This window comes from Polyergus mexicanus, unplaced genomic scaffold (genome assembly GCF_030449975.1).
Source record: "Polyergus mexicanus isolate NDT 795.1 unplaced genomic scaffold, iyPolMexi1.0 SCAF_3, whole genome shotgun sequence".
NCBI classification, from domain to species: Eukaryota; Metazoa; Arthropoda; class Insecta; order Hymenoptera; family Formicidae; genus Polyergus; species Polyergus mexicanus.
In genome coordinates, this window is record NW_027223323.1 from 3,006,626 (window position 1) to 3,111,133 (window position 104,508).

The 104,508-nt window shown below is 33.4% G+C and overlaps 11 protein-coding genes across 16 annotated transcripts; 9 read left to right on the plus strand and 2 right to left on the minus strand.

The window, feature by feature from the left end:
- Positions 1 to 1,082: 1,082 nt before the first annotated feature.
- LOC138931929 (uncharacterized) lies at positions 1,083 to 3,066 on the plus strand. The gene is made up of 3 exons (XM_070293219.1): positions 1,083 to 1,400; positions 2,235 to 2,555; positions 2,681 to 3,066. The coding sequence occupies exons 1-3, from the start codon at positions 1,110 to 1,112 to the stop codon at positions 2,891 to 2,893; spliced, it is 825 nt and encodes a 274-aa protein (XP_070149320.1). The 5' UTR covers positions 1,083 to 1,109; the 3' UTR covers positions 2,894 to 3,066.
- Positions 3,067 to 3,114: 48 nt separating this feature from the next.
- Positions 3,115 to 9,426, minus strand: LOC138931927 (uncharacterized). Its single transcript, XM_070293213.1, has 5 exons — positions 9,165 to 9,426; positions 5,595 to 6,452; positions 5,001 to 5,118; positions 3,993 to 4,134; positions 3,115 to 3,792 (listed from the first exon to the last, which is right to left on the minus strand). Exons 1-5 carry the CDS (start codon positions 9,262 to 9,264, stop codon positions 3,604 to 3,606), a joined length of 1,407 nt encoding a protein of 468 aa, XP_070149314.1. The 5' UTR covers positions 9,265 to 9,426; the 3' UTR covers positions 3,115 to 3,603.
- A 3,877-nt stretch (positions 9,427 to 13,303) lies between these two features.
- Positions 13,304 to 16,384, plus strand: LOC138931851 (eukaryotic translation initiation factor 4 gamma-like). The gene is made up of 3 exons (XM_070293035.1): positions 13,304 to 13,375; positions 14,793 to 15,032; positions 15,799 to 16,384. Exons 1-3 carry the CDS (start codon positions 13,318 to 13,320, stop codon positions 16,371 to 16,373), a joined length of 873 nt encoding a protein of 290 aa, XP_070149136.1. The 5' UTR covers positions 13,304 to 13,317; the 3' UTR covers positions 16,374 to 16,384.
- An 814-nt stretch (positions 16,385 to 17,198) lies between these two features.
- LOC138945053 (uncharacterized) lies at positions 17,199 to 20,194 on the plus strand. Its single transcript, XM_070316236.1, has 5 exons — positions 17,199 to 17,281; positions 18,369 to 18,606; positions 18,830 to 19,155; positions 19,404 to 19,627; positions 19,726 to 20,194. The coding sequence occupies exons 1-5, from the start codon at positions 17,221 to 17,223 to the stop codon at positions 20,035 to 20,037; spliced, it is 1,161 nt and encodes a 386-aa protein (XP_070172337.1). The 5' UTR covers positions 17,199 to 17,220; the 3' UTR covers positions 20,038 to 20,194.
- Positions 20,195 to 25,635: 5,441 nt separating this feature from the next.
- LOC138931928 (keratin, type II cytoskeletal 1) lies at positions 25,636 to 29,128 on the plus strand. 4 transcript variants are annotated; one of them, XM_070293215.1, is made up of 6 exons: positions 25,636 to 25,759; positions 26,564 to 26,746; positions 26,978 to 27,340; positions 28,424 to 28,547; positions 28,728 to 28,793; positions 28,881 to 29,128. In XM_070293215.1, the coding sequence occupies exons 1-6, from the start codon at positions 25,651 to 25,653 to the stop codon at positions 28,891 to 28,893; spliced, it is 858 nt and encodes a 285-aa protein (XP_070149316.1). In that variant the 5' UTR covers positions 25,636 to 25,650; the 3' UTR covers positions 28,894 to 29,128. The 4 variants fall into 4 exon arrangements, with proteins under 4 accessions (XP_070149316.1, XP_070149317.1, XP_070149318.1 ...); XM_070293216.1 differs by having other exon boundaries at positions 28,469 to 28,547; XM_070293217.1 differs by having other exon boundaries at positions 26,978 to 27,268.
- Positions 29,129 to 37,088: 7,960 nt separating this feature from the next.
- On the plus strand, positions 37,089 to 40,397 carry LOC138945231 (titin homolog). Its single transcript, XM_070316600.1, has 4 exons — positions 37,089 to 37,198; positions 38,203 to 38,336; positions 38,494 to 38,778; positions 39,709 to 40,397. The coding sequence occupies exons 1-4, from the start codon at positions 37,120 to 37,122 to the stop codon at positions 40,351 to 40,353; spliced, it is 1,143 nt and encodes a 380-aa protein (XP_070172701.1). The 5' UTR covers positions 37,089 to 37,119; the 3' UTR covers positions 40,354 to 40,397.
- A 2,647-nt stretch (positions 40,398 to 43,044) lies between these two features.
- Positions 43,045 to 45,377, plus strand: LOC138945232 (mediator of RNA polymerase II transcription subunit 30). Its single transcript, XM_070316601.1, has 5 exons — positions 43,045 to 43,355; positions 43,585 to 43,750; positions 44,319 to 44,726; positions 44,838 to 45,094; positions 45,197 to 45,377. The coding sequence occupies exons 2-5, from the start codon at positions 43,633 to 43,635 to the stop codon at positions 45,293 to 45,295; spliced, it is 882 nt and encodes a 293-aa protein (XP_070172702.1). The 5' UTR covers positions 43,045 to 43,355; positions 43,585 to 43,632; the 3' UTR covers positions 45,296 to 45,377.
- Positions 45,193 to 46,325, minus strand: LOC138945233 (gem-associated protein 7). The gene is made up of 2 exons (XM_070316603.1): positions 46,110 to 46,325; positions 45,193 to 45,635 (listed from the first exon to the last, which is right to left on the minus strand). Exons 1-2 carry the CDS (start codon positions 46,240 to 46,242, stop codon positions 45,451 to 45,453), a joined length of 318 nt encoding a protein of 105 aa, XP_070172704.1. The 5' UTR covers positions 46,243 to 46,325; the 3' UTR covers positions 45,193 to 45,450.
- Positions 46,326 to 49,753: 3,428 nt separating this feature from the next.
- On the plus strand, positions 49,754 to 52,002 carry LOC138932103 (uncharacterized). Its single transcript, XM_070293679.1, has 3 exons — positions 49,754 to 49,841; positions 49,952 to 50,574; positions 51,445 to 52,002. Exons 1-3 carry the CDS (start codon positions 49,754 to 49,756, stop codon positions 52,000 to 52,002), a joined length of 1,269 nt encoding a protein of 422 aa, XP_070149780.1.
- Positions 52,003 to 57,723: 5,721 nt separating this feature from the next.
- On the plus strand, positions 57,724 to 89,988 carry LOC138944860 (RNA-binding protein 24). Of its 2 annotated transcripts, none has more exons than XM_070315923.1 (6): positions 57,724 to 57,980; positions 65,608 to 66,009; positions 66,956 to 67,082; positions 69,552 to 69,612; positions 84,383 to 84,777; positions 86,266 to 89,988. In XM_070315923.1, exons 2-6 carry the CDS (start codon positions 65,740 to 65,742, stop codon positions 86,424 to 86,426), a joined length of 1,014 nt encoding a protein of 337 aa, XP_070172024.1. In that variant the 5' UTR covers positions 57,724 to 57,980; positions 65,608 to 65,739; the 3' UTR covers positions 86,427 to 89,988. The 2 variants fall into 2 exon arrangements, with proteins under 2 accessions (XP_070172024.1, XP_070172025.1); XM_070315924.1 differs by having other exon boundaries at positions 84,383 to 84,600; positions 86,266 to 89,984.
- A 1,918-nt stretch (positions 89,989 to 91,906) lies between these two features.
- Oatp33ea (Organic anion transporting polypeptide 33Ea) lies at positions 91,907 to 101,179 on the plus strand. Of its 2 annotated transcripts, none has more exons than XM_070292840.1 (8): positions 91,907 to 92,081; positions 94,605 to 94,797; positions 96,331 to 96,756; positions 97,159 to 97,394; positions 97,858 to 98,134; positions 98,410 to 98,605; positions 98,736 to 99,346; positions 99,558 to 101,179. In XM_070292840.1, the coding sequence occupies exons 2-8, from the start codon at positions 94,617 to 94,619 to the stop codon at positions 99,749 to 99,751; spliced, it is 2,121 nt and encodes a 706-aa protein (XP_070148941.1). In that variant the 5' UTR covers positions 91,907 to 92,081; positions 94,605 to 94,616; the 3' UTR covers positions 99,752 to 101,179. The 2 variants fall into 2 exon arrangements, with proteins under 2 accessions (XP_070148941.1, XP_070148940.1); XM_070292839.1 differs by lacking the exon at positions 91,907 to 92,081 and adding an exon at positions 94,135 to 94,218.
- The last annotated feature ends 3,329 nt before the right edge of the window (positions 101,180 to 104,508 follow it).

The window sequence follows — 104,508 nt, forward strand, 5'->3', positions numbered from 1 at the left end:
ACCATTCACAATGAGCCATTATTACGGCAAAGCTTTGTTCGGCACGAAAGTAACTGTATTCTACTTTTCAAAAGCTAGCGATAAGTAAAGTACATTTATTAACAGTTTCTATCGATTAAATGTTGCTTATAGTATAATATCGCGAGCATTCTCCTTGAAATAAACATACATATATTAGAAGATAAATTGATAACAAAATAGATTTTTTTTTTTAATAACTCGCAATATATTGGATTGAACGGAAAGTTCGTGCCGTTTTTTACTAAGAGATGAAGACCGAAAAAACGGCACGAACTTTCCGTTCAACCCAATACAATAACTTTGATCTCATTTGAAAGATAATTTAATTCTTTACAATATTTGTTTTGATATTTTTTTGTTAAAAGACATATACTTTCCTTGATATTTGTAAAAATGTAAAAAATAATCGTGATTTCAGAGGTTTTTGGACGCTAACTTTTTAAGGAAGCATTTTTCGACCCATGGTTATGGGAAACTTTTTGTTCGGTATTAAATTATCTTTCAAATGAGATCAAAGTGATTGTAGTTTGCTCCATAGGCTTTGAGATAAACCAGTTAATATCCAACTTCAAATGTACCAAAAAGTGTTTTTTTCGGCTATTGAAGGTTATTCGAAAATCTATGAAACGAACTATTGGATTGAACGGAAAGTTCGTGCCGTCTTCATCTTTTAGTGACATATAATTTGCTCTCTTCCAAGTAGATATAAATATTAATTAACAGAATAAAAAATTTTTATTTCGCTTCAATTTTGTCTATTAATAATTTTATTTACATATAATGGTCTTTTATTTATATCTTTTACAAGTTTATCCGCGCATCTTGCGATATCGATCTCAGAAAACAATTAAAATCTCTGAGATTCTTTAAGAAAGAATATAATATATTCGTTCTCCTCTTTTGTCAACGTCCATCCTTGTTACGCTTTACGAATCGGATTCACGGAGGTCACTCAGCAATTCTCTTCGATAATGATTGTCATTACTATATGTACATCCGGCTTGTGTATTTATCCCTTCCTTGAAATATCTTACATAGCGATAAGAATGTTTTCGAAAAATCAGTATCCGCCGTGTATTCGCGAACGAATGATGAAGATGCGAACGAGGACAATCCTCGCCGTTTGCTTCGCGATCGTGACGTTTAACAAATTTGGCACGGCGAGTGTAAAAGTTTCATCGAAGGTCGACTTGGGTTTCGACGAAAATGAAGAGACATTGAGCAACGCGACCTTCGATACGTTCACGAATCTGAATGAGTCTGCTGATCCATTGGAATCAATTTCGCGTGCGTTTAAACCGTCGATAATTAGCTGGCATCACGGAAGCGAGCTTGTAAAATCGAACGAACCAAGAAAAAGAAGAATTTATTTTTCGCAGGTGAGTAATAGATGTTATAAAAAAATGATTTTGCAAATTACAAATTAATATTTAATTTTACACAAGATAAGATCGTTTTATTTTATAGTATCAATTAAAAAATCATATAAATATTCATAATGTATAAAAAATATACAATATATTATTGTTATCAAAGAATATATATTAAGTTCGTAAAATAAATAGATTTAATTATAATTAAATTAGAGTTTTGACGGATAAATGTTACGAATGGAATTTATGAGAAATTTGTAAGGATTATTAACAATATCATATTGATAGACTCGTTTGTCGCAAAAACTATTTTATTTGCACGAAAATGGCGAGATTTATTATAGTGCTAATGACACAAACATAACAATCAATATTGGATTACTGGCATAATGGATGAGTTCATAAATCTATTTGTTATGGATTTATAGGAAACTTCGCGTACGTCGTGTCATAAATTTTACAAGCTTATATCCATCATCTTTGTTACAGAATTTTTATCCAATAAGTATCAGGATGTTTATTGTTACCAAAACAGTTTGAGTAAGAGAAATAGTTAAGCCACATTAATTTTACAAATAACGGATTAATGAATGAGTCATTAAATAATTATGACAATAAACATTGTATATTTTTATTTTAACATTTTTTTGACATTTAAAGCATTAAAAGAAATTTCATGTCTTATCAAGAATTTTTACAAATATTTCATCAATAAATATGAAAATTATAAAAATTATTTCATATTCAACAATTTTTATAACAAGAAAGAAAATTAATAACTATACGATATACCGACATTTGAAATTATTACTGTCTTCTGAAAATTAAAATGTTTTATAGGATAATTCAACTAAACGACCACAGATTATCAATAACATTCAAATCGTTATAAACAGCAACGATAGTCTACCAAACAGAAGTTCCTGCAATGATTCTGGTATATGTGACGTATCCATTTCCTCGAAACCAGACGGGAAAGGAAATATTGTAACCGAGGTGCATCTTAGCATTATCACGAATACAAAACCGGATGCTAAAATCGATGATGTTCCAGTAATCGACAGTTTTCGAGGTATTAGTGAGGATCACGAAGAAAAACCAATTTTTCATCCAATAAGCTTGCCGAATCCATCATATTCACGTCGCGAAAATATTCCACAGGTAACAAAACTTGTTTGTTCCATTATATTGAAAAGAGATTTAAATGTCATATTTTATAATAATTAATCCGGATATAAAAGCTTCTTTTTGCAATATATTACAATATGTAGAAAGTATACTTTTAGATTCACACTAATTATCAAGGATACGGCGAACCCTGGTATCATCATCGGCGAACTTTTCAACGACCGCGAATGTATTGGAGTTACCATCACTTTGGAGATGGTGGCAATGTAGCATTTCAAGGCCGTAAAACGTGGCCGCGAGACAAACCCATAGTGGATGATAAGATTGAACCACCACTTAGCAGAACCAAACTTAGCGATGTTACGGAATGAGATGATTTATTAAATTTGAAATTAATTCTTTAATCATATAAATATTGTTGTATAAAAATAATATTAAATCACATGTAATTAAATTTGTTTTCATTGCCATATAATAAAATAAGTAAAATCATTGTATAAAAGCGTCATGAGTTTAATTTATACACATAGTCAAAAAAATATAATATCAATTTATACATATAATCAAAAAAAATATAATATCAATTTATACATATAATAAAAAAATATAATATTTATATACCTCATTTAAGTGTACAAACATAAATGCATATATAATCAATTATAGGAATTATATCAATATATAGCAATTAATTTGATTGCTCGATATTGCTCGAGTAAAACATAATTTAACATCAACGTGAGAAAACTTATTAAAACTTTGAAATATATAACACGTGAATTTTAAGTTAATTTCTTGCAAGCAGATAGTCAAGATTAAGCTGTCAGCGTTAATTAATAATTACAGAAAAATTTATAAGATTTTTCATAGAAAGGATCTGTTAGTTTTAAGAAACTTGAGTATTTTTTTGAGTATATGGTAATCTTAAGAAAATATTTGAGTCTGAATCCTAGATCGTGGATTAAGACTTTGAATCATGAAAATTTATCTCTATCATGGTATTGTATAGCACACACAAAATAGACGATAGTAAAGTAATAGTTAAAAGTAAAATGTGTTGAAAATACAATCAAAAGCGTAGTTAATCGTGCACTGTACGGTAAGAAATCTTTCCGTTATCGTTCACACCGGTGATAGACGACTTATGGTTGATTGGCTTGCCATCCGGCCCGGTACCGCTGGAAGAACTAGAACTGGCGAACACTCCAAAACTATTACCAGATGGAGCGGGAAGATCATCAGCAAATCTGGATTCTATTCCTGGCCCAACCTACGAGAGATAGCCGATTAAAAAGAAAGTAATGACGATATTTTTCATGGAAATATTGGATTTTTTTTTTACTGATTATATACATGAAATAAGATGAATTAAAATAATAGATAATTCATGAAGTGTGTGTTATCGTTTATCGAAATTGCTTAACTACAGATTTCGTTCATAACTTATTAAGAGAAATGTAAGAGACTTACGGGATTGATAAAGCCCGTTTGGTAACCGCCACCTGGGCCTAAACCAATGCTGGCACTCGAAACTTGTGGCACGCCACCACCGTAACTTCCGCCACCGTAATTAGCGGCTTCGTTGGCCAAACGATTGTGGGCTTCCATATTACTGTGCAACACAAATCCTCGTTTACATCATGCTTAAGAAATCTATGTCGATCGTGAGTCACGGTTCGTAAAAATATTCGAAAATCAAGCAACTGATTCGTGACATCGTATTTCCATAAAAGAATCATTTATCATCCCGCAGCATGTTTGTTACAACTTCTTCTCATAACTTAATTGCGAGATTTAAAAACCAACACGTTATTCAAATATATATATATATATACAACACATTACGTGATGTTTGGGAAATCCGTGAAGTTTAATTGTAAATTTGATTACTTATTATCAACACGAATTATTAAATGTCGGTTCATATTTTATATTGTTCGTATTCGGTTGAGCATAACAATAATAGTAATTGAATGTGCTCAATGCAATCTCCTCGATTTGCACCATGCGTCATGGATTTACCTTGGATTTACATGAATTTTTTTAATCAAAATTGTACGCAAGAAGAATCATCACCGAAAGCATCAGATATACATAATATGTAGACAATTTTATATTAATTAATTATTAATAAATCAGATATAATGCTTTTTGTAACATAAAATAAAATCTCCGAAAATAAAAGAAAAATGAAAAAGAATTATATCCTAAATTAGCTTGTTATATATATTACTTTTAGAATAACAATATATATATCAAAAATAGTTTGAGATTAATTATATTTATTTAAAAAAATTTAAGAATTAATCATGTAATAAATTTGTTAGACAATCTTTTTGATAAATGTTAAAAAAACGTTTTTTGTACGATAAATATAAATGATTTCATAAATAGATATAGCAAATTAGAATTGAGAGAGAAAGAGTGATCGTTCAAAAAGAAAGGACTGCAGCAAATTTATATTACAGATAGACTTACGCTTGATGCTGCGCCTCGATCTGTGCCTGAATCCGCCTGATCATGTCAAATGTAGGATCATTGAAGGTAGGATATTGTCCGGGAAAAAAAAATCCAGGTCCTGCGTTATACAAGGGATCTGCGAAAAACGAGATATACAATGAGGCTCGGATAATGATGCATACAGGGCGTGAAAGTCATGCAACGTACATGCGATTATACTATCAATTATAAGATCTTATGTTGTGAATACGCAAGTATACATATATATACCTAAATAAATAAATAAATAAATAAATAAATAAACAAATTAATATATAAAACATATGCACACACATGTAACTAAATAAATAAATATATAAATATACAAATGTAAAAAAGTACAAATAAATAAATAAATAAATGTCAAAAATTATTGTCACGCGACATCAGTCATTTCGTACAAAAGTACGATTTCATCAAACAGATTCGAGATACGTATCTTCTCCACCGTTCCAATCTTTTATCGAAAAATTTCCAAACCACAGAGCATGCAACCTCGAAGAGAATTCATTCAATATTCTCCACAATCCTGAATCCGTCTTCGCCCTTGGACTTTGGGGCTCATGCTCGTACCTATTCCGCCGTAATTTGGTGTGTTCTGGCTCGGTGAATTATCCTGAAATCCTCCTCGATTATTGACAGACGGTGACTCAGTAGTCATGGGTTGTCCTCCCATTGGATATCCCGCTCCAGGATATCCTGCTCCAGGATACTCTGCTCTAGGATATCCAGCTCCAGGATACCCCGCTCCCGGAAATCCTCCTGCAAAACTGCCGGCTGACGCGCCAGCGGATGCGTAGCCTCGTCCATTGTTTGTACCGGTCCACGCATAGTTTGGGCCGGGACCTGGTATAGAGTTGAATCCGGGATAACCATTGTAGGGATCGAAACCTGGACCAAAGCCGCCAAAGCCGGCTCCGGGAACGCCTGGGCCATAGTACGGTCCAGGAGTTGGCGTCTTGTCGCCCTTGGACGATGATCCAGGTTTCTTAGCGGAGTCTTCGGGCTCGGATTCATCGAAATTCGAGCGCGACAGAACATCGTTGTCTGTCGATTTCTTCGGCTTGGACGTTGATTTCGTGCTTTCTGAAGTTGTCGTGCTAGGTATTGTAGGATTTGTGGTGGACGAAGTGGTAGCGGAAGTGGATGTCGGAGTAGTAGTAGGAGACGTCGCCTCCGTAGTAGTGGTAGTGAATGTGGTGGTTGGACTAGTGGATGGGGTGGTCGTAGGCGACGTTTGTGGTGTGGTGGATGATGGTGTAGTCGATGACAATAATGTGGTCGATGATGGTGTAGTTGTAGGATTTGTCGACGAGGGGGTTGTTGTAGTTGCTTGATTGGTGGTAGTCTCACCATTCGAATCACCGATTTCTCGCTTTGACCTGGACATCCCGATGAAATTGATCGATGTCGGTCCGCCTAGTCGTCCATCTTCGATGGCAAACGAGAACAAAAGAGTAACTCTTTATCGATTGTTGCTACCGAGATAGTTTGAATGGGGTTGATGATTATCTCAGCTGCTAGTTGATATGTCGTTGATATGTTAGTCTCAACATGCGGGGCTACTTCTCGGAATTCCATCACCAGAAATCCGTGGAAACGTGCCAAAACTAATTACTAATCACAATTATGTAATTACAATTATGTAACGCAAATAGTAATGGAGTTCTAATTGCTCAAATATATAATTTAAACATTAAATAATATTTTACGCACACATATAACAGGTAATACATAACATTCAACAAGTGTTACTGATCACAATATGGCACACACACAAATAATATTTTTATATGTACGTATATGTTATTCAGACATATAATTTCTAAATATCATATGATAGTTAACAATCTATAACATATAATAGTTAACTTTCATGATAATAGAACATTAACATATTTGGGGAATAATATTTAGGAATCACAAACATAGTAGATATACAAAACAATTTAAAAATCTACGGAAGTGTAGAAATCAAATCTTAAACCGATTACATAGTTATAATATTAATCACCATTCTATCAAGTTGTAAGAAATTCGCCGATAAAATATGCAAAAAAATTTTGTTTATCGCTTAATTGTTTTCATTTTTATTCGCTAAATCGTGAATAAAAATTTATGATATTACTAATTATGCGTATGCGTGATTAATTGAATCAGTCACGTTAATTTGATAAATCACGTACTTGCAACCTGCAACATTCCTTCTCCGATAGCATGTATTTATGTTAAAAATCACGTGCAGAAAGTAAATTAACTTCAACAATATATATGTCACCAATTATTAAAATTAAATACATATCCTAAAATGATCTTAACTTACCTTTTCCTTATTTAACGATTTTATTACTAAAAAAAAATATAGAAATGTATATCACTAAATATATTATATTAAACATATATAAAAAATGCATATTTCTATTTTATATATATAAAATATTTGATTGATTTTTCTTACATATTTAGATATCAAAAAATGAATATATATATTTTTATTATTTAATTAATACCATATATATTTTTCAATATGATAGAGATGGTTATGTCATGCATGAGAGATTATGAAAAGGAAATAAGAAGAAAGTGTCTGCCCGTAGGTCAAGGTGAAGAACGAAATGAGGTCATGGTTCGCTAACGTGAAATTATCTTCATTTGGCTAGTGGCCGTGTGCAGTTATATGTACGAGTGTCTTACATTACGGGAAGCATAGTTGCATATGCGAATATCAATCTTGGTTAATCAATCGCGATATTAATATCGCTCACACCTTTAACAATCGAGGTGATTTAACGACGCGCAATGAAATCGCGACGCGAAAATTTCATGCGTGTTATTCGAACAGCAAGTACATTTTCATGGAGAAATCGGTGCGTATGATTTTGTCAATTATAAAGATATACGATAAATGTGGAAGTATATAGATAGAAGATATAAATAAATATAATATTTAACAAAATTCTACAAGAATAAGATAATGTAATGTGGTTTAAATTTTACATTATTCTTTCTCAATTAATTAAAGAAATTACGTATAATTAATTTTAAAAAAGAGCGGAAGAAAATTAATGCAAAATTTTGCATCACATATAATTTATACAAAAATTATCATAAAATTTATTACAGATTATCACAAATTACCGAAGAAAGCTTATTTAGTGAATAATTGCGATATTTTTACGTAAAACAAAAATTTTTGATGAATCACCATCTTTTGTAGCGACAAAAATAACGTAAATAGATAATTGTTGCACATTTTGCGTCATTAAGTTTTCAAGGAATCTTTCCTAGGTAATCACATAGTTTCTCAATATCCACATCCAAAAAGAAAATAAAACATCAACATTCTGATGGTACTTTTCTTCATTGAGAGACATTGATTAAAAATCATGATATCATTTGTATATGAGGCGCATATATCGAATTCGTCGTGGAATTTTGCCGCGTTCGCTAATCTTGCAATTATCTTGAAATCCCCGCGTACCGTCAGCTATTTCTACTTAAACATACGACATTGTCATTACATAACTTATCGTGGATTTAATTTTTATGTATGCAGCCAATCTTTCCTTTCGGATTATATATGTTTCTACTCAATTAACAATTACAGTATTGTAGAATTAACTCGGATTCATTTACATATATCCGCCATATCCGCGATTGCAAAAAAATTATTCGATAAAAATGCGAAAGAAACAAATAAAAGCATTATCACGCAACAAACTTATGACTGTTTTTAGCCACAACATACTAGTATATGTATTTCTTCTTGATATACGACTCGTTCACGTTTAATATTCTATTCTATAAAGGTTAATAGACAGATGGATATTGTGAAGATGGCATTTACCAAAAAAAAAAAAAAAGGAAGAAAGCTTGCCGAAATATACATGATTATTATACTAAAAAATTGTTATTTAATTTTCACTTTTAATTATACATGCTGTGTGTATGTTTTGTGCGTGTGAACGATTAATATTTAAATATACTTGATATGCTCAAACATTATCACATTAATAAACAAATATAAAATTATAAAATACGATAATGAAAAATAATGAAAAAAATACTAATAATGAAAAATAATGAAAAAAATACTAATAATGAAAAAAAAAAAAGAAATGGAGCCCTTCGATTGCTACTCACTTCCATAAGCATAAGGATAACCGACAAAGGTCGCTTGGGCCTCCGTAAAGAATCCTAGGATACCGACGAGAACAAGCAGCGTGAAGATTTTAGTATCCATCTTTTTGATCGATCGTCGAAGAAGGAACTCAACGCGAAAAGATCGGGGGACCAATTATTATGTGGTATGTTATTACTTGTTGTATTTATATCACCACCGTGCGCGTAAAGACCGAAATGATTCTGATGTTGTCGCAGTCCGCGGGAGAATGACTGACTCAGCTGGTAGCGCGATCATCTTATATAGCATTCGCTTGTATCGGCACTTTATTACCTCTTCGTTACTACAGTACATTCGCGAAAACTTTGAAAGAAATTCTACGTCATGTCACCGATAAGGATTACGTGCGTAATCCATCCAGGATGAGTTTCCAAAACTTGTATGCATTTCTTGTAGCAAAATTCATATTTATGCACTTTATAATTTCATTATTACATCATCTTGGTGAAATTTATGTTAATAATTTTTTAACGTTAATATATTGAAAACTGTGAATTAAATTTTTTAATTAAATGATTATATAAATATTATTTGTGACTTTGATATTAGACGTATTTATTAAATCATTGAATTCTTACGATAATAAGTAATGTTTTAAAGCTTAAGCTTAAACTTTAGAAAATAAAAATAAAAAAAATTATATATGCTTTGTGACGTCAATTACAAGAATTTACTTCCTTATTATTATTTTGGGCGAATTATATAACATTAACTCGTAATTGTGATGCCTATACTAATTTCTCAATTGTCAGAAAAAATTTCGCCGTTCTTAAAAAATGAAAAAATTTTTCATTTCAAGATTTCAAATTATAAATGTATTTAATAGAGGAAACTAGGGGAAACAAAATATTGATTATAGCAGTATTCATTTTTTTTTTCTTTCTATGATTCTGCGCCCCAACGTTTCTGCCTTGTTTACAGTGTGAACTCGGCCTTTCCTTAATAGAATGGAATTATTCAGACCTTGACAATGATTTTGCTCCAAGTTGCTCTTATACAACACAATCCCAATTCTTGTTACATTATTTTTATTTGGAGAAACTACATGATAGCAGTTCTCATGCCACACTATGATAACCCTACGATAATATAACGACTTAAATAAACAAGTGCGGAAAAATTTTTCTCTTGATCATTGATATGCAATTGTAGGATTCACTTAGTAATAGAAATGATAAGACAAAATCATCACGGATTTTTTTTTTGTGCGAAGGGAAAAACCAGAAATGATAACTACACAGCTTTATTCACGCAAGCTCTTGGCGAGCATTTTCATGTATAAAAATCTATTTATCGTTTTCATTAATTTGTAGAATTGCAACAAATGGGAATTTGTATTATCGTTATACGTGTGTAGAATATTCCAATATATATATATTTCTTATGAAGTATTTAATTAATAAAGAGAATGTATTTATATCATTTTTCTGTAATTTATTTTTTATAATTTTATAAAATTTTTTAATAAATTTATGAAATCCGTGTGTTGGCGATTTAAGATTAGCGAACAATGAAACAACGAGTGATTTGTCACGTAATACCGTAATAAATCATATCTCGAACCTTATTAATATTATGACATTGAAATAAATAATATGTTCTTTTCAATTTATCTTTTAGTATCTGTAATTGATTGTGAGAGAAGAAATACGTTAGAAATGTCTACTGTACAGATCTAAATAATAATATATTGCTTCTTATAACATCTCTAATGTTTTTTGAAATGCAATAATATTTCTCTTCCGTAACCTATCGCATTTTGTATAATGTGATTACAAGTTAATTTTAACTTCTTCTCTTAATTAAATGCACATTTATCTTAATCGAATATCATTTTCAATGGTCGATATTTCACCTAGTATTATTATTAATAGTGACAAATGTGCGCGTAATTGTTTATGAGTAATAATGATCTGTCGCGCACACGGAAAAATGATCGCGACCGGTTTCCACATCCTGGTAGGCTGTTGATCGATCTAGGATAATTGCGATTACTCCGACATTCTATGGCCCCCTTAAAGCCGCGCGCTCGGGGCTCAAAAGCGTATTTTCCAATCAATCGATCAGGCTAATCCTGCAAACGATTGATTATCGGGTAGCAGTTTCATTAAATTAGTACCTTCTTAGCTGGATTCACAGAATTTCTACAACGCAACCGTATCATTTAAACGAATTATGGTCAACGCGAATAAAATGTTTTAACGCGATGCGCCGTCTTTTGTGTCATTATTCGTTTAGTCACGACGCGACGTGACTCAAGCACGCGTGTTTTCTCAATAAATGATAAAAAATATTCCGTTCAAGTGAAAAATGGTGCGACAGAAATATTAGGGGAATATACGTTCATGTCGCCCGACGTGTACAGCGACGAGTCGATGTGTTGTTCATGCTGCGAAAATTTGTATTTTTGTTTATACAGTTGTAGCGAGATGTATATTATCGCCCAGACAAATTTAAGCAATGGATTTATTTTCTGTTTCCTCGGAGACACGCGGCGGTTATGCATAATTTTCTTTCCATTTATCCTCTCGAAGAATGAAAGTCCGGAAAAATAATATGATATGATTTTTATTGCAAAGTAATTTTTGTTATTTAACAATTTTGCGATCGCTTGGTAACATTTTACTTCAAAGCGAATAAATATCGATCTGTCTTAAAAGATAAATCGCCATTACGTTAAATTGCCCAATAAACTTTACATGGTTGATTTGATCAAAAGTACGACATTCGACGCAAACTATTATAAACTGAAATGTCTGAAAATCTTTCACACAGCGTCGATTGTTCTTGTGTTGGGTGAATTTTTTTCTTCTTCATATAATCGACTGACGCGGGGCTGTTCGGGAAATACCCATCGACAAACTTGATTACCTTCTGCGCAATAATCTGACAGCCGCTTCTTCTTGACCGCTCTATTGTGTTCTCGAAAGTAAAATGCCGCGCTTCGAGGTCCAGCAAAGCAAGCCTTATTATTGTAGCTGAATATACACGCATTTTATAGATAGTTTTCATCTCTATAATCGATACTAAAATTATTTATAGTATATATATATATATATATATATATATATATATATATATATATATGTATGATTTAATATTAGGGCACCAATCAATTTTTATTTGTTTGTATACAAAACATATAGCATCGATCAATGTCAATACATATAAATTAAAAATAAAGTAAAAAATATGAGAAGATTATATATTGATTTCTAAATATAATAAATATTAAAATATATAATTATTATATATAATAAAAAATATTTTAAATATATACTTTTTAATTTATCAATACTATAGTAGTAATTTTAATTATAAATATGCAAAGTCAGAAATGTACGTATATTCGCAAATATCATTTACTTTATGTCTGCGCTTCAAGTTCAATGTCAGAACAAATGTGTGTTTAATCGTTTGACTCAGAACATATTTTAGCCATTTAGATCGTATGACTCATCCATTATTAATGATTGGATAACGTGACGATCTTCCTATATATTTAATCTCATTCGCGTGTGAAATATTTATTGAAGATTAATTAAGAAGCTCGAATAATTAAAGTACATTACGATTTTCTTTGCCGGATATCCGCCGCTGGCAGCAGCAAATGTTCACAGCGAAAAGTGCAGGCTTTGTTACGCGAAATATTTCGTAACAGATTTATTGTGTGTGTATTGCTTCTCTCAGTATTATACATATAATTCACACGAGGCGCGCCCATCTGCAGCAGAAAAAAATAAGCAATTATCGTACATTCTTTCTGTCTTTATTCTCAGGAATCTTTTAAATGTCTCCGGAAATTCCGAAGGAAGCTTGTTTAATCCTTTTCGAACCCATTAGTGATACTTCACTCTTTTCCCTTTAATCTTTACGAAGAGGCCTGGAATGCATCATATGCATTAGCGAACACAGTAAGGATCAAAGTGACGAAAAGTGGACTGTGATATAGACTCATTGTTAATGTGGTGGCGATAAGCTTTTTAACACAATACCTATTCCCCTGACCTTATATAAGTTGAACGCATCTGACGAGAAAGTTCAGTGAGGATTGTCTTTGTTTTAAGGTTCTGTCTTGTTAACTTATAACTCAAGATATTCTTCAATATAAATATGAAGTGGATCTTCTTGTTGGCAATATTTGCCATTGTGCAATATGGAGAGGTAAAAGGTAACTGTCATATATTCCATAAATTATTTTTCCTTCATTCTATGCTAATCTTATATAAAATAATACTAGAAATAATAAAAATAAAATTTAATAAAATATGAAAAATTGATATGTGGTAAATGTTAGTTGTTTTAATAAATTAACAAATTTAATAATAAACAATTGTAAGTTTAATTACTTGAATATTATTTTGGCAATAATCAAGAAATTTTCGCAATTGTTAATTAATATGCGAGCAAAATATGTTTGACTTTATGGAATAGCAAGAGAATATTATTCTACCAAATAAAATATTTATTTAATGAGTGAGTATTGCGAATCATACAAATAACAGTACAAATAAAACGCAAAACGTAAAACGTATATACATTTTTGATAAAGCATAGATGAACAGATTGTCGATAGACAAGTGATCAATTGCGTATGTATAATTAGTTTCACATGATTTATATGATCATATTTATTGATTAGAATAGTAAATGTATTGATGATTAATATTCCTCGGGGAATATTACAAGTGTGAATACAAGATTATTTTTTTAATTATTTCTCGATTTCCTTCTTCGTTTAAAAAAAAGATGAATAACACCTATTGTATCTGATAAGATATAGATTTACGAAACTCGTGGAATAGAAGAAAAAGAAAATACAAAATCTTTACGCAATTAATAAAGCGTTTATAATTTTTCGATTAATAGAGATATATTAACCATGTAAATTAATAACATTAATGCAACAATTAATAACTTCTCTTCGACTATGTTTAATTCAGAAGATCAAATTACGTTCGAAGATTAATGAAATGCTTGAATCACGTTATTATTGTGGAATATAAAAGAATATTCCAGATTACATATTTGCACTCGTCACAATTTCTTATTTACAATATTTGAGATTGCTGGAATATTCTTTCTTCTGATATCTCGGTATGTTGTTCGCTCTCTTAATCTCTTCGTTAAAACATCTCAATATACGTACGTGTCTCTCAACATAAATTCTCGGATCACTTGATTATTTTAGCGGATTCAGTAAGAGAATTCTGCTCAATCCAATTTCAAAGTTAAACTTTGAATCATTTTCTAAAACTTGTAATAATTGTTTAAAACGAAGATTATAAAAATGTGTAACTTATTACAATAAGTTATTCGCAATACTAATTGTAAAGAATACAATATTTCTTCGAAAATATAGCCAAAGAAAAAACTGGCAAATATTAATTGCAATTAATATTAAATACTAATTGTAATTAAATATCGACATATAAAACAGAAAAATTAATATGCGACGCTTTAGAAATTGTTTCATCGATTAAAGATTTTTTGATGAATTTCTTTTTTTCAACACAAAAATTTAATGGAAGTTTCAAAATCTTTGAAAAAAAAAAAAAAAAAATATATAAATATGTATTATAACGTAGGTTATCCTCAATATAACAGCGCAGGAAAGGATTTGCTTACAATAGCTCAGACACCATTTGTGGAAAAACCAATCAAAAATTCGTTTAAGTTCCGTTCACTAACACCGAGATCGACATATCCGATATTGTCATATTTAAACGATGCATTCAATGATATTCTTTCTTATATCACGAAGAAATTTGAGCTTCTGGAATCTGGCTACACCCATCTTACCTACCGCTTAAAGGAGTTCGTCCAGGGTAAACTCTTGAAACGCATATATAATATTTTAATATATAAAACATGTATCTATTTAACGAGTGTTTATACGATCAAACTGGCAATTTATTGTTTGATTGTTACATCGCAACGTTTCGACCATATGGTTTTAGTCCTTATTATATATTGGCTAAACGAAAAGACATTTAAGTGCCCGCGTCAAGGAACATTTTAATAACATAAAAATGCACACAAGTAATCTTTCCGTAATTAGCAAACACAAATTAGAATTTGATCATGACTTCAATTGGTCAGCGCTTGATATTTTGCATACCAAAAAAACATGTAAGAAAGAGAGAAATAGCTGAAATGTTTTTTATTAAAAAATATGACAACATTATTAACTCTCAAAAGGACACAGAGAATTTAAATATCATATACGATAGATTAATAAAGGTCCTTTAGTCTTTCTCAGTATCTTAAACAGAGAGGTTGAGACACAGTGTCATTATGACATATCGATTTTTCTCTTTCAACTTTTTAACTATAACGCAGGTACATACTTTTGTTTATTTCATTTCTGTAACGTGATTATCATTATTTATAATATTGTAATTTTAGTTCACTTGATAAGGACCAAAACCATATGGTCGAAACGTTGTGATGTAACAATCAAACAATAAATTGCCAGTTTGATCGTGTAAACACTCGTCTATTAATTTACCTATTGGCGACATCTCAAAATTAAACATTAATATATTTATTTATTTATTAAAGCTAAATAATTAAACATTTGATTTATTATAGGTTCAAAAACAAATAGCAAAAAAAATAAAAAGGGTCCATCTCTAGGGAATACCGTTTCAAATAACAAGACACAAGCAAATGTGATTCTAACAACTCTTAAGCCCGACAAATCGACGGACACCCCCAAGCCCGACAAATCAGCGTACACTCCTACGCCGGATAAATCGATGAGCACTCAAAAGCCTGCTAAAAATGACAACAAAGAGAACAAACCTGATAATAAAAAAGATTCATTATATACATCTGAAACCGCATCAAATAACAAAATACAAGAAAATGTAATTCAAACAATCTCGAAACCCGTTGAATTGACAGCTATTCAAAAGCCGGTGCCAAATAAAAATGACAAAGAAAAGAAGCCTGTTGAACAAGAGGACAAGAAAGATACGCTCGTACCAATAAAAAATGATAAAGACGAGAATTCGATTGCGCCACCGATTACTGATAAGGAGGAAATAATATCCATTAAGCCGAAGGCTCAAATTGAATCATCGACTAGAGAGTCCGAAATAATAGAGACGTCGGAAGAGAATATTACATCCACAATCGCAAATGAATCTAAGTTCGGAAGATAAATTAAAATGATAGTAATAAATTAAGAAATCAATAACATAAATTTCTGTATTGATATAATATATTTTGAGTTTTTAAATATAAGCATTTATTTTTATTTTTAATTTCAAATAGCTCTTGTATTTTTTTTTTTTTTTTCCCAGAAATAAGTTGGGTAAAAATTATACTCCAAAGACCCTTGTCGCATCTTTCAATTTATAATTATAATTATAATTATAACATTATTGGAGTTCTTTAGATTAAATGTGAATAGCATAGATAGATAAGCAAAATGGTATTTAAAATAAAAAATAAAGCTATTTTCCTAAGTTATTTTTTTTTCTATCATAGATTATAAATAGTTATATATATTTTTTATGTATTAACTAAATTGTTTTTAAAATATTTATTTAATTTTACAAATCTTATACTGAAATGTAAGTATTGTAGTTACATGTTGATTATTAAATAATCGTCGTACAATTTATCCTTATAATTTCAATCATTTGTGTAATAAATATCTTAAGATTTCATAAGATCTACTATGATAAGAGAAAATTATTGCTACGAAAGTTAAAATTTCTACTTGCTTGGAAAATTTGTCTAGACATTCTCGAAACCATTATAATCCATTCCATTTTAACTAGGTATGCGTTAAATAATCCAAAGTCTTATTTATTGATCCTTGATACCTGTTGATCATTGAGAATCACATTTCTCTCTCGTGATTCGCGTCATCGCGCCAACGATTCACCTGAGAAGTATCACGTAGATGAACGCGTCCTGCATTGTAATAACCATTCTAAGGTCGTGCGTAGTTATTAAAAAAGGGCAGAGCGTTGTCACGATCAAGTCAGAACGTTTTCAGACATGGCAAAGAACGTCGGTAGCATCCTCCTGCTAACATTCGTGTTATCGTTTGCACGAGCAGGTGAGAGAAATATATTGGAAAGTTGAAGAAATATATAAGCATCACGCGGCGCATCTCGGTATCGACGATCTCGAGAAGCGAATTTATGTGCGATAAGTGTTATATTGCGAGTGCTAGATTAACTGAAAATATTCTTTTCAAACTTGTAGATATATACGTATATATAATGTGTTCTCTTTAAAATGTTGATGGAATTTTTATAATTTCTGCATCGGACGAATATAAGTCGCGTGGTATAAAATTCCAAGATTCTTAAAAAATTACTTTTTATATCTTTTGTGATATTCAATATCCGAAAAATTTCATACTCGACAGGTTAATATAATATAATTTTAATGAGCTAACACGATTTCAGCAATACAAGCATGAAGTACATTTTAAGTTGATCCAAAATTTAATTGTTATTGTATAATTATACGAAGCATTTTTATATTGTTCTTTTTTCCAAAAAGCGTGAAAAGAAACAAAATCTGCAAATCAAACTCATCGTACATCCGCGTATATGGTTCTAGGAAAAATAATAGAGCTGCGTAACAATATAGAATAAGCGAAACTGTAATTAACAGAATGATGATTCATCAGTAGAAAAGTGAATAGTCAACAATGTTTATCCGATTGCAACCTTATGCGAAACGAATAGGTGAACAAACGCCATTTGTTTGTTAAAATTGTTCAACGATGTATCGTAATAATGCAAAGCTTTTACAATCTGTTATAAGATATCGTTTTCCCTATTTTATTTTATAAATTGATATATTATCAAGATTCCGTAATATTTCAGAGAAAGAAAAAGAGAGAGAAAAAGATAGAAAACAAAAATAAAGAAAGAAAAATAATTACACAAATTAAAAATCGCGCAAACGTGCATTTATTATTATATATCACCTAATAAAAGTGTTGACATTTGAAAAACATTTTGAAAATTTAGAAAGATGTTTCTTCAGTCTCAATTTCTTCTCATAATTGAATTGTACGAATTATACAAACAATTTGTTAAATTACATGAGAGAGAGAAACAGAGAATGCGCTTTCCCTCTATTCACCTCCTGGTTTTTAAACGCTTGAAGAAACACTTTTCATTGAACAGACGAACACGAGCGACGACGAAATACACCGCCGGAACTAACGCCGGAGTCGGTCGTCAAAACGTCGAGTGATGAAGAGCCCGAGACGCGTCTCCTCTCCTTCAACCCTGTCACGGCGACTGTCAGTTTAAACACGGGGCGCAACAATGCGCATTCTGTCAGTCTGAGCGCAAGCCTCGACGGTATTAGCCTCTCGGAAAGTAACAGTTACAATCACCCCACAAAATATGGAATTGATAGGTAAGTTTAAAATAGTTTAAAATTTATTTATAATAATCGTTGAAAAAATGTCGCGCGCGCGCGCGCGCGCGAATAAAAATAATAAATAAATATAAATCGTTCAGAAATGATATTAGAAGTTAAATATATTTTCAGTTAGAAATTTTTAATAAGATTTTGTTGATAATTTTGATATTGCATTGTCATAAGAGCAAATATATAAAAGACAATTGTTATTTTTCAGATCTCCCGTTTCCGTAAGTAAATCTACGTCTGTTGCCGCAGGATTGTCAGGAATCTCTACGGCAGGCGCGAAAGCTTATAGCGATGGTAGCAATGCCAAAACCGAAAGCCATTCGCATAGTTTCGGTCAAGCAACCGCAACTTCTTTCGGAGTAGTCGAAAATGGACGTGCGATTACCGGCGCTGTGTCTTCCGTTGGTGCCTCGCAATCATCTGCTGCAACTAATGGCAATCGAAGACAATTCTTCTCGCAAACTGATGCCATCAGTGCGCAATATCCGTATCGACCGATATGGAACAATGTTGGTCCAAGCAATGGGCACAATGGCAAGTGCAATTATCAATTGCACATATTTTTCTTCTATTATCTCGAATTCTTATAATATACATTACTTATATATATATATATATATAAAATTAGGAAATACGCCCTCTTAAAGCCAGATAATTATTATTTATAAGATATTTTCTGCATATTATTATAAAAATTTTAACATTTATTGTTGAAGTAATAGTTGAAGATTAAAGTATTGTATAACATTTTCCTATTTAAAATTCAAAATTCAATATTTCAGATCAACGTTTCGATCAACCCACGTTGACTATCTGGAAACCGTATGATGGAACACGACCGACATTGGATATCGATGTGTATGGCTCATCCAGGCGAGAAGAAAAACCGACGATTCATATCCACAAATGGCGACCTGATCACCAAATATTTTCCCGGCCAGATCTATCGATCGAACATCAACGCGACTCATGGAATGATCAAACTCGTGGATCGACGAGTCTTCGTGTAAGTTCGGGCTCTTCCTCTTACGGTTTTTCGGCCGGTCATCCGGTCTCTCAGGGCAACTAAATCTTACGAGTCTTATGTCCTCGTCAATCGGTCAGGAATATACCTCAGGGAACACTCAAAGTTGGGAAAATGCATCTTCCAAACATGTTTCTAGTGGTTCTTTCGGTGAAGACAATTCCAAGGGTACATCGACCTCGGGACGCCAAGGTGGGAATTCCGTGACGCGGGTCAACGTTCAAGCAATCGCGTCGTCTGAAGAAGGATTCTTCCCTAAAGGTGGGAGTGCGCGAAGTCAGATTATACCATTGCAATACGTCGGAAGCAAAGATTCTGAGCGAAGACAACCCGACAGTGATATATTATCCGATCTCGCTGAGACTGTTGGCGAATTGTTCGACGTTTTATGATGGAAGCGAAAAGAAATGTTAAAAAAAAAATTATTATTTATACAAGTTATTTTATATCAGTTTGAATTTTATATTATGATAGATATTTTATTTATAGGTATTCATTGTGTAGCCAATCTTAACAGAGCAATCGATTAAATTTATACCTTGTACGCTTCTCTTCTTCGCAATATTTTTCATCAATAATGAATTATAAAACTTCAGAATTTATGACATCGATATTTTCTTAAAGTTTCAATAAGATTGTAATACATATATTCATTTTTACAAAAATTTATCTTAAATTAATTTATTCCGTTCATCTTCAATTTGTGTTACTATTTATATTTTTCGTAGCAAAAATGATGAAATGTATCCGGAAGTGGTTACAGATGACAGCACCAATTGAGTTACGTTAATAATTACCGTGCGCGCAATTCATGATGTAATTTATTATTCCTCCTCTCACTTTGAAATTCTGTATGCCTCATCGTGCTTCCCGGAAAATGATTCGCGAGAAGATAAGTTGTAATAAGATACGAACTTCACACAATGCAAGATCAAAAGAATCAAAAGGAAATAATTTATTAAACTTTTAGTTTTCTATGAAGAACTTGATAAACTCTTTATTATAACATTTTCTATCTAAGAAAATATTCGGAGAAAGAAAAAAAATATAGAAGTGGAATATTGAGGACTCTAAATATTTTCTATTTGTGTGCACACAAATAATAAAGCTGTTACATTCCTACATCCATAACGTATTTTATAAAATGCCTGTCACATAAACGTTGAAGTTACTATTCATTAAATATTAAATATTAAATTAGTTATTTATTAAATAATAAATAACTTGTTTATCGAAAGAAATGTGAGCTTGATTGGTCTTTTAACTTGTTTTTCACGCGAATACTAATTAGTATAACAATTGTCATAAATATTTATTTGTATGTTTATATCACGTCACTTCAAATTTAAAGGAGGCGAAGGCCAGTAATGCGGAGAATCTTGAAGGTCAGAATATGATTTCGAACTTCACGCGACATCTTTGAAAAAGTTGATGGTTTGAATAACTTATGGAGTAACCGAAGAATCTGTCCTATCCACAACGTCAGAAATCTTCAGCAACAATATCAACAGATGGTACGTGAGTTAGAATACTCGTTGATATAAGGAATATTTTGGTATATTATTAATATTTAAAAAATCTAGCATTATTTAATCCTTTTAACAGAAAAGTAAAATGTAGCTTGTTCAAAAAATCTGTTAAATGACAATAATATACCACTAATGATACGATACAGAAAGATCTTGTCTATACATAATCGACAAAAGCTTGTTTGAAAATCTACAGTATAGTTCAATCTAAAAATGTCAAATGTTTATCTAAAGGTCATTTAATGTATCACCCTTCTAATAATGATAAATACATCTCATTTAATTCTCGAAACATTATTTATCGATTAAAAGAATTCCGGGATTAAGTTAATTTTTGATAAGATTACAGTAGTAAACGTGATAGCATACGCTGTTTCTTTCATTTATATGTCATTAAAACATAAACAACAACTATCTTTCCATGAATTCGATTTCTTAGAAAAATGTTGCGCATATCTTTTCACGATTACGAAATATATAAATAGAAAAATGTAAACTTTTCGAAAAAATCTAAAACAAATAAAATAGCAGTTAAATATTTATCTATAAAACGGGATATCATCTAATATCTCTCTTTAGAAATATTATTATCTGAAAAATTAAGAAATACGAGATCTCAGAGAATCATCGATGAGGAACCTGTAATCGAATCAACGGCGAATCTGTGAGAAGCCTGGAATACATCGTGCGATTCAAGGTCTCGGCTCTGACTCACCGATCATCTCAGTTTGATTCACAAAAACCTATGGCGAAAATAATTATCGCGGAACCGGTCGGGGATTATTCGAGAGATTCGATTATTCGTACACTGCAATTAACGTAGAACGAACCGATGTTTATTCAAGGGGCACAAGGTTGAGGCTATCACATATGAAGCGATTTTTTTTTTATTTGATAATATACGCGCCAAAACTATAATGCTAAATAATCCTATGACACATAGTGATGCGCGTAATAAGATCTAAAGATTAATATAATGATCGATAATCAACATTGCCTATCCTTTTCTTTTTTTTTTTTTAAGAATTGCTGCAAAGTTTTTAAAACCGCGCCGAATGTCTAAGTTGTTGATAGCAACGTAAGAAAATTCCTTCGCTATTTTAGCGTGTGGTTAATTTTCTAAGCTGTAAGATAATTGTACGCTCACATGAGTGAATACACACAACATCGTCTGCCATTTTAATAATTATCTGCTTTTCAAGATTTTTTTATATATTATATGCTCATTTAAATCAGTATACCGGTAATCGTCGATACCAATTCGAATCGTGAGAACAATCTACAAACGAGCATGCTGACATTGCTTATTCATTCATTCGAAACAAATTCGTTTTGGAAAATTTCCGTATTACATATCATAACAATTATATAGATTTATACATAATTAATGCAAAAAATAATTATAATAATATAAAAGTATCTTCACATGAATTGCATTCATAAATTAATTATAAGGCTTTATAATATACTCGTATCTTAATTATAAATATATATCAATATGTGCTAATCTTTATACGCGTAAGAGATATATATAAAATAGTAGAAAATATATATTTAAAAAATAGAATATCTTGCATTTTGCTTACAAAATTTATGATGTATTAATTGATTCAGACATTCTTTTGGTATCTCCTTCCAAAGGGATTTTCGTTACGGTTCTCCGTCGTCAGAGAGCGATTGTAATTTCTGGATCTGATATACCTTGATCAGCCAAGGCTAAACGAACTCCGCATTCTTCTGCAGTCGACAAAAAGGTGATACGTGTTGTCGACGGCTCGTGTGGTTTTAGTTACGCACAATTCAAGTAAACTGATCATACGATACACCAGATATTCTCACAAACTATAGCCGCAAGTAATTATGGATCATCCTAGAAAAATCAAATCTGCATGCTGTAACATTTTCTTAGTAAAATTCTAATCATTTCCATCCGCAAACGCGCGCATCACGTTATCGATGACGTAAATAAAAAAATATTAAAAGAAGTATTTAATTCGTACAAAGCATATATACATTGACGAAATCACCGATAAGAATGACATGCAATCATCAATAATATTTTGCGATTCAAAGCTGTTATTTTGCATGTATATGGAAAAAAGAGAGAGAGAGAGAGAGAGAGAGAGAGAGAGAGAGAGAGAGAGAGAGAGAGAGAAAGAGAAAAAGTATAATGTATATAAATTGTTGAATACAATTATCGATTATCATCACATATGAAATTCATTATCATTATTATACGATTATCATGTAGAAAAACATATATATTAGCGTAATTTTTTATTGTAAATTGCATCTTGAATAGATGTAATGTTAGTTAATATATTATTGCATCATACATTCACTTAAAATACTCGGAAACTTGTATTCTGTTTTTAAGAAGCAGAATGATATATATGATGGATGTGATAGGATATGTAAAAATTTATACTCACATAAACTTGACGCGCAATAATATGATCGGCGGATGCAACACGAATGCTGTTTACGGCGTTGAGAAGCGAGCAGAAATTATTAACTGGATTTGCATATGCAACTTGATCGTTATTTCAAACCGCAGTGCTGATCATTATAGAAATTAACAGCTGCAACGTATACGATTAAAATCGATGTCAAGTTAAAATAAAATATACGATATATATATATATATATATATATATATATATATATATATTTAGAAAAAATATTAGAATTAATATAAATTAATAAAAATGAATTTGTTTCGAAATTAATGTCAATAATTTTTGAATTAAAAGAAATTCACAATAAAGGGAACAGTAGGAAAAAATGTTGTTTCAAAAATTGATTTTAAAATAATATTATAAATAGACAGATATTTGCATTTTACAATAATATTCTTGATATATTCTGTATGCGAATCACAGATTCATTAAACGTGACGTGACAGAATATGAAGATCTCTCAACGCTAATTATCTGAATGTACATATGCTCAAGTTAGGAAATTCTGATGAACCAGCATTGTTCCATGTTTAACGTATGGAAATTATTTAATTCCAGTAATATAACTCATGCCGGGAATTCATTCTACTATTAGTCAAAGTATATAATGCAATAAGTATTTTGAATAATTATATATAGATATTATATCAGAGAGAATGCATACGATAGAAATAACATAATAAGACAGAATCGACAAAAAATATGGATAATAAAAGTTATTATTAAGGTTAATGACGAACTGATGAACAACAACAGTATGCGCGTATACTTTATTATGCATAATAACGCTATTCCGAAACCGGTACATCACCGGTTTATATTTCTCGGAAGTCATTTATTAAAAGATTTTAGTTCTTTAATGAAGACTAAATCATCTTTCTCTCTCTCTCTCTCTCTCTCTCTCTCTCTCTCTCTCTCTCTTCTATTTTTTCATACTGTTTCCATCATTTCCTCATCACTTAGCAACACTTTAGACCTAATAAAGAGTAATTGATTATTTGATTATTAATTTCCTTTGATTTGTTGTCGCGCACACGCGCAATAGTATCAAAATTTATGATTTAGTATTATTATTAATACTAATTATTTCGTTGTCTCATTAATATTTATATTATTTTTAAAATAAAAAAGCAAAAATTTATAATAGATATAAAGAGTTACGGCAAAAGGCTTTTGCACATTTCTTTATCCCAATTACGTATTACAATAAATTTTTCTTTAAATGTATTCTCATTTTTATAAAAAGTTTTCTATAAATATAATGATAGAATTGATAAATATAATGGTAGAATATATATATTATCTTTTAGTGTGTTTTCTAAAGCCTATTCATTTTGAAAATTTATATCAAAGCCAAACCAATACTAAGTAGTATTACAATAAATCTAATTTATAATTATAAAATATTTATATATACATATATCATACGTTTAACAAATTTTTCGAAAAGTATCGCAACATTATTTTTTATACTTTTAGAGTTTGCATGTATTTACGCCTTATGTATTTAAAAAATTTTTATTTTGAAGATATTAAATCAATTTTTAAAACACATAATGTATAGATGTGTAAAACAAATTTTATTTATTTCGATATTTCCTCTAAAACCTCTAATATTAGAAAGAAATTGAATTTTGATGAATTTCTTTAATGTTATTATGACATAACGTTATTATACACAACACTAGATAAATTTGTATATAGGAGTTATACACGTTATATACATATTGAGTTATAAAGAATACAAGATTTTCTTGCTTTCAATCTTATTCAATATTCACTTTGATCTCGTTCTCGCGCACTTTAGCCTCGAGAAGAAGTATTTCAAATCGATCGTGTATGTATTATATATATGACGGGGATTCCCTCGGAAAATTTAAAAAATCAAGCGTTGCTCGGCGCGGCGCAGCGTTAGATGTGCAAAAAGCGATGGAGATGGCTAGTGTTACATAATTACATCAGGATCAACCGCGTATCGTATCGATGACTATAAAAGCGGCAAGATTAAAAGATCGGCATGCAGTGCATCTACCGAACGCCCCTCATGATGGTAGTTCGTGCTCTTGGAATAGTGCTCCTCTTTTCACTCGTCGCGACCCTTTCAGGGTTGCCGATTGCTGAACCAGGTAAGAAAATAGATTATTCCATAAAAATGAAATATACATAATATTGCAGTAATATATTTGATAAATATTAATTTCGTATAACATATATTATACTTTGTCAAAAACATAGTACATAGCCGTATTTTAGTTTTTTTTTTTTTTAACTTTTAAGCAGACTTAACAATTCGACTGCATTGTAAAACTATTTCTATTCATAATATATTATTTAGATATATGACAAATGCATTTCTATTATTAAATATTAAATCTTGAGTGCAATTTAAATAAATAATTTGCAATTTTTCAAAAAAGGGATAAAATTAAAATATATGATTGCAAATATTAATATATAAATTTATTGTATGCATTAATATGTTAGAAGTCAATCCGTATAAATTCGTAAAATTATTATCTTGCATTCCGTAATTTTTTGCAGATAAGTCTTTAGCAAGAAAAGTGATACACATTTTCATGATATATTCTCACAATATTTTGTTGAATCTTACTATTATTTAAAATAAAAAAATATAAGAAATAAATGTTTTTAATACTTTTTTTATTGTTTGAGTAGCTATCTATTTATGCGTCGCAATCTTAAATACTGTTTTGAAAAATCTAAGAGACAGCTGCGCGAACTCTGTAATTTATTTTGCATGCAGCAGACAAGATGATGTCTCTCAAAATAACAATGATGTCAGGATGCATGCGCTGGAAAACAAATCTAATCGCAATCAATTTAAAAGTCTTTATGCTTCGTGCCTATCGACGTAATCTACCTATTTCTGTTCACATAATGATCGATTCATTTTTTATTATGATCGCTAGACCCGGCGAATACACATGAAGAACACACGTTGTCGACCGAATTACGACCGCCACCGTTCGACGAGAAGGAACACCATGCCACGGTTTATATAATTAACTTGTACGCTGTAAAAAATAACAGCGGTAATACGGAAGAGGAAATATTTGAAAATGAAATTATCGAAACTATTCCTGACATATTAGGTAAATGTGATGAATGAACGATATGTATAAAATTATTACATATATCAGAATTTCTTTAATAGTAAAGACAATTTAACGTCAGTCTTGTCTACATATTTTAACACATTTCTTTTTCTGAAATTCTTTACATATTTTAATACATAATAAAAATAATAAATAAATTATAAGCAAGAGTAAATATCATTGAAATAATTCCTAGCAAGATCTTTAATGAAAAGCGTATCTTTGCAGAACCGTTGGCCACTGTTCTCCTAGTAATAGAAGATGATGATGAAGAAAGAGAAAGACACTCACCCGCCGATCTCGACGAATTCGCAGCAGAATTGGAAAATGAAGGTATCAAGGTCGACACGATCAAAATGGGCAATATGTCAAAAGTGCTCAAAATAAAATTGGAAAAGGCAAAGGCACAGAGCATGATAGAATCGGCTTCGAAGCCGATTCACGAGAAAAGAGATCGACAGAAGAGAACTATCTGTTTGAAGTGTGGAGGTGGTGGAGGATACGGAGGAGGATACGGAGGTGGGTATCCGAGTGGAGGTGGTTCCTGTCCCACCTGCGGTGGAGGAGGTTATCCTTCTGGTGGTGGTGGTGGTGAGTTAAATTCTAATCATAGTCGTAGATAATAATTAATGAAAAAATTTATCTACCAAAATTAATAAAATTTATTTATATCAAAGAATATCTAAAATCGCGCCGCGAACTCTTTTCATTGCAAATTCTTTGACGAATGTGGAATTAATCCTTTCTCGATCAAAATGACGTAGCATTTTTAATTTTCTAGTAATTATTGTCTGAAAATATAAGCCTTCTGAAAAAAGAGAAAGAATTAAGCTCCAGAAAAAATAGACAATTATATTTTTCAATCGATCTAAAGTTTATTTCAATAGAATCTTAATTTTCAAAATCAGAGAAATATAACAAATGATGATTTCTTTTGAGTCTCATAAAAAAAAAAAAAAAAAAAATTCCATATATTGATCAAAATAGATGCGATTAAAACGAAATCCGACGGTACCCTGTATGATAAGATTATTCTAACTATAACGCGAATCTTTTGCCTACGTATTACTGTAACTACGTCACATATTAACGATAATAATTATCTAGAATTTGCATCAAAATATTGCATTGGCTATTGCGCAAGCAAACTATTTACTCTGCATGTTTCTAAGAATTGAAATACATCTTTGATCTCGCTGGTTACTCTCTAGATTTTTCAAATTTCACAGCTAGTTGTATAATCTCTTAATATCTTTGCATGTGATATCTTAAGTACAAAAATAAATTATATAAATTGTGCATGTTTGCATATATTGTGAGGGAACTCATTTAAAGATAACGAGATAATTAAACACAAGTAAAAAAATTCAAAATGTTTGGCGGAATTATTAAAAATAACGGAAATTGTTTGAACAATTATTACCTCTTCCTAATTAAAATAAAATATATTTAAAAAATCATACAAAGAAGAAAAATACTAATAATAATAATAAGATACTAATTAATAATAATACATTTTCTGCTTGCTTGACATTTTTCAGCTGAAATTTGCAAATCAGATATAACATCGACAAAAATATTAAATTTGAAATATCTCATCATCGTATATATATTAACACATTGCTATTGCTAAACTTCATTGTATCACGCATAAGAAGGGGACGCTTTGTTTAGGGTACCGTATAGCAGTTATACCGGTTGTAGTCGTACCTATTACAGGAGGCGCAGGCCATTATCGTAGAGGTGGCCAAGGAAATTATTATCCAAGCGGAGGTGGAGGCGGCTGTAGTACTTGCGGGTATTGATATAATATTGTTTTTTAAATACAGTGATAGATTAATCCAGTTAAGACAATTTTAATAATATATATATATATATATATATATATATATATTTAAAAGTCAGTGTGTATTTTACATTCATTCTCTTTCTCTCGATCCTTTTTTACTAATTTTTATAAAATTTTTTGTATCTTTAGTGGTGGAGGCAGCGGTGGCTCGTATTCCCAATCTTCTGCTTCGGCCCAATCTTCTTCTGGAAGTTGGTAGGTATTATATCTAAGATGATTATTTTATACATTATCGATAGCTCATATTTACATCAGTTAAAACACTATTTTTTTTTTTTTTAGGGGGAAAAAATGAACGGAGCATGCATAATCACATAAACGTATTGCCATTATAATGATTTATGCTGCCTTCATCTTCAATATCCGTCTACAGTATATAAAATTTTTCAAATACTTCGCAAACAAATCTCGAACTAACACTATAACATTCAATAATACTCCCAACATATTTGTAATATAATTCGTTTATACAATTCACACTTGTATTGGCGCGTGTTAGCTGCAAGTGAATAAAACAAGTTTCGCTCTAACAGAGAACGTACGATTTATTCGCCGTTAATCGGATGTAAACGTATTCCTAGAGATAATTATAAGTTGGTGATTAATTATTCATGAATCTTCAAAAGAAGCACTGCGTATTAATATATTGGACCTGTATTTTTCTCATGGTTTTAATGATCCATTAATTCTTATGCCTCTTGATAAAATTCCATTTACGATAACAAGATAATAACCCATCATCTATGCGCACATGTACACTATCATTATTATTATATATATTTTTTTTTTTTTTTTAGTTCGTAAATGCGCAAAGCCGGAAAATTTTCTCACAAAAGAACCTTCATGCCTCATTAATTCATTAACTATTAATTTCTTATCTATATTTACGCTACACAATATTTTAACATTATCACGATTCAGCTTTAAAAAATATCCAAATGGATATTTTTTAAAGCAGAATCAAATTTGCAGTAGATTAAAAGATTCGTAAAAAGTTCGTGAGAAAAAAATTCGCCAATCATGAGCGAGCGATAAAGTATCATTTTCCTAATATTTCGCGAGCCGTAATGCGTGATCGGATTCGTCCCATCTTATCATACAGAACCTGTTCTGGATTATCGGTCCGTTGTAATTCACTGGAACGCCATTGCAACCGACAGCGACGACGGCGTTGTAATCTTATTTGTCTATTTTCCGCTTTTTTTTTTTCGTTTCGCGAGATCGGGGTTATAAGTAACTCACCCGCGTTTCTATCCGGATCTAGGCGCCACAACCTTCTATATAACTGGCCTCTCTATAAATACGACCGGTATACGAGAGCGGTGTCGCAGCATCCGCTCGGAACCATTTCAGCGATGCGTCGGTCGGGCCGACTGTCTGCAACGGCGAGTGGCAACAGTAATTACGGCGCGAGAATGTCTGGTGAACTTGTAACGGTAAAGTTTCGATATTCCTCTCATCACCTTTCCGTGCTGGATAAAGAAAAAAAGAGGGTATATCGGCGCGGAATGGATTGTTGGGAAACGCGAAACCGGTGTTTCGACGGCAGCGGATTCATCGAGCAAGCCAATGCTCCGAAACCCGTATTGATGATTCGGTGATTTTATCGGCGCGACCTTATGATTAATCGTTAAGAGTAAAGATATCGCATTCCGAACGATACGAGGACATATCGCTTTTCACGATTAAAGTGATTTATTCGCTGATTTGTCACGCGCGTCACAACTTGTCATTTTTTCCTGTCGATTTCACGGTCGTAGCTAACAACAATTACGGATCGCGCGCGTCTTATATTCTTTAGAATTTTCTTTATCTTCCCCACGATCAACTATCTCTATCATTCTCCAAAATTCTATATTAGAATGGATTATTATTAAAATTAAGGTCAAGATCTGCCGCAAGAAAAGTTTGATTCAGAAAAAAAGAAACAAGCAATGGAAATAAGCATATAAAAAAAGAATAGTAAGAAAAAATAAACATTTAAAGTAAAATTTTTGTTATTTGCGATATTAAAGAGCCGCACTATTTTTTATGTCATTTTACACGATGTATATTAAATACATAAACACATCCGCTTGAACTAAAAGAAAAATCTATTATTCATAAACTTTCTATATAATTGCAATTTTCATTCAAATATTAAAACTCCATCTAATAACTAAATTGTAAAATAGATGGATTGTGTGTATGTGTGTGTAAAATAATACCGGTCTCCGAAGAAAATGTGGGTCTGCGGGTCATCGAATGCTCATCGAGTCCGATCGATCGTGCCATCGTAGAGGCAAGATACTCAGGTTTCTTCTAATGTAAAATATAAAGTATTGGCACATTTGTGCGTATTTTTTGGTCATTGACCGGCAAACTCGTGGACTTTGTCGCGACGAGCCGTTTTACTGCTGGGAAAAACTGGGCATACCAGCGGCAGATCATAAAAACTCACTCGGACGAGTGAAGTGTCTCTCCATGTCTCGATTCCTCGACGAGCACTCCAGGAGCGCCAGAAATTCGCATATGCATGCCATTCTCAATACACATCTTATTATTAGATACTTCGAGATATTGGAAATGTTGTATTTAGATAATACGAGGGGATCCCATCAAGCGACATGCATTTATATTTCTGATTCTAAATGTCTTATCATATTTGTATGATAATGAAATGGAACAAAAATGTTTGTGCATCATAAGTTTTTACACGCTTTTATACTGCATCAGTGACAATATTGTAATTAAAAAACAAATATAATAGATACACAGCAAAAAATTACTCTATATTTATATGATCAATCACATGTTATTTACTGAAAATCAATAAATAGTTATTCATCAAAAATAATATATTGTATAAACTTATTCATCAGATAATGATGCCAATCAAAACCTATCGATCGATATAATGAAATGAGAATGTAGATTCAATCAATAACTTATTCCGCCTTAAATCATCTGTTATATTAAAACGTCAAAGCATCGTTTTATCATTAAAAATGATCATAACAGGTTAATAACAATCTCTAATTATAATTCAATCTACTAGTTAATTCAGATTGATAAGAAGTCGATTTGTGCGACTACAGAGAGAAAATATAAAGTGAAGATTAAAATATAATTTTTGTAATCTTGAAACATATATATACTAACATATAAAAGAAAAATCCTGATATTTTTATTATATTATAAATAATAAGTTATTAAACGATAAAAAAAAATCATAAAGATCGTTAAAATAATTGATCTGTCGTTTAAAATCTGAAAAAAGATGTATTAATAAAATAATCGCGAATTTATATTGTTGTCAATTAGATGATATCGCATTATCATATATAAATTTAAGACTCTTTGCTTTGCATACAAATATTTCATGAAGATATCGTGAGAGATATTTACCGACAGAATTTATCTAGTTTTTATTGCTCTTAATGAACGGTGTTGTAAAGCAAATATATCCGACCATTTCAAACATTAATCACTGTCTATTATAATGCGTAACCTAATCTACTATTTCGTTCTCTTATTTTTTGTAACGATAAAATATGTTAACGCTATCGATTAAATAGTGTTACCGTAAATTTTTTTTACGTCGTCAATGGACAAAGTAAATTTCATTCGAAATACAAAATAAAAGATAATGCGCTCGTGCGTTGAATCACGTTCGAGCCGCTTCGTCAGTATTGATTCGAAAATAATACCATCTAACATTTAGAAACTCATCTTATCATCATACATGTAAACATGAAACAAAAATATCAACAGCCAAGATTTCCTTTATACATTAGCATGGAATAAAATCTGTACGAAATATATTTTTTCCAAAAATGCAGATATTTTATTAATTATCAAAAATATTTTTAATTGGAATCCCTATGTATTTATATCAAATCAATATATATATATATATATATTTAATTATCTATTATATATATTATCTTTATATACACATATAAAATATGTATTTAATTATTATTTGAACCGAGCAATATCAAGTATCTTATATTTTATATACAATTATTTCTTATATTTAGGAACAAATAATAAAAGATAAAGTTGATGTTTGCTGTGATATTTGAATTTAATTAAAGTTTTTTTTTTTTAAACCTATACTCTCTAAATAAATTATAGTCTAATTTATTTACTGAGATCAAATATTGGAATTTCGCGTAATAATAGTTATACTGTCTAAATTTATAATAATTGCCGTAGTTAAGTATTAATGGCGTAGTAGTGTTGGACATGGTTCTATTTTAGCACAGTAGGATGCATGTTTACATAAAATATGGGATACGTCAAGTGACACATGTGCTTCATTAAGAGAGCAGGTCTAGTCCCTTAAACGAAATCACCTGTTAGTGTCCGTCCAGCATCGGCAATAATCGTAATAACGATGGCAATTGGACGGAATGAAATATCGCCGCGTTTTCTACGACTCGATACCGTGTGACTCAAGATTGCCGGCGATTAGAGAGCACACGACCAGGCTTTAATTTAATCCCCCGGGAGTCTCGGGGGATCGTAAAAGGAACCGGTTGCATCGCGTACGACTGGAATCTGCATAGAAAAGCCCGTTGGTGCGACGCAATGTACGAGCGACGAAGTCGATGAGCTTTCTCCTTTTCGCTCGTTCGCGTCGCTTGATACTTGGTGGAAAAACATTTCCACCGCAGGTGAAACATTTGCATACGCACAAGCGACGATTCCGACGACTCTAAACGGGAATTCCGTGCCGATCTGCATGCAATAACTGTCTATTCGACCGTCTTGCGCGGTGCTACTTTATGAACGTTACGAGAAAGATCGAGGTCATCGTTGCACGGCTTTCAAAGATGAACGTGACATGAAAAACGACGTTTACGATGTTAAGCAAAAAAAAAAAAAAGAAGTATCGAATGGAAAATATTAGATCGGCAGATCTAGGCAGATATAGGATCGGTGACCTTCGTCGATAATCCCATTCGGCCTATATTACAATAGAGCCATCCTGCTTGGCAGAATTGCAATTGATCTGGTCGCGCCGTAACACACATGAGCTGCATGAGAATCGGTGAACGCGAGCGCGGATTAACAAACATTCGCTTCGATGTTAACCATGTCGAATCAATCGTGCGACTGCGATTCTATTTTAATCCTAAGTATCAATAGTTTCGAAACAGATCACTTATTACATGCTTGTGATGCTAAAATTATATCTTTTTCTTTATTATTATAGTTATGCGTTTTTTGTGATATATTTATTCGATATCTTGCAGTTTTATTTTATCATTTATAAAATAATACATATTTAATACATTTATTCTATATTTTATATAACGTAAAAAAATTGTTTCATCAATCATTTTATGCATACTTATGTGACGATATAAAAATATTATTTTTTGTACAATGTAGTATATATATGAATCTTTTCATCTTTTCCCTTAAATTTTTTTTTTTTTCGTGTAATAATATTCTATATTTTGTCATTAAAAATGTGATTGCGTAATAAAATCCTAAAATCTATTATTGACATGCATTAGCGCGAGCTAGTAAATCAGAGAATATATTTAATAGACAAATTTAATACACGAGATCACACACCATATGTATATCTGACAATATATGCACACATCTACATGGTTATACGCATTATCTTCCCTATCTTGACTCGATCAAGCGGAAAAGGGACGGCGATCAACTATGATATATTATGATTAAGCGACTATTACAACGCAAAATAGAAAATGATATAGTTTCTAATTTTTTTCTATCTAGAAGCATTATAGAAGCTATATCTTGTTTTGAAAATTTTGACTGTAAATTAAAATTATCATAAAATGTTAGACTCTCATATATTATAATAGATTATTCAATGATATAAAATGTATTTTTTCCTTATCAAATTTCGTTAACAAACAATATCTTATCGTTCTTTATATTCATTTTCTTTCCATTGTTCGATCATTATAATATTAAATTAATATATATATATATATATATATATATATATATATATATATAAAATTATATACATACAATAATTTTATTTTATAAAATATTTGAATATATGTATAATAAGAGAAAAAATTGAATGATACGTAAACAATTGTTTTAATGAGTTAAAAACTCCTATTTGCGAATCAATCTATACCGATATAATCGACTGATTCTTACATCGAAAAAGTGGATAAAGTATTACTGATTACTGAAGAAACAACTCGTTTTGCAGCTCATCAAGGTAGGCTAATAGAAATGGTGTAAAATGGAAAGTGACGTAATTTTAAGTCTCCCTCGAATGCTATCACGCGAGGAAGCGAAGAAAATAGCCGATTCTCGCACCTGTCTCATCATCTATACGAAGAAGCGCTTCCCTGAATACGCGAGACTGAGGGTCGAATAGTGATCCTGACCTTTCCTCCAGGATACATCAATACTTTCAAAGCTTACGCGCGCCGCGATATGATAATATTAAGAAGAAAGGAGAAAGAAAAAGAAAAAAGTAGAGATTCCACTATTTCAGTTTGCGATAGTAGTTATAGAAAATTGCTTAATTATGACTACAATTTTCTTAAATACGAAATATTATTTAAATTACTAATAGTAATATGCTTGTTGCAAGCGTCTCATAAAAAAAATCTTTAGAGGTAGAGAATTTTTTCCATCGTGAGGTTATTTATTATTAAGTTAGTTATTTTATTTAAATGTAATTGTTAGCTCATTGATCAAATGATGAAACATTTTTGCTTAGCAATAAGTAGTCATACCGTTCAATATCCTCACTTCGAGATGTAAAAAAATATGCAGCTGATTCTTGTGTGACTTATAGTGTATTATATACATATAAATAGCGGGTAGTTCATATTAATTTCTACGCGTACCTCCACGGTATTTATCTATAAATTATATTTTTCTCGATAACATTTACACAGAAATGATTACATTCATCTTCGATCCCGCTAGCGGGCACGAACAAATCTCGGATCTACGGCTATAAAATCAGAAATTACCATCCTTTACCTAGCCTAATCATCTATTAAACGAGGTATTAACATTTTTTTTTCATCATAGGGAATGCCTCGTCAAGGCGTAGTTTACATAAAAATATTGTGCGATCCACGCGCCCGCTAATGACAGCTCGCTTACGCCACGTGGTTTAATTAAATTACCTTGCAATGCAAGATAGATAACCAATGTATATATCGATACGAAGGAACAAACAGACGTCTGTCGCGAAACGGCGTAATCTTTCGTCTCGTGGGAAACGAAGCGAGAGAAAATATCTCAGTAATAAAAGAATACAGAAATGTAAATGCATCTCATCATCCGAGACGAGGGTGCCTTGTAAAAAGAAAACCTATAGACATTCTCGTCGCATTATGAAACGCAGCCAATCGGCTGAACGGCCATAATGACACGGATATAAGAGATTTCGAAAGATGAAGCTTAACGAAGGGAGAAGAAGCGATACGATTAACGGTAGCTCGCTCCTAAAAAAAAAAAGATCTTTAGCAGCCTGAATCTCCTACCGAAGTGAATAAAAAATACGCGATGTTTTTATGCCAATCTCGATTAACATCGTTTATCGTCTGTCGTCGTTACGTTGTCATATTTCAGAGAATGCTTCATTACTGCAAGACGATTACTGACAAAATCTCGCTTGCTTCATCATCGCGGAAAGGAAAGGAGGCCTGTCATCTGTCTGTCGTGTGGCGTCGTCTTTTACGAATCAAAAGTTCGTTGTCACTAACGGAGGTTTGAAAACCTTCCTATATTTAACAAATATATAAGACGATGGACGGTTCTGAAGTAAATTGTCAAATCATGTAATATATATATATATATATATACTTTAATTAAACATGCAGAATATAAAAGCATTGAATGCATGCAAAAAATACTTGTACCGACGAGTTCATCGTGTAGATAACTATCAATGATTGATCGGATCTTATTATATATTCATCGATCATGACCTTCAATTTTTAAAATGCGTTCTTAAATCGGTTGCCAAATAAAAAGAAACAATGCAAGATATTAAACCACGAGTAACTTACAAGTTGCGTACTTAAGCAGTATACGTAAGCAATTACATTCCACGATTTATATCATTATATCTATGTAGAAAATGATGCACGAAAAATTATCCGTCTACGCTGCCAGACTTCAAAGCGTCACTTTATTAACAGGTCAATATTTAAAATATCAAAATATGGCAAGAACGGAACATCTATCCTAAAAAAAGAAGATAGGGAAATACGCTCGCGCGTATTATGTTTAAGACAACTTTATACGGCGCTTGTAAAACGCGACGATCGATCGCGCGAAGCCTATCATCATTATAAAAGGCAGGAATCGTGACAAATTGCTCTCGTTCGGCTCGATTGCCGAAAGTAAAGAAGAGCTCGATTTTTTTGTCCCGACATTAACGGAACAGCGTTCCTGAATCCGCTGCTAACCCCGAGGGGCCTCTCCGCGGTATCAGCCAGAGGGTAGGGGACCGTACATATAAAGGAGAGAGCCCCGTGTTCCGGGGGCCCAGTACCGTTCAAAGATGCAGGTTGGCGGGACGCTGTGTGGTACCAGGGCCATCTCCCTTCTGATTTTCCTGGTACCTCTCATTGATTATGCCTGTGAGTAAAAGAGAAAAACGACGTTCAAAATTCCCCCCCGGACGAGCATCGATGTATGACACGATAATATAGAGGATCAGTGATGTTGTGCAGTGATTATATGTAATTCGGGATTATTCGGGGTGTGCTTTAAAAATTTTCGCCGCTAAAAGACACCGTAAATAATAAATTTCAAGGCCATAATAAATTATACATAAAACGTCTCGCGAAATTCACGCAGATTTTTTCATTTATAGATACAGGCCAAATTAAGAAAAATGTTCGAAAAAAACAAAATATCTATAACTATACAAGTAAAAATTGAAGAATTTGAATCAAGCTTTGGATTAAACTTCTAGCAAGCAAATCTTACTTTTTATTAACTTCAAGTGTGGAATTTATTTTAATCGAAAGTGAATTCGAATTTAGTTATCAAGATTTTTAAAACTAAAAATAAATGTTAGGAAAAAAAGAAAAGTCTTAAATCAAATTTTCGTTGAGTTTTCCTCAACGTCTATTTCATCAAAGAATTTATAATCAAAGAAATGAATAAATTCCAAAATATATATAGTTGTATTAGAATTTGTAATCACGTGTTAGAAATTGTGTAAAAATAAATTTTTGAGAATATATAAAAAAGAATAAATTTTTATGGATCAAACTCGAATTATTTCATATTATAATGATACGAAGAGATAACGCGCAGATTTACGATTATAAAAATAAATTTATGTACGTGATTTATTCTTTCTTTTCTTAAAACGGAAGTAATTTTTTTTAAAGCAGTAAAAAAGTGATTCGGTTAAATTACCAGTTATCACTTGTGATCTATGCAAATGGGACCTAATTGAACACTTGGTCTAGTTAATCTCTATGCATACGATTAAATATCCGCATTGCTATCATAGCTAGTAAGCTCGCCTAGCCAAGTATGTATTTCTAGTGCGACCATCCGTATTAAGCATACACGCCGTTTTTCTTTTCATCGTTTATTCTCGACTAGCAGTATTCGATATTTCTTCTAGATTCGAGTCCTCTTCAATATTTACCCAATATTCCGGGTTATGTCCCTGTTTATGTAAGATATGGAGATGAACCGTTGGATGAAATAAATCCTGATTTGGCCGAGGCTTTTGGAGAAACGTCAAATTCCGTCAAGGTATTTATAATCTAATAATTATGCCTTTGTAAATACGGAAAGTACGGAGCTGTTGCTCATAGCAATAAGAGAAGAGTGTCGATTTATTTAGAATATAAATACCACGTGAATTAAGAAACATTTCACACGAATGTTAATTTCATGTCGTACGCTATAGAATTTACAGAAGATAGACCACACATTCGCTCACGAGTCTGATAGTCTCAAAGATGAAGATATAAACGATTTTTTGGAAGATTCAGAAACGAAGCATGCTTATCCACTACATGTTAGAGAAGCGAAAAGTCTTTCATTTGCCGCTGCTAACGACGATGAACCGGGAAACCCTAACAAACCAAAACTTTTAACTATCTATGAATTACCTGATGATAATGAGAGCAGACCACGTAGACGTTATCGAGGGAGAAATAGGATGAAAAGTTGGAAACCGCCTGCTTTTAAAGTACGTTTATGAAAATATTCAATAATTATTATAATTGAACGAAAATGTATTTTCAATTGTATTTGAAAAAAAATTTTTGGGAAAGAGTAAATAATTTTTATCATTTTTGAAAAGTTTTGATAAAATATACGAATAATGTTTGTTACAATGTGCGGATAAAATCTCATCGATGATTCAATAAACATTCATCACCTCACTTTTATAATTAAAAATAAAGATTACTTCATGTAAATTGTATCCGCGACAAACAGCATGGTAATTCTAAGAAAAGGAATAGCTAATTTGAATATATTGCATTTTTGATTTCTGTACATTTATCTCTTTTGACATCCGTATATAATCTAAAAGAGAAATCTCTGTGAGTCACTTAACGTCGTTTGTCTCTTTATCGATAGCTAGTGACGTATTCGAAGATTTTACCTATGCATGATTCAATTTTACAAATCTATTTATGATGTGCAAACGAACAAACAGTTTCAACTTCTTTTCAATGTTATATTGTAAAATACGAACTCTTGAATAGATCGATCTTCATTTAATCACAAAAAAACTGTCTCTCTCAAAAAACTTCAAATAAAATCAGATAAATCATAAAAAACATAAAATCAGTTTAAAAGATATATATGCTACATTACTTGTTATCATTTAACAAATCATATAAATTTTGTATGCACGTTTAATAAATTCCTAACAAAATAACAAAAATTTAATATTTTGTTTTTATCAATATACGAAAGAGACCGATTCTTTTTTCTCTTTCTGTATTCAACATTCACAACATTTCTTCTAGATTACATTGTATCTACTTTTTCTAATTTAAAACAATAATTGATATATAAAAACATAGACAAAATACTATCAAAAAATTATATACGTTATTATTTTTATATGAAATAAATAAAGTTTACGTCAAACATTTTTTATCTTTAGGTCAGCCCACTCTCCGATGAGGAAAAAGAAGAGCTAGAAAAATTAGCGATCGAAGTTGAAAAAGAAGAGACCAAACCGAATGAATTCTACGTCCCAAATCCTAAATATCCCGAAGTATCACCTGATAGGACACATAATTTTGTCGCGCCGATAAAAGTGCAGGATATGCTCAACGAATCTTTGACAGATCTATCGGAAATTGTTGAAGTCACAGATCTTTCGAAACTCTCGGATCATCACGACAATGATGTATCTAAAAATGATAAAAAAGAACCGCCTATTAAGGAGCAACGTCCAGCCACGGTCTTGGCGAATGTAGATAAATTTTCGCCTATCGATTTGCCAGATAAAAGCGAAATCAATAAAGATACAACACCGGAAGCTGAAAAAGAGAAACTGCTTATTAAGGAGACAGATCTGCCAAAAACTCCTCAAGTCACAGAGCTTTCGAAATCTTCGAATGATAATATTGCTGCATCTAGAGTTGATAAAAAAGAACTACCTATTAAGAAGCAACGTCCAGCCACAATTTTGTCGAATGTAGATAAAGTTTCACCTATCGATTTGCCAGACGAAAGCGAAACTAGTGAAGATAAAACGAAAGACTCTATAAAACCAACCGATGAAATCGCGACGGATCCATAATTTATATATACATTTGTTATAATAATACCAGATATACCAGACCATATCTGCATTCTTTCCCCGGATTCTTTAAACAATTCAAATTTCTCTCGACACATTCATAAGGAGAGACACTTGTCGCAATATCTTAATTTTTAGTATTAAATTAAAACTAAATCTTAGAATTTACTTTCGATATAATTACACTATAATTAAACTTCCCATAAAATTTGTCATAAAAAATCTATATTTGTCAAAGAAATTTATAGTCAGAGAAAAGTATGATTGATTATATACATCGCAAAGCAAGTCACGAGAAGAAGTCATACTTAAAAAAAAAAGCATTTTTATGATTTTAGTTTAAATTATGTATGACGAGATGACTTGTTTATGCTATCGTAAAGAATATTTCATCGCGTAATGAATACTACAATTTTATTGATGGCTCTAATTGCTTTTGAGCTTGTAAAGTTTTTTTGTATATTGTATTATAAATTACGTTAGTTATACAACCGTCGCGTGTAAAGTTATTTTAAAAATGTTTCTAATAAAATCGTTGTTGCAGTTATTCACAATAGTGAATAAAAATTCATATATATCATCTTTTTGCATCAGAGTTATCTATAAAATATATAATCAAATTGTATGCACACAAGAATATGTAAATAATATCGTAAGTATAATAAAAAAAAAACTAATATAAATGTCGTCGCGGAAAGATGACGCAAAATAAATTTTATTAGATGATACAAAATTTTTATTCAATTGTAACGATGGATTACAATTTTATTTTTAAATATTTTATATATCTTAGCTAGTCTACTTCGCTAATTGATTAATTCTTGATTATTTCATTAATTTTGTTATCAAAATAATTACACTGCTATATTATAAGATAAACGAGATTACGATCACTCGCCTAATGTTCTTATTATCTATACTAAATCCTGAAAGTTTTACGAATTACGTATATCATAGTTTTCCTACCACGGTTTTAAAACTAAAACAGCCGGAATAATATGGAACTGGCTATTTGTGGGAGTTGTAATAGAACTGTTTAATTTACGAAGTGTATCATTATCGACGTTAATGTGCAAGCTACTCCTACGATCTTGAAAAAATCTCTTACTCGAAAGAATAAACGTATTGTCTCCGAATGTGCACGCATACGAAGGAATCTTCTCTTTTATCTCCGGTATGTAAATGTCTTGTATGGCACGACAGTGGAAGTTTCCTTGGAAGTTCCCTCCACCGTTCGGTGTATTGTTGAAAATCTCCTCGGAAACTAGTTTCGAAGATGATTTCGTATCGAGAGATATCGGTCCTCCAGTATTTTTTGCAAAAATTCTGTTTTGCAAATACGTAGAATTCTTTTGCGCGTCATTATAAACATTTTCCATTGAACATCCTCCAGTGACAACAGGATTTTCCTTAGAAGATTTAATTTTAGCGATCTTGGACAAAGCAGTGATTAAGTCCTGGTAATTCTTCTCAGCAGACATTTCTTCATTTCCATTACGCCGATGACCCTTCGTTTCCTGATGATTCAAACAAGTTGGAATTCTTTGTGAGTCTGTTGATACTCCAGAATCATTGGCATCAGATAATGAAGTAGAGCCTTCGTTTGGATAATTAATATTATCCGCGTTATCACCCTGTGCCCTCTGTCCGTTTTCTGTATAATTCGCCGGTAATCCATCGCTATCTATCAGAATAAAAACCGCCAGGGCAAAGAAAATCATTAACGAGCGTATCGGCATTGTTGTACAAAGCCAAACGGGATTTTCGAACGCGATACTCGTGTAAATTAGTCTTTGTTAGAGAAACCGGTACGCAGTCAAACTGTACGCACTTGTTTGCGGTTGCGATTGCGTCCCAGGAGACACTGACTGCGATGAAAAAAGTAAAGCTCGCATGAAGACGTGTGTGGAGACGTGTCGGGAAATGACAAATTGGACTGTTATGTTTCGTGTGCCTTAGTTCCCTGTGCACTGACCTTATCTCCTCTTCGGACGTTATTTCCGTACCCATGAAATTTGATCTTATGTTTCTTCACTAAACAACAGGGAATATATATCCAAGGAATCGATTTTAAATATTCTATATATCAAAGCCAAATAATATAAACATTCAATTCAAAAAAGTACATTTCCTGATTATACTGCAATACTTGTCCTTTTATTGGGAAGAGAAAATTAGATAAAAATTATTTGGCAATCTTATAAAAATAAAAAATTAAAGAAATAGTATTAAAAATAGTTTAGTAAACAAATATTAATATATATTTTATATTAATTAAATATTTATACATACGTACAGAGAAAATTAAATTTCTGTAAGTCCATTTAGTAATTTGCAAAATTTAATTTTAATTCTATTTCTGTACTGAATATGAATATAATAATAATTTTATATGATGCAATAACTTCGCGATATATATTGTATATCAATCAAATGGGAAGTATTCCGCTAATGGTAATATTAAATTTGAGAAATTTTTTTTATTGATATATAATATAAAAAAAAACATCACATTTTATAAATTAATATTTAATAAAAATATATTTTTTTAAATAGAAATAAAACAGAAATTAAAATGAGAGCAGATTCTCTGATACATACTCATCGATGACAAATGCAACATTACCAGTAGCAGGTAGTTTTATACGATATATCATGTCGATGAAATGTCATTTATATATAAATATAGTATATGTTATATATCCCATCGTATGTTCCTAATATAATACATCATAAAAAAGAAAGGAAAAGTATACAAATGCAAAAAGTTCAATGATATAATAATTGCATTACTGGCACTACAAATGCGCTGAACGATGCACTTGACAATTTCTACGCGTGACACGCGAGAAAGCACATGTTTGTTTCGTGGCTTGACCACGCATACCAAAGAATAGATTTTTACGTGACTTATTCGTGTAAAAAATGTGACATCGCTTGTATTGTTTTAACAACAAATTTAATCAGATAATATTACAATTTCAACAATACGAGAAAATTATGTACGTTAATGATTATTTAGATAATGAAAAAAATTATCTTTTTCATGCAAAATATAGTTTGTGTGCTTAGAATTGTGAAAAATTAATTTTTCTTAGCAAAAAAAAAAAAAAAAGTCATTTGCAAGTAAAAACTATATTATAAACATACAGAGTGATATATAACCTCAAAGTTAACCTATAATTTATATATTAAAATAGACTTATATGTAACAGATCGTTTCTGTTTTAGTGGATATATATTAATTCGACGAGATTACTATTCTAAAATAAAATCGACATGGCTGGGCAACAACATCCTTTCCTATCTGGGTTTCCCAATGTACAGCAATCAGCTATGCGTACACAATTTGGTGGTGGACAAATGGTATCTGGTTTAATAGGACCACAGCAAGGAAGTAAGTATTGAAAGATTTCTAAATATAATCTTTCTATTTGTTTTCATTACTTATGCCTGTGTATTAATACTTAACCTTATCCTATATACAACAATAATAATATTTTGTAATGTTTTTTTCTGCAAAAAAATTTAATAGCCCCAAATATACAGCAAATTAAACTCTTCAGTCGAATATTAGCAGTCACATTGAATAATAAGCAATTCGTGATAACTATACTTATCTGTAAAAGTATTGATAGCGGTGGAATAATTTTACATTACAAATTAAAAAATGTTTAATAATCAAAGTTATGAATTTTTATCATTGTAAAAACTAAAGGATTCTATAAGTTTTTGCAATCTATTTTTGCATTACTATCATCTTTAAGTAAGCTAAATTCTCTGAACGACCCAAAATTGTTAAGATAAATATATATATATATACAGTTTGATATTACAATGAATGATTCTAGCGATAATTCAAAAGATTCAAAAGATTTAGAGGGCAAGTTTAGAATTTAAAAATAAAAAATTTGTTATATGAAAAAAACTAGAATCTGTGAATCGATCAACAACTTTTATTTCAGATATGGTAAATTCTCAGCCATTTGGTATGGGAGTAGGAGTTGGAGTAGGTGTTGGTAATGTTGGATCTAATGCCATGGGAATGCCAAACTCTCAACAAGTTTTGGCACAGCAGCAGCAACAACAACAATCCATCGCGATGCAACAACAAATGCAACAGATGCAGCAGCAACAATTGCAACTGCAGCAACAACAGCAGGCTGCTATGGTTCAACAGAATAATCAAACTAGCAATCAAGCTACAACACCGCAAACTCCTGTCCCACCTACTCAGCCACCATTGCAACAACAGCAAACTAAGGAAGTCAATACTGCCAGCCTATGTAGATGTGGACAAGAAACAGTGCAAGAAATCGTCAGCCGTACTTCAGAACTCTTCCAATTTCTTAAAATGCTCCAACCACCTAATGGTATAATTTCTATAACACGATAGCAATGTTTCCTAATTATCTTCTTAATTAGATAGTTAAAATGTCAAAATAAATATCTTTTTGTAAATGGATTCTTTTTTAATAATGCAGGTACAGCACAAGGGGCAAATATGGCAAACGAGAAAAAGATTAAGATTTTTGAGCAATTGAGAATAATAAAAATGATGTTTAAACGTTTGAGATTAATATATGAAAAATGTAACGAAAATTGTCAACTGCAAGGCATGGAATATACGCATATAGAAAGTTTAATTCCATTGAAAGAGGAATGGGATATGAAATCTGATGAGAAGAAGACTTCGGAAGCTTACAGACTTATTTGCGAAGAGAGCAAGGAAGTTATAGAGGTGAGAAAAATATCGATATATAGTAAACTATTGTATATATTGTATATTATACATCATTGTTGTATTAAATCCTAATAAAAATTGAAATCGATTTTGTTACAGCAAGTGATATTAAAAAATAGACACATTAAAGAAATAATTGATCACTTAAGACGCATTATTTCAGAAATAAATACAATGTTAAATATGCGTCGCTCTTAGATATTGAAAAATTTTTAACCTCCATTAATATGTAAGACAATTATTTGGCAAATGATTGTAAAAACGCACTTAACAATAAAATATATAAAGTTTTCTTACAATATATTTCACAATGATATTATTGTAACCTTTATCTGCTCTTTGTACATACCTTATTAATCAATATCAATGTCACCTACATCCAAATAGATAATGTCACCGTTTCGCAGAATAGCTTCCGGAATCGTGCCCATTGGTGTTTTCAAATCCCTTGCGAAAATCTCAGAACATTCCACATCGCAACCCCTGAATTCACCCAGCACACGAGTGTTTTCGTGTAAATAAAATTCCGTTTGTTTACCTATAATATTTGAACATCAAATCAAGATGCTATACCGTAATCTAAAAAATCGTTTATACCGACAGGCTAATAATATATTAGACATTCCTTTTTCTTTAATAACATTTAAAATACTATTAGTATTTATTAAATCTATAAAGGATCAATAAATCACGCATTAATTTTAAATTAAAATCAAATATCTCGAAATTGAATCCAAATATCAGTGCAGAATTAAATATTCTTACGTGCACTTTTTCGGCAAACATCTTCTGATTAATAATTTTAATTTCTTAACGTGAAATATACATTGCACTAAACGAATGGACTTGATATGGCGCCATATTCAAATAATTTCAAGAAAAAACACATTTAAGTTTCATACTCCAATATATCGTTTATATTTTCAACGTATTAAAAAATATTATGGAAATCGACTCGAATGTTTTATAAATTTTATTAAAATAAAGAGCATGTTCGCGCGAATTTTCTTACCAACAATGCCGTTTATAACGCGCAGGAAGCGTTCGCGCAGAAATGCACGGGCTTTCTGTTTCTCCGGAGTTGCAAATTCCAAATCGGCTGTATTCGCGCTCGAAGTTATGTCAGTTTCCATTTGTTCGATCATTTTCCAGGGAACGATTCTGATTGATACCACGAGGCCACGAGGTACCGGAGTCAACACGACGTCTGCTCTTTACACAGCTACACTATATTACCCTTTATATATTCGAAATAGAACAGATGATCGATATCAGAGAGAAACCTAGAAAGACCACGTCACCGTTTCTCGAAAGTCGTCTTTTCTAACTCGTACAGTAGCGTCACCTAGATCCATGCTAAATATATGTAATTGTGGATCAAAAATGCGGAGAAATATTAAGGATTTATTAATCTTCTATTACCTAATATTAGCCGCGCGTGATATTTTATCAGTCTATGTATATACTACAGTAATAATAAATTATAATTGAAGTATTTTTATGTATATGCGGATGTAAAATAAAATAAATTTTCTTAATAATTCTTTTCCTGATTTTTAAATATAACGTGTAGAAGATATTTATAATAAATTGTTTTTCATTTTTTTCTTATTTGTAAAAAGTATTAAGCATTTTAACCATTATCAAAACATGCTTTTAATTTATATAACTCTTTATTAATAATTTTTTTTTTTATAATTATATTATACAATTAATTTTTTAATTTACGAATTCAATTTGATGCGTTATATAGTGCGCACCAATGCACATTAAAAACTATTATAGACAAATTTATATAAGCATTAATTAATTATATTTTCCTATAATTTTAACCGTGTTCTATTGTTTTTAAGTAATTTTAATTGTTGATAGCGCTAATTAATTTTTCATGTTTATATGATCGCCGGTGATGCTATCAGCTGTCAGATTTTTGCCAAATGTCATAAAATGTCAAAAAATCGCGATATCTTTTATGCAATATTGTTTTTTTAACGCATAAAATGTTAAAAGTGTTTTTTCTATCCCTTTTTCTTAAGTTCATTAGAGTATGCAAACCTCTTCACCCGGCAAATGCCTTCGTTAAGATGGAGATACCATCGTGGAAGAAAAATGTGTGAGGATAGGCTTTTTCTTCTTTTTCATTTCTCAGGTGAGAATGGGCTTTTTCCTCTTTCTCATTTCTCAAAGGTGAGGTATTATTTTTATTTTTAATACAAAATTTAATACAAAATAATTTATTACATAGAATTACACGAAAATGTCCAAAATATGCGTATAATAAAAAATATACTAGAAATCGTTAAACTAGACAAGACTTTTTAGAGCCGATTAATTACGTAATATTTATTATTAATAATCGACGTATAATTATAAAGCTTAATAAGTTTTATATAATTTAAAGAGTCGCGACCAAAAGAGTCATTAATAAAGTTATTAATCGTCTTTGATTATAGAAAAAAGTATTTGTGCACTATAGGTGCATTTTGCGCAAACTTTCAAAGAAAAAATTCAAGACACAAAAAATAGACAAAATTTCGATGCACATCAACGATTAAATTATAAAACAAATCGCGATTTAAAATTTGCGAGAAAATAATTGCGACAAATAAATAAACCGACGACATTTAAAATATTCGATTGCGATACGCGTAATTTTATAATAATCGAAACCCACACACATGTACGCGTGCGATATAATCACTATCATTTTATAAAAAGATATTTCGACAGACAACACATTCGAGATTTGTTATATAGCATCTACCGCGAGATTTATTTTACAATACGTGGTTTTATACGAACGTTTCGATTAACAATAAGATATATATTCTATCTCGTGGATGACTGTTAATAGCATAAAATGGGTCTTATAAGCCTTTAAATATCGTTATAAAGAATCGCGTCATTGCTACGTTTTATAAAGAATAACAGACCCAACGATTTTGACAAGGCCCTCCCTCCGCCGGGTGATATGCTGATTAATATCCAACAAAGAGAAGAACGATCCTAAAGGCGAAGAACGACCAACTTGTCTTGTTTCTAAATCAGTTTCTGCAAGATCGATCCGCAAAAAAAAGTTAAGTGATTCGTTGAACGTTAGAACCGCTGCAGGAGGGAACGAATCTCGAATCTTCCGGCCTACTCCAGATAGCAATGATTTCGGTAATGAATCAACGACAGTTACCATTTATCTTCATTTTACGAGATTGAAAATTGCGCGAGAAAACATGTTCCTCCATTATTAAGAAATATATCAGAAATGCATTGTTATTATAGCTAGTGTTCAATGTGCGATTAATGAAACCATTACTTTCAGAAATCGCAAGAAAAACCTAGGATTAATTCCAATCACCGAACTAGACGTCGCGGATGAATCTTACAAAAACCAACAAGAAATAATTATTAATATTCACCTGATAAGAGGGACAGCATTCGCGTTCAAGAACAGAAAAAACAGAAAAAAACGCGGAAAAATATGGTGTTTTTGCAGCGTAATTTATTAATCTATTTTACGAATATTTGATTGCGATACGGAAAATTCAGTAATTAACATAACGATAAGTTCCGTGACGCATGTATTATTTAATAAATAATTAATCTATAATTTAAAACACTTTTATAATTTAATATTCTATGTATATAGGTATACATGTATGTCATAGTAGTTAAAATATTTTGGCAACGACTTATCAATAAGTGTTTGGCCTTGGAGGTATATAGCCCTCTATTATTTACATATTACGGATTACGGCCTTGTTATCATTCGTACAGTGGTAAAGATACAAAACGCTTCATTATATTATTGAATTCTATTTCGGTCACGACTAATATCGGAACATAATTCGCTATAATTTTTATAATTAACTATTAATTAATCTTTGATAAACGATACGAAATTGTATTGTGACCATATATCTTTATCATAACGCTATCATTTATTATTGCAAGTAAAAAACGAAACGGCAAAATTATAAATTTTGATATGATCATTCTAGTATCGATTCTTATGGATAATAATTATTTATTAATGCTTAGAGTCAAATATATTCAAAACTTTAAATTTTCCTAAAATTTTCCTTAAATTAATTATTAATTTAACAAATTAATTTAAATTAATTATTAATTGATATATATCACAATTTTTGTTTCATTATTTTAATCTTTCGATTTTACGATTAATATTATTGTACGTATACATATACGTATACAACAATAAAAAATAGCATTATTGTAACGAGTAGCATATAATTTTGACTACGTGTAAATATCGGGGGAATCGTACTTTTCGGGATGTTGCTTTCTCTTATGATATAAGAAAGTGCATATCTCATGTCATTATTCCGCAATCGGAGGTGCTGTGCGAAGATATGAATTATTATTTTGCCGCTTCATTTTCTAACAAAGCATATGCATACGCGTTTCCAGACACATAAAATATAATATGAAAGTTTTAAAAAGATTCTAATACAATGAAAAATAATCTCGCGCGTCCTGCATTGATAATTCATATTTCCACGCAATGTAATTGTCACGATCAGGAAGAAAGCTTAGAGATCAATGTAATTATCAAATAGCGATATCTACGAAACACACTTTCTCGAGACCAAACATGCGGGGCGACCCGCATCTTTTTAATTTCGTTAAAGAGTCTACGCGATGTCACCTCATTCTTGTTCCGATCACGACACGGTAACAATGGGTTCCCTCATCATCGTTTTACTAGCCGTCGCCGTATATTGCAGTGGTAAACAACCTTAGATTTTTTTAAACTTTGACCAAATAATATTTCAATATCGATCTTTATAATCTTCTGATTTATTTCTTCCATTTTAATGACTCTTTTTCTTCTTACAGAGATACAGGGTAACACAACTCCAATCATTGTCGCCAAATCTGAAGATACTAAGCTCATCGACAAAAACGATATTCATACGATCGAGAAGGGGATTTTCTGGAAAAATCTCGATATGTCTAAGCGCAAGTCGATGCATAATGACGAGTCAAAGGTTATGGACAACGAAACGAATAGAAGAAAATCGCGACTTTTGAATAGTTTAGCCTTTCTAGCTGGTCTCAGCTTCGGGGGATTAGCCACCGCAGCATCCTCCACTGCCAAGACCATCGCCAAATTGCCACAGACATCTTTTGGCTTAAACCTAGGTTCCTCCAAAGGTTCACCTTATCTCGCCGCCTATTACAATCCTTATCCCCTGCTATCTTATCCGTTCCTCCTTCCCGGTTCCATCGGATTCGCGCCGATGATCAATTTGGCGAAACCTCAAACGACGTCGCATAACGATCTATCGCCGCAAGTGATCAGTCTGTTTGAAAACAGACCGCCGATCGATCTGTCGGAGGATAATGAAGAATATTTAGACGAGGAGAAGAAGTCCAAAAACAACAAGAGAACGGGCGATGACGGTGCTGACGATCGCACAGAATCGCGAGCCAAAGTCGATCGGAACGCGGAAGAGAAGGTAAGTAATTTAATAGATTGCGCCGCGATATACAAATAGAAATTAGAGCAGAAAGCCACGCAATGTTTTATCTCGATCTCGCATCTCTTAGTGATGAGTATCGTACTTTCTCAGAAGTCAAAAGTGCCGGCATACAATTATTCGTACGAAGCGGAATTAATTGTACGGAAATACCTATTTATGCTAATACAATATGATATTTCTTTCTTCTATAAATATAGTTATTTATTCCTGATATTTAAGTAAAATCATATAAAGCGAGCTTTAAAAGTTTCCAATTATTTGTGAGATGATTCATAAAATACATTGAGTCTATGACTAGCAATCTACGAATGCAAAAACAGAACGCCTTACTAAATGTTCGTATAATGACATATAGTTGTACGGCAGATGGTTCATATGGTTAAGGTTTCCTTATGTCTATCATTATTTTTCCATAGCTTTTACATATGAATCGTTAAACGTAATGTAACTTAATTTGAGTTCACAATGATATAATTAACTACATGTATACATTAAAGTATCAACTCTCATATATGGAACTTATTATATGACATACTACGCAATCGTTAATTCCATCGTTATTTTATTTCTGTCATATTTCTCATTATGCTATTATTAACAAAAATATTCCTTTACGTGTTTTTAACTCCGTTTTAAAGTATATAATGTAGTTTCATCTCAAAAAAATTCTTTTTGATCAATTGAATATTTTAATACTTTTATTAAACTAAAATTAATCACATTATATTTATAAAAATATACAATATCTTGTTTAATGCATGCTCAAACGAGACATTTATTTATTTATGACTGCATTTATTCGATGTAGCATATTACACGTTGCATATTATTGATGAAACTCGTTAGATACGCGGGTGCAAAGAGGGCCAGCGAAAACATGGTAATTTCTTGAAAGGATCGATCGGAGAGCGTGAAGATCTCCAAGCAAATGCCGATGATTCGCGAGCAACCTTGAATTTTCGAGATGCAAACATGACCGTCGATAACGGGAATCAGACCGTGACAGAAGATACAAATATGGCTATGACAACAAACCCATCTAAGATCATCTTCGGACCACCGAAAAACGAAACGCATTATTATCCTCATCACACGGAATATCCTCCCTACGTAGGATATTACGGTGGGTATCCGCAGAACGTAAACCGCGTGGATCTCACAACAGGTTTGAATACGCATCATGATCATAATCAGATTAATTACAATTTACCGTATGAACAACGACCTAACTTTTATCAAAATGACAAGTATAATGTTTACTCGAGCTCTCACTTCAATCCACCCTTCTCTGGGCCATATCCGTCCGATCAAGTAAACGAATATGCCGGCACGGATGTTAACCGATTTTATCATTCACCGGAATATCAGCCATCATACAACGATGGTTTTAGACCTGTGACATAAGTTGTCTATATATGCTCATTAAATTCCAATTCAAATTGTGTAAAGTATGTCGTACTTGATAAATTTGTGAAGAATTAAAATTTTTGTTGTACGTTTATTATTCTCAGATCTATTATTTAGATATTTTAAATCTATAAGATAAATAAGATCTACAAGAAATCTTAAGTTATAATTTAAAGATATAAAGATTCGCGTAAAATGTTTGAAACATATTGCAATTTATTATGCATTTTTTGTAACATGTTAAAATTAATTTTTGGGTCTAATTTGTACAAGTTTCAAGAAACACACACGTGACATTTTTTCTATAATTTATATATAGTTCCTATGTAAGTTTTTACTCTTTTGATATAAACATATTCTTTTTTATTATAAAAAAATGTATTAATAAAGATTATATAAATTTTTAAATATATTTTGCATAATATTTCATGACATCCATCTCATTGTACGAACTAAAAAAAGTAATTATTTACCAAATATTAGCATTAGTGCACTAATACATTATACTATTATTCTGTCAATTATTAAAATATATTGTACTTTTAGTTTTATCTGACTATATGTTGATTTATTACTTTCTTACCAATTTAAATATAATTATTATCCTAATGATTTCCATATATAATATATTTATTTAGATTTTTTATACAAATATATAGTTCTTTTTAAACTGATAATTATATTATGTATGAAAATATATTATCTAATTATTTTATTATATGAAAAAATCCTGTAAAATTAATGAAAAATATTTAGAAAATAAACATATATGTATATATATATATATATATATATATACATTAAAAAAAAATATATACATGACAACTAAGTGAAATTAAAAAATTGTATTAATCTATAAATTTTAAATTACACTACGCACAGTACATGTATTAAATTCTGCGATTAAATTTTCTGATATTATTATAGAAAACAACTCTCGCGAAACAATATAACGATATTACTTCATTACGGAAATGACTATTATGAGAAACTCACGCCCTTGATACTACAGGTTTCAAACGTACGTACGTACGTAATATGTTTGGACAATTGCTCGCAGGATTACACAGTTGTTCGGGATTGATTTCCCGCAAGCCGATCAATAAAATGATAATCTGTTAATGATATTCGAAACTTGTTGAGCGATGTGAATAGCAATGACGATAAACAGAATCGAAAATGAATGTCGGATAATAAATAAATGACTGTTCCGTCAAAATCCACCAATTGGACGTCATCGCTCGCAAGGAAGAAACCTGTTTTATTTTCGGACGAGTTTGGAGGGCTGGGCTCCTCCGTCTATTTCGAGAAGGCCGCCACTGCTGGTATTGTATCTCTAAAGACGTCGGTACCTTGCAGCTTTCGCGCGTAATTTTTCAGCTGACAGATTCTCGTAATCTAAATTATGCATCCGACATTTAATTCGCGGCAACAAGTTGAGGAATCGTCGAAAAAAAACACGCAATAATACGGTTTTACCATTCCGTTTTCTCTCTCTATAAAAGTTAAATGAATACTATTTATATATAAAAATAATATATTCGTGTTTCATGTAAAATAATCACATAGTAATTAGAAAGAAATTTGCGAAATAGATTAATACAATATATCTAAATATGTATATCTAAATATAGGTAAAAAGCATTTGCAAAAAAATGCGGGAAATGTATAAAAAATGTTCTGATATTATACGTAATTCAGTGATTATGTAATTCAGCGTCCCTTCCACCTGAAAAGCGCGCGAAAGACGGTGGCTTTAACGGGCGGATAAACCAATCACGAAACTCTGACACATCGCGATTACAGTAATTTCCCTCGATCGTTACACTCTCGGCGTGACGTGTATACGATACAGGGAGAGTGGAATATGATACAATGGTATATATCACATATATACATTTGTCTGCAATTCCGTGGAGTTTCGCGCGTGCATACACGCAGATATGTGGGTGAGCCGATGCGAGGTATTGCGTGCGCGATTGTGCAATAAACACGAAAGATAGGAAATGATCGATTTCCTTCGCAGAAGTGACAAGCTTTCTTTAAAAACGATGACGCTATCGAACGCCACGTGGCCGACCAATTTGATGTCCATTTCTCACAAATACGTCATAAATAAATCCGCTTCGGAGCATATGAATATCCCGTGCATATATTTTCCGTTTAGGAATATATCTGAAATATGTCTCCCAAGCAGTTATCGTACGAGTGATTGAAGGAGTTTGGTTGGCCGATTGATATCCTTTCAATGTGTCATCGTGTGAACTTTGCAGCGCGGTTTTATTCGTAGTATCTAATATATTGCTGTGTATCTTAAATCTGATACGTCTCCGATAACTTTGGCGACGTGATTTGGAAAATGTTTTCGACTATTATCTTGCAATAATAAAAATGTAAACATTGTGTCAAAGTACACTAATTTTTAGTTTTAAAATTATAAAAATACTTTTTTAAGATATAGAATATATATAATTGAAAAATCAAAAATTTCGTGTATTTTTTCAATAATTATTATCTCTTTTGTTATATTTTTTACAATTTTTTTACAGTTCTTATATACCAGCTTGTTAAGGAATATACTAGAAATATTATTCTGTGCGCATTCTTTCTAGACTTTAATATATATATCTTCCAAACAGCAATGGGGATGATTCTGGAATAAAAGCTGATTACTGTATAAGATTTGTTATTTCAAAGGCTCGAACTGTCAATTAATCGCGTCGTGTACATATCTACAAAATCGGGTCTCTTTAAATCTAAATATATACCAGGTGTCAGAGTTGAATGCCCTGGGATTTCCGGCCCCTTGGCGTGTGCACTTCGCTTTTCCCCCTTCTCGATCTTTTTTATTTTTCGTCCGAGCACTTACATCTCCTCGTATATCCCTTTCTCCTGCCCACTTTCTGTCACCGGCAACCTCGTTTTTTTTCCACGCGAAACCCAATAGCCTTATATCCTCTAGGATACTCTCCAGGACTATTTCCTGCGAGGCTGCGCCGGTCGAGCCGGATGGGAAACCGCAAATGTAAAGCCCCATGCGTATAGCCTCGTCTTCCAGTAATATCGTATATGCAATTCAACATACGTATTTCGCGCGGGAAAGAGCAACTCTACTGAATCCTTAAAAATAATATATATATAATATAATTCTTTACCCCTCTTCTCCCGTGTAGTATATTTCAAATTCATATATATATATATTTAAAATTCATATATATATATTCATATATATATGAAATGAATTTTTCTGAATAGTATAAGAACTTTTTATAATATGGGAAAAATTAAAAAGATCTTCAGTAATTAAAATTTACATTTGAATATTGTGTGTCGAGAATAAATATAATTATGTTTATAACAACATAATTAATTTAGAAATAAGAAAAATTGCACATGAACAAAATTACTTAATAAATAATTAATAATAGCCGTTGACAATAGCGTCGTTAACAATAGTCGCAATTTTGTGCGATTAAAATATTGATTTGTCGCAATTGTTGGGAGCATTTTTTATAGTTTTTTTGTACCAGATATTTTTCGATATTCGCGTTCTTACATATGTGGATTCGAAAGGGCATGTTGCAACGCTCATGCCAACAAAATATCGTCGAGTCGCGCGTACGCACGTGCGTCGTGCACACAGAAGCGAAACGGTTCGTTCGGTGTGGTAAATGCACTACGGTCGGGTAAGAACCCTGGTCTCGTGTATAGGGGACGACAGAGGAGAGACAGCTGTGTGGCAGCTGGCAGCGCGTGCCACGAACCTATGGGGTCTCCTTCGAACGCGGACGATGCGGACGGACGATGATATCCTATATTCCGTCGCACATAACTAACGGCAGGTTTCCAGAACAATACGACGTTCCCGAATGCGTCGTCGTGTATCTTCAAAGGTATCAAAGCGAAATTAACTGGGCAGCTACAAATTATCGCTATCTGGTTACTTATCCTCGAGAGTTCGCGTAATAAAATTGTTTATGATTATTTCTATGACCGTTTGTATAATGTGCATAAGAAACACGGAGAGACTATATCTCACATTGATTTCCGTAAGAAGATGATTGTAACTTGTATAAGCCTTTACTGGTGCAGCGTAATCCTGTCTAAGATAGAGAACAACGTAATAAAACATTCTGTTGGATTTTTTATTGATCAAAATATTATGATCGTGTTGAAATAAATTTAATTGGAATTAATTTGACATAAATTAATGATCGAACAAAACTATCTCCTAACATTTCTAATAAAATTATAATGATAAATTAATATGTTTCCACCTATGTTGCCACGAATTCTCAAGAAAAGTTTTTAAAATTATTATACTTATAATTACTTTAACATTTTATTATTTCAAAGTATAAATATATGATATATTTAAAACGCGTACAAAAAAGATATATGATGACGTTAAGATTTTCGTTGATACAATTTTGTGAAAAAATGAAAACGATGCGTAGGGATATTTTTTATTCTACAATTCAATGTATTATGCATTCGTTTCCCGTCTGTGTTACGTGAGGTTAATGTTCAAGCCGCGTGCGAGGCGTAGGAAAGGTGTGCTTTTCTTGCGAGTTTTTCACCGGCTTGAAAGAAAAAAAGATCAGCGAGTTCAAAGCTTTCGGGGGAGAGCATTTCAGGCTTAGTGAACATCTGCCGTCGTCTGCAACGATAATAATTCGAACAGCTGATGCTCCTTCGCGGACCATCGCCTCGCTTCGTAGGTCCTACGGGATCGTTTCGCTTTGTTGTCCATTCGCAAGAAAAATTCTTGCAGGACAAAAGAAAGAGAAACTTATTTCTCCGATTCTATAATAAAATTCTTTTAATAGCTGTTTCTACGGTAAATTTTTTTAGATAAATATATTTTTATATTTATTTTTAGTTTTATTAATAATATATAGTTTCTGGGAGAGAAATTGTTAATACAATATTATATATTTTAAGTACTTCGAAGAAAAAATTATGACAAAACTAAAATTTAATTATAGTTCGCTAAATAATAAATTGGATAAATATTATAGATGTTTTTTAGCTATATGTTGTATGTTCTTTCGCATTATATAAGTATAATCTTTTTGTATATTTTAATAATTCTAATTTCTTATAAATTGATTAACATGATTACCTTGGCAAACTTCGCAATTATGATTCATATTCAATACATGGAATTATAATCGTCTGTAAAAATTTTGAATCACGTTTTCAATTAGTATAAGAAATAGAAAGAATGTCAGCATACACTATTATATCAGTCATTACTTTTCTATTGAGATCCGCGATAGAATTCTATAAAAAACATAAATACTCTTGAAGGAAATATAGCAATCGAAACAATTCGGTCGCGAGAATACAGAGTACTCGTCGTGTGAATCTATCTACGTGGTGGTCGAGACAATCGATCATCCGACAAATCATTACCCTGTTGTGAGAAGCATCTCGCGAAACAAGCGTCGTCGAGTATCAGTCGTCAAAACAGTCGATCGATTCCGCTTTTTGAATTTCAGCGCTCGTTTCCCAGGTATACGATCGCCTGCGCACGCACGTGGCGGAGGCGAGCCGCCAATCGGAACGCTCGAAGACGCGCCAGCTGGCAAACTGAAGCGCCGCGCAGTAGCCGCGACAACTCAAACTCGACCTGAAGGCACTCGCACGTGGGCCTTCGTCGGTGTCGGTTGCGTTTTTTTTTCGCGCGCGCTCGCGGTCGTAAGAAGAGCGCCGTTTCAGCGTGTGGTGATTCGCTAAAACGTACTCGTACGAATAAAAAGAGGTGCCCGCAGCGCGTATCTTTTCCAACCGAAGTAGAGCGATCGTCTCTCTCGAAGTGCGTGGGTCAGATCATCACGTGGGTCCATTCTAATTTTGCTGTGTAATACTGATTGTGTATCATCATTGGGATTATCACAGCGACGGATTGTAGTGCGACGTACGGACACACACATACATACGTATACGTAGCGCGACGGGGGTAAACATAGGTGAGTAAACTTTTTTTAACGCGATGATTCCTCCATAAATTTCTCGCGGAAAAATAGAATATTTTTAGAAACTATTATATTTTATTATGACGAGATAACGGAAATATTTCGACGCAGTATTTATCAATAACTGTACCAATCTTCTTCCTAGATCGATCCTCTAATTGTCTCTACAGAAGTAATTAAGTCGCGGTACGTTCCCTTCTCTTCGATCGATCTATTTTCGATCGGCGCTCCGTTCACCGTTATTTCTTTCGAAAATAGCACACGGTTAGCTGCAAGATAACTTGTAAAAAAATCATCGCTCTTGCGCGTTAGTACGCGTCATATTTAATGCATACCGTGTATAAAGCTGATATCGTTTCGCTCGCTGTATGAATTTTGGAGTCGCGCGGCTCATTAACGTTGATAGCATCGTTCCTTAATTGCTATCATTACAGCGTATCGCTTAACGCGTTTTCACATCGCGCGATATTATAATTATAAAAACATGCGCGACGACGAGATCGATTCTGGATTAATTTATAATTCTTGAGCGTGTATAAATGAGAAATATTTTTTTTTTTTTTTTATTCAGAGAATAACTAATGTCATATTTTTATGATCGAGATAAATATTTATCATTTCTGATTTGAATTTCATATTTATGACTTAATTTTTCTACTGAAAAGAAATAAATCGATAAGATAAAAGAGAATAGACGTATAAATAAAAAAATAAAATGATATAATATGCATTAAAAATTATGATACGGACAGAACACTCGCGCATAGTTTAGTTATATAAGAATGTAAAAAATTGCAATTCACTATTATACCTCACCTTGCCTTTTAATTATTGTTACAACAAATTACAAATATCACACATTTGGAATCGTAATACCGATCCTAATCCATTCAATTGATCGACGAGATAATAATAATCGTCCATTCTTTGCTTCATTCTTAAAAAATAATTTTTTAATTATAAAGAGAAAATATATACTGTCGCCGGAGCGGGGAAAAGAGGATCATTTAACCCTCCCTCCTCTTCCTCGACATAATCGCGACAAAAAATTAGATGTCTTGCGAATGATATTAGCGTGTGCTTCCTTGGATCCCTGCTCCCCGATATGCGATCTATACGATCAATCGGCACGAAACGGCGCAGCGTGACGTCTCGATTGAATCCGATTTGCTCAACAGATTATATATATATATATATGTGTGTGTGTGTGTGTGTGTGTGTATGTGTGAAATCGTGGCGCGCAAATTTGTACGCGCAGGAAATTCTGTTTATCCTCATCGGCGGAACTTTGCGTGGCCATCTTGCGCGCGTTCGTAAAACCGTCTGCATCTTCTCTTTCTCTCTCTTCCTCAGCTGTCCCCTCTCAACCCCCGTTCAACGGCCCGGTGGCCGCGACAAAGGGCTGCCACGATGACCGGGCACGTGTTCCCCGATGTTTATTAATAAAACCCGACGGTTGTGCCCGGCGATTTCGTCCGAGCTAGTACGTCTGGAAACGGACGCAGGTGATAGCACTTCTCGCCCGAAAATTGCTCAGAATAATATCCGTGATTATAACAGGATATATCTATCAGATTCATTGCATATATCCGTGAATATATCTCACCTAAGCGGATTAATGTTGCGGCAAAAAGCCGGGTCTCAGGCATGGAAACCTTATCAAAAAATTATGAAGTTTAAAAACTTCAGGTTTCTTTGACTAGCTTAAAGTTGAAATTTACCAGCCATATGGTGATGTATTCCTGAAAGCATTTCGAGCAGAATTTCCAGCGGTGTAGGAGCTTACCCGATCGCTTCTCTTCTTCGCGAGAATCGCGTAAAAGAAACTTCGTAGCTTTGCACAGGAATGTGGAAGTTATTTGCTCGCGAAAGTTTGCTACGATTTTTATGTTTGCCTTATCTTGAGAGGTAACGGGACTAGTCTAGACCGAGTTATGCTAATGTACGATGTTCTTTCGGAAGTTCGCCGAGCTCTGAGAATTTTATAAAACGTAAGCGATACAATGTAGTATAGGATCTATTTTGCATCGTGTTTATATAAGCTTTTTGTATATTTCTCATATCAAACTGATCACTGATTGTTGGAGATTTCTTTTTTATAATTTTGTATTGTTGATAATATTAATTGATTAATTAATAATTTTTTACAAAAAAAATTTATTATTTGTCGTATTCTTCTTTGATATTATTTTTTTAAGAGATCTCACATTACATAATGTGTACCATATATGTTGTAATGTCAGCAATTTTTTTTTACGTAACTAATATGTTAATAAAATCCATGAGAATAAAATTTTATTATATTTATATTTAGAAAGAAAGTTAGTTAAGAGGTGATTTCGAAACTTTCCAAGTTTTTTAAATTTCTCTAATAATACGGAACGAAGTGTTTCCTTCTTTCCTTAGAGACTAACGTGCGATTCGCGATATGCCATTTTCTTACATTCTTGGTATCATCGACGCAGAAAAAAAGCAAGCCGTGCAATTTTTACGCTATCAACGCGCAAGTAGCGCGTAACGCTCTTCGGACAACCCGTCCATGCCGGCAATATAAACTTTCAACAGACATACACGCGTATTGTCAATCGTGCTTCAACAAGTGTTCCTGCACGAGATGCAAACAATTTAATAATGACGTTATCGGTTGCGTGGCGAGGCTGTGTCGCATAATCATAACTTGCCGTGGCAAGTTTTGCGGAAAGACGCGAATAATATTAACGTGCCAATTAGCTTCTAAAGGAAACAGTTGTTTCGAAATTTAATTAACAATTACGCGTTGCATATGTAAATGTTACGAAAAAAATTAAGATCAGGTGAATCGAGCCCGCCTAAAAATCAATTAGCGTTAATTAAATACACGTTCGAAATAATTAAAAATAAGAATATATATATTTTTTTTTAATTAAAAATGTATTAAAATCTAAGCGATTAAAAAAATTGGAGCATGTATCGAATATTCTATTCTAAGCTTATAAGTTTAAAATATAGTAGAAGAGCATTGTCTTATTTATTTTGTGCTTTTCTTCTATGATAAAAAGAAACAACGCGTGTGAGAGAATTTTCGCTTAATGATGCTTAAAAAGCCGCAGGTATATCCTCGGGTCGATGCCTCTTTTGCGCCTGCAATTAACTCTCGCGTATAGCTGACATTTTTTTTCTCGAAACACGACGAGAGCCACGCGTCGCGTGTGTTTTTCGAAAGTCTCGCCTGTCTGCGACTTTGGCCGAGAGGATATTTTCGTGGCTTTCGCGAAGCGCATGGCAATCGGCCAGTGCCGAATGCACGCCACACGCTTCGTGTGATCGGAAGACGACGATGATGATGACAACGACGACGACGAACCGACGTTACGCGTAGCGCTGAGAATTTGTCGCCTAAGTGCGGCTCGTCTCCGAGAAGTACATTCTTCTCGTGCACCACAGGGTGTCTGCACAGTCCACGTGTGGGCTATTAAAAACCAGTGCTTCTCAACGGGAGTTCCATAGAACAGGAGGCTGTTTCACGAGCGTTCTCCCATTCTTTCTCTCTCTCTCTCTCTCTCTCTCTCTCTCTCTCTCTCTCTCTCTCTTGAGATATATATATATATATATATATATATATATTCATCTGCACAACTTCCGTATTGCGCAACAACATTTTTCTGTATGATTTTATTTATTTTTCGATGCGATTAAATTTTATTGAGCGCGAACAAAATCGCGAAAGGACACTTTGTTCCATGCAATACGGTCGGCGAATACAGCTGAGAATCGGTCGAAATTTTCCTGTTTTGCGATCGTGAAGGAACTCGGTTGCCGTATGCTTCCGCCGGCTTACGAACCAGCCGGCGTACGGCCATTGTTTCTACCCTCTGCGAGCGGGTACCTCTTACTACCTGAAGGGTTGAAACTACTTCTGCCAATGTCAGAATTGGTCGATACTGCACAGCCAAAGAATTCGAGATAAAAATATATTATAAAGTTAAAAGTTTTTTTTTTTTTATTTTTTATAGGAAGGAGAGACAGAGACAGAAATATAAATCGTGATCTGTCAAAGAATAAGAGCTTTTAAATAGATGATCAAGATGAATCTTATTATATTTTAGAAATTTAATATTGATAACGAGGCTTTCATTTCGATTTATTGAATTTAATGATATATTATATCACTTTAACAAAAAAATTAATTTCCTAGTTTAAAATTATTGTTCTCAGTACTTTTTTTAGCTTTACGAACTGTCGATATCATTTTATTAAAATATATATCTACATTTCAAAATTAAATAATATATAGAATTACACTTAACGATCTCAAATTATTTTTAAACTATTTGTTGAGAAAATGTTCCGGCAAGCTTTAGCGTGAACTAGAACGTCTAGGACGAAAGATGGTGAAGGAGGAGAGGGCGGTGATGGCAATACAACAATATGATTATACGGCGTGCTGCACCGGTTTTCTGCAGCAGCTGCCGCCGTCGTTTTGGGGGATCTCGACCGGGAACGGACGGACGATCGTTCTGTCGAAGTACCGGTAGAAAAAGGCAGGAGGAGGGGTGAGCAAGGAGAGTAGGCGGGGGTTGCAGCAGAGGGGCCCCTCTGTCCTCGCCGTAGGGCCCGACGCCCATAATACGCACCGACAAGGAGAAGCGAGAGCGCGTATGGGAACGCGTTGCGATGAAACGAGAGAGGAAAAAGAAAAAGAAATGACAAAAAGGGCTGTCTCTCTCTCTCTCTCTCTCTCTCTCTCTCTCTCTCTCTCTCTCTTCCTTCTACCATCGGCACCATAGAACGCATTGCAGAAACTCGAAAGACGAGCTGTACGAAAAATGCCCTACTACCTGGTTCCCTCGAATCGTTCTCTAAGCGAGGAGCAAAACTGGCTCCCTTTTCAAGCTTCTTTAGAGAAGAGAAGAGAAGGAGAAAGCCTTGGATGGAGGTCAGGGTCCCTTTTCCCCCCTCCTGTTCTTTCTTCTTGTCCCTCGTATATAGCTTTCTTCGTCACTCTTGGGGTAAAGCCCTCTCTCGCTCCTCCGTCGTTGTTCCATCGGATTTTCCCCGATACAGGGGTTCAACTTCTACGCGGAAGGAGAATGGGGAGATTTATTTGTTCTCTTTGTGCCTGGAGGAGTCATCGATTCGAGTGAATCGGACAGAGAAGATAGACGAAAATAATGCGCGCGTCAGACGAAACTAGAGGACGATTCGCTTTCGTCGTCCATCAGTTCTCGTGCTGCGTGAACTGCAGGAAGTAGCGAGCGCAGATGTATACGTGTATACATATGTGTGTATGCGGGCGCACATATATGCTGTGTTGCATCATCATATTGCTGATAATATCTTGAAAAGATTACTTTTTTATACCTTGTATACTTTCTTCGTTAGATTGATTTTTATATGAATATTTTGTTATATATGTGAGAATAAATACTATACAAATAAAATTTTAAAAATTTATCATTTTTCTCAAACGTTGTCGATATATTTCTCTGCGTGTGTTTTCTAAGAAACGCTATGATATTTTAATACTTATGATATTTTAATGATATTTAATGTTTATTTAATGAGAGATGTTTGAACTGATTATTCGAATTTTCAGAGATAGAAATTTTGAAAAAGTATATTAATTATATTGTATACATTAAACATATATATGTATATATACGCATACTGTATTTAATGTTTCATAAAAATCTACCATTTTAATAATTTTAACATTTTTAAACGTCGTTCTCGTTATGTTATGGTTAAGCTCACGTTATGACATGATTTATTACGTAGGCAATGTTATTTTAGATAGCACATCACTCATGCGCACTTGGTTCTATTTTTGTAAATTTTGTTTATAAGTAAAACTTTGCTATTTATGAATTTAAGATATAAAATAAATTTCTCTCGCAAAATGGAAAATTTGTTTCTTTTATACATCGGAAACGATAATATTATTTTCGCGCTGTTTTGTATTTATAGAGAATGTATGCTAAAGAAAGTAATTTTATATTTAAAAGCATTTTTTTAAAGAAATATGTAAAGAATATATATATTTTTTTTTTTTTACTTGTTTGTTTTATCGCTTTTAGATTGTATATATATATATTTGAAAGTCATGTTATAAATTCGACTTCTCGATTACACGTTAAGCGTTAATTGATATAATTCCACATATTATTTATTATAATTGTTTTATGAATTTCTGCTTGGCGCCTAAGTAATGGCGATATCTCTTTTTGCGTAAGAATTTCACTCAATTATGATTCTCCTTTCACTGAAGTTAACGTGAGTGAAGATGCGTGTACTCTTACAAATCAGCAAAATAAAATTCTTTGGCAGAAAAGTGATAGCACTTCGTTTATCGCTGTCAGATCACAATTGTAGCGTAGCACCGCTAATAACATACGCATTAAAACGCACGCATCGTTATAGTGCACGCGTGTCAATTTGGTTGCAATGCAATTGCACGAAACTCGCACATACACGCATGCATACATACATTATGTATCGATCCTGCATAACCAAGTGCAGCAGTTCTTTCACCCTCGTAGGGATGAGAAGTGAACCTTTTCATCAAAGCTTTCTAAACCGCACGCATGCGGCCTCCTTAATTGGACGCAGTTGAATTAAATAGCAACGCGCGCGATACACAAATTAATCCTTCCGTAACAAATATGCTACTTTGAGGGCACAGTGTAGATCAAGCATCATTAAATGAATAAGAATGTTTGATTATTTATATCGATTTCAGTGAAGCTTCTTTAATATATTATGTGACGTACAATTATTCAGTCCAGAACATCTAGTGTTAGAAATAGAAATATATTTCGACAAATAATTGAGATCTTGTTCGATTATAAACTAAATTTCTTGTTATTTCTGTGAAGAGACGAAATAAAGAGATAAAGATTTTAATATTATTATTCTTATTAAAATAAAAAAAGAATGAGATATATATATACTATGCTGCTGTCTATTTTACACAGAATATTAAAGGAAAGTAGGTGTGTTGTGTGCAGATTTCACTCATCGTATGTTCTCGCGTAGGATGCAACAGATATTTAAATCTGGAGTATTTACGATAGATGAAAATACAATACATACGTATCGATTTCATCGAGAATATTTTGTTCATTGTAAAACAAGTTTTTGCTGCTGCATATTTTATGGAATAAGGAACTCTATATTCTTAAAACTGGAAAGATAGAACTCGATTTGTTTTTAACAAGAATTACAGATTAATTATAGATTTAATTAATTTAAATTCAAATTAAGTTTTTTTAACAAATAAGTCATAAATAAAATGTTGTGTTATTTTTATTTTAGAAATTGAATTTTATTATTTCTTTTTATCCTCGATGAAAAATATATCCATAATTAATCTTCTCTTTCTTTATATTAATTTTTTCTAAAGAAAAAAAAAATACGATTCCAACTGTATATTATTATTAAAAAAAAAAAAAAAAAAAAAAAAAAAAAAAAAATATATATATATATATATATTGTATATATATTTAAATTATGATTTTGCTAATTATTCTGAAATGAATTAACAACAGAAATCTCACTCAGGCTTTTTCGTTCCATTTTATACGCTTATTTATATATATATTTTTTTCTTCTTATATTAATACAGATTTTTTTCTGTTTGCAGAGCAAAGAGCATTCCTTGTTTAAATGCTGCACGGCCTGTGGCGTTATTAACATTGACCGAGGTACCAAAGAAAGTGTCAAGATTGAGCAAGTCGTTGTTCCGTCCGGCGGCGATCTCGCCAAAATTTGGAGGATGCTGATGCCGGGTGCCGCTGGTCTCGGTGTGGGCGCGGTGGGCGCCGTCGGTGCCCCAGCGCCCGACGAGCTGGTGCAAGGGCTGGGTGCCCTGGCGGGTACTACGCCGCAGCAAAAGGACACAACGTGGACGAAACTGTTCGTCGGTGGCCTGCCCTATCATACCACCGACAAGAGTCTCAGGGAACATTTTAACGTTTACGGAGATATCGAAGAAGCGGTCGTCATCACGGACAGACAGACCGGCAAAAGCAGAGGCTATGGCTTCGTAAGTAATTAGTGAATAGATGTAGCTCTTTCATTCGATTTAACGCGATATCAAATACATATTATATTCATATATAAAAAGTTGTTTCTATTGTAAATATCTATTTCGTTATTACATTTTTTTTTTTTTTATCGAACTGTTGAAATGGGAAAAAGTAATCGATATAATTAATTAATTAAACGGATTAACTCTATAGTAATTTTATAGTTCGGGACCATAAATTCAATTTCTTTTTACATGCACATAATAAGCTTAGTCTTTCCGCTCGTAACAATGCCTTTTCTTTCGCATTGTGTATAAGTCGTATTTCTCACGAGTACTCATCCATTTTTTTTGTATTGCATACATGTACACTTACGTTAACTATATCGTCACGTATGCTGGTTATATGGAAATAAGTGTCATTTGTCGTATTGTTTCTTGATACATTAATATTGCGAAGTGTTCTCTCTTCTTTTTATGATTATTTAACTTTTCGATGTTGGAAAACATTTGCAAAAATATTAATTAAATATTGATGATAAAATATTAGATTATTCGAATATAAATGAGAGATTGATTTTTCTTATTTCTAAAAAATTAATTTATTTTACACAATTTTTAATTTACAAAAGTTGTGACAAAACATCCTGTTGATCCTTGTTGAGATTTCTATTTACTGCATCTCTTAGTTCGCGAGAAACTTGACGATAATGCTCAAATATTATCTGCTGCTTTCTTATATTCGTAACAAATGCGTACCATAAAATTTGACCTATTGTTTTATATTTAAGACTATAATTTACAATTGGTTTTTCTTTCCACAATGCGTTGAGCAGAAAATATAAAAGTTTACTTTCTATAGTATTTAAATGACATAGTAATTTGTACAAAATACATAAAAAATACGTATCCGTAAGAGTATTTATTTTTAATTAATCAGAGGATAAATTCAATCTGTATGCAGGTAATTATGGGGGATAGACCGGCGGCAGAGAGGGCATGCAAAGACCCTAATCCCATCATCGATGGTCGTAAGGCAAACGTCAACTTGGCCATTCTTGGAGCTAAGCCCAGGGGTAATTTGCAAACGAGTAAGTTTTATCATTTTATCATTTTTATAATTGTGTGATAATGTGTATGCTAGTTATTGATTCGATCTAATATTGCAATATATCCAATTATTTCGAAGATCGTTTTACAAACTCTACATGGAAACGTAGTAAGTTTCAATTATATGAGTGAATTATTTTGGTCCATAAAAAACATATTATTTTGTTCTCTTTTCCTAGTACTAATAACGGATAATTCCTAAAATATATCGAGGTTTTTAGATCAATCGTGCAATTTTTTTAATCACGTTTTGCAATTAGTCGAATTGAATTTTATATGTAATTGGTATCGACACGACAATGTTTTGTAATTGCGTTTGATTGTTATAATTAATCATATTTGTGCAGAAATTTCAAACGTTCAAGTTATGCGGATTAACTCGCGATTAGAATTAATATATACTCGCACGCTTCTAATATTAAAATCGCGATCATCATTTTTGTTTAGGGCTACCTCGTACTTTGCATTTGGTTCTCGTTGTTTTTGATATTTACGCGTCACAGTCACAAGTTCTCAGTTTGATACATTGCCAGAATCACTAAAAACTTTACACACATTCGTCACCATAATATGTTGTCATGCGACGCATCTTGGGACACGTAGGATAATTCCGTCGCATTATTTATTATTAATCGTGTACGTTTAAATTTACTGAAAGACTAAAACATTTTACCAAAACATTAATTTTTTACTTTAATTACTAGAAAAAAAAATATTGTACTGTTCAAAATATGAAAGTAATAATTTGATATATTGTCGAAAAAAGTTTCATCTAATAAATAAATAACAATGAGATTTTTTTTATATAATCATATCGTGATATACATTGTGAAGGCGAAAGGTCAATAAGGCCGAAAGGCGATCGGTTAAATGATGAAGTCTTCCTTGAGTCACTCTCTCGAATTCTTCTAATGGCTGTGAGCCAACATAATTTGGCGCTTCGAGACCTAAGTCTAAAATTGCCTTAACCCGTGTACCGAATTGTCTAGTTATTCTTTCTCTCCGACATAAAAATTTGCTTCTAGTTTCTATATTCGCACTAACGTAGATCGCTTTTTGCGCTTACATCCATCTTATCTCTATATTTCTAAATCTTTTTCACCGCATTATTTGATATTCTTTTGGAAGTTCTAAATATATATAATATTTTAATTCTATTGAAAAGTGTCATGATTTGATTTTGATTAAGATAAAGAAATTGCACAAATATTTATATCATTATTATTTTTTTTAATTTAATCGAGAACTTTAAATTTTGTTGAAGAAGATAGATAGTGTTTTATCGATTATAATTCTAAAAAGCGTATTTCCAATTTCATTTATATTGCTCTACGATATGTCGGAAAGAGCGAAGCATTCTTTATTGGATAACAATCGTTATATATATTCGGTTGCCATTCAAGTTTATTGCACGCCGTAATGCATTCTCCGATAGCGAGCATGCCATCGGTGCATCAGTATCTCAGTTTGTGTGCACGCATCACGTACGTACCTACATGTCAGCTTTTACGTATGTCTCCGTTCCTATCTGGCGGTGCCGTAATCGCGCACAGGATTATTAAACAATCGTTAACAGGCAGAAAGTTTCGATAACACCAAAAAAAAAAAAAAGTAAAGAATAATGACAAAATGCACACAAATGTATTTAGAAAGCGGCTGCAAGTCTTTTTTTTTATCGGATGATTTGTTCAATCATCGATACGACACAAGCACGAATTCTCAATGTTCACGATGAGTTGTGCAAATTTTTAGTCATTTATCTCTTCGAGAAATATCGCGTTCGCTGTTTTCGTAATACGATAATTTCGTATATCGATTCGGCAAGATTCCTTTAACGGAACACTGGTTCTATATTGATCATGCTAATGAATAAAACATGCCATGGAAGGTGGCACATGACACAGATTTTCAGCTAAGAATATGAATTATTTTTATTGGGAATTTTTTATTAACTTTGAACCGATGTAATGTTACATGATTGGATGTGCAATGAATTACTGTGCGGTTATAAATTGTTCACATTCGTCCCTATTTCTATCTTAATTTGTAATCAATTTTTTTTTTTTTTTTTTTAAATAAAAGATGCGCTCTTAAATTATCATACATTTGTTTATTTATGCACAATCTCTTTAACTGATTTTCATTCTTCTCTTTAAAGAAAAGTGTCGAAATGTCAATAATCAGACTAAGAATTGTCAATTTTAAACTTGTTTCCATATCGTAGAAATAGAGCGAAATTGCATTATCCCCAGCAAAATTTTTCTAGACGGATATTTTACATAAAATATAAAAGCAGGATCCTATTAATAATCTCATATTAACATTTTTTGTTAAAAAAAAAAAAAAAAAAAAAATGTTTTAAAAAAGCTCAATTATAATAACAAAGAAATGAAAATTTGAGAATCAGTTATTAAAAACTGAGATTCACCGATTACGTCTATGATTTTCAGCATTTCCGTTCGCTACAGGCATCCGGGCCGGTTATCCAGCAGTACTTCCTGGCCAATACGGGTGAGTACATATTTATGTGCTTTGTCGAGGGATATTAAGAACGCATATGTCGTAACTGTAGTTAGAGATCAGAATAATCTAAGTCAAGAAGAATAATTCGTAGCGCGATCGTGTAGTCACTGACTACCAAATTCTTTCGCTGCGATCAATGAAGTCGTTATTCCGCGCAATTTTTCGCTCTTTCAAAGTTTTTTTTTTTTTTTTTTTTTTTTTTTTTTTTTTTTTTTTTTTTAATCGGGTATAGATGAGTTATTTACGCAGCGTTTGTAAATTTGCCGATCGATATTTGCCGCGGAAAACGGGATCGAGAATCTTTTTCGTATTTTGCGAACATCGTCGATGGATAAAGTTTTTGAACCACTCTTACAGCGAGCACATTACGATTCGTTCGCTTTCGCGGTAGAATTTTCCAGAAATATTGGATTGGGATGTGATGGAAATTAATAATCGTTGATGCAACGTTTGAAAACTAAAAAGGTACTCCGCTTAACGGATTCACACGGTCAAATAATTTTACGAACTTTTTTGTAAAGACATCATATATATGACGTTTCAGCATCCTGACGCGCGCGCGTAAGGGGACAGGCAGAGAATCCTCTTTCCGAGATCTTTGAGAGGGCCAAGGGCCGTTCTAAGGACCCTATATTAATGCAAAAGAGAGACAAAGAAAAAAAGGAGAAATATATTAGCGATCGATGAAAGAAAGAGAAAAAGGCATATGAGAGAGAAAGCGGCACACGCACACGTATCAGAAACCTACACGTATGAGTACCTACAAGTTTCTTTCCATGAAGTACATAGCAAAGATCTTTCGAGGATCGGCCTGTTGTTCTTTCCCTAACGTACTTTTTTTTGTTTGTGTTTTTTTCTTTCTTGGTGAAACTGACGTGAAGTGATGATAATGATTGTGCGGTTGCTGAGAGATTTGCGATTGTTTGTTACTGGTTTTTAATATTTTTTTATTTTACTTTATATCTTTACTCTTTTACACTCTTTTTTCTTAATTAGAATAATATTAATGGTGATAATAATGAGAGTGATATAATAAATCGCAATATCGATAGCTGTTATACCTCTTCGATTCGACACTACCGTTCATACAAAGCAAAGTCGAGATATTCTAGTATCATATTCAAAAAAGTCTACATCTTTTATTATCATAGAATACATAGAAAAAAAAAGATATGAGAGATAAAGTATTATCGTCAATCTACAAAAAAGATTTATTTTAAATATTAAATAATTTGTATATAAAATCACATTCTCTTAACTTTAAAGTTTTTTTCAAAATTACATTAAAAAAAAAAAGAGCTTTTTAAAATAAATTTTTCTTTTTTACTTATTGTGATGCGCGCATTGGGAAAAATTAAACCTGGAATAAAAAAATATGATATATCTTCAATGAAGCAATATTTTAATTGCTTTTTATAATTAATTAAATGATACCACGTAATTTTTTTATCGATTTACAATATCCAATTATTAGAATTAGTAGTTTAGAATTATAAATTAACGAGTAAATCCATACTTGTTTGTTCTCAGATGAGTGATTTCTCTTAAGCAATTTTATTATATTATATTATATTATATAAAAATTTCTTTTCTATTTTAGCATCTTTTAGAGATTTTTTTATTTTCGATCATCATGTATGTATATCATACTTTGTTTATTATAATCGCTATCTTGTTTTGCCTTTGGTGGCGGGAATGCTAAAACGGAACGAGAATAACATCTTCCAATTTTAGATGCAAATTTTCGATTCGCAGTGCTTTCTCTCGCGTCGGATTATTTATCTTGTAGTCGAAACGAACGAGGTACTTTATTAGACACTTTAACGAGAAATTCGTAGAAAAAGCTGATTTCTTCAAACGTAGCTCATCCGATCGCATTTTTATTTTATTTTATTTTATTTTTTTTAATTATAAGAATTATGAACGAGAATGGCATAAAGAGCCACATAAATTTCGGAATAGGTTTCTTCGTTAAATTAACGCAAGCCAAGGAAGAGGCGTATCTGATCCATTCCGATCCGCCAGAGAACCGTTCGGCCATTGCTTATAAATATTTAGTCTTTCGAGGTACATAGATCACGCAGGCTTCGCGCTTGCTCGTTTCGAGCGCCTTTCGCGATTCCGCGAGAACGAGAAAACGAGTACACGCGGCGTATGGAGGAGAATCGCGAGATGAAAAGACGCGCGTTGGAATTCGGGTGAATAAAGAGGAACACGGCCGCGATTCTTTCCGCGAGTCGCGCATGAGTCTCTTCTCTTGGGCTTTTGCCGGAAATCGACCGGCGCCGAGAGGACACGAACGGTGCGTATTAATTTTTGATCGCGCGACGATCGATCCTATCGCGGTTCACCTCGTTTGGCCCGACGAATCCTTCAATGCCGCACGAAAATCTCATCGAACGCATAAAATAGCGCCCGTATCAATAATTGAAGTGTGCTCTACTCAATAAACCCCGCTACTCCTTTGCAAGTTATTAATCTTACTGAATTATTGAGATTTTTATCTGCGATATCTCAATCAAGCGGAAAATTCGCGCGAGCTCCAACTGTAAAAAAAAAAAAAAAATTAATCTTTTACGAAAAATCAATATACAGTTCATCGGTCGGAATGGAAGAAACGCCAGATATAATCCTTCCTGAGAATGCGATAAGGTCGATCGAAGTGTCTTCTTTCATGAAAATTCGGATGCCCCGAGACTTGTATAGGGGAGATCCGCTAACCATTATATATAATATATAATATATTAATAACCTTGTGTGTGTGGTGAAGGCTTACACTACACTTGGTGTCGCTATTGGTGTTGTATTTTTTGGTGTTGTACGTGGGTGATTTTTGGACTTTCAAATAACACGGTATAGCTCTCTGTCGTGTAATAACGAAATAGGATGCCGTTGATGTTTCTTTTTTTTTTATTTCTTTAATTTTTCTCGAATGTTTATCGCGTAATTATTAGTTTGCAGCACGACCAACTCTAAGTTGGCGTTATTATCGCGAACAATTGCGTGACGTCTTTTCAAGATTATCCACGGTTATTTCCGCGACTGTGGGAAGAAATACAATCCTAACGAAACGCTTCTTACAGTTTGATTTTTTATCGCTCTTCGAATAGTGGCGTCCCTCCTTTTTTTACAAAGTAATCCGAGAGACCCGTTTTTTTCTCTCGCTCATTAATGAAGGACCACGGGAGACATCTTAACTTTTTTCTCGTCTCGCGGACAAATGTGTCGTAATCGTGTGAAAGAAGCGTGAATATGTAAGTGCGTCATGCGTGAGGGGGGGGGAGGGGGATTTCTTCTGCGATCCAGCGGGGCCCCATGCAAAGGGGACCAATCGATTCTCTCGCACGGTCGACGTTGCGGATCCGAATTTTTCATAAATTCCATGATCAGATTAATTAATCTTAGCTCTATTAATTAATTCTATATTGTTGCCACATTTATAACATAAGAAAATTGTGATAAATAGAAAAAATCATCGCGAGAGAAGATTTTGAGCCTATTTATCGCCTAAAAAAAAAAAAAAAAAAAAAAAAAAAAATCTTGTGGATTAAATTTTTAGACGGTTCTATAATGTTTGCTCAAATGACATTGATGCGATCTAATTTAATCGAATTTATCGACGTCACATCTGCAGAACGCAATACGGAGCAGTTCGCTAATGCATGTGGAACAATAGCGGAAATTTTTCTCTTTCGAGTAAACAAACCGTCAATTAATTAGTTAAAGGCGAATCAAAAATTCACCTTTAACGAATGCATTATTGACGAAAGTCATGTCGGTGTGGTCGGCGTGGCGTCACGCATAGGCGTAGATGCGTAAAGCGCGGCGGGCATTTCGGAATTAGCTAAACGTAGGTGGAGAAGTGAAATCCAACACCGGTACCGCGGACGTCGCGGTAGACGTCAGAAAATGGTTCTGATAAATCCGTGTCGTAAGCGAACGACGACGACGACGACGACGACGACGACGACGACGACGACGTCTCGGCCGGCCATCTTGGAGCCGCGCTGGCGACGGTCCAGTCTTTATTTAGCACCACCTGTCCCTCGTGTCAGCTTCTCGCTATCCGCCACCGCTCGCTCGAGGGCTCTATCGAGAGGATTCTAACGCGAATTTACGCGTTAGGATTATACCGCGTCGGACCGTGTTGAAGATCCACGCTTATTTATGCTCTCACTCGGCACTTCCGCTCCCGCTGTTACTTGCTCGTTGTACACGTACCGTAGATCGAGAGTGAGTTAATGAGAGTCCAGTCTACTCTAGCGGTATAAAAATGATTTCTAGGAATTTTTTTTTTTTTGAAGAATATTAGAAAAATTGATCTTTTTGGCCTTTTATATATGTTTAAAGAATACATCAGTATTTTTAAATCTAGGATATTTATCTTTTTTCAGTTTCTTTTTTATCAAGTTTCTCTGCTAATTGATTTATACACATTCAGCGATGTATGTATCATAGGAAACATAAGACACTGCTAAAGTATAAATCGCCACGTGTTGCAAGCTACATATCTTTTATGCGGTACTAAATGCTATCTTAGGAAAAAAATTTACTGTTTCTGACTCATTCGTAAAAACGTTGACTCACGGCTTTTGTGAAACAATCGATTCAAACGATCGAGTACTACTTCGGTAAAGAGGACGATTTCCGTCTCGCGCGTCGTTGGCGGGAATAAGGTACACGATCATTTCTTTTCGGAGAGATGAAACGCGTGGGCGCAGAGCGCGCGCGTTAAAGGTCCATTTCTATTTTCATTGCCCCCGCGGCTTCTATCCACCTGTCGTTGTCGCTCTTCTGACGCAAGCCGTAACATCGCTTTGCGAGAGACACGAGGTGCGTTTTGTATCGCATTTACATAAATACATTGAGGCCGCATTTAAGCTTGCATTTCGAGTTTTAGAATGATGAACGAGCGCAATTCCGGGATGTAATTTCCTGAAATTTTAGAACTATTATCCTAGATACATTTTGACAGACACGCGCATAAATTTAACTTTATCTAATTCGAGTTATCGAGTATATTATTCCTCTAATTTAAAAACAAGTGAGCTAATTTATACGCAGATGATATATCATAATTAAATAATACGCGCTGTACATCGCTTTATCGACCGGGCATCTATGATTCTTAATTAGAATGCATTTCCGGTGTCTTAATCAAGTTGTAGAACAAAGAAATTTCCTTTTGTCTCTTTCCTCTTACGGTCGCGTATCTCGATTTTAAATTCGTCTGCCGAATCGTATTTTTAGCGCATTTGAGAGAAACGACGTGCGTACCGAGAACAATTAAGTCGTCGCGTGTTTTGTACGTGTGTGTGTGACACCACCCTACAAAGTTATCATTGGTCCGGTCTGCTTTTCAAGGATTGGCAGATCATCCCATTGGATTATCTACGGCGCCGGCGCCGGCGCCCGCACAATCCGTGCACTGCGCATAGTTCCGTCGTACAATATATATGTATATATATCCGCGCTCGCGCACACATGCGCGTGCAAAATGTCTCGCGCAAGTGACACATATGACGTGCATCGGCACACGCACACATACATATTATATACACGCATGTAAGAAAGAGTCCAGTCCATCATGCGGAAACGCACAACCGTGCGATCGCAGACGATCGCCGGGCATCACGTGCCGCCGCCTCACACGTGTGAAAACTGACCGCGTCGCATTCCGTGACATACTTACGCGAGTATACGGAAGAAGATGATGGCAAGATTACGCCAGGTTAACCGACACGCGTATGTGAATATCAAAATGAAAATGTCGATTCGCGAAGAATATTCTCAACGACACGTGTCTTCTTATGTTGAACTCTTGTTTCAATCATATATTATAATATGGGGGAAGAAAGGAAGAAAGAAATCATTTCATAGAAACTTTCCTCGAATTGTTTGGAATGATCCAATATGAGTTATTGTATTATTTTAAAAGATGATAGATAGAGATAATTACATAACAATTTACGGAGACAATAATATTACATTTACGTGCTGCTTATCATTTTATCAACAGCGCTGCCATATTTATTATACTAAATTTCCGATTTCTATTCTTTTTTTTTTTCTGAAACAAAACCTCGTATATATATATAGAGAGAGAGAAATTTGACTTTATATCTTCGGATTATCTTTTTTACCGATTTTGTCTCGATATTTCTAATGCATTCATATTTTTTGCAATTATATTAAAGTTATATTAAAGTTAACAAAATTTACATTCGCGTTCACGCAGATTCACATATTTTCACATACGCTCGATTTTGTAGACTACAAGCCGATAATCAGCATTCCTGTAAAAAAAGGGAATATAAATATCGGTTACCAGATCCGGGATCTTTCGTGTCGCGTTCGTTGTAACAACGTGTCGCGCGAGGTGTTTTGGTGGCTTCCGCTCCGCTAACACGCGCTTCCGCTTCGTCGTCCTCATCGTTAACGATCACCCCCGTAGTCGTAGGGGTCGTAGCGACTCGCGCGCACGAATTAATGGGGTTGATTGAACAATCCCCGTCGGTGCGATTCACCCCCGGGATATACTACGTCATTACGTATGTCGTGGCACAACGTAGGGAAAAGTCGGGAGATCCTAATCGCGGCGCTTGGCCACTTTGAGTCGGAAATCGAGGGTGGTCACTTAGATCCGTCACGAAGGAACGACACAGGGCCTTTTCGTGACTGCGGGACGGTTTTAATGTCCCTTACCTGGCCGGTCTTTCTCGTTAGCCTTCTACCATGCGATACTTTTTTTACCGCGAAAAAAGTCGCTAACAATAAAGTCGGGATTACGATGAACTTTACGTAACGGGACGCGATGGGACGTGAAGTAACGTAAAACCTAAACACAATGTTTTCTATGTTGTCAATTACGACTGACTTCAACGTAACGTAAAATAAATATTAGAGCTTAACGTGACATGAAAGCTTGCCAATGTCAAGCTTTGACGTCGCGTTCTGTCAAGTCGGGGTGTCGATTAACGACGTTTTATTAGAGTGTGTGAGGGCGCATCCCGAAATATATGATAAAGAAAATGCAGGATTCAAAAATGCCAAAAGAAATGGATGCTTCAAAAGAAATGTATCATGAAAACGGAGTTCCTATAATAGATTAGATTAAATCAATCACCAAACTGGATTCTTCTCCGAAAAATCTCCTTCGCACCAATGGTTCGTATTCGTTTTTTCTTACGCAGTTTCAGATACAAATATCCGGCCAAAATTAAACTAAAAAATTGATAATACTGCCTCACGATAAAATTCATTTTTCAATTTATATAGCTTTTCACGATACATTACGGCGATCGTAATTTGAAAGACGTATTCAATCGTTTACGTTAACGTCACGTTACATTACGTCCCGTTGCGTCCCGTTACGTAAAGTTCATCGTAATCTCGACTTAAAAAGTAACTATACGTCAATATAATTTTGTGGCAATAATTTGGAAAACGATTGATATTGGCTTTAAACATAATTAATTCCATTTTTATATTACTGAATATTGAAAATGTAAATTATTCTGGTATGTTCCGTATTATGTCCATTCTATTGTAATATGTGAAGCTTAGTTGTTTCGCTCTATTCACATTTTTTAGCAGAGATAAAACTTTTCACAAAATCGCCATTATATTTATTGATCCGGACGTTCTCCAAAATGTTTCCTTTTTTTTGTTTTTTAAAAAATTTCCTATGACGCGATATTAGTACGCGCATTTATTCTCACGGGAATCACCGTAATGCGGTGTACACATCTTTTTCTTCCGTTCGTATGTTACATCGATCGTATAAAAGGTTGTGCGTCGCGTCCCGACATGTCGTCAACGCGGTTCTTCATTGCGAAAATTATGCGTCTATTAAAACCGCCTCGTATCCGCACGAAGGTCAAGGACGAAAGGTACAGGCCGAAAGATGACATTCCACGGATATTATTTCGCATACATTATATGTGAATAGATCTAGAATCTCATAAATTCCTTAGCAAAATCAAGATCAAATTTTTTCGAACGTACCATGATTTTCTTAACATGTATGTTGGTTACACAAAACATAATCCTTAGGATAAATTCTGACTTCATTTTTGCAATCAGCATAAAAAAATACATAAGAATAAGCAAAAATTATGAATTTAATAAAATTATTGATCAATGTAATTTTTCCATAAAGCAACGAGTTTAAAACTTATTGTTACTCTTGCACCGTATGGATTATCATATCAACACGTAAAGATAGATATATTTATATCAAAATATTGCCGCATGATCGTGAAAGATATTTCTGGGCGTCACTATAAGATACCGCATATCTCTTTCCGCGTAATTCATAATTTTCGATGAAAATCGGAAATATTATATATGGTTTCTGTCAATTATACCGATTCTCGGGAGACACGTGCGATATACGAGACCGTACAGAGGACATTTTTTCGCCCACACATAGGCATCAACAATTCATAAACATTCTCTTGACACCGTATATTTAAAGATATTACTGTCATTAGCGTCATTAATACGCAATACCGTCGCACGGCACGAAAAAAGTTCTTGCAATTAAAAAAAAAAAAAAAGTTTAATTCCTTTTTCTATTTTTCACTGTGTCTTTTTGCGATTATTTCTCCGCGATGCCGATTTCAGCGTTGAATGAGATTTTCTCGTGCACATTTGTCTGTCACTCGGTACGAAAGGAAACAACGAAGGGGGGCAATTGGGATTGGAAATCACCAGCTGGTCGGGGACGGACGCGCCGGTCTCTGGAAACACACGTGAAACGAGGAGAACAGAATGGAAAGTGGGGTTGAGGACACGCGAGCCATCCATAATGCACGTACCTCGGCCGAGATGCGACCGACAGATAAATTCGATGGAAAATAGAGGAACAAAAAAAGGCGATGGAAAAGCTAAAGACTATACGAAGGGACTGTATACGTCATGTGCTCGCGCGCTACTTTCGTTCCAGGGTCTTTGTGTTTCCAGACTATAAAATACCGAGCATTGTTACAATTTGATATTGCTTCTGGAAAAAATAGTAAAATTTTTTTTTAAAAACGTCATAAAATATAGATGTTTGCTGTCTTAAGAAATCGCCATCTTCAAAATTGAAACATAATATCATTCAAGATTTATTGATTTTATTATTTTGCCTAAGAATACTCTCAGACATTCGATATTTTCATTTGGAACGAATTGTTATACCTAGTGACGTAAATAACGATCCGCTGTTCGTTACTATCATTTCTTAACAGACTTTCGAACAATCGAGTTAGTGTCTTTATGAAATGGAGAGAAATATATGTCGTTTCGCAAACATCTCGAACTCGAATTCGATCAACCGACATGCGTATAAGTTTAATGCTTTTGAAGCTATTGAAACAACAAGAAAACGTTAGTTTCCGCTTTAAAGAAAGAGGCGACAATTCGCGTAAAGGCCGAAATAAAGTCGATTGTTCTCGGACAAGTGAAAAGTTTATTCGAATTATATACAATTCGCACACGTTTCTCTATTCTTCCCCTTAAATAAATCTTATCGGAGAAAATAGCTAGCTTAGTATTTACTTTTTCTCAGACATGTTTCTGCCAACATTTATCGAGCAGAAAGATTGATTCTCTATTTTCGCTCGTGAATTTAAATCAAGTTAATAGAAATTAAGCTTAAAATTAACTCTCAATTATTTCAGAAAATCTGGAATAAACAAGTGCACAAGCGAGGTATTTTTACAACGCTCGTATATTAAAACTGATCTTTCTTTAAGCGCTTCTGGCATTGAAAACTCCAGCAGGTGGCTGATAATCTTCGATGTCAATAGAATGACAATTTTTCTATTAATTTTCGCACGTTTGTTTGTACAGATGGATCGGTTGTCATACAACGTGTCGCATTTTATTTATCATGGCGCGCTTCTATTTATTTTTATTTTTATTCCCCCTCGCGAATCTCTTTGTCTCGGTTAAAAATAACGTCGAGACATTCCGATGATGCTGCAAATAATCCGCGAAAATTTAAACTTGACTGAGCCGAAATAATTTGCAACAGAAAAAATAAAAAGCTACGTAGAGCATCGTTGTATAAATTTTTTTTTCTTTACGCTTCTCGATTCTATCGCTGCGTTTGGTCGCGCCAAGATCGTCGATTTTATCTTCCTTTCGCAAACACGTTTCTAATAAGTTGCTCGCTTAAGTTTTCCTTAAAAATCTTATACAAATAAAAATATTTAACTGTAAGAAAATTATAATTAATGTTATATTTTTTCTTCCTAACAATCTTGACACGTCTAAAATAACCGTCTTTGTTACACGATATAATATTTTCAAACGCGGAGATAATTCATATCTTTTCTCTCGCGTCGCGAGTAAGAGAACCGGATTCTCGCTCGTTTGAAATGACACGGATGAAAGTACCGTCCATCCGCAATGCGACGTCGCGTTATAACACGATGTGGGGACATACATACATATGTACATATCGCTCTTTTCTATCTTTATCAATTTCGCTCTTCCCGCCTCATGTAATGTTCATCGATCGCGCGCTCATCCATCCTGGATGACAGCTCCAATTCAAGGTCGTCGATTCTACGTGTTCACTGTGACACCTTTCCCTTCCCCCGTTGCAGCGTGAGACTTTACTCGTTTGCGAATTAAGCGCAACGTGCGACACACGTGTCAAAGCGCTCTCGATTGTTTGCGATTGTGCGATAATGATCAGCGGGCACCAATCCGATATAGGTGGAGGAGGCCTGTGTTGTTCGAAGCCACAGGACGACATATTGATTTCCTTCGTAGACTGGACACTGGCTATTATCGATCCGTTAAAAAAGTTCAGGGCTGTCTCCGGGAAAGAGGCCGGGTTCCTTCTCTCGAAATGCTTCGGAATCGCCCGTTGATGTTTAATCGGTCATTGAATATCCGTTAGCTCTCAATTCATAATTTACTACGCACGCTACGCGTTCCATAAGTACAGTTTATTAGGATCACATGTCGAGAGTAGGTTTGCTTAAATATACCGATACCATTAAATTAGAATGTAGATCGGATAAAATTACGATTAAGACGTGGTGTGTATGTATGTGTGTGTGTGTGTGTGTGTGACCTCAAAATATAATTTGTCAAAATTTGGTCGGATATTTATTTTTATAATATATAAATATTTTAATTTTACATTTGATTTTCTGCGAAAATTTGCTTAATCTACTTGATTAAACTGAATCTTCAAAACTTTGAAATATTATAAATTAAACATTCTTAGCGATAAAGAACATCAATATATTGTAATTGTTTATTTATATACATCTGAATGATTGAAAATAATAATAATAATATCACGTATAATAAATAATCGATTTTGGAATACGATGAATTTGAACGACAAATTTACTTGTATTTTTATGTATTCGCAGAGTATACATCGATCGAAAGAATTCGAATCGGCAAACAAATTTCGCGGGTGATCGAAGAACGCTCGCCAGGTCGGGATCTTACGCGTGTTATTATTTAAGAAGAAATAAAGAAAAGCAAAGAGAGTAAAAGAGAAAAAGTGTAAGAGAGACAGAGGCATTGCCGTGAGAGAAATGTACTATCTTTTTTCTTCCTTTCTTGCAAGGATGCGTTTAGAGGCGTCTCGCGTCGATTTTCCTGAAACCTTGACATATCTTGGAGTAGTTTGAAATAAATGATATTGTGTATTTTTTACGTTTTGTTGCAGATTTAGGGAATGCAATAATTTCTCGACATAATTTTGACATATTTAAAATCGAATATTATCGATTGATTAAAGCAATATTATATAACGCGAATGATGCATACATGCATGAATGCGCGCACGCAGTCAACAATGCTTGTCTTCATCGTGCAAACAAATTTATCGAACAATATGATGCGCGCAAACGCACATATATTTGATAGTAAAAAAGCGTGTGACGCGCGATAGTGACTTCTCTTATATTTTTCTATTTAAATAAAATTCGAAACATTACTTCAATTTTTACTCTTCATATGCTTATTACATTTGTATTAAATATTATAAGTGCGATGATAAATGTTTGTTTTTTATTTTTTATATTTTTATATATTTTATAATTAATACAATTTATTTTATTAAGTTTATATTTTTAGTATCGACTTTTTTCCCCCCTAAATCTGCAATGAAGTACTTATAAAAATAGATACGTGTCCTTTGCTTTAAGCTACTCTATGATATATTCGAAGATTGTAAAAGTCAGAGAGAACGAACTCGAGACGTTTCTTCAGATCTGTGAATTTTAGGTACTAACGTTGATGTTAGATAATCGTGTGCCGTGTGCCGAGAAGTATTTATATTTCGTGCAGTTACCTATATACACGTTTGTCGTTGGTTTGTTGTTGTTTTGCCAACACGTGAAAGATTTCTTTTTTTCTTGGATTGTTGCGTACGTTTTTCGCCTTATCATCGATACCACAATGAGAGCAACGTTTACCGTTTCCACTACAACTTACATCCCCCCTTTCACCCCCCTTCTCCCGTCTTCTCTTCCTTCTTCAACAAAATATCCGGCAAACCCACGCACGCACACATACATATACTTACATATTCATCGTACACACTGATATTAGTCGAAGAGAAATATCTTTTCTTATACTTTACGCGCAAGATTCATGAATTTTTGTTGCAAAATAAAAAATATAGTCTCTGTAGTAAAAAATTTATTAAAGTGATACCTTTTATGATATACTTTTGAAGTATTCTTTGGATACTTTTTAAATTTTATTCGAATACACTTTGGTAATGAAAAGCAAAATGGAATATTAGTGGCACGATGTAACTGCAACTTTTTTTTTATTACCGGTTTTAATTGCCTGTATAATCGTCGTGATACATAATCAGAATGCACATTTACTGTATACACACATATTAAAAGTCGTACGATTCTCTTAGTGATTAGATCCGCCGGTGAATACGAAGTCGATTTTTTTAAAATGAAAATTTGATGAAAGAAACTTAATTATATAATTGAAGAATTTTGTATTGTCGACAATTTTAATGGATTTTGATACATTTTTGAGATTATAGAGAAAAAATATAATGTTTGAACAAAATAATGAAAAATCCGAATTCATAATTAATTTAAGGTGAAATTTGTGTGCAGCGAAATTTTAATTTATGATTTAATTATGTCGAAAATTAGAAAACTCTTTCCAATCAAATTCGCGTTGAGGAAAAATCGATTTAATTTGGCAAAAATTTACAGCTAAAGCTTACCGAGAAAGAACGCGATACACTCGATATACAGAACGATTCGTCATATGAGTTTCGAGGTCGCGCATCTTGGTAAAAAAAAAAAAATATATATATATATGTAAAAAAGAATAACTATGATATATTATACAAGAAAATGTGTATATCTTATTTTTAAGAATATACGATTGAATGAAGATTTTGAAAGATATGCTACTTCGGAACTCGAAATATAAACATGTAATACTTATTACTTATTTTCCCTAGTACACCGATCGATACATATCGAGACACAGAGAAGCATCTTCCGGTATGATCGTCCGTATGTTACGTATACGCGAAGATCGATCGAAGTGAACTCGGTCCCTCGCTCAACTCTGCCGTTTGGTGTTGCGTGCTTTTGGTGTTGGTAGAGAGCTGTTCGAGGGCGAAAGACCGTCGAGACGGGAATTTTCTTGTAACGCGATATGCATTAAAGAAAGTTTGTTTTTCGTCACGCGTTTCCGACAGACTTCTGGCATGCTCCGCGAGCCGTGGAATCAGCGATGTAAGAACGACGCATGCACGGGGAATAGGAGATCGTCTTCCCGCGATATACTCGGGACATTTAATAATCATCATCTTTATCTACGCGCGATCGAAAGACACGAGTTTTCAAATATTAATTCCGAATAATAATACCCATAATCGATGTTATACGAAGAAAATTTTCACGCATACATGTACACGTACAATCGCGATACGAATAACATTGCTACATCACCATTCTTCCTTCCCGATTCCATTATGCTCCATAAAAAGAGAGAAGTATATTGGATCGAACGAGACCCGTCAGATTTATTTCGCTGCGCCTTCTTCGAAAGCGACATCGAACGAACATTGTCCGATGGCTCTCGATCGGTCCAAGTTAGGTGTATCTGTTTGTAAATTATTGCTTCGCGGACTAGACGGCGTTTTGTTTATTTACGTTTCAACATTTTGTATGACAAAATTTGCTAAAATATTTACAACTGATAATACTTGACGTGCGAAATAAATATTTATATCATTTATACAGATCAAATTGTGAAAATGTTAAAAAACGCTTTGCGTTCAAGTGATGAGCACATTTCAAATGCAGACTATCGAAAGTAATCATTTAATAATTATTTTACTCGATTACGAGAATACACATATATCTGAAATATCTATTTCTAAATATTCTAAAATTGATTCTAATTATTTCTACAATTGGCAAAATATTTCAAATACGATCTTAATTAACATATGAACGAATTATTATCTCATCTTAATAATTTATGATACAATAATAGAAGTGATACGTAAATATTTTTATTTCCTCTATTTCGATTTATTTATTATCACGCTCATCTCTGGATATAACCATCTATCATTGTTCCGCTCCTCGCGTTCAGAGAACAAGAATATCTTGCCGTTATCGTCGGAGAGTACGCGCGTTGCAATAAATTCACAAACACATCCGCCGCAATTGGATGTACGAATGTCGCTGGATCCGCACCGCATCAGCATCTATAACCGACCGTCGTTCTCGTTTTGCAGGGTACCACCAGGCTACGTGTATCAGTCACCCTATCTGGCAGCCGCGGCGCCAGGTGGTCTGGTACCGCTTCCGGCGACGCAGTTGAGCCACGCAGCCGCCGTCGCCGCGGCGTCGCAGTTCTACGAGTACCAGAACGCGGCGGCGGCCGCCGCGACCTACCCGGGCACATCGTACAACTTCGCCGAGGCGTATCCGTACACGACCGCAGCCGCGGCTGGTACGTGTTTGAATAGTGTCCAGAGTAAGGGTAGCAACTACCCGTTACACCATCACCACCAACACCACCAACAGCAGCAACAGCAGCAGCAAAACGGTCCCGCGACGTTGGCGCATCAGCAACGGCTGGAGAAAGCTCTCCTACCGCAATTTCTGCCGTCCGTGCTGCGTGATTACGGTAGAAAATCTCCAGAGATAGGAGAGGAGAGGAGAGAGGAAAGAGAGAAAGAGAGAGAAAGGGGTGGGAAAGGGGAGGATTGCGCTGCATCTATCTCGGGGCTGTTCCTGTAGTGCTTAATAAATATTTCGCGGGGTTCTCACAGGATCTGGTTTTTTCCGTCTTTCACAGGGAGGGGGGGGGCGAGGGGCGAGGGGAGAGGATACGCGCGAATAATGCGAAGGGGGATTGGAATCGGGGAAACGTGCAACTTCCGACGTACATCTTCTCCGCTACACATCGTCGGATTACACGCGCGGTTAGGGGGAATAATAATTTCGACGTCGGATATGTGTATACCGGCACTTAAAGACGGGGGATGCAATGAAGCGTTGTTTATCCTGTCCAAGAGCCTCGGACATTTCCTGACGGATCCTTCGTGGGAACCCTGTTACACATATCTCTTGCGTTGACACACATCTCGCTTTCTCTCAACTTTAGTCATTGAATATTTTGCCTCTCGTGTCAGTATCAATATTTTTCTCGTAAAAAAATATTCTCAGCCTTCTCTGTGAAATATTATGGAATATCCCACTTCTTATTAATAACTTTGTATATTTTTTTATTCTTTTTTTTATTCATATTTTTTGCTTTAATAACTGCGTACATTATCGTATGTTACGTTGTAGTTGTATCGTTCGCGCACTTCACTGTTCGATAGTGGATGAACGATGAATAGGACAAAGTCTTGCATGCGCTTCATGAACTAGACATTGATGCATTATATACATATTGTCAGTCTGTCTGCGCTGTCTGTGGTCATGGTGGCGGTGTTCTCGCGATGAGCGATGATGGTCAACGATCGCCATTCGCTTTACTTATTGCGAGTAAACAGCACTCCAAAAAAAAAAAGCTAAGGCACAAGATAAGAAGGTTTACAATGCGCACAAATCGCTTGCATACGCTTCTTTTGTGATTCATTATTTCTCAATATTTTCATGTAAAGTTAGGCTCTTTTAATGATAGATTTTTTGATAAATTTTAGTTCGATTTTTTCGCGGAGAAAATGTCATCGATGAGTTTCGAATTATAAGCGATTGAAAAAAAGGGCATCTCGCGAATTAAACTTTGGAGAGTTAAAAACGTAAATAAAGCTATATTTCTCAATTAATTTTAGATAAAGTTTAGTTAATTTGGGACTTAATTATATACAAAGATGCATGATGTAAAAAATTAAAAAGTTAATAAATAATAAATTTTTTCAATATTTTTACTAATAATAAGAAAAAATGCGCCCTAAATCTCGGTCAAGGAATCTATCATTTAAAAGTAATTTTGAGACATTTCTTATATATATATATATTGTAGTTTTAACTTGCATTTATTTAAACTCTACAAATTCTTTAACGATTTTTTCAGATTCACATTTTTTTTATAAATGTTTATCTTAAGTATTGTAAGTATACATATATATTATCTGTGAAAAAAGAAATTTGTCTTTTTTTCCAGCTAATGCAGCGGCGGCAGGTTACGTAGCACCGTATACCTACGCCACATTGCCAGGTGCTGCGGGTCTACCGGCAGCGGCGGCGGCGGCGGCAACAGCAGCTGGAGCGGCTTTTCCAGGCCTACCGTATCAGACAACACCTCAGGAGGCCAGATTGCAATAAAGCGCTTTCGACATTAGACCATCACGAGACAGTTGTAGCCGAGCCTTCTTACGTGACAGTGATGAAGCGAGGGAGGGGAGGATGAGGGCTGTAAAACTCGATATCGCCATCTTTGGGGAATCGGTTCGCCAGCTTCCTCGTTTCAGCTATTTCCATGAGACTTTTATGTTCCCGATCGTGTCTTGCAAATCAATCGAAATACCTCCGAGAACCACGAAAAAGATGAGATCTGACGAAGTGGCAGCTTCCTTGAGATTGACGAATCGCGACTTCTTTCGCCAAGTCTGTATAATCTGTATTCTTCCTTTCTCGCTTCCCTCACCTTTAATTTTCCTCCTCTCAATTTCTCTCGTGAAGCCGAGATATCGGCCGGCTCTCGATCAATATCAATATTTCGATGAAATTTTAGAGAAAAGACTCTACACGATTTTTAAAGAGCTACGATTACGATTATTTATAGCAAACTCGAATAAGCTCGTTCGAGAAAATGACCCTCGATCAAATCGGAACTTGAGAGCCGAAAAGGGGGTTTAATTGAAAGCGCATTCAAGAGTTAAAAGCGCGAAAACGCCCGCTATAGATTCTTGGACACAATGCTATTCTGTAAGATTTCTATTACGAAATATTACAACGAGATGAGAGGCGGTGTATCGAAATGTAATCGCGTGTTATGATTCTTGAAATTTAACTTTCTTAAGAATCAAGTTCATCGAGATCATAATCATACTAGTTCCTTGCTCCTATCCATTTCTCTCGGTGGTTCCTAAATCGGATTTCTTTGACAGTCAATTTTAACAGTGTTAGTCAAACAATATATACGTGAATCTTCTCTCTCATAGCTGCGACACGATCCGTCTTCGACAATGTTAAACGAATGCGGTAAACTAAAAATATCGATAAAATTAGTGCGAAAGTTCTAGTAGTATAAATTTCGGAATCATTTATACATTCAGGTTTAGAGATGCACGAAGAAAGCAACGTGTTTTAATTTTTAAGTAAATTTTCAGTAGATCTTAAAAACTTAAAGCGGTAAACAAGATTTCTAGTATCATAAGCTGTTAGGTTACATTTTCAGGCGTTTTCAGATAAAGGAAGAAATTATGATTGCGATTAATCTGTAATAAATCGATTTTTAGAATAATGCTTAGGACGGTATTCACAGTCGTTCAGCGCACAATTGCTTATATCAGCTTGTAGCATGGGAATAATAGATAGTAGAAGTCTCACAGTGAAATATATCCTGACTCGAGAGACGGAATCAACATTCGGTTTCTTTGTCTTTATTATCGTCGTTTTTCATGATGTTTGATTTACGTAGAAAACTATCAGGAAGAATAACTGAGAAAGAATAACCAGAGAACTAACCATTCTCAAATGCCTGCAATTTCTCTATCGAAACGATCTCGGGAGAAGATTTTTATTTATTTTCATCCTTTTATTCTCATCTCGTTCATCAATCCAAAATTCCTCGAGACACGTTTATCCGAATTCATTCGTTCTGTTTATCGGTTGTTGTTAGAGCAATAAAAAACGCATCAACATTCGCACAATTCGGCTATTTATGTTTGCTTCTTATCGTGCCAGTTCTTTGCCTATTCATTGCGAAATCGCGACTATTTTTCTTTTTTTTAATTCTTTTCGTCAGATCGAAACTAGCTAGTGATTTTTTCAATTTCTGCCTTGATCTTATCGTCGAATAATATGGCGCTTTAAATAGAGAATTCACAATCTATTAGAGAATCTCACTCGCGCCGATCTTATTGAATAAAAATTTCTTATCGATACAAGCATGCATATATATATATATATATACGTGTATGTGTGTGTGTGTGTTATATATGCTAATTATATAATTATTGTTCTTATAATTATTGTAATTATAATTCTTTATTCTCGAGGAACACGATTATGTGAATATCGTCTGTAGATATATCTATACATAGAGAGAATGCGTTATAGTAACAAAGTATACGTATCTTCCAAAGTACTTGTTTACCGATATCTTATTTCTTATTGCGCACTGCTTGTTACGGCTCTCTGTTTATACGTATATATTATATATATATATATATATATATATATATATATATATATATATAATACAATATGTCAATATTTATTACAAGCTATAAAATATTACGCATATTACTAGTTAAGACGTTAACTGATTTATCGGGAGATAGAATCACACAAAAATGTGAATTTAGAAAGAGAAAGGCCGAGACATACACGGTTATCGAAGGCGTCTAATCTAGCCGCAGTGGCCTTAAAATCGCACATTAGAGCGAAACGATCAAGTGTCTTATTTTGAGGCCTTGTCATGTTAATTAATCAACTAAATGTATTAGACAAAATATAACATCGACTAACTTTATGGCAAGGCGAACACGCCGAGGAGCGAATGAATCGATCTGATTTGTAAATCGTTTTAATTGTGAGAACCTGATACTTCTTATATATACTTATTTTCGAAAAAATTAAATTTTTTTTTAACGTTTAATTATTTCAATGAAGGCGCGCGTCGTTTTGTGTACGTTTTAAGCATTGCATTGTCTCTGATTATACCGTATTGAACTGCGATAATTCCCTAACACCTGATCGACTTTTCTCAAACTCGTACGTTCGTCTACTCTTAATGATCCAGTGCCTTAATTAGCACAGTCGAGAGTAGCCGTAATGATTAGAAACTAGTCAGCGATTTGTTAGTGCAACGCTCGACGCGCTAACTCGTACAGGAGTGAGGCTCAATGAAAGGGTGAGGAGCTAAAGGAATATCAAAACATAATCAACTAGAATCGGGTTGAGGAACGTGGTTGTCTAGTCCCAAACCCTTTCAAACCTTAAATGAGGTTAACTCGGTTTGTTAGATTTGTAAGTAGAAGTTAATGCGCAGGGTGGAAACCAAAAGCGAAATTCTTTGTAAAAAGTTAGGAAGAGAAGACGTTAGGGACGGATTAGTTTAAGTATTATTACATAACGTAATAGGAAAATAAATTATTATTATTCTATTATTATTATTATTATTATTATTATTATTATTATTATTATTATTATTACATTATTACATTATTATTGACATTATCACGTTTTATTATAATTATAATTATTATTATTATTATTATTATTATTATTATTATTATTATTGTCGCTATTAATTATATGATATTATTGTTCATGTACTTAACGAAGAGACAGAATGTACGCGTAACGTGATTGAGGAATTTGTTATAAAATACGCTAAAGCTTCCGTTGCAAATGAAGAGAGGATGATAATAGAGAAAATCTTGGCTGAAGGCGCAAGGATACGTACTCTCATCACGGGTAGGATCGTCTTTTTGAATATCCTATATTCCTAGGATTAATTGTATATAGGCTTAATTATAAATAGGTTGTAATATATATATTGCCTGTTATATCCTCAATAATATTAAAATATTACCGCTCTATTAATAGATTCACGAGAACCGAAAACAAATATATTATCATTAAGAGAAAGACGCCAGTATCTTTGCCAATTAATTATGCATATCCCTTCGTGTATTAATTTGATACACATGGCGACAGGATCGAATACAAAAATTGTTAATATAAGAAACAAACAGCTTTTACACAAACATATTACACATTTAATACCATCTACATCAGATACATCATTTATTTATTTTTTTTATTTTATTTTATTTTTTTTTTTAATTTTTTGATGCGAACCTAAAGGTTTGCGATATTTTTGCATTTCGCGATAATTACAATATCTATTAATCATATTAAATAGCGGGATCTATATATACGCTCCCAAGTTGTTCTACACTTGCTTCGTCATCTGACAGAAGAGATTTCGGCATCGTCGTGTTTGGTGGCTAAAGATAAATCTAACGGCCTTGCGAGAGATCGGACGCGAGAAAGAGCGTCGCGACGATTCGCAAAAACAAGCAAAAGGGAGAGCCGCCCTCGTCGCGGGACCATAACAACTATGCAAAAATAACTGAGCTAACGCCACCAATGACACGACACGATGATTTGGCACTCCTTTATACAGAGTATCCAGCAACCGTCGTACAAAACTTTAACAATGTATTCTAAAGATTAATTATAGCATCAAAAGTCTTAATGTACGATAGTGTGGAGATTAGTTTCAATTATTCGAAGATTATTGTGATTTTTCAACATTTTTAAATTAGAATTTTGATTAATTAATTTTTAGAAAATACGTTATTACAATATTACGATTTCTACATTCTTTGTGTATATAAGACTGTTAAATTTTAACGTACAGAATGGTTAGAATTTATAACAAAACAATACTTTAAGTAGCAATATCCTTTATATAAAGAGTGCTCATTTATCATTGATCTACGATACGGATATCACAATGCGACATATGACGAGATAAATAAAGTAAAATAATAATTATGCAATATAGAATAATATAATAAATAAATTATACTAAAGAAAATTGAGAAAAAGATTTATGAAATTATAAAAATAGAAAAAATGACAATTGACGCAGTTATAAATACGTAAATATAAATAAATTGATTAAAAATTCTTATTTTCTAGAATCTATCTGTCAGATATATCTGGAAATTGCACTGAGATAGTAAATAATAAAAATAGATAAATTGAACTGATAGTAATTCAGAAAACTTTATCTCATAATTTTTTTTTTTTAGATTTCTGCTTAACGCGCGACCTACATCTTTACAATAACAGATTTTAATAATAAATTCTTAACATTTATTTACGGATATATATTTTAATTGAGTTGATATGAATACATGATTCAGAGAAGCTTAATTATTAATAAAGTAATAAACTATTAGATATATAAAAAAAAAACTGTCAATAATTATACATATAAATTACGAATTTTTAATAAGGTTTAGAAATTATAAATTTTTTTAAAAACGCTATATTAAATAACGCTATATTAAAATCTGATGATTAAAGATGTCTTCATTAGCAAAGTTATATTCTACTTATAATTCGACATAGGCCGGTATTCATAGTCAGTTCTTATATTTAAGACGATCTTAAGCACAATCTTAAGATGTCCTAAACCAATCACAGAGCCGTATTAGCATCTTAAGACATTACTTAAGACGGTCTTGAAATAAGAATTGACTATGAATATTGTCCATGGATCTTTAGATATATGTCGATTCCAGTTGATGGTAACACTAGTTATATTTTTTTCATATATAGTGATGTAATTTTCTACTAGATTTTTATTGCTAATGCTGTCCCGTCAAAACAGACAATACATCAGCCGCGTTATGGACTTTATTTAGCACAGATTCCAACCGCTCGAAATGCGCTCGCTACCTTACGGTTGCAGCCGCGTAAGATCACTTGGGATGCAGGTAATAAGATGTCAGCACTGGTGTCTGATCGGCGGTGTCCTTTGAATGACGTTCCGCTTATCATTCGATTTGATAAAGAAATAGTAGGGGAGCATTGCCATTGACATACACCGAATAGGCTCAGTTATCCGGCGTTTATCCGTGCAAACTGGAGCGGCCGCGGCGCGTGGTGGTGATTTCCAAGCTACCCGGTAGACAGGGGCCGTCTTGGCGAGCGAGGAAAGACTCGAGGATCGCGATCCAGTGGAAATCGCGGCCCGGAAGTCCCTCCTGTGTCCACGAATCCAAGATCAAGGTGAGAGTGTATCCTTGACGCACTTCCTTTCCTTTCAATATCAAACAGGTATTTTTGCATATCATATTATAAATACTTCTTTATGACGTTTCATGCGGAACTTAAAAGAAGCACTTTTGAAAGAGATATTTTTAAAATATAAAATTTAACGTTATTGCATTTTTGTCTTCAGGAATAACGAATAATAGAAATGTATAAACAATTTCTATTTAAATTTTCAGAATGAGAGCAACGATTATTTATCCACCGTAAACGATGATAATGCGTATTCATATAAATAATTAAGAGAGAGAAATAAGATAAACTTAAATCTTAAATATATTTAATAATTTTATAAAAATTTCAACGATTCTATGCACCATAATTATTTTCGATATTAAAATATCAATCGTTATCTTTTATAAATAAATAGATAATTTCATTGTGCGATATGAATAAAATTGCACAATTTTTTTTTTTTCTTCTCTTTATAGTTGTTACTATATAATTGCATGATGTCAACTCGCATTCATAATATCATATGTATAATTGTATATAGGAAACAGATGAAAAAAGAGAAAAAAGAGTTGCAATGAAAACATTCTTGTGTACAATATGTTTTAAACAATTATTTTTCTTACGAAATTAAATAATCATAGAATTTTATATTGTATGAATTTTTTTACCAGGAATCTTTACGAGACGGAAATAGTAATTGGCAAACTTTACATTAGCATCCGTGTCTGAGCCTATGAGACTCGTGCTTGAGATAACTCACAATTACATAAGTAATTGCATCTAGAATCTAGATACATAGAGAATGAAGACAATTGCGCGAAAAAATGAATAGCGTTTCCATTAATACATAAAACAGAATACAAGATTATTAAAATTGCACTCATAACTAACTTTTTATTATATAATAATATAATTGTTGTCATTATTATCTAATTAATTGCATTATTATATATAATAGCGTATTTTTAAAAATGTTTGGCCAAATATTAAGAATGTATTCTATAATTATCATGACATTTATAAGATTCATAATGTTTTATAATTTTATTTTTTTTTATAAAAAAAGCATAGAATTGATTATATTGAATAAATAAATTATTAAATAAATAAAATTATGATTATTCTTTCTGTTTAAAAACAAGTAGAAATGTATAATGTTATCGATGTTGTTATATTAGGAATGCGAAGTATTTCATTTTGCTTGACAAGACTAAGACAAGTATAAGATTTATTTGAATTATTTATTGGTTTAACAAGATTTATACATTATAATCTCTTTCTTTCCAGAAAATATTATTATATATTATTATTCTTTGTGTACATTATTATTCTTTTTATTCTTCTATATTATTATTCTTTATGTATTATTAATATTATTATATAAATATCTCTAAGTTAATTTATATTAAAACAGATTGATTAAAATTTGCATATATTTTTTATAGATTCATAATAGTGTGTAAGTAATCAGATAGAGATTAATACTGTATAATTATACAGAATAGAAAGAAAGATATTCGTGACCTTAACAGATTCGTTCGCGTTAATATACAAAATTGTAATCGAAAGATTAATTAAATGAAATTGATAAATTAAATGAAATTGAAAGGTGCAATAAATTAAAAAAAAAAATTTTGCTATATGTATTTCATGATTTATCGTTTTGTTCGCATTCTGTTTGTGGATGCTCATATTGTAAACATCAATGAGATTAGGTCGATGTCTTCTGGTTAAAAAAAAAAAAAAAAAATGAGTTATGTAACATTAGGCGTGCATTTGAAAGACATCATTGCTACTATCGTCGCTACTAAGTACTGATGTATTTGTAAAGCAACGAGATTTATATCACATCTTCATATTAACGTATTAATAATTACGCGGTTTACACGATGAAAGATAACGGGCCTTATCGCACGTGTTCCGTGTTTTTCAAACCTTCACGAATGCGCACGAAATTGTATGCACACTGGCAACTGAATGCCTGCGAGCGGCAGTCGATCACAAACAATTTGAAAACAATCGCGAACAACTGCGGTCTTTCAACCTTTTTCTTCTTCTTACGCTATCCGATATCCGATACTTGTTCAGACAAGCTGTGATCAACGATGCAAGTCATCATCGACTTCCGTTATCGCTTATAGTTTGTATAGCGCATTGACTTAATTAATGATATCGCCGATGCTTTTATCACAAAAATTAATTTCTCAGAACTCCCTTGTCGAAGCCGCTGATTCATACAAAATATGATTGATCTGGCAAAAATCATTTGAAATAAAAACCAGATTCTAATAATATTTGACTAACATGATTAGATATATCTAAAGATTAGAAATATATATATATATATATATATATATATATATATATATATATATATATATATATATTTATTATGTATGCTTGATGAAAATAGTTAATAGTATGTTAGATATAGATCATCTCTTTGATGTATAGACAAACGCAAATTAATTAATTACAAAAAAAAATTAAAAAAAATAAAAATTCCGACAATCAATCTTCTTTAAGGCTACTGGCGGTATGACTAAAGACTGCGGGGTATGCGGGATTTATCCCAAATGGTTGCGAAATCGGGCCACTCCAAGGCACTTCATCGCGGTCTATGGTCTGCTAGGCACCGTCCAGGCGATGGCCTTCATTTACATCGTTGTCACCTTGACGACTCTGGAGAAGAGATTCAAGATACCCAGTCGTACGACTGGTGAGTCTCATTCCCATATAATCGACGTATAGTAAAACGTCACGAGAGACGCGGAGCGCGCCCGATTTGCTTCATTTGACAGTTAAATTATGGAGATACACACATCACACATTTATGGGTTACGCGATTAAAACTCTAATCGGAGATTAATTCGTCTTAGGCATCGTGCTAGACAACTGTCTAAAGAAAGAAAGCTCGGATGCGGAGTCTCGATTATTCATGCTCAAAGGATCGCGTTTTATCTCGACACAGCAGAACTTTGAACGTCATCTCTCGTCTTATAATCGCCTTCAGCCTCGGATTCCATTGCCGGCGAAGCCGAGTAGCCGAGCATCCGCGGGTTATACTTGTATTCGCGCATACACGCAAATGGCGTTTCCGTGTGCGTTTATCTAGTAGGTAAGTAGTGTGTCGCAATCATAGAAGTGACAAATCTGTCGTACAACGAGCGATGTACATTCACTGAACGAGCGAAGACGGATATTATACATACGAATTCGGAACGCTCGAGATGTCAACGCGTTTGTGTGGAAAAATGTCTCGATAATTCTCCGAGATAAAATATACATAAACAAATATTTATTATCACTAATTAGTTTATTAAATAAAATAGAACAGAGTAAATCAGTCTTCTTCTCCTTAAAATACGCAAGATAATATTTTTTACGTGTAAATAGTATATACAGTATTAAAAGACGATGTAATATAATATTAATGGCGAATACATATACACACATGTTTTTAATACACTCATATAAAGAATTCAATGGATTAAAATTAAGATCGGAAGATGACTGTCTACCAATAACTGACGTTTACGCATTGCAGCGAAATGATAAGGTAATCCTTTGTTTAAAATACAGCATGTGACGAACAGAAAAGAGCAAATCATTTGCATTAGTGAAATTAAATATTATTTTCACCTTCGAGAGATTTTCAACTCATATTAATGAGATATTTTGTACTGCCTTTAATTAGATGCTTTCTGAAATTTTACTACAAAACGACATAATTTGATAATTCGAATTTACTTTATACATAAACTTTATATATCAATTATTTACTTATACATCTATTGATATTCATGCTTTCATGAGACAGCTCAAATTGCAATTGTATCTCAACGCTGCAATGTTGCACTCTTTAATATACAAATCAAATAAATTTTATTATCTAAAAGCATCTAATATATATTATATCTGATATAAAAATTGCGCTATATTATGAACATTTTGAATTTGTATGCATAGAAAATTAATGAGAGTTTTATCATTTTATAAAAAACAAGAGTTTCTGCGTTACTAATATCTCTATAGGACTAATATATATTTAACGATTTCTTGAATTATTATACGCACCTTATTTTATTATAAAATTATAATAATAATTAAGATTATATCAAGCTTCTCCGTCTCGACAATCACAAAAAGCGATAGAATAGAAAGAAGGCTAAATCGCTAAAGAAATTTTTATAAAAATTTCACACTTATTTATATAAAAATATAATAATATAGCAGAATTGTCCTCATTTAGGGCTGATTCTTTCGGGTAACGAGATCTCGCAGATCTTGTCTCTGATCTTGACCTACTACGGAGGATCTAGTCATCGGCCGAGATGGATCGCGGTTGGAGTCGGCTTGAGCGCATTGTCCTGTCTCGTGTTGGCCCTACCGCATTTCATATACGGCCCCGGGAAGGACGCCTTGGCATTGACGAAAGAGTATCTGGATCAGACCCTACTAAATATAACGACCGTCCCGAATGATCTCACAATTTGTTCACAAACGGACCAGCCGGAACAATGCGACGCCGAAACTATGTTGAGCATCAGCCTTCTCCCGCGACTGTTGGTTTTCATCTCCCAGTTTATTCTCGGTATCGGGACTACCCTTTATTACGGTCTGGGACAGACGTATCTAGACGATAACACGAAGAAGAAAAATACACCTATGCTCTTAGGTGAGTATCAACGATTGATAAACTTATTATGTTATTGATAATCTTTAAATTAGCAAAGAAATATATCATTCTTGAGATCTAAATTTATTTTTATCTGTAGATATAAAAAAAAAAGCGTCTTTTCGATAACACGTTGTAATGATTTTATTATCGAAACAGATAAGAAATAGATATTCTGAGAACGTGAATTTAAAATAGTCTCGTCACACGTGTAGTTTTATCTGGAATATTTCAGCTGAATTTTACAAATTGTTTCTTTTATAAATATCTATTATTATTATATTTGTAAATTAAGCATTTTTTTTTCAATATAAGCTATAAATCTTCTGTAATACGATAATTATTGATAGAAATTTAGAGAAATAAAATCTAACATTAGGTTCTTAACTTTATATTTGTAAGGCTTTACGTTTGCTTTACGCACCGTGGGTCCGGCGATCGGATTTCTGTTGGGCTATGGTTGCTTGAGTTTATACATAGACCCAAAGCTCCATCCCGTTATTACGCAAAAGGATCCGCGATGGTTAGGCGCATGGTGGCTCGGATGGATCATTCTCGGCGTTACAATGGGTATGTTCGCCGTTTTCATCGCTATGTTTCCACGTGATCTTCTCAAATCGGAGGATATTCCTAAGGAGGTAATTATTCAGACATTACAATATTGTTGAATTTAAGATTTTGTTATCAATGACGTAAAGAGCTATTTAGGAGCTATTTCTCGTTGAGACACTCTAAATTAATAAATATAATATCACATAACATATATATAATATTGATTAATATTATTTTTAGTACCCCGTAATCTTAAACTGCGAACTTATATATATATATATATATATGATATTTTTATCTATCATAAAAATATATTCTTCATTTATTGTGTAAACATGCAATAAATAAATATTTATCTATCTATATGAGAGAAATAAAGAAAGCAGTTCTTTAAAAAAAAAAAAAAAAAAAATTATTAATTTTTCGTGATTTTTAAAAATATTAAAGATTTATTTATAAACTAGAAATATATAAATAGATAATTCATGTGCAGAGAATTTTGAGAATTAAGTAGCAACAAATCAAATTAACGAAGACAATTTGCTTCAGGATGGCGAAATACCTTTGAGGCAGGATTTAATGCTGCAACAGAAGCCACCGATACCGATGGAACCTACAAAGCCGATTCCTCTGCCGGCTGAATATATACCGACCATTCGTGAATTTCCAAAGGCCATGAAACGAGTGCTAACTAACTGGCTGCTAACTTGCAATAATTTAAGCACCGTATTTTATATACTCGGCGCTTCGGCCCAAATTACATTTTTGGCGAAATATCTTGAAGTTCAATTCAGTACGTCCGCAGCTACTGGTACTGTGATAACAGGTACGTATAATTAATCTATATGCATTCGTATTAATTTGTTTTACTTTATTAGCTATCTCTTACAAAGTTCTTTTTGCGCGATAACGTTTAATAAGAATCGTTATCAAAAAAAAAAATATATATTTCGATATATGTTATGAAACAAATCAAATTTTAATGTGAAATAATTTTTTCGTATAATGTTTCCGTTAGAAAATAATTGATTCCAAGTTTTGCAACGGAAAAATACGATTAAAAAACACTTGCCATAATTATGTTTTTTCGTTATTTCTCAGGTCCCATATCACTAGTCGGTATGGTATTGGGATTTTTGTTATCGGGATTAGTAATCAGCAAGTTCAAACCGGGTCCCAGACCGCTCCTTGCGTGGAACGTATTTGTCGGCATTTGCTTCGTCGCAGGACAAGTGTCCTTTACGTTTTTCGGTTGCTCGGATGTCGGAATTCGCGGTGTGGATTTAGAGACCATGCAGTGAGTATATCAGTATATCTTTACAATTCGATTTTCTAAATAAAAAAGTCGCAAACTAATATATCCCATCCCTACTACATACTCGCTAACATCACATATTGTTATGCGATTTTTTTCTTTCTGTTTGTAGAATGAATTTGACGGCTGGTTGTAACGCTGATTGCAATTGCGCGAGTGTAAAATATTCGCCAGTTTGTCACGAACCGTCAAAGACGACTTTCTTCTCCGCTTGCCACGCGGGCTGTCGAACGATCCTGGATGACAAACAGTTCGGGAATTGCAGTTGCCTGACGTTAAGCGAACCGGAGCAAATCGATAGTCGTTTCGAGTATCTTAGTTCCAGTAGATCATCCTTTATTCCGGAGCAGCAGATGCATCTTGAGTCGCAAGTGTTCCCCGCGGTTTTCGACAAGGTCAAAGCCGGACCGTGCATCAGCGACTGCAAAGGGCAGTATCTGATCTTCATGGTGCTCACTTGCGTGATCCACACGCTGGCCTGCTCCGGCAAGATCAGTAATGTCCTGGTGAACTACAGGAGCGTTGAAAAGAGGGACAAGAGTTTCGCCCAGGGCGTCACACTAATGATCGTTTCGTTGTTGGCTCTGATTCCGGGACCGATTATCTATGGAGCCATCATCGATTCGACTTGTCTAGTATGGGAGGAATCCTGCGGAACCAGGGGAAACTGTTGGTTCCATCACCGAGAAAATTTTCGATACTTGGTGAACATCTCATCGGCCGGTGAGTATCAAAACCGGGTGAACGACCTAACATTTTGTTGACTAATTATATTTGTCTGACAGTCGATTAGATAAAAAGAAAATGCAGTAGATATAAAAAATAGCGGTTATTAATCGCTTATTATCAAAGTTATCTTATCGGATCAAATACGTCCGAATATTGTCTCTTGTTTCATTTGCTTTCAATCATAAAGAATGCTTTCATGTTGTAGGATTTTCCATGATAGGAGTATTATTCGATGCTGTAGTTTGTTATCTCGGCAAGGATTTGGATCTATATGGCGCCGCGGAAAATGACAAGAGGCGCGAGTTGGTGAAGGAAGATGTCGCGATTAATAACGCGATTGATAAGAAAAAAGAAGCCAATGGAAATTTAAACCAGAGGATAGAGCATAGTCATCTATAACACTTGCTGTGGTTAAGTAGGATTTTGTGTATTTTTCTAGGTACCTGAAATTTACATATTCCGGGTTTTTCGACTCTGACTGACGCTGAACATTGCGACGATTTATAAATAATAAAATAATGATTCCATTAGATGACAGCTAATCGTGTAAATACTGACATAATGCATTTTAATTGTTGCATTTTTAAGATTCTAGAGAATCGAAATTGAAGGCTGGAAGCTATGTTACAGTTGTTATAATTCCATTGTTGAACTTTTATTTCAAAATCGTGCTTATTCCTACTTCTTTGTAAATAAACTATGAATATTTTTGTTAAGACATCATATTCTTTCTTTTCGCGTTTCATCAAATTCTGTCATTCTTTTTTCACGCAAGCATTTAATTCTGGTTTTCATCATAAAAAGCAAGTTTGGCAAAGAAGAAAAAGATCGATTCAAAAATTCTATATAAAAGAATTCTCTCTATATATATCAAAAGTTTTTATATTAATCATTAATTCTATTTCCGTAATTTTATTTTTATCCAACTTGGCCAAACGAGCTCGATCAGATCCGTTGCTTCGATAAAGTATTCACCCTTTATTGCTTTATCATTCGCCAAATCTCCCGCAAGCAGAACGTAATGATAGTCGCGAGAAGGAAGGGTTTGTTCGAAAAAGTACATCGGCAAATCGACCGTGCTCGCTCCTCGGCTTTAGAACGAGAAAGAATGAGCTACCGAGACGAGATGGGAGATAGAGGTAAAGTCTTGGAGGCTTGTTTTCAAGCCACCGTCGAAATTCGAGGGGGTCGGCGGGGCATCACCGGGCGAAGGGATTACATCCCACGAGGTTGGAAGTAAAAAGAGAGTTTTTGTTTGAGAGCCTTTTAATTTTTAAGCCCACCCAGCTAAAGCAGGCGACTCGGCCCGTGTAATGAATTCCGCGACGTTTCCGTGACGTCAGGTCGTCTCTATCGATCGCATCCTTCGGAACACCATTAGAGGATGCGCTTCGGCATTACGATTAAGCGTTCTACTTTATTCTGTCGCAAATAAAGAAAAATCAGGTCTACGAGGTGGCTTGCAATTCTGACGAGGATGAAGAATTCGTTGCTACGTTGCTGATGACGCTGAGAAGCAGGACGCTGCGATATTCTCAGGATTCAACAAGAATCCTCTATCGATCATACTTTACATAACTGAAATAATTTAATGTGAAGAAATACGCGTAGACAAATTTTAGGAAAAGAATGGTTGTATTTTTTGGTGTAGCAATCATAATTTTATATTTTTGACTGCGATATTATAATACTAATTTATTGTAATATTTTAATCTTAAAAATCGGATTTATATTTGTATAAATTGTTATTTTTTATCATAGGTTTTATCCTTAACGTAATAATATTTTTAAAATATTTAATGAGATATGAAAAAGAAATATATAATAAGGATAATTTGTTATTAGTAGTAAGAAAATAAAAGAGAAATGAAAGCTGTTGCTTGTTTGCGTCTCGATCTTGTATTATAGGAAGTTTTGCTGTTGTGTGTACACGGCTGCATTGTGCATGACCCTGACCCATCTTTCATATACCTAGATCTCATCAACGTCTTCTAAGTCGAGGTACAGTCCGATCTGTACTAGCAGCGAGACTGCCCGATAAAGAAGGACAGAAGCATGTGATATAGGCGACCGGAAGCAATCGGTTTACTCACCTTCCACCACTTCTAAGCTTGAGAATCGCGCCGTTTTTGCGATCGATCGTGCTGTCTTGGATCGCATCGAGATTTTCACTTTCTCCAAATTGTGCACATGGGAAGTCATGATATGGAAATGTATTATATTTTATATATATATATAGCGTGTTTCTTTTTCAAATTAATGTTTCTTTTGCCGTATGATAAAATATAACAACGCAAACTTGGATAAGTAAGCATAGAGAACTAATTACATTTAAAGATACTAAAATCGAGAAAAATACTGTTTGATTATTAGCTCTAGTGTAATAATAACGATTCTAATGTAGCTCGTCCGGCATTCTTGCTACGAATACTGCGTAATTTACAAATGCAAGTGGGTTGTACCGCTTGAAGCGCCTAACGAAATTTGTCAATGTGCTAGCGCAGTAACCTTGTATTTTACAAGTTAACTTGTCAGATAATTCAGACCGGACATCGCGCAACTGGAGAGAAATTGCGACAGAATTAATTCATGGTATCGTGTGAAACACACGTGTCTCGCACGTGCGCGGTGTAGAAATATATTATTCAAATTAAAAAGGCAAATGTTAAAAGCAAAAGCAAATCTACTTATATACATGTCTCGTGAGATGACATCTTAATTAGATAGCATCTTAATGAATAAAAATTGTTTCACTATCTTATCTAATTTTACATCGATTAATTTTTATTCTATTTGACACAATATATGTACATTAAAAATATATTCTGATTACACAAAATCTTAGAAGCAATGATTTTTAAATTTATGATATTAATTATGTATATATTTAAAAAGCAACTTACACTTTAACGTGATTTAAATTTACCTATATGTTTGATGTAAATTGTTAGTAATCTATAAAACGATTACACAGTATGCAATTTCGAAATAATATATATAAATGATGATTATATATTACTAGTTTATTTGTCGTTAAAAGTTATATGTGAAGAAGAGTTCAATTTTAAAACGCGGCCAAAAATATGGTAGCCTTCGAGTGATATATATACGTTTTAGATTCCGTAAACATCTCGTCGCGCGAATCGTGTAAAAATACGATGTTTATAAATCATAGCGGATTTTGGATTTTTTTTTTCAGTAATAAGAGACGTCTCGCGAACATTAAATTTGGTCAACGTCATTCGCGTCGAGGTATCGTAAATCTGACGGCTATGACGCATTGCAAGGAAAGTGAATATAGATTCTTTGCATTAGTTTCTACTCACTTAAACAATACTTGACAGTTGCATTAACAAGAATATCCTTCGAACAATATCGATAATCGTTGAATATTAAGATGATGTACGTTTGATACAGTTTATAGCAAATCCAATTTGCGCACGAATATCTACGAGTTACTTAAAAAGAGAAGAGTAGAATATAAAATTGATCTTCCTCAGCGATGGCTTTTAAAGTGGCAGGAGATTGATATCAGGTATTTCTGCAAAATTTTATTTGCATGCATCAAACAGCAGAAATCGAAGATTCCAAGAATTTTGTGTACACGCGGTGCATTTATGATATTCTTATCGTAGATGTAAATTTTTCATTTGTCTCGGCAGTTTTGCAAGCAAGTAAATACTGTCACAGAAAAATGTCTTTTGCAAATCACGATGCGAATGCCGATTTGTGGTGTCGCAAGATCACCAACGAATCAGTATCATTTGATCAACTGACAAGTTGATTTTGCGCGTACGGGATGTTTATGGCTTTTTTTTCTTCTTCGAAGATTCTTCGATTTATAAATATTTAAGAAATTTATTCGTTTTTGCGCGTCATATTTGATGATTTAAATAAGGCATGCATACAATAGAAGTTTGGTTAGTTATTTATGAATACAGCGTCGTGATAAGAAAATTTATATCGAACGTTTTTTCGTACTATCGCTGCTCTTTTTCAAGATGAGATAACTAGCTCTATTTATTTAAGATTATTTTGAATAACAAGTGTGATTGTAGATTCTTTACCTCTTTTTTTCTGTTTTCTCTTTTTTAATTTATCATATGATAACGATATCTCTTACTTATAACAAAAGAATATCATTGAGTATAGGAAACGTGAGAAAGACAACGTTCGCGGTTTTCGTACCTGAGATTCAAATTTATTCGCCCACAATGATCGATCGTTTTCCGAAAAATGCTCGGAATAGCCGATACGATCGTGAATCTAACGATCGTGGTCCTAACGGAGCACTCGGCTGGGATCCATTCCGCCGTAGTAGTAAAAATTAAGCTCGAGCAATTACCCGTCAGCTATTAGCGACATAGCTGTTTGATGTGTGCCATTAGCAATGCGCGGGAATAGACGGAAGAGTTTAGACCGCGAGTGCCTGTATGTGCGCGCGCGCGTGTGTACATCACGTCGGCTCTATTAAATCATAATGGGTCCACAATGTGAGCCTCTGCTCCCGGAGGTTGACTAGAAACGAGCTTAGGCAACGCCGTACCGAAACCTCGCCGCGGTCTTCGTACGTCGCGAATAGTCCCGAATAGGGATGTCCCGTTTCTTTAAACGGACGCCGGGCGTCCGCTCGAAGGTGGAACGGCGCTCTTGGAAAGTTGTGCTTTCGTGTTAACGTCGCGTCCTCTCATTTCCACGAGAGCCGGGCGTTGTTGTAAGAACAGCACGATAGTGTTGATCGAAAGTCGCAGCAGCGAGAAAAGAAAGATAACGATGAAACACGTGTTCGATAACTAATGTTCGATAATTATCACCGGAAAATAAACGATCGCTCTTTTCTTGCCGAGGAGAAAAATTTCTTTCGCAAGTACATTGGTTTGGCAACAATTAATCTATCAGTTTGTATCACAGAGTGCCAAATGTATAAATATCGTGACTTGACAGTGTAATCCTTCGAACGCAAAGTTTGCTCCAAGCCGTAAATTAAGCTGTCACGTCACGGTTAGCGATCATTTACGCCATAGATCATAAAAGTTAGCGTTTTCGTTCCACTGCTTCGCTCTGATATTCAAGCATCCGATTTCGCAATAGGGGCGCCGAGCGCTTACCCCATTAATTGCTCTTTTTCTTCGTCAACCGCGATATCATCCCTACTC

Excerpts from the sequence above, each read along its gene's own strand:
- LOC138945233 (XM_070316603.1), bottom strand. The coding sequence starts at position 46,242 with ATGATCGAACAAATGGAAACTGACATAACTTCGAGCGCGAATACAGCC. Across the intron at positions 45,636-46,109 it reads CGTTATAAACGGCATTGTTG|GTAAACAAACGGAATTTTAT; the intron begins GTAAGAAAATTC and ends CAAATATTATAG.
- LOC138945232 (XM_070316601.1), top strand. The coding sequence starts at position 43,633 with ATGGCTGGGCAACAACATCCTTTCCTATCTGGGTTTCCCAATGTACAG. Across the intron at positions 43,751-44,318 it reads AATAGGACCACAGCAAGGAA|ATATGGTAAATTCTCAGCCA; the intron begins GTAAGTATTGAA and ends CTTTTATTTCAG. Across the intron at positions 44,727-44,837 it reads AATGCTCCAACCACCTAATG|GTACAGCACAAGGGGCAAAT; the intron begins GTATAATTTCTA and ends TTAATAATGCAG.
- LOC138931929 (XM_070293219.1), top strand. The coding sequence starts at position 1,110 with ATGATGAAGATGCGAACGAGGACAATCCTCGCCGTTTGCTTCGCGATC. Across the intron at positions 1,401-2,234 it reads GAAGAATTTATTTTTCGCAG|GATAATTCAACTAAACGACC; the intron begins GTGAGTAATAGA and ends AATGTTTTATAG. Across the intron at positions 2,556-2,680 it reads GTCGCGAAAATATTCCACAG|ATTCACACTAATTATCAAGG; the intron begins GTAACAAAACTT and ends GTATACTTTTAG.
- LOC138945231 (XM_070316600.1), top strand. The coding sequence starts at position 37,120 with ATGCAGGTTGGCGGGACGCTGTGTGGTACCAGGGCCATCTCCCTTCTG. Across the intron at positions 37,199-38,202 it reads ACCTCTCATTGATTATGCCT|ATTCGAGTCCTCTTCAATAT; the intron begins GTGAGTAAAAGA and ends TATTTCTTCTAG. Across the intron at positions 38,337-38,493 it reads AAACGTCAAATTCCGTCAAG|AATTTACAGAAGATAGACCA; the intron begins GTATTTATAATC and ends CGTACGCTATAG.
- LOC138931928 (XM_070293215.1), top strand. The coding sequence starts at position 25,651 with ATGCAGTGCATCTACCGAACGCCCCTCATGATGGTAGTTCGTGCTCTT. Across the intron at positions 25,760-26,563 it reads GTTGCCGATTGCTGAACCAG|ACCCGGCGAATACACATGAA; the intron begins GTAAGAAAATAG and ends TATGATCGCTAG. Across the intron at positions 26,747-26,977 it reads AACTATTCCTGACATATTAG|AACCGTTGGCCACTGTTCTC; the intron begins GTAAATGTGATG and ends GTATCTTTGCAG.
- LOC138931927 (XM_070293213.1), bottom strand. The coding sequence starts at position 9,264 with ATGGATACTAAAATCTTCACGCTGCTTGTTCTCGTCGGTATCCTAGGA. Across the intron at positions 5,119-5,594 it reads ACCAAATTACGGCGGAATAG|ATCCCTTGTATAACGCAGGA; the intron begins GTACGAGCATGA and ends CGTTTTTCGCAG. Across the intron at positions 4,135-5,000 it reads ATCGAGGCGCAGCATCAAGC|TAATATGGAAGCCCACAATC; the intron begins GTAAGTCTATCT and ends TGTGTTGCACAG.
- LOC138945053 (XM_070316236.1), top strand. The coding sequence starts at position 17,221 with ATGGCAAAGAACGTCGGTAGCATCCTCCTGCTAACATTCGTGTTATCG. Across the intron at positions 17,282-18,368 it reads GTTATCGTTTGCACGAGCAG|ACGAACACGAGCGACGACGA; the intron begins GTGAGAGAAATA and ends TTCATTGAACAG. Across the intron at positions 18,607-18,829 it reads ACAAAATATGGAATTGATAG|ATCTCCCGTTTCCGTAAGTA; the intron begins GTAAGTTTAAAA and ends GTTATTTTTCAG.
- LOC138932103 (XM_070293679.1), top strand. The coding sequence starts at position 49,754 with ATGTCACCTCATTCTTGTTCCGATCACGACACGGTAACAATGGGTTCC. Across the intron at positions 49,842-49,951 it reads CGTCGCCGTATATTGCAGTG|AGATACAGGGTAACACAACT; the intron begins GTAAACAACCTT and ends TTCTTCTTACAG. Across the intron at positions 50,575-51,444 it reads ATCGGAACGCGGAAGAGAAG|ATACGCGGGTGCAAAGAGGG; the intron begins GTAAGTAATTTA and ends GAAACTCGTTAG.
- Oatp33ea (XM_070292840.1), top strand. The coding sequence starts at position 94,617 with ATGACTAAAGACTGCGGGGTATGCGGGATTTATCCCAAATGGTTGCGA. Across the intron at positions 98,606-98,735 it reads GTGGATTTAGAGACCATGCA|AATGAATTTGACGGCTGGTT; the intron begins GTGAGTATATCA and ends TTCTGTTTGTAG. Across the intron at positions 99,347-99,557 it reads GGTGAACATCTCATCGGCCG|GATTTTCCATGATAGGAGTA; the intron begins GTGAGTATCAAA and ends TTCATGTTGTAG.
- LOC138944860 (XM_070315923.1), top strand. The coding sequence starts at position 65,740 with ATGCTGATGCCGGGTGCCGCTGGTCTCGGTGTGGGCGCGGTGGGCGCC. Across the intron at positions 69,613-84,382 it reads GTACTTCCTGGCCAATACGG|GGTACCACCAGGCTACGTGT; the intron begins GTGAGTACATAT and ends CTCGTTTTGCAG. Across the intron at positions 84,778-86,265 it reads GTCCGTGCTGCGTGATTACG|CTAATGCAGCGGCGGCAGGT; the intron begins GTAGAAAATCTC and ends CTTTTTTTCCAG.
- LOC138931851 (XM_070293035.1), top strand. The coding sequence starts at position 13,318 with ATGAAGTGGATCTTCTTGTTGGCAATATTTGCCATTGTGCAATATGGA. Across the intron at positions 13,376-14,792 it reads GCAATATGGAGAGGTAAAAG|GTTATCCTCAATATAACAGC; the intron begins GTAACTGTCATA and ends ATTATAACGTAG. Across the intron at positions 15,033-15,798 it reads CTTAAAGGAGTTCGTCCAGG|GTTCAAAAACAAATAGCAAA; the intron begins GTAAACTCTTGA and ends GATTTATTATAG.